Here is a 144,179-nt window from a genome sequence, read left to right as displayed (position 1 = left end):
CCATGCGCCAACCTGGAAGTTCGGCGCTTATTGAGGATTTTAAAGCCAGCAACGGATGGTTCGAGAACATCGGAGGGCGAGGAGGAGATTTCTGCAGTATCAAATGATCTCATAAAGGCAATGTTGGCAAAGTGAAATCATGTGGAGGCTTTTACCGAACAGTTCCATCCAGGAAAGACTACCGAACCGTGAGAAGAACCGAAAGAAGACCGAACTGTGGCTATTACAATCATCAACATGATGAACGATAATGTGATGCCTCAGCTTCGTAAGACCTTACAAGAAAGCAACAGGTGTCAATTACAGTAAAGTCTCGTTATATCGATAATACTGCTTATTTTGACACTATTTCTATGAACGCAAGGAGAAAATTTACATGCCGCAGGATCGGATATATCGATAGTCCAGTTATATCGATATTTTTTCCGACTCCCGAGAATATCGATATAACGAGACTTTACTGTAATAGGTTTTTAATCAGCAAAAATGATGAGGAGTCTCCAAAGAAGCAAAGAAGACAAGCCACACCAGAGGTTAAGTTACCAACAGTCCTTATGGAAGGTGACTCTCCTTCCATAAGCCATCACCAACCATCAAAAAGGTAAATAACATTTTATTTTACAGCACAGTTTATTTCTTTAATTACAGTCCTCATGTAATGTGCCTCTCTTTCCAAACAGCAATTCTCTTTGACCTTCGACCTCCAACACCATTCCATCAAGCCATCAATGACCATCATAAAGGTAAATAAAACGACTTTATTTTATAGCACAGTTTATTTCTTTAATTACAGTCCTTATGGAATGTGACTCTTTCCAAACAGCAATTCCCTTTGACCTCGGACCTCCAACGCCATTCCATCAAGCCATCAATGACCATCACAAATGTAAATAAAGTGACTTTATTATACAGTGCAGTGTATTTCTTTCATTACAATACAATAGCACATTTATTATACATAGAATAAGGTATGTTGTGTTTAGTTGACAAGTATATTTTATGGAAACCCGGGAACGGATTATTCCCATTTTAATGGTTTCCCATGAGAATTTTTTTTTGTGATACACACTTTTTGGCTTACCCACTATGTCTGGGAACCAAATAAGTTCGTAACCTGAGGTCGCACTGTATTAGTATTAGTATTAGTATTAGTATTAGTATTATTTAGTTCAGGAAGGCCATCCGACGTAAAAGCTTGGCCAAAACAAACATGCAAATCAAACCTCTGAAGATGGAGAACACTGATTCACTATGGCGACCCCTTGGAGTAGTGGTCACTAAACTACGGCCCGCGGGCCGTATCCAGCCCATCGGTACATTTGGCCCGGCCCCTTGAACAATACCAGAGGTGCTATCAAATGTTTTTCCTATTTGGCCTCCAGAAAAATAAAAAATCCTTTTACAAGTCAAAAGTCGGTTTTCGATCATTATCTGTTCCTATTTTTAATCAATGTAATCAATGTTTGTTGTTTATAATCATGATTGAACAATACAAACACGCCTGCTCACAATAGAACGCTAAAGGAGTCGGTCACACTGTGAAGCGACACAAGAAAGTGACGTATGAGGAAGTGGAGGGGAGTCCGGTGGTACATTCAGGTGCGCTCAGTTTGGTGCTCTATTTCGTCCCAGACCCGTTTTCTTTTGTAAACCTTCCTGTCAAGGAGAACAGAATAATGGTGAAAAGGTTATGTAAGAGAAAAAATGATTCATAATGCAGGGTATTTAACCTACAGTGGACAAACGATTATTTTTATGTTCAATGCAAAGAAAAGGCTGTTTGTCTCATCTGTCAGGTGGCGGTATTCAAAGAATACAATCTTCGCCGACACTATGAATCCCGTCACAAAGACCAGTACGATAGCTTGCAACACTACACAATCATTTCAAAGCCGTACCTTACTATATTGCAACACTAATGCAACACAGTTGAGCTATTGCAACAATTACGACACACGTGATTTTTTTCAGAAAGCAAAATGCATCACTTGTCGCTGCAGTTGCGTGTATGACGCAGCTTTCAAATGTTTTGTTCTGAAACCACAAGTGTGATAAAGGAAGCAGGATGTAACACCTTGGGAGAGAAAAACAGCACATCTGTCAGTGAGCGGCTGGCTGTGTTGTCAGGCAGACACAGCATATGGGCAGCGTCCTCTCAGCCCCGCCATATCTCAGCCCCACTTACCCGACAGCGACAAAACCCTCCAGAGGGGCTGCGGGCGAGTTTCTAATGAACTCTGCGTATTATTAAGCTCATTATGTTGAGACTCTGCTTGCCACTCAGACTGAGTCACTTGCATTGCATGAATATTGGCATGCATGCATGCATGCCGACATGCGTTATGCTCACTTGGAAACACAACAGACACCACAAGTTTTCATAATTTTTTTCTTGCACCACGTTTTTGTTGCAGCTGCTGATTGTGTTGTGTGTGTATTTGTGCGTGATCTCGGGGTCAGAGGGGCGGGGGTTGATGCAAATGCATTTTTCATATCCTGTATGCATATCACGTCAACCTTGGCTCCTTTACAATGGCATAAATTATGCTATCGGCGTCATTAGCCCTTTGAGATGTACGCGTATATGTACATGATTCCACACAAAAACAACCACTGCTGTGGAATGCTTCCCCGGAGTGGTGTTTTTTTTTACTTCCTGCTTTCTGTCACGTAAGAGTAGGTTTGCAAGTCTAATTAATGTAGCAAGCTTATGGGGGCAAATAATTTATTTAACTAGAAAAAAAGGGGCAATAAAAACTAGTCCCAAAAATGTACAGCGTTGTATGAATATGCTCCTAAAATGAGAAACTGGTCCCCTTGTGAGGCGATGATAAAACTAGCAAGCATAGAACAAAGTGAAGACGTTCTGCTGGAGTGGCTCCCGTTGATTCATTTGGGTCTATTAAACTTGGCCGATTTAGTCTTGAAATGAAGCTTCTTTTCTGAAGTCTTTATTTGGTGGAAAGTAAAGGAGTTTTAACTGCCATGGGTGACTATGTCTACTCAACTGAAAAATGTATATACAGTCAAACCTCGGTTTCCGAACGTCTCGGTTCTCATCCCATTCGGTTTTCAACCAAAAATGTCATATTTTTTTATGCCCCGGTATACAACCAAAATTTGGTTCTCAACCAAACTGAGGCGTATCTGAATGCATCACTCGACTACCCTGTGCTTCCTTATACGTCACTTCCTTAGATGTCACGTCTTCCTCATTGTCTCATTGTGACCGACGCATGAATATTGTTGTTTTATTTTTGCGAAAATGCTGACATATTTGGTTAAGATCTCCTGAATAGTATGATTTTAAAGCAAGCAGAGGATGGTTTGAAAAGTTAGTGTGCCCTGTGTTTGTCCAAAGACAGCTGGGATAGGTGCCAACACGCCCCGTGGCAGAAAGATAGAGAGATTTTTATGTACAGATGTTAATGTGGATGTTAAAAATTGGTGAAAATAAACGTTTGTTTTTATAGAATTTTACACACGACCTCTATTATTAATTTTTTATCCGGTTTATGCGATTACATAGTTAAAAATATGTTTTCTAGACTTTGAACGGATTAAGATTTTTTACATTGATTTTAATGGAAAGTGCTGTTTCTGAAACGGATTATGGTCGAAAACCGAGGTATCACTGTATATGTATATATACAGTATATGTATGTGTGTTTTTTTGTATAGTAATCAATAACAATTTTTGGGGGGGCCTTGTGCCTTTGTCTCCTTTTCATCCAAAACCATACCTGTTGAAATGCCAATATCTTGTTGAACTTTGCATGCCGTAGTTGAAAAACGGCCGCAATGAATAGCCAGATTTCGATTGATACAATCCTGAGAAGAACCGCAGTGCAGTGTGACCGGAGGAATTGGCCATAAAGATATTGATCTGCAGCCAAGGTGAAAGTACTAAAAATTGGACAGTCGTTAGTGAAGCCTGATTTTTGCAGAAGCTCTAAATGTGATTTATTGCTAAGCTACAGCAAGTTAAAAACATGAAAAGGTCAATTCCCTAAAGGTCAAAGCTTCCTTGTATTCCCATGAGTTTAATTGTGATTTAGTTATGACAAGACAAATTACAATACATGTTATTATTCACTTTTGTTAAAATTGCATGTGGATTCGTTGACCAGGTGATAACAGCAATGAAGGCGAATACAAAGGAGAGGTCAGGCGGCAGTGAAAAATAATGACAGCTGATATTATGTAAGCACTCCCTTTGCAATGATATCTTCTGTGTTGACAAGGTGGACGGTCCATGAAAGTTTCTAAACAGAAGCACCCGTAGCCCTCGGTAGACTGCACGGAAATGGGATTTGCATGAGGGCCAGACAGAGTAAACACCGCCAAATTATTTTGTTTCCTTCGGTCGACACGACGCAATTAGTAAAAACACATGAAATGATTCCAATTAGGTCAGCAACACAAGGAAGATGGAACTTGAGGCCCTGTGATAAAAATGAAAATGTGATATTTCCTTCATGCAGCCAAATTTTCAGCTGCTCGAGTGTCGCAGGAACACAAACAACATTCGGTTCTCACGGAAAAGCAAACATGGGATGAATGTCTACAGTCTACACAATGTAATAAAAATGTAATAGCAACGTCATAGCAACGTAATAGCAATGTAATAGCAATGTACAAACAATGTACTAATAACGTAGCAGAAATGTAACAACAATGTAATAACAATGTAATAAGCCTATCGCCCGAAATGGGCTCCACTCCTTTGAATTTGAGACTACACCAGTAGAGTATTCTCTCTTGTGTCATTGTGCTAATCATATTTAGCTTGTATAATAAGGTAGGCTGAATGTGTTGCTCTGGATAATGTAAACGCTTGCTTAATGAAAGGCCAGTAAAGGGTGGGGTGTGCTCTTTTCTCGCTCCAACAAAGAACAGGAGCCATTGTGCGGCTGGAGGGAAAGCAAAAGGCTTCAAACCCCCAGCGGGGGCAAAGCGGTGAGGGGGTTGGGTTCAGCTAAAAGACACCGCCTAATGAAGGCTGCTTGTGAGGAGTACCAGCGCTCTATTAGCTTCCACTCGAGTCAACAGCCGTCCTTCTATACATCCAGAGTTGATGCGCCATAAACCCAACAACGGGTGTAAACAAGCTCATGAAAGCTAAGTCTGTATTCTTTCACACCAGAGTGGACTCAGCATGCAGGCGTGTCAACATAATTTCGCGCCGAGCTAATAACCGGCGTGAATGGAGGTGGAGAGCATGACCGGTGACAGTAAATATGTGAGATGAAAACGTGTGGAACGTGCACGGTAGGAGGCACGCATTGTAAATACGTCGGCTGCCGCGGGGAAAGTAGAAGGAGGATCACTTTTTGGTACGAGTCATTCATGTCTTCGATGTTTAAAATGTGGGTCACATTGCGGAACAGTCACCTTGGAATTTGGGGAGACGGATAAAGGCGCCTTTGATGGCGCTTTCACAACCAGCCACTGCCCGAACACAGGCTGCGCCTGTTCCTGATGCTTCCATAATGTATTCAAATGAGTACACGTATTTTTTTTTCAACAGAATATTTGCAGCTATTTCGATGAAAATGATATTTGACGGAGGCTAAATGCATATCACGCTCTGTTTTATAGATCATCAGAGTTATGCTTGAGGCCGTTGAGGGGGGCCGTGAAAGATTATGAGCTACATGTTGCGTAGCGGTTTCACAGCCGCGACAACTGGGGAGAAATAATTCAGCAAATTTGGCAGCTCCTTCCACGCAATACGAAAACACATTTTTCGCTCTCCCAAGGCTCGGCGACCTCCAGACTTAAATGTGCACAACAAGATAGCGAACGCGCTTTCTTTCAGGCCCCCGGTAGTGATATTTTCTGAAGAATTTCCTTTTAAGAAAACACCTGTCAAAGCACCATGCCAACCGTCAATTCCACCACTTTTCAAAAAAAAATTGAATGTATGCTGATTAAAAAAAAAAATCCAAGGTGGTAAGTGGTCATGTTGAAAATTCTATCGCTAGTGCATGTCCTTAACTCTGTGCATGGTTATTCTGCAACTCAAAAAATAAATAAAATAATATAAACTCAGCTCCCTCCCAGCCCTGCCCCCCTGCCCCTTCCCACTGCCACACTCACCGAATCTGAGTACACGCTACATGCTGTACTATCATCCTGAACTCTATTTTGTTTCAGGTTTTTTTCTACAAGACCTTACTTCAACCTTCTTTTTTGTTTTTGCATTACTACACTACGTAACTTTACATACGTCAGTACCTCACTTTAAACTCAGAAATTACATGTATTGTCTGTTTTAAAGCAGATTCTTTACTTATAGACAGTGTATTATAGGTGTTCAAATACCTGACATGTTTCGGCATATACTTACGCCTTCGCAGTGACGTGCGGTGAGGTTCATGGCTGGTGAGGCACTGACGTCATCAATGACGTCACCGCTCGTCTCTACTTAGTATTTGAACGGTAAATTCAGCGATTTTGAAAAAAATCCTAAAACGGTGAAGTTAAATGGACAAGAACTTTAAAGTACAAATCACTAAATACATCTAACTGTTTAATTTATTTTTTCATTTGATACTTCCATGACAGCTTTCCATGATGACAGGTGAGGCACTGCCTCACCTGCCTCCACTGACTGCACGTCACTGAGCCTTCGTCAGAGTGTCATGGACGAAGGCGGACGTATACGCCGAAACATGTCAGGTATTTCAACACCTATAATACACTGTCTGTAAGTAAAGAATCTGCTTTAAATTAGATATCAAGTAGACAGGATGAACTTAGTACAACGATGTATTGTCTGTTGTCAATTGTCTGTCTCTTGTTTTAGCCACATTATAAGTGCCTTGCACACTGGGTCCGAGAGGACATTAATTTCAGCTGTGCTACAGCACAGCTGAAATTAATGTCATGTATATTAATGTCATGTATATTAGCATATTTGACAATAAAGCTGACTTTGATTTTGACTTTGATAAACACAAAATAAAAGTATTTTTTGGATTGAAGAGCCTCAGACGAAACATGTCCGCTGGCCGACAAGTGACATTAGTACCTTTTTGGTGTTGCTAAAGTGACCGGAAGTTAGCACGCCGTCATACCCGAAATGAAAAATTGATGAGCTCTCGTTCGGTTTCACGTTACCGGTCGGTGGTTCGGATTTTCCCGACGATTTTTTGACAACTTTTTTTTTCTGAGATGATCCCTCTGCACAAAAATTGCGATTTACAAAAATTGCAATCGACCAAAAGTGGTCCTCCTCTTCCCCAGCAGTATTATTCTGCCTGTTTTCTCTGATGCTCTTTGTTTTTTTTATCATAAGTTATTCTTTCCAACTGTTTGATATATTCAAAGATCAAGAAAAGCACATAAAATAACTGACCCACTGAGCAGCTCGGTCACAATTTAATGCTGGGAACTTGCCGATCCACACCAACGTTTGAGGTCGGTCCTTGCTTAATTGGCATTGATCGATTCTCAAATGAAACACACAGCTTGAGTCAGGCATCTCAGAAATCAACCAGACAACAGAAAAGCGCAGTGAGCTTCAGCCAGAGCCATCTTTCACAGCCAAACACTTTTGCTTTCTGCCAAGTGTGTGTGTGTGTGTGTGTGTGTGTGTGGGGGGGGGTCGTTCTCCACATTATTATTGCGATTGGCAAGCCAACCCTTGTCTCTGTAAAAAAAAAAAAAAAAAAAAAAAAAAAAAACTAAAAATCAACTCATATGATCTATTGTTTTTAACATAGAGGTTCATGTATTCGGACAATTGCACTTGTAATGCATCCTATTATTTCTCAAAAGTAGCCGCACTCTCTCGTACTTATGGTGATTTTTTTGTACCAGTATGAAGTAAGAATATGAGTGTTTTTTTTGGGCAGATCGTTCATCATTTTACCAACGAAATGCCTGAGTGAATAGCGATTTTTCCAATTGACTCTGGTCAATAAGTAGATTAATAAGTAATGATAAATGGCTTACTGTGTAAGCAAGATGTCTGACCATTGCATTATGTGTTTCACATTCCACCGCACAAGGCTCAGCAGGCGAGAGAGAGAGAGAGAGAGAGAGAGAGGGAGAGGGAGATGGAGATAGAGAGAGAGAGAGAGAGAGAGAGAGAGAGAGAGAGAGAGAGAGAGAGAGAGAGAGAGAGAGAGAGAGAGAGAGAGAGAGAGAGAGAGAGAGAGAGAGAGAGAGAGAGAGAGAGAGAGAGAGGGAAAAACGGCTTATTAAGAGCTCAGATATTCCGATTGCACCAGCGCTGCCAGTAATGAGATAGAATATCAGCAGCCCTCAGTGACTTTCACTCACATCAAGCCTGGGGAGGAAAAAGAGCTGTGGTGACATTTGAAATCTCACCGGAGACACTTTGCCGGTGAACAAAGGAGAATTGCAGACATACTTGCTATACGGTGCGACATATTTCAGCATTAAAAAAAATCTGCTAACCATATTGCAGATAGGAGTCCTCAGTGAAGTATCAATGTCAACAAAAACGGTGCAAGAGCTTCCAAAGCTCTTGCAAAAAAAAAGGTGTTTGCATCCCAGTGTTGTGCATTTCTGGCCCGAGATCTTGCAACAGATACACAATACATAATCGAGATCTTCTCCCTGCCTCCCTCCCTCCGCCCGCCCGTCTGTCTGGCTATTTGTAAATCTATCTATCTATCGATATCTACTATATATTTATCTATATATCGTCTCTGCATTACTGGTGAAATGGAGATTTTGATTCTCTCCTCTTTCAGCTGGCGCCGCTTCTAAAAAATAAGGCATATGCATACCTGTCAACCTCCGCGGCTCCATGCCCTTAAAAACTGGCGTATTTTCCCTGACAAAATACAAAATAATCGGACACCATTTTTTTTCAAACATGTTCATGTAGTTTAAAATGTTAAAATGTTACATTGTACATGTGTTTCGTTATATCATTGTGTACATATTCTTAATAAATGATGAAATTACAAGTGTTGCTTAATTACTACAGTGTTCTCTATTGTATGATCGATATGTTTTCCAGACTTCTACATTTTTGGCGTGGCTCTTTGTATCAAAATGCATCTTTAAATCATAGAAACCAAAGGCAGCTACTTTCACGTCTTTTTTGCAAGCAACACAATATGAATATTCCACACCTTTCTCCGAACCTTTTATCAATCCCTTGTATCGTCCTGACTTTCGCTTTGTTCACGTGTGATCGGAATGATACAATGGGAAATCCCCAGGCGGCAGACGAATACGCACAGTAGCATCAAACCCCTCGCTTCGTTTGCAAAAAAATAAAAAAATAAAAATAAAAAACGATCCAGAGATAGAAGCTACCGCGGCGAACTCGTTTGACTTGATTGATTTGCCGTTTCGTGATAGTCGGTGTATGGACAAATTATTGTTTTTCCGTACAGATTTTCTTGTACGTCGTACACGTCTTAATGCATAATAAACGGACTTTGTACGACAAAAACGTACAGGTTGACAGGTATGCATATGTACTGTGGGAATAGTTTCTACGATTGTATTGTTGTCCATTTTTCTTTTATGTTGTGCATTGTGCTTTCTTGGTATTTTACGTCACATGTCTGGAAAGCGCTGTGTGACCGCCGTGGCTGTTGTGAAAGTGCTATAAAAATAACGATGTTGTCATGAGCCGGCTAGGTGTAGATCCCACAAAGTGAGACAAAGGGTCTTTGACAAAAATGTTTTACTCAAAAAAACAGAACCCATACAAACAAAAATAAAACACAAACAGGCGGCGAGTGACAAAGCGCAAATGAGTTTGCATGTACTCTGAGCCAGAATAACCGTGTATCACAAAAAGCACTTGCAAACAGCATAATGGCTTGTCAAAAAAGACAGGAAAATACAAGGCAGAATACACACAAACTAAAATCATAAGCGTCGAGAGAAAAGCACTTGATGCAAGAGGAAGGCGGTTGCAAGTGATCGGCGTGGCCGGCCTTCAGTAGTAACTGATTATGATTAGAAATGCGTGACAGGTCTGGCACTGGAGGGAACACCCTCCACTCAAGCTGGAACCAAAAGCAGATCAAAACAAGGACAATGATCTGAAAACAGGCATTTGGGGCAACTTTATTTTTGTTTAGTGCCATTCCATTCCAACCTTCCATTGTGAATTGCTGTGTCAAATCACCAGCTGGGTGGGCATGTGTTTCGTATGTATGCCTCATCAAGTTTAGTGGTCCTATTATGAAGTCACGGATCAAACTCATTTTATTTATTTATTTATGTATTTATTTATTTATTTGTTTGTTTATTACCAACAGCTGTCAGGCTTATTAATAAACACACAAAAAAATAATCTGGACTCATGCATGGTAAATAGCACAGCCACCTTATGTAGTGATTACAAGTAACATATATCAGATATGCTTTGATTCTGTATTTTTATACTTTGCACTATGTACAGTTCTTTTTAGGAAACATTTTTGTGGAATTGTACACTTCAGTCTTCTGACATTTTATTTTGTACATACAGTACTTTGTTTTATCTTTTTGACCCCCACCCCTTTCAATTTTGCTGCTGTAAATTGCAAATTTCCCCATTGTGGGACTATTAAAGTCTTTCTGATTCTGGTCCTGACACATTTATTCATTTCGGTATATGTTTAGTTATGTATGTATTTATTTGTTTATTTTATTTTAGTTTAATTAAAGAGTGCAGAGAAAAAAACAGAAGGCAACGCGTTAATTAATTCATCACACCACACCTGTCCCTACACAAAGCAGCAAAATCTTATCTTTTATTTTTTGAACGGGCAAACCAGTTTGTTGCAAACAAATAAGTAGTGAATTTAAATTTCTGTACAAAGCGGGCAAAGTCCGCCAAAGGCGTCTAGAAGGGAATACGTCGCTGAATTTTAGTCTCCCTCGCAACATTTGACATCTGTAAAATGGGATTCCCTATCAGAGTGCACAGTGAAGGCCATTATTCTTGGAGGGGTGGGGGTTGGGCGGCAACAATTTTTTCACAGTTTTCTTTGCTCGGAGCCACCAAAGAGATAACAGCATCCTTGGTTATCTGGCCATATATTTTCCCCCATACATCAATGGCGACGGCAAGATCACATCAATTTGACATCCTGTTCAAGCATTTATAAAGCGTATATTTTCTATATTGCACTGCTCCCCTCCATTATCACTTTTTCTGCTTTTGCTCCCATTCGGCCATTGTTATTTCCAAAGCTTTCAGAAGATCTATTTGGACCGTCTCACTGGTGCAATAATGGCTGGAGATGACAATGAGGCCACTTGTGAAAAAAAGGAAGCTACTTGCTCTGAAAACCAGTCTCGATTGGCTGATTGGATTCTACACCTCTGGTGCGACACTGACAAAGACTGGTCTTTGAATCGTCAAATGCAATATTCAAGGAAATGTGTATAATTTGACAATGACAATCGTGTATTTTAAATGACAAAAAAAAGTAAAAACAACGAATGTGTTCACACAAGTGTTAAATGACTAATTTGGGTATGCCATTTTTCTGCTACCTGTTTTGCGGATATTTGCCATCTAATGAGTAACTCGTGCGACTCTGACCAGATGAATGCGCCGCCGCATGGAAAAATATGACATGCCATTCGGACACATCAGGCGGCGGCGAATCATTAACTTCTACACCAGAGGCGGCTGTTTTTTCGAAATTCGGCTCTCACAGATGTCAGCGGCAGAGGAAAAGTCACAGGATCAATGAAAGTCATCGAAATGCTTCACCAAGCGAATGCTGACAGAATTCATCATAGGTGGCTAGAGATGAAAACTCGGCAGGTTGCCGACACGTCGAACCAATTTACGAATGGCAATGTGGACAAAACATGCGGACCATACAAAGCGCTGAGTAGATGCAACGGTAGCCAGTCAACGGATAAATCGAGTGTGCTGTAGAGTAAGAAATAACACGGACGGTAAATTATAGGATCAAATATGAGCGGCTAACAGAGTTCCGTCTTGACTTGGAAATGTCAGCCTGTGTGTGCCTGAAGAAAGGTAGCAGTCATCGATGGAGAATATGTTGGACGGTGGGTGTCAAAGGTCACTGTGCTAAGGCTGCAAGTGGTTGACATGTGAAATTCACATTGCAAAAAGCAGAAAAAGGAAAGTTGGATTTAAAGCGTTTTGCTCTTGTAATGCGAGTCCTCACGTTGATGGTTTGTGTGTAACTATTCCGTGTCCCAAGCGTACACATTAATGTGTCGTCCTGGGAGTGCTTTTGATATGCTCTGATTAACCAACATGAAGCTCTGTGGTTTATTTTTTTCTTTTGCTATTCCCTTTGAGCCTACCACAGCTGTGTGAACGTGAAGTATGATTTTTATTTTATTATTATTATTTTTTAATCGGTTTACCTGACAAGGACTGATACAAGAAAAAAGACAAATTGTACAGTAGGTTAACACAGTTTGAAATATTTTTTTTTTAAAAATCCATGTTTTAGTGCAGAAAAAGCATGTCCTGGTCTCAACTGGTCCTAAAGATGAAAAAAAAATGTCCTGGACCCCTGCATCATCTATGAATGTAATTTGTGAACCGACTAACTCAAAGTTGACAAAATGTCCTGTTTTGTCCTTGTACACTGTTCAGACTTTGATCGTCGAGTTTTTTTTTCTCATCCTTGCACATGGTACGTCATTTAACTAACAAGGAAATACATGGTCTCTCAAAAGTCCTTGAATGCCAGAAAAACGTTAAAAAATGTGCACGCACACACACACACACACACACACACACGCACACACACACACGCACGCACGCATGCACACACACACACACACACACACACACACGCACGCACGCACACACACACACACACACGCACACACACACACACACACACACACACACACACACACACACACACACACACACACACACACACACACACACACACACGCACACACACACACACACACACACACATTCCTTTTTCAATGGTTTTGTGAGGTCCAGATAACTCCAGATAAGGAGTGAAGACCACAGTTGCTGATAAGTTTAGAGAAGAACTAGTGTTACATTTGTACAATAAATGTCACCCCATTTCCCACGTCAGCTTCTTTAAAAACAAAGAAGTAAAAAGTGGACTTGAAACTCAAATAATAGCAGAAGTGAGGTTTCTGAATGGGTACATTCAAAGCCCTCACCCCTGTAATGAATTTGGTTAAAATATCGTTTTACTTTTTGTGGTATGAACTTCTTCCTCTCATTAACCACACACACACACATAAACACATGCAGTGATTAAGGAGTGTGTGTATCCAAGTGAAATGAAAATACACACCAACAAATAATTTTAGGTGAATTTGTGAGGACGTCTCTGAAACTTTAACAGATGCAAATATCGACCAAAAAGAAGCCTTTACAATGAAAAACTTGTGAGGACCGGCCTCACTTGTCAAAAATGTCCTCACTACGTATGGTATAAAATGTTAGTGGTCCTCACAAGACTAGTCATACAAACACACACACAAACACACACAAAATCCTATTTAGTTTTCCAGTGATAATGTTATTTTTGGGATAGGCAATAGCCACCAGTTTTGGTCTTGATTAGGCACCAGAGCACATGTTTGAAGATCTGCAACATCAACACTGAACTGACAACAGAAATGTGCGGTTTCTGTTGCCTCACCAGCTGCCTCACCAAGAACACAACGGGAACATAACGTACCTGCAAAAAGTCTCGTTTTCTCCTCTACGCCTCAAGGAGAGAACAACATTTGCAAAAGCCTGCCCTGGTCGTACGACCTTGGGCCTTGGCACAGAACTGAGACAGGAAAGGTTAAACAGGTTTTGCATACAAAGAGAGACGACCCCTTGTTTTCAGTCCTGTGGGCAACCACGTCATCGTAGCTGTGTGATGGTCATTGCATTTCTCTCTCTCTTGACAATCGTGTATTTTAAATGACAAAAAAAAGTAAAAACAACGAATGTGTTCACACAAGTGTTAAATGACTAATTTGGGTATGCCATTTTTCTGCTACCTGTTTTGCGGATATTTGCCATCTAATGAGTAACTCGTGCGACTCTGACCAGATGAATGCGCCGCCGCATGGAAAAATATGACATGCCATTCGGACACATCAGGCGGCGGCGAATCATTAACTTCTACACCAGAGGCGGCTGTTTTTTCGAAATTCGGCTCTCACAGATGTCAGCGGCAGAGGAAAAGTCACAGGATCAATGAAAGTCATCGAAATGCTTCACCAAGCGAATGCTGACAGAATTCATCATAGGTGGCTAGAGATGAAAACTCGGCAGGTTGCCGACACGTCGAACCAATTTACGAATGGCAATGTGGACAAAACATGCGGACCATACAAAGCGCTGAGTAGATGCAACGGTAGCCAGTCAACGGATAAATCGAGTGTGCTGTAGAGTAAGAAATAACACGGACGGTAAATTATAGGATCAAATATGAGCGGCTAACAGAGTTCCGTCTTGACTTGGAAATGTCAGCCTGTGTGTGCCTGAAGAAAGGTAGCAGTCATCGATGGAGAATATGTTGGACGGTGGGTGTCAAAGGTCACTGTGCTAAGGCTGCAAGTGGTTGACATGTGAAATTCACATTGCAAAAAGCAGAAAAAGGAAAGTTGGATTTAAAGCGTTTTGCTCTTGTAATGCGAGTCCTCACGTTGATGGTTTGTGTGTAACTATTCCGTGTCCCAAGCGTACACATTAATGTGTCGTCCTGGGAGTGCTTTTGATATGCTCTGATTAACCAACATGAAGCTCTGTGGTTTATTTTTTTCTTTTGCTATTCCCTTTGAGCCTACCACAGCTGTGTGAACGTGAAGTATGATTTTTATTTTATTATTATTATTTTTTAATCGGTTTACCTGACAAGGACTGATACAAGAAAAAAGACAAATTGTACAGTAGGTTACGTCTCAAGTCACCTCTGTTTACTTTGTCTGCAGCTCCTGCTGCCTCCGAGCCTGCAAATGAGAGGTTGCCCACGCAGTAGCAGCCCACTGGACGTGGGAGTACTACATACATGAATTAAGCGCCGGCACAGTGATCAAAACCCTTGTCCCGTCTGTTGTTTCACTCACCTGAGATTGCAGACCATTTATCTCTGCCAAAAATCCAGATATTTCGGGGTTCGCATCTGGCAGTAAGTAAGGAAGACCAAATTTAATAGTGCATTTCCCCAATAGATGGCTCGCTAAGCCTCGTGAATGCGCCATATCGAGGAAATAACGTATCCAGGCATAAATCCAGTATTGTACACTCTGCCAATAAAACCTAGGGCCTGATTTTGAGAAAGCGGTCGTAACTTCAAGTGTCATCTAGCGGCACGATCGACAGAGCAAGGCAGTCTCTATTCCACTCGTGCATTCAGTTGGACTTTGCAATCGGCACGAAAATAGGCCCATTCATCCATCGTGTGTTTCCGATTGTCGCCACAAGGGACCCGGACATGCTGGAGCCTGTCCACGCTTTCATTGGATAATTTTCTCATCATCCTCTAAAGATCGAGATTTTAAAAAAAGCCCCACGTGTTGAAGGAACTGCAATGTGTCACCGTCATGATCCTGTTTGTTTTGCACTTTTTTTTGGTGACTTTCTTATCCTCTCAGCAGTTGTGGAGTGTCAAAGCCTGCTAGGCCTTTCTGCTGGTCTAAAAATATCTGAATCACAGACTGATGTTAATTATATTTTGTCCATGAATCTTCTTAAATAATTCCAAAATGTCTTTCATCTTGTTGTGCCTCTTCCAAATGTGCATTTTCGTATTTAACCATTGAAGCAATCATATTTCAGCCATTGTTTGTTACCAGGGTAAGAAATCTACCTGGGCACCTTCACCATCAGTTCTGCAGGCCCGATCACATTAAATAAGTCTCCATCAGCGCAGAGCGCCGATGCGTATGTGGAGCTGCCGCAGTTTGGAATTGAAGCAGATTAACGTGGGACAGGAGATGTGAGACAATCTCTTTTCGGCAATGCATGCTTCAGCTTCATGTTTGCTTTCAACGTTTTTCTTGTAGCAGACGTGCACATTTCACTGTGACACTTTAATTCTCTCCTCTTTCAGAGGGAGAACTGCTTCAACAAAGAGGGTGAACAAAGTGCTGAAGATTGAATGACTGTCTTTGTGTATGTCATAAGATTTTGTTTTTTTTTGTTTTTTGTGTTTTGACTTCGAGATTGCGTCGCGAGAGTGGCTGCCTTTCCAGCAGCTCCTGTATTTTGTTTTTCTCCTTCTTTCTTTCCTTTCCTCTTACTTCCATAACTTCGCTGCTATGAAATGTAAATTTCTCTACTGCGAGAAAAATAAAGGCTAATCCAATCCAATAAAACTCTTGATTGAACCAATCAGATTTTGAGTTGGCGACACCAAGGCCTTCTCGCTAACACTACCTGGCTAACGCTACCCTCCAGTGGTCTTGTAGTCAATCACACCACACTTTTTATATGAGTCGTAGTCACAGCTGTAGCTGCAGTAATGTTTGTATAGTCATAAAATAGTTATTGAGGATTGGATTGATTCAGACGTAGCACGACTGAAGGCCGAGGTGTGAAATGCACAGGTCTCCACTGATTCTGAGATAGATTCAAGTCATTATTTATCATCCCCTGCCGGCTAGATTCCCTCCCACAATGCGTAAAAAAACACAAAAACCAAGCCCCTATGCGATAACTGCAAATATATGATTTTTGAAAGAGCACCGGTCTCTACGATGCAGAGAGGCTCTGACACCCATGGCGCTCCCTCCAGATGGTTGCAAACCGTGGCCACGGTGTGTTTGCAGATGGATAGCGCATTGCTCAGGAACAAGCTGGCTTTTATTTATTGAAACTGCCCACCTTCCTGTTCCGATCAATATTTGGATTTATGTGCAAATCTGAACCGCACGAGACCGTAGGGCAATATAATTGGCGAAATCTATTCATCTGATTCGACATTATTCACATCTGCCATTGTTCCCTTCACTCGTAATTACGGGGCTTAAATAAAAGAGCCACTGCCGTTCAATGAATGAGCACACGCATTTCGAAAATGGATAAAAATCAGCATGCCTCCATTTGCCATTTAACGGGGAAAAAAGTGCAAAAGTACAACTACCATTCACTTGATTCTTTACTTCTCCCTTTTATTAGTCAAGGTGATGTCCATACAGTCAAATACTGTATAACTACCATATTTTCCGGTGTGTAAGGCACACCGGACTATAAAGCACACCACAATGAATCAGAATCAGAATCATCTTTATTGCATATTCATCTTTATTCCGTATGAAGAACACACAAAGAATTTGTCTCCGGTAGAACACGCTGCACTAGTATCATCAAAAAATGGAGAAAAATGGAGGCCCTATATAGTTCTATTTGGGTTACTGTTTCGAGAGTTAATTTAAAACAGATTCTTTTGTTACAGACAGTGTATTGTAGGTGTTCAAATGCCTAATACCTAATACCTGTTTAGAGCGTTAATAGGTTGGCCGGAAGAAGCTGTTTAAATGTCTACTTGCCGATATACCGTATGTTCCGCACTGCAAGGGGAACCGAAAAGCCGTAATTTTTTTTCAGAAGTTGAATGTTACTATATAGTAATTGCGCTAACGTGGGAAAGGAAATATATATACAATCTCAATGTAGGCTTTTGATGAGCAGTTCACTTCTCATCTTTTATGATTGTGCTGAGTACCGCAGTAAACAAACAAGCCAACCTCTTAGATCCAATCCGAGTGACCCTATTTGTTTTGCAATGCCTTTACTTTCTGCCAAACGCCGCTTCATATAGGAACCCCAAATACAAACAGACATGGCCCGTCCATCAAACCTGCTCAGTCAGCACGATTCCCGCCATGCAGAGGCTCCGTCCGGAGCCACCGATCCCTCTCTCACCTGTCTTTTTTTTCCTCTAAGTGCACTCCCCACTTCGTGTGTGAGAAGCGAGCGCGTCTTGAGGTAGACCGCAAAGCATTAAATCAGTCTTTGCAGATAAAACACTCAACGCGGAAAAGGCCATCCAGACAAAGTGGCTGTAAGCGGTCAATTTCATTACATTTGTGATGAATGTCACCTTTGGTGGTGACTGTTAGCCAAGTTTAGGGTAACGTCTCGGCCGATGCGACGAAAAAATTAAAATCTAGTTTGTCACAAAGAATAAAGATCGAGATTTTAAAAAAAGCCCCACGTGTTGAAGGAACTGCAATGTGTCACCGTCATGATCCTGTTTGTTTTGCACTTTTTTTGGTGACTTTCTTATCCTCTGAGCAGTTGTGGAGTGTCAAAGCCTGCTAGGCCTTTCTGCTGGTCTAAAAATATCTGAATCACAGACTGATGTTCATTATATTTTGTCCATGAATCTTCTTAAATAATTCCAAAATGTCTTTCATCTTGTTGTGCCTCTTCCAAATGTGCATTTTCGTATTTAACCATTGAAGCAATCATATTTCAGCCATTGTTTGTTACCAGGGTAAGAAATCTACCTGGGCACCTTCACCATCAGTTCTGCAGGCCCGATCACATTAAATAAGTCTCCATCAGCGCAGAGCGCCGATGCGTATGTGGAGCTGCCGCAGTTTGGAATTGAAGCAGATTAACGTGGGACAGGAGATGTGAGACAATCTCTTTTCGGCAATGCATGCTTCAGCTTCATGTTTGCTTTCAACATTTTTCTTGTAGCAGACGTGCACATTTCACCGTGACACTTTAATTCTCTCCTCTTTCAGAGGTAGAACTGCTTCAACAAAGAGGGTGAACAAAGTGCTGAAGATTGAATGACTCTCTTTGTGTTGTCATAAGATTTTGTTTTTTTTGTTTTTTGTGTTCTTTTGACTTCGAGATTGCGTCGCGAGAGTGGCTGCCTTTCCAGCAGCTCCTGTATTTTGTTTTTCTCCTTCTTTCTTTCCTTTCCTCTTACTTCCATAACTTCGCTGCTATGAAATGTAAATTTCTCTACTGCGAGAAAAATAAAGGCTAATCCAATCCAATTAAACTCTTGATTGAACCAATCAGATTTTGAGTGGGCGACACCAAGGCCTTCTCGCTAACACTACCTGGCTAACGCTACCCTTGTCTTGTAGTCAATCACACCATACTTTTTATATGAGTCGTAGTCACAGCTGTAGCTGCAGTAATGTTTGTATAGTCATAAAATAGTTATTGAGGATTGGATTGATTCAGACGTAGCACGACTGAAGGCCGAGGTGTGAAATGCACAGGTCTCCACTGATTCTGAGATAGATTCAAGTCATTATTTATCATCCCCTGCCGGCTAGATTCCTTCCCACAATGCGTAAAAAAACACAAAAACCAAGCCCCTATGCGATAACTGCAAATATATAATTTTTGAAAGAGCACCGGTCTCTACGATGCAGAGAGGCTCTGACACCCATGGCGCTCCCTCCAGATGGTTGCAAACCGTGGCCACGGTGTGTTTGCAGATGGATAGCGCATTGCTCAGGAACAAGCTGGCTTTTATTTATTGCAACTGCCCACCTTCCTGTTCCGATCAATATTTGGATTTATGTGCAAATCTGAACCGCACGAGACCGTAGGGCAATATAATTGGCAAAATCTATTCATCTGATTCGACATTATTCCCATCTGCCATTGTTCCCTTCACTCGTAATTACGGGGCTTAAATAAAAGAGCCACTGCCGTTCAATGAATGAGCACACGCGTTTCGAAAATGGATAAAAATCAGCATGCCTCCATTTGCCATTTAACGGGGAAAAAAGTGCAAAAGTACAACTACCATTCACTTGATTCTTTACTTCTCCCTTTTATTAGTCAAGGTGATGTCCATACAGTCAAATACTGTATAACTACCATATTTTCCGGTGTGTAAGGCACACCGGACTATAAAGCACACCACAATGAATCAGAATCAGAATCATCTTTATTGCATATTCATCTTTATTACGTATGAAGAACACACAAAGAATTTGTCTCCGGTAGAACACGCTGCACTAGTATCATCAAAAAATGGAGAAAAATGGAGGCCCTATATAGTTCTAGTTAATTTAAAACAGATTCTTTTCTTACAGACAGTGTATTGTAGGTGTTCAAATGCCTAATACCTAATACCTGTTTAGAGCGTTAATAGGTTGGCCAGAAGAAGCTGTTTAAATGTCTATTGCATTTGGTGCGCATGGCTCGGTAGCACCTGCCTGAAGGGAGTAGCTGGAAAAAGTGCTGGGAAGGGTGCGGAGGGTCCAGTAGGATTTTCCAGGCCCTTGTTTGGATTCTTGCAGTGTGCAAGTCCTCGAAAGACTTTCGCAACGAAAGTATTTCGAGTTGAGGTGCAGTCGTTTGTGTAGAAGGAGAAGAGCAATGGAGAGAGGACGCATCCCTGGGGGGCTCCAGTGTTGTGGTGCGTGTTGCGGATGATATTTTTCCCAGTCTGACCTGTTGTGTCCGTAACCGTCAGGAAGCTAAGGATCCACTGACAGATCGTGGGGGACACCCACGCTGGAGAGGTTTGGGGATGATGAGTTCCTTGATGATAGTGTTCAACGCAGAGCTGAAGTCCACAAACAGGATCCTTGCGTAGGTTCCTGTGTTGTCGAGGTGCTCAAGGATGTGCTGCATCTCGATGTTGACTGCATCCTCCATCGAAATTCAGAAATACATCGCTTGCAATGACAAGTCGAAAAATACCGTACGCCATTCGTGAAAGGACCGAAGGCGTTGGCTAAATAAGTGATGCCAATCTCGAAAACAAATCAAATCGAGTTGTCATACTCTCTCGTGAATGAGATAAAATAAAAAAAAGCTTTATTCGTCTCATGAGAGAAATCTACAGAAGCAAAATTATGAATAGGCCAGCAGCATTTGACACGACCAGGGTAAATGAAACACGTTGTTGGGGGATGATGAAAGGGGACTTTTATTGATAAAAGCCCATCAGAATCGCTGTTAGGTGACCGTGACCACGCAGTTAATGACGTTGATGCAATTGAGCAGCTCTGCGTATCATTACATTATCATCGCCGCTTCAAATAATTACCGTCCCACACACTTCATATCCATTTGGCCCGCGTACCACTTGTGAATGATCCTAATTATGTAACAGCACTGACCGACCGCGTAATCCGAAATGTTCTGGCATTCATCGCCGACGCCTGCGTGATGGGGACATTTTGAGATCCATTTTTCTCTCGCTGCGCAACATGAGTCAGAATCAGAAAACCTTTATTTGTCCCACAATGAGGAAATTTGCAGTCCACAGCAGCAATTTGAAAGGGGATGGGGGGGTGTCATGATCAGCTCATCAGCCAGCTCTTTAGCAGCATTCGAACGATGTTGATTATTTGAATCAGGTGTGCTGGTCCTGGGAAAACTGGTTTTCTGTAGTTGGCCAACTTCACCGATTACATCATCAAGAAAATAAAGTGTACAGTAACATAATTATCAGAAAGGAAACCATCTTCCATCAGTCAATCGTCAATTGATCTGGAATTTTAAATATTTTGTATTTTGTACTGATACTCAAATACTCCTTAATTTATAAACAGGACAGGATAGAGCAACAAGGATGATGTTGTCATGTGAAGCAAATCAATGTTTCCAGTGGACTTAAAACAAATGATTAGCAAAACCTTTTTTCCTCGTTCTGCGGAGGAAATTTTGAGTGGGCTCAAAGCAGAATCCTCGTCCTCGTTGCCCATTAAAGATGGCACGCTTGTGACTTTGGCTGCACCGGATAATACCCAGCAGACAGTGTTCAGGAGCGAGTGTAGCACAAGCTAAACAAATAAATAAACAGATACACATAAAACTAATAGAAATAAATACAAATAAATAAATGACAATTTTATTCAAAAAAACTCAGGGACATTGCAGAAATGTAACCACAAGTAGTATGTACATCCACACATAAAGGGCAGTTCCAGCAAGTAAATAAATGGAAATTCAAACAAATAACATGCTGGCATACCAAATCTATAAATGGTATGAACAATGAATTGAAATCTTTAAAACACACACACATAAAGTGTTTCTACTCTTGTCAAACAACAGTAAGGAATTCCTCATTCTAGATGTACATTGCGCCTGCCTTCACAGCGCCTTCTCTTTTGACATGTTTGGCTACCCACTGGAGCTTCTGGTCTCCGACCACTGCAGAGATCCAGCGCAGCCCGAGGCGTACTCACGTCGACTGTGGGCCCTTTTCTTCTTCTCAGCGAGCCAAATGTTCTCTCTGGTGGACTTCAGAAGTCGTCATGAAGAAAGATAATGCCAATGCGTGTGTCAGGAGGCGGTGTTGAGAAAATTGTAAAAAGAGAATACAGGGTCAGATGAATCACCCCGGGCTACAAAAATGACGTGAAAGCACTCTGACAACAATAATCACGAAGTGCACAAAAAATGGACTTGACTTCATCAAGAAACCTGATTGGCTCACAGGAGGAGCACAGCTGACGCACTCTGGCACAGACACGAGACAGGGAAAAAAGAAAAAAAAACCTTAAGCTATCACAAAACAAACTGAAATCCTGCAGTCAAGGTCACTGCCTGAAACGAGCAGCAAAAGACGTGCCGCCGACACAAGGAATGGAATTAGTAATAATTTAACAGTAAATTTGAAGGACTTGAGATTGCCTCCACCAGGAAATCACAATCAATTTAGTAATATGTTCTTACCGGAGCAGTGAGTGTGATATTCGATTTAGCATTGAAAACTGAGAGATGCGCACAGACCATGCGGGCCGCAAATCACATTATCGTTCAGTGATAGGATACACTTCATACACATTCCAGTCAGCCATAGATGCATTTAATTTGTGCAACGCTGGAGCATGTTGCTCCCTGTGACTGGAAAACAAAGCCTGCCTGTAAAATGAAAATCCAATCATAACTTTCGTTCAAAGATGAATATCGACATTTTTAAAAGTAGACCAGCCAAATTGAGACATCCGACGAAAAGGCCATGTTCCCCACATGCCTGTGTGTTTGCACACGTATGCTTGTGTGTGTGTTCTTGTTTAATCCACATATGTGCACAGGCGACATATGTTTGGAAGTCTCATTTGTTTAGCTGAGAGGTTTGGTGCCAGCCTCAGGTGCACACCTTCCGCCAACCAGGCCATTGTCTTTCAGGTGTGGTGTGTCTTTGAAATTCTTCCTCATTTAATCCTCTTTTAGCGAGACACTTTTGTTTCAACGCGGTGACCACAATTCAATCATGTTTTAGTGTGCGATAAGGATGAATTTGTATCACAATTTTTGGCAAGCATTCGCTCAAAGGGTGGCTTGTGGACTGCTGATATCTTGCGGGGGAGTTTGGAGGGGAGGGGTGGAGTATCTGTTGGCACTGCAATACTTCTGTGTGGGCATGTGAACTTGGCAAAGACATGATTTGAGCCCAATTAAATTCTTTTGTTTTCAGGGAATTCAACATCACTTTACAGCAGCTGCCGTGTGTCCAAGAGAAGGATTGTTGAGGTATGTGTAAGAGGGCTGAACCTCTTTTCTGGAATAGCTCCACATTTACTCCACTATGATCCGATGACATTTTCAAATATGATGAAAAATGTCTGTAAAAAATCTTCATCAATTCAGAGGAGATATTATCAAAAACAAAGGTGCCCAAAATCCGTTCGAGGGGAGACCCTGAAACTGTCTCCAAACCATCAAGTGAAAACCAGGACAGGTCGCCTCCGAAAAATGTTAGAATTCAGGACTTAGTTCATCAATTGTTTGGCAATTACAGAAGGAAAAGAAAAAGAGAATGCATGAAGGAGAATGGCACTGCTGCCGTCCTTCATTGGCCAGTAGAATTGGATAAAAAGAGAACATCTAAAAATTGCAAAGAAGAAAATTTGTCGCGCCAAGAATAGGTTGTGAGCAATGCAAGGTGAACCTATGCATTCCGTGTTTTAAACCATACCACAAATAAAAACATCCTGAAGTATTTTAAATGCATTCTAGGTTTATTTCATGCATATGTGACTTGTTGTGAATGCATTTTGTTGTAATTTGCAGGTTTTGGAGAAAAAAAATCTTCATTAACATTGCAATAATTTTCTAAAACTTCAATCAATTTCACAAAAAACTATCTTATTTTATTATATGTTATGAAAGTGTACTGAAAGTTTCATAAAGATTGAACAACAAATTTATAACCGTTTATTTGAACACACGTTATGAATTTCCTGCTGAAGCCATTCAGGGAGCACAGTACAAAGCTAGGCTGCAGGCTCTGTAAGCTGTGGGGGAAGAAATGCAAAATGTCTGCTAGGGAGGAAAGAGTTAAAATCAATGGCAACACAAAATCACCGATTGTTTGAATTCATAGTAAGGTATGTCGGAAGAGGAACTTTCACTAACATTACTTTTGAGTCACCCAATTCTCCTGGAAGCATCTCCAGATGCTCCAGAATGCTGCTGTTTGTTCTTGACTGGTACTCGTAAGAGGGAGCACAGCTCCTCTTGCCCCTATGCATCTGCCCGGTGTCTCAGGTCTGCAGACCAAATACTCCATTACAGCACTTAGTATACGGGAGAGGTTGTTTTCAAGTGCTCTCGAAATTCAGATAAGTTGAGTTGAGTGGCAGGAGAGAAGGAGAAAAGATCATTCTTTAAGGACAGCGAATTGTGTTGAGCGGCAGGCTGTGTGTTGTCTCCGACCTGCCCTACAAACGGACTCAAGAACTCTTATAACATGATTAGAATAGAATTCCAGAGACTCTGGGTGTGTGTTTTGACCTTCAACAAAACAACAAAATGACTTTTCTTTTTACAGAAAGCATATTCATGTAAACGCAATTGTGGAGCAGCTCACTGGTGCATTCGGGTCTTTTGCCTCCGCCATTTTGCCAATCAATGAAATTGAATAGAGGCACAGCTGTTTCAGTGGAACCTTTGAGAAAGGGGGATTAATAGGAGTTTGCGATCTGCTGATGCGTGCTCATGCTCCTTCGGGCTTCCATAATTCACATTGTCAGCTGAAGAGTTGGAGCCCGGCGCCAACCCGGACCTGTCTTTCATCGTAACACGCAGTCAAGAGGCTGTCAGAACAAATGAAGCCACCGGCTCAGCACTGTCTAGGAACATCGAGCCGTAATTCACATTCTCGTGCTGCGACAGGCCGCACTGAATGCAGGTCTCGCCGCAACGTCCTTTTTATCAAGTGATACGGTCTAAACAACAAGAGATGATGAAGAAGATGACTAATCTTTTCACTGACTGAATAGTGGAAATGTTTTCAAATGCGACGGATGGCGATGGGTATGCTTTTTTCTTACATTTCAAGGCGCTCAAAGCGCTTTTGCAATTTCGCCTCATTTACTTATGTGCAAATACGATGGTGATGGAAGAAAAATGACTTGCTCAGTGACACGGATTGATTGACGTGTCGGGACAAGCAGGGTGCACGGCATTTTGCATCGTGAGCAAACTTCGACAAGGCCGAGCCCGAAGTTTTCTTCCCGTCCTCTCTACGAAACACTCACGAGGCATGAATGAGTAAGCGCCGATGGATGCACATATATATCGAGCAAATACATTTTTGGCCAAATATGGAACTGCACATCTTCGAACCTTGAAAACAAATCGACATTTGCGTAGCATTAATTAGTAACAAACATCTCGCAAACGTTAAAAGGATGCACCGTGAAAAAAATCATCAAGGCGCCTACGCTATTGCAAGCGGTAAGGGAAAGAAAAAACGACCCTGAAAATATGAATAGAAAAAGTGAAAATGATTCACATGCATTGGATGCTAGCTTGCACGTCTTTGTTTTCCACATTTCTATTTAAGATATTCCCACATCCATTTCGCGATCCACCTCATTCTCACAAAAGTTGCTGGAGCCCGTCCCCGCTGTGTTCGGGAGGTCACCATATCGGAAAACAAAAACAAACAAATAAATAATTCGATAAATAAATAAAAACAAACATAAATAACCAAAATAGCCAAATTCTGTATTGCACCACCTTAGCCTATGAGTCTTCATGAATTGTAAAATAAGGGAGGATTAGTCTTACTACCCCTGGCAAAGCACTCTGCCAATACACGTCCTGCAAATCAAACACCAAATCAAAATCAATGACCCCCATTTCATTTTGATGCGATGACAGCAAATGTACCTCATACGATAAACATGAGATTGTCGTACGAAATCGAAAAGCCTCATATCAGCAGAACGTGACTAAAGAGCACAAAAATACATTTTGTGGTTTGATATCTAATCCGGAGTGGCAAGTCACGACCCCCGCTGTCCGCTCGTCCCTCCAGGATACTGCTCCAGGTGGTAGAGAGCATGTAAGCTCCTTCATCCCTGTTGATGGTCCTTGGTCCTCCCTTCCGGATTTCAATGGCCTCCCTGATCCAGCGCTGATGTTTGTTTTCACCCCATCCTGCTCAACCGACTTTCCACTCTAGGCGTGACACACACCCCACTGAGTTGATTTCACTCCTACCTCACTGGCCGCTCACAGTTTATCCAAATTAACTAATTCACTTCACAGTCCTTCCCTGTGTCTTCTGGTGTGCCCAAAGGGTCTTCTTCTGGGGCCACCTCTCTTTATTACATACATTCTTCCCCTTGGTGATATATTCCGCAATTTTGGCATTCATTTTCACTGCTTCGCAGATGACACCCAATTCTACCTCTCCGGTAAACGCCTCTCTTCCACCTGCATCCCTTACACTTTGCCTCTCAGAAATTACATCCTGGTTTTCTCATAACTTTCTCAAACTAAACAGCGAAAAAACTGAACTTCTCCTTGTCGGTCCTAAATCCACCCTTCACAAAGCAAACAGTTTCTCTCTCACCATTGACAGTTCTACCGTGTCCCTCGCCCTTCAGGTCAAGAGCCTGGGTGTCATCCTCGATAGCACACTATCTTTTCACTCCCATATAAATAACATAACTCAGTCTGCATATTTCCACCTCCGTAATATCAATCGTCTCCGTCCCTATCTCACCGCTCACACCACTGCTATCCTTATCCACAGTGTCGTCACCTCCCATATCGATTATTGTAACTCACTTCTTTTCGGGGTCACAGTGTCGTCACCTCCCATATCGATTATTGTAACTCACTTCTTTTCGGGGTCAATCAAAAATTTCTCCATAAGCTCCAACTGGTCCAAAATTCCTCAGCCCGGATCGTCACTAAAACCCCCTCCTTTCACCACATCACTCCTGTCCTCCAGCGGCTCTATTGGCTCCCTGTTAAACTAATTTCAAGATACTTCTGTTTACATTTAAAGCCATCCATAACCTTGCCCCCCCATCTGTCTGACCTACTTCAAATCTACGTTCCCTCTCGGGCCCTCAGATCCTCTTTTCTCCCTGCACCACTGTATGCCCTCTGCCCGTCTCACCACAATGGGGTGCAGAGCTTTCAGCTCCCTTCCTACTTTCAAATCTCACCTGAAACCCCACCTGTTTAAACTTGCTTTCATAGTCTAGTTTAATCTGCTGTTTTATTATTTACTGTTTTATTCATGATTTTACTGTTTTGTGTATTGTTTTTCTTGTAAAGTGTCCTTGGGTGTTCAGAAAGGCGCTGGTAAATTAAATGTATTATTATTATTATCATTATTATGTCACGCGTTAGCATTGATGTGGGTGCGCGATCTTGGTACTAGCTTCTTTTGGTGCTTTGGCTTGCCTCGAAACGTTTTTCTTCACTGTAGTCGGTTCACAGGTGTGATTGATGGCACTTGCCGCCAATCGCTCTCTCACATTGTTCCCTGGGCCTCAAAGGGCACAAACGAGCTCATTAATAAAGCCCTGTGATTAATTTCCATCTCTCCCTTCTGTGCGCCTTCCCAGGTCGGTCGTCTTGAAAAAGAGGCACCCTTCTCATTAGCGAACCGCACGACAATGCCGAGGGAAAATGTGAAGCACTGATGTTGACGTCGAAAAGAAATGAATGTTACGATGGCCGAATTGCTCATCTGTTGATGGCAAATGACTTTAACCTCTCGGGATCATTTTATTTTGTTGGATCAAATGATATATTTACAGCTATTTTTCAAGATAAAAAAACTGATTTCTCTTTGCCACATTTTAAGTGGAATCAAAATTTGGCCATGATTGCAGTCAGTCGTGACAACTCCCATGGCGATGTGGCTCTCCTTGCAAATCCGCCAAATCGCAATGTACATTGCTTTCTGTGCAGTCGTAATAATCAAACCGGTTTCCGTATTTTAACAAACTTGCATTTGCTTTGTTAACATGCTAAGCTATCATACACGCTGTTCATATGACTGTTTTTTTCCGACAAAATACCATCTGCTGTTCATACCTTACATCTGTGGTCACCGTGGGCCGTATCCGGCCCGTCAGCACATTTGGCCCCGGCCCCCTGAACAATACCAGATATGCTATCATATTTTTTTCCTATTTGTCCTCCAGAAAAATAAAAAATCCTTTTACAGGTCAAAGGTCGGTTTTCGATCATCCTTGTTCCTATTTTAATCAATTTAATCAATGTATGTTATTTATAATCGTGATTGAACAATACAAACACGCCTGCTCACAATAGAACGCTAAAAGAGTCAATCACAATGCGACGCGACACAAGAAAGTGACGTATGAAGAAGTGGAGGGGAGTCCGGTGGTACATTCAGGTGTGCTCAGTTTGGCGCTCGATTTGGACCCAGACTTGTTTTCTCTTGTAAACCTTCCTGTCAAAGAGAGAACGTAATAATGGCGAAAAGGTTAGGTAAGAGAGAAAGTGATTCAGAATGCAGGGTATTTAACCTGCAGTGGACAAACAATTTTTTTATGTTCAATACAAAGAAAAGGCTGTTTGTCTCATCTGTCAAGAGGCGGTGGCGGTATTCAAAGAATACAATCTTCGCCGACACTATTAATCCCGTCACAAAGACAAGTACGATAGCTTGCAAGGCCAAATACGAGCAGACAAACTCTCAAAGCGAAAAGTGGACTACTATCTCAGCAGAATACATTTGTACGCCAAGCTCAGCTGAAGAAGGCATCAGTTCGGGCCAGCTTTCGGGTTGCTAAATGATGAAGAAATCGGGATGATCCCGGCCGTTCTCCACCCGCTGTCATTCTCTAATCATGGACACGGGGCATTTATACGGTTCGCGGTCACGTCGCCAATGCCGGATGATTGCCTCAACTCGCCACCGTACCTGGACTCTTCCTTCGATGCACGAGTGTATCCGGTCCGAGATATTTTCCCTGCGTCCCGTGTCATCTTCCGCGATTGCATAATTTTGCACCCTCGTGTGCCATTTGCTTTTGGGCGTAGTAAGCGGGTCGGATCACCCCCTGCCTTCTTACTCGCTGTTTTCTTTCTTTTCTTCCTTCTTTTCTTGTCTTTCTTTGTGAATAAACATCCTGCTTGGGTAGTACGTCTCTGACGCCTGCTTTGGAGTCCCAAACATTCCACTAGGTTCCGACAAGTCAGCTGCCGTCACTCTCGCTCGGAACGTGACAGCTACGGATGACTCTGCTACAGGATGTTCTTTTCTCTTAAAATATCTATCCAATGACACTTGCTCTCACTCCCACGCCACATCACTATATTTCACAGCCTCCTTATTCTTTAATATCGTACTGATCGTAGATTTCGCCATGCTGTATTCGCTAGCCAGATCAGACACTCGCACACCTCCTTCATATTTTGTGATTATTTCTTTCTTAAATGCAATAGTTGTACGCACTACTTTTCTTTTGTCACTTTTAGCAGCACTTACTTTCTTTGGAGGCATGATTAGGGGCTAAAACTCTTCGGACACCTACATATTAAACGCTAGAGCAAAACGCAGCACGTCCGCAACCGACAACAGTTGGTCACGGAGAGAGCGATACACCCGTACGGCGCTCAACACCCCACCCTCGCGTATGCACTCACGCGTCGTATTAGCGTTCGAACACTGATTGATGTTCGAACGCCGAAGCAAGAATATCTCAAATATTTTGTTCGAACAGTGAGGCGTTCGAGAACCGAGGTCTCGCCACCACTGTATTTAGTTATTATTTATTTCATAAATAGTGTTATTTATTTGCTGTTTTTCTATGAAGAACCCAGAGAGTTATTTAGTTATTATTTATTTCATAAATAGTGTTATTTATTTCCTGTTTTTTTTTTCTATGAAGAACTCAGAGAGGGTTATTTACTTATTATTTATTTCATTAATAGTGTTATTATTTGTTTCCTGACTTTTTTCTGTAAAGAACCTGGAACGGGTTATTTGGTTATGTATGGCTTTCTGGAAAAAAAAAATTAAGCTCCCCTACGATCGTCACACTTTTTCTGTTACAAACTGACACCGGCCCCCCATCACAGAAGGGAAAAGTTATGTGGCCTTCAGGAAAAAGTTTGGGGACCCCTGCCTTACGTACTGTGTGTACAATTAAAAGACTCCGTCTCCTACATTGCAAGAGACGTATAAAATGAAAGGTTTGTCATAAGGAAGCAAACACAACATTAGCGGGAATAGACAATTTAATTAAGTTACGATTTAGAAAAAAACAACTAACACAAATTCACAAACAAATATCACCATGCACAATTTTAGTATACAAGACAAAAACGGTTACTTTTCAATATGAAAATGCAAATCCCCATGTCAATATCTCACAGAGATCATTGATTAATACAGCAGTATTAGGCTGGAGAATACACTATATAAGAGTAATAAGGTAATCTGGGGTAGCCGTAATTGAAAAATACAGTATTTGCAAATATATACAGTTGTAGGAAATACATGTTTTGAGCCCCAAGCACTTCAACAATGTCACCCCCTTTGAAGAAAACAAGTGCATTTTCTGCTTTTTTGAAATTAGGACACTTTGTTGATGTTTGGAAATTACCTTTTGATTTAAGGCCTACTACATACATTTCGTTATACAAACTAACAACACGCACACACACACACACACACACACACACACACACAAGAAAAAAAACATGTCTTTTCCAGCCGAACAAGTCCCCAAAACAAACAGAAAAACATGATTACCCCAGAGTCTCATTTGGGGAAAATACATGGTCACTTTTATGCCATACTTTAATGTTACACTTCAGAAATGACATACAGACGTATCATGTTGACACATTCATCCAAAATCAAACCCGCAAAGAGTAACCCGTGAGCTTGAAGAACGCTAAGATTTTACAATCACTCAATGCTATACACAAAACTCAGACTGAAATAGGTGGACTATGGAAAATCAATTTCTGTTTTCCCTATGTTAAGAACCGTCGCCCTCTTCTGCGCCAAATTTAAAGCGAATGTGAGGAGCCGCTTTGATTGGCTGTCAAGCTAGTTGCCTCTGTTCAAGCCCACCTCGGCGCTAACCGTCCGTTTCTAATCTATATGTTGTCTCATTAAGATACATTTTGGGGATGTTTTGCTAGTTCTGGTACTGGACGCCTTGACACTGTGCCTGATATCATGAAATCCGAAGACGAACAACGAATTTCAAGGTATGATATAGGGGATGGCATCATAAAGCTCAGTCTCCCTAACAGGTTATGAACTCACAACAGGACAATGACCTAAATCTAAAAATCTAACCTAAAATGAGTCCAGACCTAAATCCCATAGGACACATGTGGAGAGATCTGAAGATGGGCAGTTGTGAGGAGGCACCCGTTTAAATCCAAGAGAACTGGAGGAGCTGGCAAAATCAAGGGCCAAAATTCCATCAGATATCTGTATTTAACTTATTAACTTATTGACAGTTTGGATCAGCCTTTATTAGTCTCGCAGTGATATATATATATATATATATATATATATATATATATATATATATATATATATATATATATATATATATATATATATATATATAGTAAAGTCTCGTTATATCGATATCGATTATATCGATAGTACTGCTTATTACGAAACTATTTCTATGAACGCAAGGAGAAAATTTACATGCCGCAGGATCGGATATATCGATAGTCCGGTTATATCAATATTTTTTCCGACTCCCGAGAATATCGATATAACGAGACTTTACTATATATATATATATATATATATATATATATATATATATATATATATATATATATATATATATATATATATATATATATATATATATATATCGACGGCAACGGAATGAGAATGTCAAGGAGGCTATCAATCACACAGGTAACTCCAAAAACAACAGCCATAATAATAGAACAGAAAAATCCATATTTCATTGACCAACACGCGTGAGTGGAGCCTTATGAAACCAGTCAGGTAGCTAGCAGGTCAGGCCTGATTCTGCCAGCCTTTTTTGGGACTTTTAGCCCCCCCCCCACGCAACTGCTTCGACGGCTAAGCAGGGATGTGCAGTTGCATCAGCTGTGTGTGCTTTTTTGTGTGATTTGGGGAGTGGTGGGAGCCAGCAAAACCTCACATGATATTGATAACCTCATTGCTGATGTCTGTGCACAGTCCCGTGGTCAGCAAAGGCACTCGGTTGCATTGTTCCGCATCCATCTGGGCACCATAAAGACTCCAGTGATCACATTGCAGCCCTTTAGTGTCTTTTAAGAGGAAGGGGAGAGAAGAACTCCTTCTTTGTCGGTTATTGACATTTATTTGGGTAAGAGCTCAGTTGCAATGATCCTAACACTAGGCTAGTAGCTTCCAAAATGATAACGTTGACTGTATAAGGGTTATTTATTGTATCGTTATGGTCCATTTCTTCGTCGTTCACTGTTATTTTGTTTTACGGAAGAATAATGGCATTTGAAGTGAATGGACGATGTTTGCTTTCAGTAGCATTGTAATTTCAAAGTGTTTGGGGAAAACAAAATGGCTGCTGATCCGTGACACCAAAAAGTTTGAGGGGCATCGCTTTGGATATTTGAAAATAAAAGCAGAAGAGACATGGGATTTGTTTGACATGGTGGTACATCCCTTCTGTGAAAACCGAGCTTTACGCTCACTGACCATGATGGACATTTATTATTTAAGGGTATGAGATGGAAAGAACGTAGCAGCATCTTTCGCGGTATTGTGGAGAGGACCTGGGGATCAAAATATGCTGAATCAAATGTTGGTGTGGGGGCAGAGTGGGACAATTAGCAATACAATTGCTACATTTCGCTAAAATCCTGATCTTTAATCTTGTTTTCTTTCGGTGTCGCAGTATCAACCAAGTGCTGTCGATTGAGTTGATTGGGCAACATAAATTTGGTGAAAGAGCTGGCTCATAAAAATTGCATTTTGAGGGAAGCAAACAATGGCAACGGACATTTGGCCATGCTAGGGGCCTTTTGCCTAACTTGGTACGGAGTCCATGAAATGGATTTTAAGGCAGTCATACACTTTACAGACACGCCGGACACGTCATGTCGATGTGATAACCTTGATAAGGAAACAGCGCTGTGGCACTTGCAACTCCAAATGAAACAATGGCCTTGTATCATGCACCCAAACTCTGTCTCATCGTCTTGAGCCGTAACCAGTTGCGTCTTCTGAAGGAATCCCGAGGAGTGGGGGGGTTAGATTCGGACTGGCAAACTGATTGGATTGCTGGTTGTGAGTAGACATCACCAGACAAAGTAGAGCAGCGCACCGATGAGCGTTGCAGAGAGTTTGGATGGCTTCGAGCGACATGCCTCTGAGCCCCTCGCGCCCATGCCTGGAACGAAAACCATTAGTTTGTTAGTCCGTGGAAAAGAATAATACAGCTGCAGTTATTTTAGAGACATTGCTAACAATTGGCATTGTAGAACCGGAGATAATTTTTTAAAATTCTGGATTAGTTTACGTGGAGGTTAAAATTGAGGTTTTGAGGTTAAAATTGTCATTTTTCACCCCTCATGCTTCCATTTCAGTTCTTTTTTCAAAACGTTTCATGAATCATTTCCTCGCACTGTATAGTATTTTTTTTTATTAGTGTATTTTATTTAATGCTCAATATTGAACATTCAGTTACCTTGCGGATGAAATGCAACGTGGCTATAAAATTGCCTTGCCCTGACTTGTTTTTCAGTCAAAAAAATTAATACAGAAAAACAACTTTGTTGCTAATTAATTAAGAGGGCCATTTATCTGCACATAAAATACTCACTCATTAATAATGAACTCAATTAACTAATTAACTTGATTAAATATCCAGGACTGTAATGTAGCCACAAGGGGGCACAAGCCAGTGTCTTATTGTGCCGGTCCCAAGCCCGGATAAATACAGAGGGTTGTGTCAGGAAGGGCATCCGACGTAAAAAGAACTTTGCCAAAACAAATATGCGAATCAAACCTATGAATCCCATACCGGATCGGTCGAGGCCCGGGTTAACAACGGCCGCCATTGGTACTGTTGACCTTCAGGGTGCCAGTGGAAAATGGACTACTGTTGGTCGAAGAAGGAGAGGAGGGAGGTGTGCCCGGAGGAAAAGAGAGAAATGGAACACCAAGAGTATAGAACTAAGAGTAGGAACTTTGAATGTAGGAACAATGACAGGTAAAGGTAGAGAGCTGGTTGACATGATGCAGAGAAGGAAGGTAGACATACTGTGTGTCCAGGAGACCAGGTGGAAAGGGAGCAAGGGGTCAGGGTTTAAGTTGTTCTATCATGGTGAAGACAGAAAGAGAATTTGAGTTGGGGTTATCTTAAAAGAGGAGTTTGTTAGGAATGTCTTAGAAGTAAAAAGAGTATCAGATAGAAAGATGAGTCTGAAGCTAGAAATTGAAGGTGTGATGTTCAATGTTGTTTGTGGGTATGCCCCACAAGTAGGATGTGAGCTGGCGGAGAAGGATAAATTTTGGTTGGACTTTGATGAAGTCATACAGAACATCCCGAGAAGTGAGAGGGTTGTAATTGGAGGAGACTTCAATGGACATGTTGGCGCAAGAAACAAAGATGATGAGTAGGTGATGGGCAGGTTTGGACTCCAGATGAGGAACGCTGAAGAACAGATGGTGGTTGACTTTGCTAAGAGAATGCAAATGGCTATTGTGAATAATTTCTTCCAGAAGAGACAGTAACATAGGGTAACCTATAAGAGTGGAGGCAGAAGTACACAGGCAGAAGTACCTTTATCTTTCACATATTTTGTGTCAACGGCGCCATCTAAAGGAAGTCAGTGACTGCAAAGTAGTGGCTGGTGAGAGTGTAGCCAGACAGCATAGGTTGGTGGTGTGTAGGATGACGCTGGCAGTGAGGAAGATGAAGAAACCAAAGGCTGAAGTGAGGACAAAATGGTGGAAGTTGAAAAAGGAAGAGTGTTGCATGACATTTAGGAAGGAGGTAAGACAAGCACTGGGTGGGCAAGAGGTCCTTCCAGATGACTGGCAAACTACAGCGAACATAATCAGAGACACAGGTCGGAAAGTAATTGGTGTATCGAGTGGAAGAAAGGTAGATAAGGAGACTTGGTGGTGGAATGGGAGGTGCAGGAGTGTATACAGAGAAAGAGGTTAGCAAAGAAGAAGTGGGACACTGAGAGGACGGACGAGAGTAGACAGCAGTACAAGGAGATGCAGCGCACGGTTAAAGTAAAGGTGGCAAAGGCCAAACAAGAGGCCTATGATGACTTGTATGCTCGGCTGGACAGCAAGGAAGGTGAGACTGATCTTTACAGGCTGGCGAGACAGAGAGACAAAGATGGTAAGGACCTGCAGCAGGTTCGGGTAATTAAGGATAGAGATGGCAATGTATTGACAGGTGCCGGTAGTGTGATGGCAAGATGGAAAGAGTACTTTGAAGAATTGATGAATGAGGAAAATGAGAAGGAACAAAGAGTAGAAGACGTGACTGTTGTGGACCAAGACGTAGCAAGCATTAGCAAGGATGAAGTGAGGAGGGCATTGAAGAGGATGATTTACCAATCGAGGTATGGAAATGTCTTGGAGAGGTGGCGGTGGTATTCCTGACTGGGTTATTCTACAACACAGGCCAAATCCGGCCCGCCACATCATTTTTTTCGGCCCGCGAAAGCAAATCAAACTTGTTAAATTCCATGATGATTGCTAAAATCTGAGCCAAAATTTCATATTTTTGGATGTCAACCACAATAAAAGTCATTATTCTTGACTTCAGATTTGAAAACGAGTTATTCATTAATTTGCTGTGTGCTCTATATGTAATATTTGAAGGGATTTAAACATTCTAATGGCTTCCCCAAATTCATAACGGCCCTCGAGAGAAAACCATAACTACAATGTGGCCCGCAGCAAAAAAATGACTTTGACACCCCTGTTCTACAAGATCTTAGATGGTGAACAGATGCCTGAAGAATGGAGACGAAGTGTACTCGTGCCCACTCGAACAAAGGAGATGTGCAGAGTTGTACTGATTACAGAGGAATAAAGTTGATGACCCATACAATGAAACTCTGGGAAAGAGTAGTTGAAGCAAGACTAAGAGCAGAAGTGAACATTTGTGAGCAGCAGTATGGCTTCATGCCAAAAAAGAGTATGACAGATGCAGTGTTTGCTTTAAGAATGTTGATAGCATCTTTTCTTTTGCTCATCGCCGTTATTTTTTACTTTTTCATCGCTCCTGTGAACGGGGAATCCACGCGCACGCGGAATCCCATTGTTTACAGTCGAGACCAGCTACTAGCGTGGCGGGCTAACAGCGGACTAGCGGCCGCCGCACCAGACATCCCCGATGAATTGAAGAGGAGGAAACGAGGATGTCGGGCCGGGAAAGATCGCCGCAAAAGAACGAGGAAATACCGACACGTTCTCCCGTCCGTCATCATGGGGAACGTGAGATCGCTCCCAAATAAAATGGACGAGCTGGCGGCGCTAACGCGACATCAGAGGGAGTACCGGGAAGCCAGCTTGCTACTCGTCACGGAGACATGGCTTTCGGCAATCACTCCGGACGCCCACGCAGAGTTGGAGGGCTTCCAACTCGTACGAGCGGACAGAAATGAAGGCAGCGGTAAGCAGAAAGGAGGGGGATTGCTGTATTTGTGAATGACAAATGGTGCAATCCTGGGCACATCACGGTGAAGGAAAAACTTTGCACTCGGGACATCGAGCTGCTAGCCGTTAGCCTTCGGCCGCATTACCTGCCACGGGAATTCTCACACGTCATAGCCGTGACGACGTACATTCCCCCTACGGCAAATGGCGGTGCTGCCTCCGATGCCCTCATATCTGTTGTAAACAAGCTGCAAACCCAGTCCCCCAACGCCTTGTTTATCATCTCAGGGGACTTCAATCACGTTTCCCTGAAATTCTCCCTCCCAACATTCACACAGTATGTAACTTGTGCCACCAGAGACAATAACATATTGGACCTATTTTATTCAAACGCCAAGGATGCATACAAACCCTCCCCCCTCCCCCCTCTCGGAAGAGCAGACCACAATATGGTTTATCTCCAGCCTGTGTACAAACCCCTTGTCCAGAGGCAACCAGCTGTGACCCGCACGATCAAAAGATGGTCCACAGAAGCTGAAGAAGCTCTGCGGGACTGTTTTGATTCAACCAGGTGGGAGCTCTTTACTGAGATTCATGGGGAAGACATTGACTCACTCACCAACACCATCACAGACTACATTAACTTTTGTGAACAAAACACCGTACCCACCAGGACTGTGCGGTGTTTTGCCAACAACAAACCATGGATTAATCCCGACATAAAAGTCCTCCTGAAGGAGAAGAAAAGGGCTTTTGTGTCGGGCAACAGAGAGGAACTGAAGGCCGTGCAGATCCAACTGAGGAGGAAGATCAGAGAGGGGAAGAAGGCCTACAGGATGAAAATGGAGGAGCAGCTGCAAGCCAGCAATGTCGCTGGTGTCTGGAAGGGCCTGAAAAACATCTCAGGCCACAAAAGCCCAGTGACATTGAACGAAAAAGACAAGGACTGGGCAGATGAACTCAACCGCTTTTTCAATCGGTTTGACAAGACGCCAGCCGCCCCCGGCCCACCGTCAACTTCACCTGTAGCTGCACCTGCACCAACTCTCACTGTGGCCTTACCCTCCCTGCCCCCTCTCACGACCAGCTTTCCACAACCAACATCTGCCCTCCCAACCGTTGCCACACCCTCAGCCGCCACTCTGCCTCCTGGTTCCTGCCTGTCTGTCACAACTGCGCAGGTGAGGAACCAACTGAGGAGGATGCAGGTGAGGAAGGCAGCAGGTCCGGATGACATCAGTTCCCGACTCCTCAAGACCTGCTCCGACCAGCTGTGTGACATTGTCCAGCACTTGTTCAACCTGAGCCTGAAGCTGGGCAGAGTTCCACAGCTGTGGAAAACGTCATGCCTGGTCCCAGTGCCCAAGATTGCCAACCCCAAAGAGCTCAACAGCTACAGACCGGTGGCGCTGACGTCTCACCTGATGAAGACGCTGGAGAGACTCGTCCTCGCCCACCTGCGACCGCTGGCAAGCTCATCGCTGGACCCGCTGCAGTTTGCCTACCAGCCCAGCATCGGTGTGGAGGATGCCATCATCTACCTCCTCCATACGGCGTTGCTGCACCTGGAGAATGCTGGGAGCACGGTGAGGATCACATTCTTCGATTTCTCCAGTGCCTTCAACACCATCCAGCCCAGTCTACTGGGGGACAAGCTGCAGCATGCCGGAGTCGACCATCACCTCACATCCTGGATTACAGACTACCTCACAAACAGGCCACAGTACGTGAGGGTAAAGAACTGTGAGTCGGACAGGCTTCTCTGCAGCACCGGAGCGCCGCAGGGAACAGTCCTGGCTCCATTCCTCTTCACCCTCTACACCTCGGACTTCAACTACAACACCCCAACCTGCCACCTTCAGAAGTTCTCTGACGACTCAGCTATTGTCGGCCTCATTACAGAGGGAGACGATAGGGAGTACAGGGGACTGACAAAGGACTTTGTGGACTGGTGCCAGCAGAATCACCTCCAGATCAACACTGGCAAAACCAAGGAGCTGGTGGTGGATTTCTGCAGGAAACAATCGTCACCTGCACCATTGAACATCCAGGGTTCGGACATTGAGAGGGTGACCTCCTACAAGTACCTGGGTGTTACTCTCAACAATAAACTGGACTGGACAACAAACACGGATGCCCTAATCAAAAAGGGACAGAGTCGCCTCTTCCTCCTCAGGAAACTGAGGTCTTTTGGAGTTCAGGGGTCACTCCTAAAGACTTTCTATGACTCTGTGGTGGCATCAGCCATCCACTATGGCATTGTCTGCTGGTCAGGCAGCATCACCACCCGGGACAGAAAAAGACTGGAGCGCTTTGTCAAGCGGGCCAGTTCTGTCGTGGGCTGCTCGCTGGACTCTCTAGAGGAGGTGGGCAACAGACGGACGCTAGCTAAACTAAAAGCTATGACGGACAGCCCCTCCCACCCCCTCCTGCCCATCCTGACAGCTCTGGGTAGCTCCTTTAGCCAGAGACTATTACACCCGCGCTGCAAGAAGGAGAGGTACCGACGCTCGTTCCTACCGACTGCTGTCAGGCTTCACAATTCCCAATGATCACATGTGAAAAAAAAAAAAAAAAGAGAAGTACAAAGAAGGTCAGAAGGAATTACAGGGTGCCCAGAGAAGAGCTGTGGCATTGCATGAGGAAGTCTGGAGTGACGGAAAAGTATGTCAGAGCGGTGCAAGACATGTATCACGACTGTAAGACAGTTGTGAGGGGTGCTGTCGGTGTGACTGAGGAATTCAAGGTGGATGTGGGACTCCACCAAGGGTCAGCTCTGAGCCCCTTCTTGTTTGCTATGGTGATGGACAGGCTGACAGACGATGTTAGACAAGAATCTCCTTGGACCATGATGTTTGCAGATGACATTGTGATCTGTAGCGAGAACAGGGAACAGGTGGCGGAGAAACTAGAGCTGTGGAGATATGCCCTGGAAAGGAGAGGAATGAAGATCAGTCGCAGCAAGACGGAATATATGTGTGTGAATGAGAGGGATCCAAGTGCAATCCATCTGGAGACAGTGCCACTGAAGAAAAGACAGGAAGCAGAGCTGGAGGTAGAGCCGAAGATGTTGAGGTTTTCTTTGGGAGTGACCAGGTTGGATAGGATCAGGAATGAGTACATTAGAGGGACAACTCATATTAGAGGCTTTGGAGACAAAGTCAGAGAGGCCAGACTGAGATGGTTTGGACATGTCCAGAGGAGAGAGAGCGACTATATCGGGAGAAGGATGCTGAGTCTTGAACTGCCAGGCAGGAGACCGAGAGGAAGACCGAAGAGGAGGTTTATGGATGTGGTCAAAGAGGACATGAAGGTAGCTGGTGTGAAAGAAGAGGATGCACAAGACCGGGATAGATGGAGGACATTGATTCGCTGTGGCGACCCCTGAGGGGAAAAGCCGAAAGGAAAAGAAGAAATATCCAGCACTGTATTGCAACTTTACGGTGAAGAAAATGCTCCCTTTCAAAGCATTTTAGCAAACCATCAATGCAGCACCCTACACAGATCATTATTCATTTTTTTATTATGATTGTTATTATTACAGGTATCATCTGACTTACGACCGGGTTCCGCATCGGCCCCACGGCCGCCGCCTCTTTGAGACAGTTCGTTCTGCTTCGGGGCGAGGTGGCGTGTTGGGCGTGTCGGCGCCGCGGGATTGGGCCGTACATCGGCGCGGAGAGCGGGTTAAGGCCTCAGCTCTAGACCAGGCCGCGCCGTGGCCGGCGTCGGTGGACACTCCCCTCTGCGGCGCCATCACGTGGTCGATTGCTGTGCGAGAGTGAGATGCTGGCCTGCTGGCCAAAATTGCCGTATGCGTTGCCGGGCTGCTAGCGTGTTGTGGTGCCAGGCAAAGAATAAAAAAATAGGGTTTACCGCTCGTGGTCATAAGTACGGGTGGTCGTAAGTCGAGCCGGTCTTAAATCGGATGGTACCTGTGTTGGTATTTTGTCGTTTAGTGCGTCCTCGGCCCCAAGCATTGTGGTGTGACATTGGATTACTCTGCGATGACTGCCGAATATCGATTTGCCCCCTCGGTTGTCGTACGATGCGGTTTTGATGCTCTGCTTTTTCCGCCTTTTATGTTTTGTGGATTGCAGCAAAAACTTTCAAAGCTTGAATTGTCACCGCACATCCGGGATGATGGCAGGAACAAAGCATGAGAATCTTTTGGATTTAGGATGAAGTGGTAATTTATTTTCCAATTAATTAATTAATTCATTCATTCATTCATTCATTCATTCATTCGTTCGTTCGTTCGTTCGTTCGTTCGTTCGTTCGTTCGTTCATCTTCCAGATTTTCCAATTCAAGTGTTTGGAAATGAAAGCCAGTGTATTACCGTGTATTCTATGCTCGAAGGCTGCTTTGCGACTTTTTTCTCACTCAACTTGATCGCAAAGCGCAACTCACTTAATTTGTGGATGTGGACGAGCTCGCTGCCGGCGCCTTCGCCTCCCTCACTCGTGGCCTTGATCTGAATAAGATAGTTGTCGTATCCTGACAGATTGAGCTCCACGGAGGTTTTATTGGTGACAAAATAGTTGAGATCATTGTGACGATGTCTTTTCAGAAGTACCTATGGCGGAGGACAAAGGCAAAGATTGCTCGGCTTCCTTGAAGCGCGAACGAACATGGCTCCAAGTTTACCATATAGCCGGTGACTTGCGCCTCTGTCTCTGTTGCAACAACTGGATCCCAATGTAGCGAGAGTGTGGAGCCAATCATGGACCATTGTACATTGAGAGGTGCCCGGTCAGGCGCTGGATAATGATCAGAAGCTGGTGTGATGTCATTCTTTATATATTCGGCATTTCTCAATGCGCCACAACTGATGATAATAGAACCAAACTTGATAGAATAAACCAAGACCGGACTATAAAGCGCACCGGATTATAAGGCGCACCTTTAGCAGGTGACATATTTAAAAGCTTTTTCCATATGTATAAGGTCAGCTTTTGAAAAAAATCAAGGCTTCTAGGTGTGCCATATAGTGCGGAAAATATGGTTGTTGGAATTGCACGTTGATTCAACACTGCAAAGAAAAAAGACAGACTTCTTTAGAAAAACCTGAAGATGTTTCACAAAGTTTCTCAAGATCACCCGTCCTCATCCTGCATCATTCAACAAAGCGTGAAACAATTTGGTGTTGATTAATTATTTTCAAGGATGAACGTCATCGGTTGGGCTGGGAGAGGCCATTGCAAATGAACGATTAAGGAATAATTCCAGCTTCCCCCTTTTGGGCTTTACTTACGTGGTTTCTTTGTGGTGATGTTGATCGGCACAGATTGCTGCCCGGGTCCGGCCGTATTGCAAGCGGACACCGCAAGATAGTACGCTGTATTGGCATTGAGCCCCGTGATGTTAACCACGGTGTCGTTCCCCGATATGCGTATTTTGCCGACAGTGTCCGGCTTGGTATCGTCCTCCCAGTAAATGACCTGGTTCAAAGCAGACGGACAGGTTTGGATGCGTTTCTGAAGTCTATATTCCGCTTTGAAATCTTCAAGTGTGCGGACAAATAGGGAGGGAGTTGTGATAAATACAATACAAGTGAGGGCTCGGTTGCCAATCTTGACATCTCATGTTCAGCTCTGGACATGAGGGCATCACGTGATTATGTCACAGAAGGAAATGAAATTCCTACCTAATTGAAATTGTAAATATATTGTTAGCTCGCGTTGTTATGCATTTCACTTTTTGTGAGTTACATGGATGAATGATTAAGCGCAGGGTGAGTTAAAGCTCGAAAAACAAAAAGGTGCTTAATTTGAAGACAAATTCAAGAGTTACACATTTGTACAAATTGACATCGTAATCATCAGTCAAAGAATAGCAACATTGAGACACAAAGACCTCCTTGGGGATCCTTTCGACTCACATTTATTTAATCTATTAAAGCTGAGCGATCATTGCCAGGGATGCAATTTATAGTAGCTGTGTGGGCGGCATAAGTAATTAAACTATATTGCAATTCTAACGCTGTCCTAATTAAACGATGAATATCACACACGTGCACTTCAAATTTTTGGATCCCTGCTGTTGGTGCCACATGAAGATTCAGGAATATTCAGTTCTGCCAAAATGGTGTGCTCAGTGCTATGGCAACTGGAAATCTTTGTAATCAGACAAAGAAATGGCAACTATTGTAAGAAGATTGGACAGAATAAGCCCAATCTTCATTCTTAAAAGGTTGAGGGGTTATATTTGTGCTTATCGGTTTTAGAAATGAAGTCCTGAAAGTGTTTTATAAACAAAGAGGTGAAGCTCATACCTCATATCCAAGCACTCTTTCAGCGATGTCTGGAACGGCTTCCCAGATCACTTCAATTTGTGTTGCAGATACAATTCTGGGTACGACCTTCTTCGGAGCGACACTGGGGACTTGAGAAAGTGAGCACAGAGTAAGAATCTGTGAGACCCAGCACCTCAGAGTAGGTTGGATAGGATCAGGAATGAGTACATTAGAGGGACAACTCATATTAGAGGCTTTGGAGACAAAGTCAGAGAGGCCAGACTGAGATGGTTTGGACATGTCCAGAGGAGAGAGAGCGACTATATCGGGAGAAGGATGCTGAGTCTTGAACTGCCAGGCAGGAGACCGAGAGGAAGACCGAAGAGGAGGTTTATGGATGTGGTCAAAGAGGACATGAAGGTAGCTGGTGTGAGAGAAGAGGATGCACAAGACCGGGATAGATGGAGGACATTGATTCGCTGTGGCGACCCCTGAGGGGAAAAGCCGAAAGGAAAAGAAGAAATATCCAGCACTGTATTGCAACTTTACGGTGAAGAAAATGCTCCCTTTCAAAGCATTTTAGCAAACCATCAATGCAGCACCCTACACAGATCATTATTCATTTTTTTATTATGATTGTTATTATTACAGGTATCATCTGACTTACGACCGGGTTCCGCATCGGCCCCACGGCCGCCGCCTCTTTGAGACAGTTCGTTCTGCTTCGGGGCGAGGTGGCGTGTTGGGCGCGTCGGCGCCGCGGGATTGGGCCGTACTTCGGCGCGGAGAGCGGGTTAAGGCCTCAGCTCTAGTGCAGGCCGCGCCGTGGCCGGCGTCGGTGGACACTCCCCTCTGCGGCGCCATCACGTGGTCGATTGCTGTGCGAGAGTGAGATGCTGGCCTGCTGGCCAAAATTGCCGTATGCGTTGCCGGGCTGCTAGCGTGTTGTGGTGCCAGGCAAAGAATAAAAAAATAGGGTTTACCGCTCGTGGTCATAAGTACGGGTGGTCGTAAGTCGAGCCGGTCTTAAATCGGATGGTACCTGTGTTGGTATTTTGTCGTTTAGTGCGTCCTTGGCCCCAAGCATTGTGGTGTGACATTGGATTACTCTGTGATGACTGCCGAATATCGATTTGCCCCCTCGGTTGTCGTACGATGCGGTTTTGATGCTCTGCTTTTTCCGCCTTTTATGTTTTGTGGATTGCAGCAAAAACTTTCAAAGCTTGAATTGTCACCGCACATCCGGGATGATGGCAGGAACAAAGCATGAGAATCTTTTGGATTTAGGATGAAGTGGTAATTTATTTTCCAATTAATTAATTAATTAATTCATTCATTCATTCGTTCGTTCGTTCGTTCGTTCGTTCGTTCATCTTCCAGATTTTCCAATTCAAGTGTTTGGAAATGAAAGCCAGTGTATTACCGTGTATTCTATGCTCGAAGGCTGCTTTGCGACTTTTTTCTTACTCATCTTGATCGCAAAGCGCAACTCACTTAATTTGTGGATGTGGACGAGCTCGCTGCCGGCGCCTTCGCCTCCCTCACTCGTGGCCTTGATCTGAATAAGATAGTTGTCGTATCCTGACAGATTGAGCTCCACGGAGGTTTTATTGGTGACAAAATAGTTGAGATCATTGTGACGATGTCTTTTCAGAAGTACCTATGGCGGAGGACAAAGGCAAAGATTGCTCGGCTTCCTTGAAGCGCGAACGAACATGGCTCCAAGTTTACCATATAGCCGGTGACTTGCGCCTCTTTCTCTGTTGCAACAACTGGATCCCAATGTAGCGAGAGTGTGGAGCCAATCATGGACCATTGTACGTTGAGAGGTGCCCGGTCAGGCGCTGGATAATGATCAGAAGCTGGTGTGATGTCATTCTTTATATATTCGGCATTTCTCAATGCGTCACAACTGATGATAATAGAACCAAACTTGATAGAATAAACCAAGACCGGACTATAAAGCGCACCGGATTATAAGGCGCACCTTTAGCAGGTGACATATTTAAAAGCTTTTTCCATATGTATAAGGTCAGCTTTTGAAAAAAATCAAGGCTTTTAGGTGTGCCATATAGTGCGGAAAATATGGTTGTTGGAATTGCACGTTGATTCAACACTGCAAAGAAAAAAGACAGACTTCTTTATAAAAACCTGAAGATGTTTCACAAAGTTTCTCAAGATCACCCGTCCTCATCCTGCATCATTCAACAAAGCGTGAAACAATTTGGTGTTGATTAATTATTTTCAAGGATGAACGTCATCGGTTGGGCTGGGAGAGGCCATTGCAAATGAACGATTAAGGAATAATTCCAGCTTCCCCCTTTTGGGCTTTACTTACGTGGTTTCTTTGTGGTGATGTTGATCGGCACAGATTGCTGCCCGGGTCCAGCCGTATTGCAAGCGGACACCGCAAGATAGTACGCTGTATTGGCATTGAGCCCCGTGATGTTAACCACGGTGTCGTTCCCCAATATGCGTATTTTGCCGACAGTGTCCGGCTTGGTATCGTCCTCCCAGTAAATGACCTGGTTCAAAGCAGACGGACAGGTTTGGATGCGTTTCTGAAGTCTATATTCCGCTTTGAAATCTTCAAGTGTGCGGACAAATAGGGAGGGAGTTGTGATAAATGCAATACAAGTGAGGGCTCGGTTGCCAATCTTGACATCTCATGTTCAGCTCTGGACATGAGGGCATCACGTGATTATGTCACAGAAGGAAATGAAATTCCTACCGAATTGAAATTGTAAATAGATTGTTAGCTCGCGTTGTTATTGGATTGGATTGGATTGGATATGCCTTTATTAGTCTCACAGTGGAGAAATTTACATTTCACAGCAGCAAAGTTATGCATTTCACTTTTTGTGAGTTACATGGATGAATGATTAAGCGCAGGGTGAGTTAAAGCTCGAAAAACAAAAAGGTGCTTAATTTGAAGACAAATTCAAGAGTTACACATTTGTACAAATTGACATTGTAATCATCAGTCAAAGAATAGCAACATTGAGACACAAAGACCTCCTTGGGGATCCTTTCGACTCACATTTATTTAATCTATTAAAGCTGAGCGATCATTGCCAGGGATGCAATTTATAGTAGCTGTGTGGGCGGCATAAGTAATTAAACTATATTGCAATTCTAACGCTGTCCTAATTAAACGATGAATATCACACACGTGCACTTCAAATTTTTGGATCCCTGCTGTTGGTGCCACATGAAGATTCAGGAATATTCAGTTCTGCCAAAATGGTGTGCTCAGTGCTATGGCAACTGGAAATCTTTGTAATCAGAAAAAGAAATGGCAACTATTGTAAGAAGATTGGACAAAATAAGCCCAATCTTCATTCTTAAAAGGTTGAGGGGTTATATTTGTGCTTATCGGTTTTAGAAATGAAGTCCTGAAAGTGTTTTATAAACAAAGAGGTGAAGCTCATACCTCATATCCAAGCACTCTTTCAGCGATGTCTGGAACGGCTTCCCAGATCACTTCAATTTGTGTTGCAGATACAATTCTGGGTACCACCTTCTTCGGAGCGACACTGGGGACTTGAGAAAGTGAGCACAGAGTAAGAATCTGTGAGACCCAGCACCTCAGAGTCAAATGGCAGTAAGTCGGGAGCACAGGAAGGACCCGTAGTTTCACAGAAAAGCTATTTCGCTTGCTATGGAACCAACGTCAGGGAATGTTGCTGCCTCGCAAAGTCAGTTAACACCCTAGCTCCCTGAAAGCACACCATGCTAAGTGTCTTCTAGGATTTCCATTTATTTACTGGGGTGAGAACTGTGACTGTAAAGTGTCCTTGAAAGTTTTGAAAGGCACTTATAAATGAAATAGATTACAGTTAAGTCTCATGATATCGATATCGGTTATATTGATAATGCTGCTTATTACGATACTATTTTCATTTCCCGTGCAAATTTCTAGTCTTTTTTTGTATAATCAGTTCCGTTTAGTACGATTCATGGTTATTACGATAATCCGGTTACTACGGTATTCTTTTTCATCTCCCGTCAGCCATTTTGCTTTGCTTTATCGATACAAAAGCAGTTGAATCGATATTTGCTTCGGGGTTTCTATACAGTACCACCATTATCGAAATCTGTATCGGTCGCGCCGTTGGTCACGTGACTTGGTCATGTGACCAGCTCCCGTGTCCTGCGCAGTGTAGCAGACGCCATTTTCTACCAGCTTCCGTGTTTTGAACTGTCATACGCGAGCAACACCAATTTAAACCATGGGGAAACGTAAGAATTGGAACGAAGTACAAGGCAATAGTGGCTGTCGAGGAGAATCCGACAAGGAGCAAATCCTCCATCGCGAAAGAGTTCGACGTGCCGCAGAATACTTCATCAACGTAAGTCATGTAAACGATGCAGTTTTTGTTCTCCATCCATGTATTTAATTGTGTTGTCATCAGATATTTTTATCGCTTGCAACATTCACTGTTTTTCATATGTTTGTACATGCTGGCGTTCGTGGTTTCGTGTGTATAGAACAACGTGAGGATTTTGCATTGGTTGCATTTTTGAAAGGAAATAGTCATTAAAAAAGTGTAAAGACGTTTTTACTTTATGCATAAACATTATTTCCGACTCTTGAGAATATCGATATAACAAGACTTTACTGTATTATTATTATAAGGTTGACTGACATACCCAGTTTGAAAGGGGGCAAAAAAACATCATCCGTACATTAGTATCCGAGATCAAACTCTTCAGCATCTCTTTAGGGTTTGGCGGGTACTGTACCGTCCTCCGCCGAAAACACGGTGACGATGGAACTGAAAGGCCCCTCCCCTCTGTTGTTGAAAGCTCCCACTTTCACATCAAAAGGAGAGAAGGGCAGGATGGTGTCATTGCGGAAGACGTAGCGAGTAACACCGGGCGTGGAGATGATGGCTCGCGTCCAGGTCATAGTGCCCGCGGGCCTGAGGGCGATGATATAGCCGAACCCCTCACCGTTCTGCAATTCCTCGGACAGAGGCTGGGAGCAAAATACAAAACTGCAGTGATATTAAAACGCATACAGACAGAGAAGCTCAAAGGATCGTTCTCTGCACAACAAAGGCACAAATCGGTTCTTTGGATACACCGCTGAGAGCACTTAGCCACCCCCCTTCGTATTTGCCTCTCTAGCTATCCCCTCAAAAAGCAAATGCTCTCCGTTGCTGCGTTTGCAGGGAGAGGTGGCTCTCAAAGGCTATGTGGGAAGGAAGGTTGTACAGTGTCTCACGTGGATGGGCCATAAACTTGGAAAAGCTCAATCTGCACAATTAAGCAAAGCTATAATTCAACAATGGCGAGAACGGTAAAATTTGACAGATGACTTACCTCCCATATTATCACTAATTCCGACTTGGTTCCGCCTCCACCCCCAATATCAGTGGGAGCCGTATCAGGAACTGAAAGGCAGAGAGGCCAGAAGGGAGCGATTATCACACAGCTCACAAAACACGACAAACTACTCAACGGTACACAGAAGCTTGTGATAGGCGCACAGCAGACATTGCCATTTTATACCTCTCACTTCCCTCGCACCATCTGAACGTTCAAGAGGCGACACCCGTTTTCAGCGCGTGTTGTCGAAATGGTGATTCGTGCCTTCGTCACATCTCGACTGGATGACTGTAATGCAATTTACTTTTGGAGGTAGCCAATCCTCCACAAAGCATCTTTGGTTGGTCCAAAATGCTGCTGCTCGCCTCTTGACTGGTACTCATGAGAGGGAGCATACCACCCCTCTTCTGCGATCCCTTCAGTGACTATGTTTGAGAGTTCTTTTGAAGATCCTATTATTTTCAAATCTCAAATTGGTCTTTCCGTAGCTTATCTCTGCTGGCTTCTGCCCTCCTACGTGAGGTCTGCTAATGGATGGTTCAGAGTAGATCTTCTGATATTTTCTTTTGTACATACAATACTTTGTTTTATCTTTTTGTTCCACCACCCCTTTCAATTTTGCTGCTGCAGATTGCGAATTTCCTCATTGTGGGACTATTAAAGGCTTTCTTATTCTGATTCTAATTGAGCAATACTACGCAAACAATATTACGCAAATGAGTGATAACTTTGCCCCAGTGAAGGAGTCCAGCGTTCAAACAGTTGTGTTTTGACTTACTCATGTCCTCTGTCCGGGTTTTGGCCGAGGGTGGACTGGGTTCTCCAAGGCCCACATTATTGCGTGCCACGACTCGAAACTCATAGTCCACCCAAGCGTTTAGCCCCACCACTGTCGCGGTCAGTGTGTTACCGTTCACCATTTCGGGCACTGCAATTCACAAATTGGATATGGAAATTCTATATTAAAGTCCTTGTAAAGTCAATTCAGGGAATGGATACATAATACATTTTTCGGGGGATCAATCACTGAAAACATGCAAAGAACGATAATTATGCAGTACCCGCACAGGAGAAATAGCGTCCAGCTTTGTTTTTTTTCCCACAAAGTGGGCCACGATATGAATCGCCCTTCCATCAGAATTTCTTTGAGAACAAAGAGAATTATTCAAGACTATACATACGTATTTACTTGGTGATTTTTTTTAAACCTTTCAAATTTTGAATGGATGTGATTAGACAGAAGACATTTAGGTTCAATTGACACGGCCGGGTATGGACTATTCCCATCACACAGATAGAGCACCGAGTTTTGACGGTTGGAAAAAGGGTCCCAATGAGTCAGACATTTCATCAACACAACATATGACGAGATGATGTTTGATGACACCTGTCTCGACCGCCTGCCAGCCCACAGTGAAAGGCGTGCGACCCTGGATGATGTAACCGGTGATGGGGCTTCCATTGTCTCTTCCAGGAGTCCAGGTAAGCTGCGCCGTGCTGTCTGTGATTTCCTCCACCATCACTTTGTCTGGAGGGTCCGGTGGACCTAAATCAACCAGACAAGGAGCAGGGTGAGTTCCCCTCTCAGCCCTGCCATCAAAACTCATCAAGGCCGCCGTGCTATGTTTAATTAAGAGCTCTGTGCTTGATGTGCGCACGAAGGGACTTGTTATGTATGATATGCGGCCACTAAATGGAGTCACCGGGAACCAAAAGAGAGATTGATTTGCGATCATTTCTTCGAAAACGGATGAGTGTGAAAAAGTGGAAAATGGCGAAGACTAAAATATGGAGCAGAGTGAGAGAGTGTTCATTCACATTTTGTGGAGTCACAGAGCTCTTGTTTGATGTGCCGCTCCATTATTCAAATGTTTTCCATCATGCCGTACGGATGTGTAAATGAACCAATTAGGCTCATTTTTTTCTATGATAAACATTACCTCCTGAAAGCACCTGGGACAGCTATTAACGTTTGTTAGGGGCATGAATACCACGTAAATCACGAGAGATAAACACAGAGCACATACCAATGAGGCAATCTTAGCTGGGCCCCCAGTCACACGTGCTGGCGTGCATGTGGGCTTTTGTTTTTCTATTTCAGCAGCACATACATGACATAAAAATAAACTAGCACACCTTCTGAATTAGGAAGTGTGCATTCTTCAGATTTCACAGCATACATCACAGGTGTTAAAGTCAAGGCTCGGGGGCCAAATCTGGTTGGCCACATAATTGTATTTGGCCCATGAAACCAAATCAAGCATGTCTAGTGTCATGATGCTTGCTAAAGTCAAATTGTCCCATGTAAACCACAAGAACAGTCATCGTTTTTTACTTAAAATATGAAAACTAGTTGTTAGTAGTTGTATTAAGTTCATCCTGTCTGCTTGATATCTAATTCAGTAATAATCAGTCATAACATATGACTTGTCCAAGTAGTCTTAATATCATGTATTTGAACACCTAATATACACTGTCTGTAAGAAAATAATCTGTTTTAAATGAATGAAAACTAGTTATTCTTTAATTTGTTGTGTAATATCTGGAGGAGATGAAACATTCTAATGGCTTCCCCAAATTCTTAACGGCCTCTGAGAGGAAGCCGTAACTACAATGTGGCCGGCTGCAATAAATTACTTTGACACCCTTGACATACATTGTCCCATTAAACATTCTGATATCCAGTAAAATCAAACAAAGAAAAAAACACAGTCACTGGGGACTACCTTTCACGACCAGAATGGCAGAAGTGGACAAATTCTCAACCTCTGTGTCAATAACGCAGACGTACTTCCCACCGTGGCTCAGTTGAATGTTTCGAATCATCAGATCCCCCGACACGCTCTAGAAAAGGAGGTACAAGTGTCAAGAAAGAGATTAGGGTTTATTTCATCATTCGGTTTGGGGAGAGGGAATGCTTCAACATTTATGACACTTTGCACAGTCGGAATCTCCGGAGACCACCGATGTTTTCATCTTTTCGAACAACAGCAGAAACGGCAGATGTAGCCAGCTCACATAAAGCTATTGGCTGGCCTTCAGGCTTTATCCCACCACGCGGCTTCTCATCTCCACAAACGGCGACATGCTCAGCACAGGAAGCACAAAACAAACAGTCTAGTTAATTGCTAAACTAGCCCTAATTAGCTTGTAATTGCCAGAGCCGAAGTAAGATAAGAACACAGTGCAAGATGCAAGCATAACCCCACACAAGCCGCATGCTATTTATGGCTACCAACAAACGAACAGTCTGAAACCTTGATTCCGTAAATACACAAGCGAATGTGTTTATTTAATCAATGGAAATATATAGAGTGAGCACATCCGGAGTACATCCATCCATTCATCCATCCATTAATCCATTCATCCATCTAGCTTGCTACCGAGCTATCTATCAAGCTTTCTATCTGTTTAGCTTGCAAGATAGTTAGCCTTATAGCTAGCGATCTTGCTCGCAAGCTAACTACAATATACAATACCACAATCACATTTGAAATGGGTTCCATCCATCCATCCATCCATCCATCCATCCATCCATCCATCCATCCATCCATCCATCCATCCATCCCACCATGGGATTCAAAATCATACTGTCCATAAAGTATCTGATGGCCATGATTTTGACAATAGGTCCCAAAATGTGTGTTATGGTGACTATGTGCAAACTTCTGTTCTGCAGGGCTGCCGTCTTGCATGTTTTTCAAGTCTCCCAGTTACAACACACCTGATTCCAATTAGCAAATTCAATATCAGTCCATTTCAATGTTGTAATAGGGACACTTGGAAAACATGCAGGACGGCGGTCTTCCAGAAGCTGAGTTTGACACCAATGCTGGAAGCGATGAGCTTGATGACTTTATTGGATTTCTTTTAGAGTATTTATACATATTCCCTCCTTATTTTAATGCAACATATTTCTGAAGCATTAAAATAAATAATAAAACAGAGTTGTGACTTTGAAAAGGAGTCACCCAGGAATGAATCCGGTATGGGAACGTGTCAGCTGTCATCACCCTAAATGGGGATCCATCTGAGATGCATTCAATCTTGAAGAACTGGCAAAATAAGCTATTGATCGCCACCTCGTTTCAGTGTGAACAGTGGCGGACTGAATCTGCTTGTCTATTTGGAGCATTCTTTTTCATCTCATCTTTTTAAGTTGATCTCATCTCAGATGTCAGTAGCCACCTGGCCCACCTGGAAGCTTGTGGATGCAAGCAAGGCATCTTGGCTTTGGCAGGAAGCAATTGAGGCAGAATTGTTTTAATGATGTAAATGAATTCACCAGAAGCTGTTGAGCAACTGCCTAGCAATTGCACGGGACGGGAGCAATGGGAAAATATTACACATAGCTAATTATAGTGCCATGCCAAATTCCATGTCAATAACTTTGATTGAAATTCACAAGGACATAATGTTGAAATTTCGAAAAAATTGTGTTGCGTAGCATTGGAATGAAGATTGAATGTTAACCTGACACATTGTACGTGTGCGTGCAAGAGCAGTATACGTAAGTACTAACACTGAAACTATAACAAGTATTTTGGCTATTCCCTGCCTAAAATGGAACAAACACGTAACAATAAATGTTATATATTTTCATTATTATTTCCATGTCAGTCAAATGAGTTTTTTTAAACATGCCAGGCAAGAAAATGCCAGCAGTCTCATTACTGAAACCCTTTTGAAGCTCAAGTTCTATAAAAGATCAAGTTCTATAAATAGGAATGCAGTGATTGTAAAAGAAGAATGGAAGATCTTTTTTTCAGGAGTTAAAGAAATATCGTGCATTTAAGAACGGAAAATACACTGATCGATAGAAGGGAAGGAAACTGCAACAGCCAGTCTAGGTTAGACACCTTATTGTCCTTTTTCTATTTATGGAGGCTTTTACAGAAGATGTAAACTGCACACTGAATCTTATTTTGAGTGTTGGAGCTTGGGTATGATTCACATCTTAGTCGGGCTCTACTGTGCCGCTGAGCATACCCCTTGAGCACACGCCGCTCTATGTCCCAATTAACCCCGTTGTCGCCTGACAGTATTTGACTTTAATGCTTGGGCCTGACTCACCCCGCCCACTCTCTCAAAATGATCGCTGTCTTGCTGGAAGTCGATGAGCTGGCCATTAAACGCCCATGAGAAAGAAACATCCAGAGCTGGATCGTTAGCGATCTGGCACGGCAGCACGATGCTCTCGCCAACAATAATCTCAAGGTTCGTGGGCCTCATTGTGATTTTGGTTGGCTCTGAACGGAGGGAAACAGATGACGGTAAAAATGTGTTAAATGTGCCATGGGTACCCCGTAAAATTACCGTGACGACTTTCAATAGGAACCTGACATTGCATTCTTTGAACAAGACTCACCTGTAACAAGTAGCCTTCCAGTCGTGCTTGCTGACCCAAACTGGTTTTTAGCAATGCATGTATAGCTGGCTGCATCGCTTCTGCTTACATTGGTAATCTTTAATGTTCCGCTGGAAAAGATTGTCATTCTACAAAGCAAAGAACACTGAGTAAATTGTCAGCTGATGCAGCTCTTTTTATATGAGACACTCAAAGCTCCATCCAGTACTGATGGGTAAATGAAGCTTCAAATTTGTTCCACGAACCAGTTCATGGATTTTTTTATTCCTCTAGATTGCGATGTTGGTTGAAAATAAGGGGTTGAGAAAAGGAGTTAAAAAAACAACTGGTTCATGAAGCAAATTTGAAGCTTCATTTTGCCATACAGTGTCATACACAACTTTGTTAGGCTATTATTTCTCTCCATGTTGATGACTGTATTCCAATTTACCTTTCAATGAACGCGTGTTGGATTATTTTGTGTCATTCTATAAAACACTGATTTTGTGTTTGGTTATTTCAGACAAATGTCTTAAAAAGCACTACTGCAGCATCTAGCGAGTCAACATTGTTGTTTATCTCATCCAGACGCGCTGCTTGTGGTCCAAGTGCTGTTTTTCCCCATGCAGTGCAAGGATCTTTCCTTTTGGAAAGTATTTCCAATCCTGTGCCTGCACGTGCCACTTGAAAGACTTCATATAGTGTGCTAAATGTCAGTCATCTTTGGGATTGTACCGATTTTCAACACTGGAAACCAACGCAGCCTACAAAAGAGCATTGGTGCTGTATTACAAATTATTTTTGTTCTCGGTGTTTCAAGTCTCACGTGCCAGTCGGACACATGGGAGCAATTCAAAATGCACCAAGTTAGTAGGATACTATATTTGAGTATTTCAGTCCTTGCCCTTCTAGGTGTTTGAACTTTTTGTCTGCAAGTGTTTCCCTTCTAGTTAAAACACAAATGAGCATATTCTGTCTGTCGTGTCCCAGCGTACTTGTGTTTGTCTGCTCGGAGTGAGTCCTCACGGCCGTGTAAATGCCTTTGATTTGATCAATATACCCTCACTCTGTTTTCGATCAAGACTCAGACAGACAAACAACAAAACAAATCGGGCCGTATTTTAATCGTGTTGCGTTTCTGCATGGAATTGAGAGTCAATCGAGGTGCTGCTATTATCATCTACAAGCCCTGAGATGATTTACCTCAAACTCTATTTGTTTTAAAGATAAAGCAGAACATATCCACGCGTATAATTACAGGTGCCATAGCTTCAGTCTCACTTTTTTTAATACGCTGATGTGCAAGCGGATGCCATGTATCTTTAGCACAGATTCAATTAGCTTATCTTGTTGTCCATTTCAGTCGATATGATTGACTGGCCATCCTCATTATACACACCGAGCACTTTTCAAAACGGCTGTCATCAAGTAAGCAATGACCAATTTTTTCCCAGAGTGATGTGCCAATCTCCCTATCCCAGTACTCATTAACTTTCTATTCTTCCTTATTAGCACAAACGCCCAATACATATGATTCTAACATGTCTACTCAAAATGATTGCGAATGAAATGCATAGAGGAGACACAGTCTACCTTTCATTTCTCTGCAGCATCTCGTTGTCCTTTTTCCACAGGCTAATCGCTGGGGGCGAAGCTTGTGGCTTGCATTCGAGGAGAACTTCGCTCCCTAAGCGAGCTTTTACCAGGGCCTTTAATGGACTTTTAGAGAAACTGGGAGGTGATGCTGTGTGGGAGGGAAGAAAAAGGAAAAGTGAGTGTGATATCAACAAAAGACAAATCAAAATAATAAAATGGATGATTGGTCACTGAGCCTTGATTGTGGGCTTTGTGTTGAGTCAACAGATTAAAAGAAAGTATTCTGGGTAGACGAAATAGAAATCATGCTCAGTCCGATGAGAGTCATCCAAGCTTGTAAATAAATCATTACATCATCGCCGTGCATGTGTTTCTTGTAGTCTCCAAATCAATATGATAAATATGAGACAATCTTATGGATTCCTGCTTAGCTGGCAGTGTCCATAAAATTGGTGTTTGCAAACTAATTGCAGGGGAGAGATACGGGGCTGCCTGCTGGGTTTTTATCTGAGACAACGATCAAACGCGCAGACAGATAAGCAGCATAAAAGCAAGAGAGGAAGGAGCCGAGCTTACCTAACACCATTAGCTGGGCAGAGGAATAAATAACGCCATGTTTGTTTTCAGCTACACACTGATACATTCCGGAATCTGACAAGTTTAAAGTAGGTATGGACAGCGCCCCGTTTTCGATTTGTATCCGGCCCTGTGGAGGAAAAACAAAGAGTTCAGCATATCCGTCGCAATGCCAGGCTTTCATGTCCGAAGGCACAAAAGCAATTACTTGTGCACCATAAGGGGAGGGAGTCCGTGGGAAAGAAGAAGCAAAGGCCTAAGGAACCCTGTGGCATTCCACATATGTTCATTATGGAAGGCATAAGGACAAAAAATGCTCTCCTGCGAGGGGTTGGCTGCGGTCCTCAAGGCATTTCAACTAAAAAGTTGAAGTCACGTGAGATCCTGTGTGATCCATGTAATTACAGTTATAAAAACTTTTTTTTTTTTGCTTTATCAACTGCATCATTCCCCAAATTTTTAGAATCCCGACCAGTTGTATTACCTCTGTTATCACGTGTTTGCCATTCTTCAGCCAGCTGTATGATGGTTTCGGCTTTCCGCTAGCCTTACACTCCCAGAACAGCTTTTGGTGGATGGAGAGAACTGTGTTTGCCATTGTCTGGAACCAGTGAGGTTTAGCTTGAAATAAATGAGAGGATTACCTTTTCAAACACATGTTTACAGTATCAAGGCAGTGAGTGGATTAGACAACAAAAAACAAAAAAAAGCTGTAAAAAGCATTGTAAACTGTTACTGTTTTGTCAATAGCGGAAAATTCTGTACATTAAATTTAAAGTTGCTGGTTACGTTTTTATTTTATTCACCAATAATATTCAAAGGTGAACATTGCTGAGGCAAAATACAGCTCCAAAAGGTACACATGTAACATACTGTTTCCCAACAGTGTGGATTTTTATTGGGCTTCCAATCATCCGTGGTAAACACTTTCCATTGCTGTTTCAATTTAATATACAAACACACACGGAAAACAATTTTACTGAAAATGTGTGACTTAAGGTTACGCTCAAAAGCTCCTCTCACTTTACATTTGTCCTCAGCACAAACGACTGACTGTGTGACTCACCGTCACGGATGAGCCTGTTTGAAATGAACAATGGGAGTGATCTGATCCTTGAGGCTCTTTGTTTGACAGAAACTCAACAATTTCTGAAGCACTTGAAAAAAAACGCTGCTGCATACAAAGTGCTACACATGGAGTTATTTATCTGACCAGCAAACAATATACTAATAACATGGGCTAAAAATCAAGAGAATGAGTGTCCCTAAAGGACCTTCTCAAATGTTTATCAGAAAACACGGGTGATTTTGCACATCCTTCTCAAGAACAGCAGTAGTCTGCAACATGCAGTATGATCTTTTGGCGAATTAAGTGTAGAAGGAAAGATGTGTTTACTGACCATGGAATGAGATACGACCCCGTGCTGCATTTTTTCCCCGTCGATTTTCTGCAATACACTCGTAGGTTCCTGAATCTTCCTGCTGGAAATTTGGTATTTGAAGAACAGCGTTTGAGTTTTTCATTTTTACTTTACTTGGGAAAGGGACTCCAGTTGTTCTCCTCCAGCTGATTTCTGGCACAGGACTGCAGAAAAGGAAAAACATTCCTCTCATTAAATTTGCTGTACAGTATCTCTCCTCAAACCAATGTAAAGCTTACTTGTACAAGATCATAGCAACTTTCAAAACCTCCAAAATGAACTTGAACAATGGAATGATAAACATCAAGCTGAATAACATGACACTTAGGCAACCTTAAATCATCCCCAGTCATGTTCATCCATGCATTGATAAATTCACAGTATGTGAGAGCCACAACGATGCTGACTTACTTTCCCAGTGCAAAACATTCTAGTTTCACAAGTGATTCCTTTGCGGCTGGAATGGAGTCAGGGAAATGAACCTCTATTTTGGGTTCATATTCTCCCATTACCCCTAGAAAAGGGAGAACATTTGGACATCAGTAATGAAGCGCAGCCATCTAATACACACTGGATCAAAGAGAGAGCAGTGATACCGCGGGGCAGCAAATCATATGATCAAGCATGCATAGTAGAAGTGACCAATGCAGGGTTGGTAAAGAAAAAGGCAACTTACGAAATAATTCAGAAACTACCTACTTAGTAAAGAGTGAAACGCTGTGAAAACATGATTTATGTCTGTTTACCCATGTACCCATCCATTCGTTTTCTAATCCGCTTTATCCTCACAAGGGTCGCAAGCGTGCTGGAGCCTTTACCAACCATCTTTCTGCAGAAGCCGGGGTACAGTTGACCACTGTGCCACAACTTCGTTTATATAACAGGGGGAGGAAATCCCGGTTTTACATAAATCTTATAATATTTATTGTCATGAAAATATCAACCCAGTACAATTGTGATCGGAGTATATGGAGTGAGCTTGCTAGCAAGATCACTTGCTATAAGGGTAGCTAGCTTGTGAACTAAAATAAAGATAAATAGCAAAATGGATGGATGATAGATAGATAGATAGATAGATAGATAGATAGATAGATAGATAGATAGATAGATAGATAGATAGATAGATAGATAGATAGATAGATAGACAGATAGACAGATAGATAGATAGATAGATAGATAGATAGATAGATAGATAGATAGATAGATAGATAGATAGATAGATAGATAGATAGATAGGTCTTTGTTTATCATTGACTGATGATCAGTAGACCAGATGAACTAATGAGTCTTGAAACAGACTCATTATATTTACCATCACTTCTTAGGACCAGTGGTGTTGGGGAGCTGAACACCTTCTCCTCTGTGATGGTGTTATTAACCACACAAGTGTAGTTGCCCACATCCGAGGGTTCTACTTTGGCGATGTACAGACTTCCAGTCTCCTGTGAGATGAAGCGACGACTGTCTTGTTGAACAAAGTGGGGATATTGATTGAAGATCCATGCAAAAATCAGCTCTGCAATACAAAATAATTCAAATGCTTATAAGTCCACAATCAAAGGTGCGTAAGTAATAACATTTAAACGCATTGATACTTGAGGTTAATTTCACATCCGTTGGCCTCTTGTTCGACGAAATGATGCTCCATCAGTGCACCTTGAAAACCGGACTTCTCTAATTTGACATGGCAATATGTTGTGCACATTTGTTTTACTCATTGTGTTTTGTCTCATTTTGCTCATGCCACGGCGGGTATGTACTTTGTGGTTTACATCTACGTTCCAGAAGTGTGGCAATAAAAAAAAAAAATATTTAAACGAGCAGACAATAAGCAGATGTGATAAATCATCTCTTTGCATGTACTTGTCCCACAGCTGGAAAAATGAAATACTGTATGCCGCAATTTGGTAGTCAGGCGCATTCTTGGTTATGTGAGAAGATCGTTAGATGAGAAGATAGCAGTTTGCTGCTATTGTTGCATGTTGCAAACCTTTTGTAAATTGAGTGTCAGATGATTCATTTGTGATGGAAATTTGCTTGCTTCCATTGTGCTACTTTAAGTGATCGCCGCATGGCCATTTGGGCCAGTTGTCGTTACTCCACTTCATTCGTGATTCACCAGTGCACTTGAAATGACAGAGTTCACATCGAGCTTTGCAAGTGTCAAATGAAGTTTATGACCAAGTCACTTCTTACAAAATACAAACGAAAAACAGCAAGCCACGGACAACAAAAGAAAGCAACGGCAAGCTCCCACAGCATTCCTTTCAGTCATTTCTATAAATGTGAGAACGTAGAATAGCACTTTGGTTACAGCAGGCAAACTGCGCATAAGCCTGTGTCAGAGAAGAAAGCTGTCAAACTGTATTTCACAGTCGACTTTGGCCCATTATCCCATAGACCAGCTGTACAATGTGCCGTTCTACAATCGCTTCTCTTGTGTGGGAAATTGGTGTTCCAATGTGCAAGCCCCTGGATGATGAGAGAGACAATTTCAGCGGCGACCATTGTTCATCCCGCCGCTCATATGCCCAGGGAGAGTGAGAGCAGGAGAGAGCGAGAGAGAGAGACGGAGAGAGACAGAGTGAGAGCGAGGGAGAGAGAGAGCAAGAAAAACTAGCATCATCTTTATTTGGGATGTCATTTTGAAAAATATCTGTAGTTTTTGTTTGTTTTTTTTTTATCTTGAGAAACATTTTTTTTCTATGTATAGTCTCCTAGCTGGCTTATTTCAGGAAACTACTGGCAGCAGCCAAAGAGCATGGTGTGACAAATCCAGGCCAAGAAAATCTGCTCTGGAATTGCTTTGTCAGTAAGTTTGTGAGTATGGATGGATGACTTTTGAGAGCATGTGTGGGTGTGGGGTGTAATGGTGGAGGGCGGGGTCACTCAGCCCATGCAAATAAATATTTGCAAGACATCACCGCGCACGAAAGGAAGAAAAGAAGATATGTGGATTTGTGATCTGAAAAGGTTCAAATTACCTCCAGAATGCGCTGGCGGGCCACATAAGAGAACCACTCCTTGACCTTCTCGGACATTGACTGCACTTCTCACCGTTTGCGTTTTGAAGTTATCTAGATCTGAGGAAATGAGATTTAAAAAAAAAGAAGAGAGATATTTAGATAGCAGCTCTAAAAATATGAACTCGCTAACACCATTGGACTATCTGTCCGGGATCATGTGCTTTCCCTCCTCCAGCTTTCGCTTATTCATTGATGTTACACTTTGAGCCGCGGAACTTTAATAGGACATCATTGGTTTCTTTGGGACATTCTCCTGACAGCCCGTAATGCTTTGAAAGCATCTGGAGTGATGATGAAAGAAAGAGATATTGCCGTATGACGTTTGACTGTTTCGCACGAGGAAAAGATTAGGCGGCGCGCGGACTGAACAAACAATCGGGGAGCCTGCATGACAAATGAGTTTGCGCTGCCAGCGGCCATAAGAAGCATCATTATTAAATATGGTGTAATCTCGCACTTAAAAGCATTAGCTTCCTCTTGTCCATACAGGCGGTACGACTTATCCCTTTCAAATTAATCAGCAGTTTCGGGGCGGACAAAACCTACACCTGGAATGATAGAGCACCTCTGACTTGACTCTGTGAGCGACGGAGGTAAAGCTGCTGCCGACCATTCTCTAATCTGCCCGCAGCCTCCGGCAAACGGGCCGCTGTAAGCCTTCCAAACATAAACAAAAAGAGAGTCTCCGTGACCGATAACGGAAATTAAGAGGGAGAAGAGATTATGGCGAGAAGTGGGACGGAGCGCTGGTGAGATTAATGAGCGGCCCTCTGATGACCGCAATGGAATCCACCGGCGCCAAGTCCTGGCAGGATGCCGGGGTCACTCGAGCGGATAGCTGAGACAAAGGTGACTTCCATATGCATGGCAGGATTCACACGATGGCAATTGAGCACTCCCTCCCACCACCCAAATAGAAAGTATTGTGGTAAAATGACACAACACCGCACTTAGCTCAGCATCTTGTTTTCAGAGTCAATGTATTTTCCATGCCACATTTACTTTCTTTTCTTTCTTTTCTTTTCTTATTTGTGATTGTATTTTTTAATTTCAAGTGATTTCATTCTGTTTCATTATTTCTATTATTTTATTACATGATTTTCATTTCATTGTAATTTATTTAATTATATTTTATTTTATTTTATTATTATTATTTTAACTCTTATTTTATTTTAATGGAATTTATTGTTGTATTATATTTTTGTTTCACTGTTATTTATTTATTTATTTGCCCCTACACACATTTGTACCTCCCCACAAACGTTTGCGGATGTTTTCTTTTATACAACGAATATTTGTAATAATAGGCTTCAACATAACCATAACTGTGCATCCACAGAACAATTTCAACTGAGACTGAATTGGATTTCAAAGGAGACGGGAGGAGCTTGGAAGGCAAAAGTTCATCATAATTTATCATCGGCATTGAAAAGACGCTGATATTCAATTTCTCTGCTTAGTTTGGAAACAGAACCGGCTTGAAAGCAGGCGCGGCATTTCTCCTTCGTAGCATTGGCCTCATTACACAGAGAAAGTGCATCAGCCATGCTGATCTCTGAGACCTCCCTCCTTGTACATTTGGCAGACCATAAATGTCAAGCGGCATTGCTCTGCGCCCATCCCCCGTGTGGAAGATTCATTACGGGACTGTAGGGATAACGACGGGCCAGCTTGCGAGAGGAAGTGAAAGGGTCGTTGGCTCCTTGGGACATGAATCGATAGTCTGAGATTTCGATCAAGAGGAGAGCGGTTTCTGTTGGCGTAATTCGCTATACAAACATCTTTAAACATCTTTTTGCATCGTTTTGTTTTTCTTGGACTTCCTGATACATCATATCCTGCCTGCCTTTACATGATGTCACATCCCATTACGTCACACATGTACTTTCTGACCGCCTTGAATGTGTGGCAACATCATAAAAACAAAACTTAAAAATAAACCTTCATTTAATCTTTGCAGACACAGGTGTCAAAGTCAAGGACTGGTGGCTAAATCTGGCCCACCACATCCAATTTTTCGGCCCGCCAGAGCAAATCAAACTTGTTAAATTCCATGATGCTTGCTAAAATCCAAACCAAAATTTGAAATTGTCCCATGTCAATCACAATTGCAGTCATTATTTTTTACTTCAAATTTGAAAACTAATTATTCATTAATTTGTTGTGCGCTCTATATGTAATATGTGAAAGGGTTCAAACATTCTAATGACTTCCCCACATTCATAACGGCCTCAGAAAGCAAAATGCAATGTGGCCCTTGGCAAAAAATGACTGACAACTTTGCTGTAAAGCACAGGTGTCAAAGTCAAGACTGGGGCCAAATCTGGCCCCCCACATCATTTTCTTCAGCCCACGAAAGCAAATCAAACTTGTGAAATTCCATGGTGTCTCCTAAAGTCCAAACCAAAATTTCAAATTCTCATATATGTTTACCACAATCTTCTTCTTTTCCTTTCGGCTTTTCCCTTCAGGGGTCGCCACAGCGAATCAATGTCCTCCATCTATCCCGGTTTTGTGCATCCTCTTCTCTCACACCAGCTACATTCATGTCCTCTTTGCCCACATCCATAAACCTCCTCTTCGGTCTTCCTCTTGGTGTCCTGCCTGGCAGATGAAGGCTCAGCATCATTCTCCCAATATAGTCACTCTCTCTCCTCTGGACATGTCCAAACCATCTCAGTCTGGCCTCTCTGACTTTCTCTCCAAAGCCTCTAATATGAGTTGTCCCTCTAATGTACTCATTCCTGATCCTATCCAACCTGGTCACTCCCAAAGAAAACCTCAACATCTTCAGCTCTGCTACCTCCAGCTCTGCTTCCTGTCTTTTCTTCAGTGGCACTGTCTCCAGTCCAAACATCATGGCTGGTCTCACCACCGTTTTATACACTTTTCCTTTCATCCTGGCTGAAACCCTTCTATCACACATCACATATGACATTTTTCTCCAGCCGCTCCAGCCTGCCTGGACATGCTTCTTCATCTCTTTTCTACACTCTCCATTGCTCTGGACAGTTGACCCCAAGTACTTAAAATCCTCCACCTTCTTTATCTCTTCTCCCTGTAGCATCACTCTTGCACTTGGATCCCTCTCATTACACACATATATTCCGTCTTGCTGCGACTGATCTTCATTCCTCTCCTTTCCAGGGCATATCTCCACATCTCGATTTTCTCCGCCACCTGTTCCCCGTTCTCGCTACAGATCACAATGTCATCTGCAAACATCATGGTCCAAGGAGATTCTTATCTAACATCGTCTGTCAGCCTGTCCATCACCATAGCAAATAAGAAGGGGCTCAGAACTGACCCCTGGTGGAGTCCCACCTCCACCTTGAATTCCTCCGTCACACCGACAGCACACCTCACAACTGTCTTCCAGTCATGATACATGTCTTGCACCGCTTTGACATACTTTTCTGTCACTCCAGACTTCCTCATGCAATACCACAGCTCTTCTCTGGGCACCCTGTCGTACGCTTTCTCCAGATCTACAAAGACACAATGCAATTCATTCTGACCTTCTCTGTACTTCTCTATCAGCATTTTTAAAGCAAACGCTGCATCTGTCGTACTCTTTTTTTGGCATGAAGCCATACTACTGCTCACAAATGTTCATTTCTGCTCTTAGTTTTGCGTCAACTACTCTTTCCCAGAGTTTCATTGTATGGCTCATTAACTTTATTTCTCTGTACTTAGTACAACTCTGCACATCTCCTTTGTTCTTAAAAATGGGCATGAGTACACTTCGTCTCCATTCTTCAGTCATCTGTTCACCATCTAAGATCTTGCTGAATAACCCAGTCAGGACTGCCCGCCACCTCTCCAAGACACTTCCATACCTCGATTGGTAAATCACCAGGCCACTTCAGCGCCCTCCTCACTTCATCCTTGCTAATGTTTGTTACGTCTTGGTCCACAACAGTCACTTCTTTACTACTTGTTCCTTCTCACTTTCCTCATTCATCAATTCTTCAAAGTACTCTTTCCATCTTACCATCACACAATTGGCACCTGTTAATACATTGCCATCTCTATCCTTAATCACCCAAACCAACTGCAGGTCCTTACCGTCTTGGTCTCTCTGTCTCGCCAGCCTGTAAAGATCAGTCTCACCTTCCTTGCTGTCCAGCAGAGCATACAAGTCAGCATAGGCCTCTTGTTTGTCCTTTGCCACCTTTACTTTAACCGTGCGCTGCATCTCCTTATACTGCTTTCTACTCTCGTCCGTCCTCTTAGTGTCCCACTTCTTCTTTGCTAACCTCTTTCTCTGTATACACTCTTGCACCTCCCAATTCCACCACCAAGTCTCCTTATCTACCTTTCCTCCACTCGATACACCAAGTACTTTCCGACCTGTGTCTCTGATTATGTTCGCTGTAGTTTGCCAGTCATCTGGAAGGACCTCTTGCCCACCCAGTGCTTGTCTTACCTCCTTCCTAAATGTCATGCAACACGCTTCGTTTTTCAACTTCCACCATTTTGTCCTCACTTCAGCCTTTGGTATCTTCATCTTCCTCACTGCCAGAGTCCTTCTACACATCACCAACCTATGCTGTCTGGCTACACTCTCACCAACCACTACTTTGCGGTCCCTGATTTTCTTTAGATGGCGCCGTTGACACAAAATGTAGTCTACCTGTGTACTTCTGCCACCACTCGTATAGGTCAACCTATATTCCTGTCTCTTCTGAAAGAAATTATTCACAATAGCCATGTCCATTCTCTTAGCAAAGTCAACAACCATCTGTCCTTCAGTGTTCCTCATCTGGAGTCCAAACCGCCTCATCATCTTTGTTTCCTGCGCCAACATGTCCATTGAGGTCTCCACCAATTACAACCACCTCACTACTCAGGATGTTCTGTATGACTTCATCAAAGTCCAACCAAAATTTCTCCTTCTCCGCCAGCTCACATTCTACTTGTGGGTCATACCCACAAACAACATTGAACATCACGCCTTCAATTTCTAGCTTCAGACTCATCATTGTATCTGATACTCTTTTTACTTCTAAGACATTCCGAACAAACTCCTCTTTTAAGATAACCCCAACTCCATTTCTCTTTCTGTCTTCACCATGATAGAACAACTTAAACCCTGACCCTAAGCTTCTAGCCTTGCTCCCTTTCCACCTGGTCTCCTGGACACGCAGTATGTCTACCTTCCTTCTCTGCATCATGTCAACCAGCTCTCTACCTTTACCTGTCATTGTTCCTACATTCAAAGTTCCGATACAGTGAGTCCTCAACTTACGAAAGTCTTAACTTTTCATCTTACGAACGTCAAATTTATGAAAATTAAAACTTATAATAAGCACTATTTTCATAACACACCCACCACGGCTGGTCCATCAAGCACACGACCTTCGGATCTGGCGGAGTGATCTTCGGCGGAAGCACACGACAGAACAGCGCCCCAGCCGGCGCTACTTTCCACACCCCCTCTCATTGAATGCACACGTCGATCGCTTACTTGGAGCTTTTTGCTGATAATTTTACTATGATGGGACCGAAAAAAAAAAAAAAAAAACACCACAGGTTCGTGTTCAGCGCAAGAAGACACAAAATATAATCACCGTCGCTGAGAAGAAGGAGATAATTGAAAAACACGAACGAGGTGTGCGTTTGTGTGAATAAGTGGCCAAGCACGGCTATGCTAAGTCACCCATTTCTACCATTTTCCGGAACAGAGAAGCCATTTAAGGTACGTCTGTTGCAAAAGGTGTTTCCATGCTCTCAAAGCGACGGTCTCTGGCAATCGAAGAAGTTGAAAAACTTCTGTTCATTTGGATTAACGAAAAGCAGCTATCCTTCGACAGCGTGAGTAAAGCTATTTAATGCGAGAAAGCACAGCTAATTCACGCCAATATCGCCATGCGCCAACCTGGAAGTTCGGCACGTATTGAGGATTTTAAAGCCAGTAACGATGGTTCGAGAACATCTGAGGAGGAGATGACTGCAGCATCAAGTGAGCTCATAAAGGCAATGTTGGCAAAGTGGAATGATGTGCAGGCTTTTACCGAACAGTCCCATTCAGAAAAGACTGTGGCTATGACAATCATCAACATGATGAACAATAATGTGATGCCTCAGCTTCGTAAGACCTTACAAGTCAGAAAGCAACAGGTGTCAATTAAGAGGTTTTCAATCAGCAAAAATGATTAGGAATATCCAAAGAAAAAAAGAAGAGAAGCCACACCAGAGGTTAAGTTACCAACAGTCCTTATGGAAGGTGACTCTCCTTCCATAAGCCATCAACAACCATCAAAAAGGTAAATAAAACTTTATTTTACGGCACAGTTTATTTCTTTAATTACAGTCCTCATGTAATGTGCATCTCTTTCCAAACAGCAATTCCCTTTGACCTCGGACCTCCAACGCCATTCCATCAAGCCATCAATGACCATCACAAATGTAAATAAAACCACTTTATTTTATAGCACAGTTTATTTCTTTAATTACAGTCCTTATGGAATGTGACTCTTTCCAAACAGCAATTCCCTTTGACCTCGGACCTCCAACGCCATTCCATCAAGCCATCAATGACCATCACAAATGTAAATAAAGTGACACTATGATACAATGCAGTGTATTTCTTTCATTACAATACAATAGCACATTTATTATACATAGAATAAGGGATGTTGTGTGTAGTTTAAGGCGTATTTAGTTGAAAAGTATATTTTATGGAAAGCCGGGAACAGATTATTCCCATTTTAATGGTTTCCTATGGTGAAAAACAAATTTGAGATACACACTTTTCGCCTTACACACTCTGTCTGGGAACCAATTAAGTTCGGAAGTTGAGGTCTCACCGTATATGTTTACCACAATAACAGTCATTATTTTTTACTTCAGATTTGAAATCTAGTTTTTCATTAACTTTTTGTGCGTTCTGTATGTAACTTGTGGAGGGGATGAAACATTCCAATGGCTTTCCCCAAATTCATAATGGCCCTCAAGAGGAAACATAACACAGCCACATAGTCAACATTGCCTGCTAGAATGTATTCGGATGCAATCTGAATGACAAACTCAAGTAGACCTACACCTTTGACATGCACATCAGGTGCATCGACACGAATGATCCGGATAAAATGGGCCAACATGCTCGTCTGAGATTTTGAAGACTCACAAGCAAATTGGACGCTCGCCTGTCGGCTCAGGATGGCCCCTCTGGCATTGAAGGCTTTGCACTGGTAGATGCCGGAGTCTCGATCTTTGTCCGGGTTGCTAATGATCAGGCTGCCTCCAGACATGCGACGCCGGTAGTCATTCTCAAGATCAATGAGTGTTCCGTTGAGTGACCAACTGGGAAAAAAAAATTGCAAAAACAATCAAATGCTGAGCTCCCTAGAGATGCAACCTCAGTGTTTATCACTCCGATCGATATCTTGCTCAGCCCACTTGTACAGTCACAGACACATTGAGGGAAAATGTAATTTTGTGTTTGGAATACTTGAGTTTTAATCACATTGCTAATAATCTGGTTAGCAAGTTACATTTTTATAATGCCATTATTGATAAGGAAATGTGTAAGTCTCAGATAAAAACAAAATCTGGTCCAGTCCAGTCCAAAGTCCAGATCTGGCTTGATAGAAATGACATCACACATCCGTCTTCTGCCTTTCTTTGAGTTGAATAGCCGTGGGCGTTCTAAAGTCAAAACCGATGGAATTGGCTTGACTCGAGAAATTCGCATCACCTGTTTTGATTCAATCGCTGACAAGAAATTTTCCAAGGCAAAGTTACAGCTCTAAAAATATATGTAACGATGACATGAAAAACACTTTTTGATATTTAGGGACATTTAATCTCATATTCTTCATTTTTGGATGGGAGTACGTTTCCACCCTCAAGTTCAGATTTCAAAGTCCCATTTTTTTCAAATTTTCAATTTTTTCCAGACACAGCACATTGCTAAACAAAAGCAAATTGAACAAAATTGTTTCTAATTTTGTTCAACCAAGAATAGGAATTTGGATTGTTGACAAGTTCCGCAATCATCAAATGTCAACAAAATCATGGCCAACTTTGAAACCAATGGAAAAGGCAGTTTGAATTTGCTCACTGAATGCATTCGCCAAACTCTAAACATATTTTCATCGTCATATTTATATTGTATCGCACCTTCATTGCTTTCCATCAATAAATGTTCGTTATATTCTGTGTATTGTAATTGGAGCCATTTTATTGGTAATTGTGACAACGAACAATTCACTACGTCCCGCGAGGTACGTTGTAACGAGGTTTGAATGTCATTTTTTTTGTTGTCATGCTCAACATCGATGGCAACAATTAAAGCCGCAGCCACTCCGACTGAGTGATTTTAAAGACCAAGGTAAGCCAAGCGAGTTTGGGAAAAATCATCCATTGGTCTGTTTTCGTTCGTGTCCAATGCATTCATAAAACAGCAGGTAATGCCTTTAAAAATACGAGCAAGCCTAGCTCAAGCACTTTGGATTGTATCTGGCGCCATACGGCTTCAGTCCGAGGGGAATTTACAGCAAGTCCAAGACTCCTCTTTTCATTGAGTTCCGCTGTAGGCACAGCATCATCTGAGCCTCCCAAGTGACCTCGCCGTAACCTTGGCTTTCACATACATTTTTCATGAAGTCTCATCAAACAGACCGGCGACTGTACGGTAGCCGACTGTAGCGCCTCATCTGGCTTTCCTTCGGGCCAGACGTCCGCAGAGATGGCACTAGCCGTATACTTTTTGCATACGGACGCGCGCACGGCGCAATATTGCTCTTCGGGTATTAGAACGATGCTCAAGACATTATCAGATTCAGAATCAGAAATCCTTTATTCGTCCCACAATGGGGAAATTTCCATATCTTTGTCGCTCAATGAAAAAGAGGTGAGAAATTTGAGTCCAAATCCACGGCAATATTTGTTACTGAAACAGAACGTGGTGGATTGTCTATCCTTGCCAGAGTTAAAATAAACGGTTTCGCATCAGAGTTTGCAAGGCAAAATTTGCCCCATGTTAAAAACACAGTCACACAACCTCCATGGCTTTTCGTGGAAGCTTGAGGCGGTCATGTTAAATCAGGGATGTCCAAACCTTTTGCAAAGGGGGCCAGATCGGGTGTGTTATAAATGTAAGTGGACTGGAAGGGGGTCAACCTTGGCAGATGTTCTACATTCAACAGCAATTGATTGAAATAAATTTCAGCGAGCCATTCTGTGTTTCACATTTGCTTTTTTTGTGGTTTTCATTTCAGCAATCTTCAGCATGTGTTTTGATTGATTTGAATCATGCATATTCAAATGTAATTGATATTAAACATTGAAATTGAATATTCACTTATCTTCACTTTTTTAACACTTTAATGATCATTAACTTTCATTGTCGCCATTTTAGAAAATTGTGGGAGCTCATTCAGTCAATGAGTCCTATACTAATTTGCTATTCCGAATTGAGCCTCTCGATGGCAGCACTTAGCACATGCGGGTAACAGCGCTACTGCCCAATGTATTCATTCTACCATGCCGGCCAGACGTTATTGATTTTATGACGGAGGTTGCAGACCAGATGAAAATTGACCATTGGCCACATTTGGCCCCAAGGCCAGACTTTGGACATGTCTGTGTTAAATCATGTGATATGATCACAATATATACTTGAGCGAGTCGGAGAACTTTTATGAGCACACATATCTGCAAAGGAGCGTCAAGCAGCCTACTGATCCTGTAAGAGTCCGAACATCGGACGCAAGATCATTTGGCGCAGATAAACGCGGGCCATCTTCTCAAGGGATCATGGCTTAGATCATTCTGGCGCCTGTCTCTTCTGCCTAGGCACTGTGAGTGAGTTCCGAATAAACATCTTCATCTTTACACTCCCCCACTTGTAATTACGTCTGCTGCAGAGCCGTAAACACAGCCAACGCTATAAATCTGCTTGAAGTCACATTCCATGATTGGAGACCATCCAGTTTTTTTTCCCCCACCCTGCGTTTTTTTTCCAATCACTGCTGTGTCCTTGATCTTGCGTTACAGCCGATTCATGGTAAACACAGTGACAGGTGTATTCATAACGCCCAGCTAGCAGCTCTGCAATACGCCGCGTGGCTCCACTGGACTATTTATCAAAAGAGACTCTGTCGGGGCTCCTCGTCAGACACTTGCGGCATCGACAATGGCTGAAGAAAGAGCTTAGATAGCAAGCGCTAATACTTGTAAAACCCCAACATGAGAGAAATCTTTCGAATGAATATGGCGTCCAAATATTGGACCTCCCACTCATCCAATCATTTCTACAGTCAAAGGCTTTTTACAACGTACTTCGAGGGACATAACAGATCTGGATATTATAACGGTAGTTTGGTGTAAACATTGTCAATAAAATGGCCACCAATTACGGTATGTAACACAGTATGAACATTTATCTCATTCACTGCGAGACAATGTGCAATAATGTGCCCAGTGCCAGGGTTTTTGTCATTTTCACTCGAATTGCAGGACCCACAGAATATTGAGTTTTAGGACTACATAAACATTCAATTAGCCATGAGAAACCTTAGACTCTGTACTTTCATCAGAAAAAAACAGTTAATTCCTAAATTATATGGGTCTGGAGTTAGCTGACCTTGAAATGGGGGCGGCTGTCCAAAACACAATACGATACAGTACATATTGATTTATATCGCACTTTAACAGCAGCTGCAGCTGTAACGAAGCGCTAACATGGACAAAAGGCAAATGCTTCCCCCTTGTGGAAGGAAAAACTTTGCTCGAGGTCTGACCAGCGCTTTATTGGCACCCCCTTAAGAAAACCCAAAAGCGAACAAATTCTGGAATGCCGCTCCACATCATGCTTTTAAAATCCTAAATAAATTTGGCAATGGCAGTGAATGAATGAAGGATGTAATACAATATAAACATGACAATTACCACAATTGTCATTGTGATACCATCCTTTTCAAGGCTAGCATCCCTCCGTTGCCCACCTCCTCCAGAGTGTCCAGGTAGTACTCCAGGACAGAGCTGGCCCGCTGGACCAGTCAGTCTGAGATGCTGCCTGGCCAGCAGACTGTTGACGAGCAGGAAACAGGAAGCTGCTAATATTTCTTAATCAACAAAACAACCGAGCAGCTACTAAGCATTAAGCTAGAGAGCACACGCAAGCCACTCAAGCCCAGAGGCTCACCAACCAGGTCGACCACCGAGCTGTCTAAAAAGTGGTCAAAGTGATCCAGGCGACTCCACTCCTCCCCACCCCCTGTTTTGTTTTCTGGCAAAACATTCTTCCGATATGTTTGTCTTGGAAGCAATGTCACTCACAAGCAAGGTGAGTGCGCCCGCTTTCCAGCTCGCTGGGCTGCTGACTAAGCAGCGAAACACAATAACCCCCACACCTCCCACCCTCGCCGCCCTTTTTAGGCAGAATGCTGTTTATGAGCTTGCTGGTCATTTGCTCGAGAGGAAATTTGTAGAACGCGACTGTGCAGTTTCTTAGTATTGCAGTTTTCCAGTATGTGTCCTAAACATACATGAGAAGTGGTTCACGTTGATTGCACAGCTGTCCAAATCATTAGGGAAATTTGGCCACGTGACCCCAACGGCTCATTTTGCAACTCATGGGAACTGTCATTACATCACAAAAGCACTAAAGCGGAATTGGATGCGTGCAGTTTCGCGACACGGAGCAGATTGGCTTTTGTGGTCATTTACCTGTACTGTGGCATCGGGCTCCCTTCCGCCTCGCAAATAATGGTGGCCTGCTGTTCGGGCGATTTAATCGGCAAAACGATGTCAACTGGCTCCATCCTCAACTTCGGTCCTTGAAATTTCACATCGTCCGGAAAGCCTGCCGAAAAAAAACAACGGTGTGACATTCGCAAAGACGGAGAGGACCAGCATGACATACAACAACAACTGACGCGCCGTGTATTTTTCATGTTTACTTTTCTTTCTTTGAACCTTGGAGGGTATTTCGAAGGGGAAATACTCTTGGACTATTCCCATGGTGTTACGTGTCTATTATTTGCTTATCTTGCAGCAAGGAAAATGCATCCCGCTTATCTTGGGCTTTAACTGTATATGCAGACATATTTGGCTGCACAGTATTACCCCCCTCCTAACCCCTCACTTCAAAATGCAAATGGTTACAAATATTGGAAATAAGTCATTTACTGCTTACATCAATGGGAAAACATGAGACGAGGTCAAATTTAACTGGTGTTGTGTACATGAGTGTAGCGTTCAGGCACCTTGTGAATAATAGTAATAAAATGACAAAATGGGTCAGGACTGCTGAAGGGGAAGAACTCGGAATTCCTTGGAAGCAAAGCCGAGTCAGAACGTGTGTGTCAGACTCGGCGAGCGCATAACTAAGGGCTCAATGGGTGAACGCATCTTTTCAGTGCTTGAAAGGAAGATGGGGGGAATTAAATCTTCTATCGAACGAAGGCACGGCCAACAAGACGTCCAGAGGAGCGGCAATTGCTTCCTGATTGCTCACACGCTGCAACATATGGTTTGTCATCGCACGGTTCAGTCAGGTGAATTTGATCGGAAACCAAACACGGTCGATCAATATTCGACAGGCACCCCATTTAAAGGACAACCGACGTCTCCGGACAAGTTGTGTCCGTAATTTGTAAAATGGCTTCAAATGACTTCTACTGAGCGTATTTTAATAAGATTCCACCGCATATAGCTATACGTATTTTACGTTTTAAGACTCACTCTGAATATTCAGCAAGTCTTGTTTTTGAGTTGGTGACGAGTCCGTACGTGACGTCACGAAAGGACCGCCCCCTGACCGAAAACAGACATTGTAGCAGTCCTTCCATCACGTCAATGTATTTTGCTGTACATGTTTGGTCTGAGAACCGTGTTGCACCCACAAGCCGCCAGAAGAAGGCATCCACAATCCATATAAGGAATTTATAAGCCCGTGGAAGCAGAGGTGGCCACTAGAGGTCGCCATTTTGTGTCTCTTTTTTTTTGGGGGGTGAGAGATTTTCCCCCAATGTTGCCTCAAAATGGCACATATAATTCTTTAATCGATTGCAAACATGTATGCTTTCCTCTTCAGAACTATTTGAATCATATTCATAACTGGATGTGTAACAAGAAAGCATATTCTCCGAATCTGATTCACAAGCAATGCAAGACGTCTTAGCGTGACGTCACGAACTGGGGGCGGGACTTTCTGAAAATGCCGCAGCTAATTTTTTTGCAGATTTTGGACACTCTAAGTCATTTTTATATCATACTGCGTGTTTTGGGTATTTTAGATGCTATAAAACGTTTTTCTGATGTCAGTTAAAAAACAAAAAAGTGACGTCGGTTGTCCTTTAAGAGGCGCATCATTCGTGAACAAAAAACATCGGAAACCAAGTGATAGTCTCAGTATCACGAGCGTTATCAAATCATGTGATTTTCAAGGGCAGTGACCAAAGAACCTTGTTACATGACCTCGCAAGACCATGTTTATTGGCTGTTTCCACAAATACGGGTGGGGGGGACCATGACAAAAAATAAAAATACGGTATTACTAAAAATGACATTTGGTGACAAGGGAGATTTGTTTTTAATTTAATTTAATTTAAATACAACTATTACGCGAGATTTGTTTTTGTTTTTTAACTTTTGACCTATTTGAACTTTTGAATGATTGAACGTTTCTCTTTAACTGAACCAACAAATAAAACATTCATGATTAAGAAAATACCACAATTTATATCTTCAAAACACCAGAGTAAAGCAAGATGGGACAATTTTAGGTGCACTTTGTGCTCTCTGGCTGATTTAGGAAGACATCAAAGTGGTGATGTTACAATAACAGTTTGAAATATGGTCACATTGCTTCAGTTTGTTCTTTTTTAGGGGTCCCTGAATGTGAGGATGAGATTCAGCTGCTGTTTAGTGTAGAGCCGGATCTACTCTCATAAACTCATCAACGGAATTCACAAGATACCGTAAACATCATAGAATTACTTTCTGGTCTGACTTCAGTGTGTTTCAAAAAATGGACGCATTTTTCAGAAAGGGACCCTTTCATCCTCTCATTTGTCCGTCTGAGGCCCTCAAACGAAAAAGTTTGGACCCCCCCCTGATGTATATGAAAATGATTTTGTGAGTTGTTTGAAGAGAGTGTGTTATTTCTGTGTGGGTCTCTCATATCCCACGTGGCCACAAGGGTAGAGAGAGAACCTGGGTTAAATGGAGCTGAAATGACTGGCGAGATTAATCGCACAGTTGCTGTTAATGATCGCGACAGGCCACGAACAGCAATGGTGATTGGAATCCTGGCTGTTTGCTACTTATGCGTGTAAGGGGTGGTGTTCCCCTTAGGAACGCGTAGGACAGCAGTCCTTGTTTCATTCAGTCTTGTCTCACTGGAGACGTCTCGGGTTGTTTACGGATGCACTAATTGGACTGCTAACTTATTAACAACTCTATTATGCAGGTCGACATTTGAACGTAAGACTATTAATTGGAAAATCCACTTTGGAGGTGCATGTTACAGAAAAGAATGAAGCAAAAAAAAAATCATCACTTTTGTTTCGCAGTCTGGAAAATGATGGCAATGAGGGCAGTGTCTCTGGGCGCTAATGTGTTCAAATCTCTTACCTGCAAAGCATCCCGTGATTGATAGAAGTACAATTTGTTTCCATGGTAACACCATTTTTAGTTGTGCCGGGTGAATGGGACTCTCATCCATGTCCTTGTCAATGGAATTCTCTCCTTGAGAGAAAGAAAGATTTTGAATCTGAAGGGAAGCAATTACAGAGATGATTAAAAGATCACATTTTGTTTAGAAATACAGAAAGCAAACCCCCACCACTACCCTCTCTGCCCCCCCCCCCCCCCCCCCAAAAAAAAAAAAAAAAGGTCCTGTAAAACAGTTTGTTGTTGGTGGTAGTCAAAATAAGGAAAGTGATTCAAAAGCAAGCCGGAAGCAACATTTGGAGAAAATATCTGGGATGCAACCCGTCACTGCAATTTGCAGGTGGCGCGGAAGAATAAACGGCTGCTTAATGGGTGTGTTTGATTCGAATCCCCACCTAACAAGCTCATATCTCCGGCTTGAAAGAGAAGTGGGGAAGGGAATGAATGACCTCAAAAGATACTTACTCTCTCCCTATTTGACTATTAATAGGAGCTCGCAGACTGCGTATGGCGGCGCTCTGCAAAACGCCACTTCATGCTTTCGCAAAGAGTTTGGAGTTTGGAGCGCAAAAAAATCCATTAAAAAAGAATACCATTGTCACTCTGAAGCTCCTCAACTCACTTCGAGAGTTCATGGGCACTAAGATTCCCACAATTGGCGTAATTGAATCTGTAATCGAATAATGCAATTTCCAAAATCAATCCAGAATTTGGCCATCTTGCTATTTCCAAAGTATATGGCCCAGAAATGGAATAAATACGAGTCAAAGCTTGCATTAAGTTAAAAATGACGTGGCAGACTTTTAATGCACTTTCGGATTTTTGACTTGCAGTCCATCGCACAGATCAAATCAACCATCAATTGATGACCTCAATCGCGGTTCAAGGTTTTTCCGCTGTGTGCACGAAGCAGGCCTCGCCGGCTGCAACCGCGAACTACGCAGACGGGGCTTTGCTCAAGCGATGACCTACATCACAGTAAGTGGGAAGTGATATGCCTCTCAGGATTAAGAAAACGACCCGACGCCTTCATCCTTACAACGTCACCCGGTGGTGGTGATTAACCCGCAGCTATTTTGGGAATTGCTCAAATAGACACCCAACATGACCACTCATATTTTTCCAACAAAATAGTGACCTGCTGTAACTCAACGACTGGAGGTCTTTGCCATCGTGCAACGCGAATGCAGTCACACCAAGAGTGGATTTGCCGCATTTTGACATTTTAGCTACTCTGAAAACCCATCGTGTTAAATTACACGCTTTCTGGTTTCTGGACAAAAAAATGCTGAGTTCCTCAGCGGCTCAATATTAAGTACTGCCCGTCGTCCATGTGCCATGGGATCCTAGACGCCGACTTCAAACCATCAGTTCACAAAGCCTCAGGTTGCGGTCAGGGTAATCTCCCAGGATAGCTTTGGCCGCAGGTTTCTTATTTTGTTGTTTTCTGTGGAACGGCACGCCGTCTCTGCCGATGTGACGCCGAAAAGCCTGGCAAGCTGACAAAAAAAAAGTCCAAAAGAGTCTTGGATCGCTTGTTTTTATTTAACAGACCGATTGGGATTGTTGGATTTCCATCCCAACATTTTATCATTTTGACAGGAATGACGAATGTCAATTTATGCATTAATTAATATATATTTATTTATCTGTGTCTTTCTTTCTTTCTTTCTTTCTTTCTTTCTTTCTTTCTTTTTTTCTTTACTAGCATATTCCAAGAAATCTAAAAATAATAAAACATCATATTTGAACTGTAAGTTTTATTTTTAGTAAATGAATATAATTTGACGTGTTGAAAAAGAGATTTAACCAGGCTTTTTTTGGTTAATTTTCAGTAAATAATAGTCATCTTTTAGCATAAATAAAATAACATTATTCAACAGTTTTATTTATGAGCCATTGGATGTGGGGTGACGGGGGTCTTAATTAAAACTCTTCTGTTTATTTATTTTGGTTACAAGATTTGTTAAAAAAAAAAACAATGAATACAGAGTGGCTTCCAAAATTATAAGGCCATGAAGAACTATCTTCGAGCACACATTTAATGGTGGTTAGGGGGAAATGGGGGGAGGGCACATTTGCAAAATGGGTAAATAAACAGGACAACTTATGTTTTCTCTAAGTCAATTCGGGTTTTGACACATGAATCAATTGATGGTTTTAGAGTGTACAGTATTATTATTTCTGGGAGGGGGAGGGGGTCCCAACATACAGTATTGCCAAGCACTAAATGGCAGTGCAGAATGCAGCGACATGTGACACAACTGCCTTTGCAGACTTTATTGGAGTCATTGGCGGAAATGCGTCTGGTGCTAAATAAGATGAAAGTTGATTCGTCGGGCTTGTTGTTATTGGTCGCTGACATCTTGTGGAACCTTGAGGGCAGCTTTGTTGCAAGAATATCGAATCATGGCATTGGAAAAGGATGCTGTTGCTATTTTATGGGCAAGCCGAACTGCATTCCGACAGCATGCAAATGTTGAGATTTTGTATCCGGCCTCTGCACCAATCACAAACGATTTCAAGCAGAATTAAATGAGTCCTTGTTGTCTTTTCAAACTATGCAATCATCTCAAGAAGATCATTTTGTAAAAAATCATCGAGGGATGAGACACACGTCTGCTTTGCCTGGGAATGAGAATTCGCACTCAGTCGTGCGCCGGTGCATCCTAATTTACTCTGACTGAAAACCTGCACAGCAGCGTCCCACTTCACATAATCCGGGTAGTGACAGAAAAAAATAAATCAAATCATTCACAAACAAAGGCAAGCTTGAATGTCTGTGTCACACACTTCCGGCTTCAGCAGAAACCTGAATGGAAAGAAAAAAAGCCAAGAACTAATTATTAGACACTCATTGTGTCGTATTGCCACGTCATCACTGGCCCAGCACTTTCTGATTCCAACGGCTATGATGCGTCTCAAATTGAATTTATTTAATTCATTTTTACTAATTTCTCTCCTGCTCCCACCACACTTCAATAAGCTCGAATATTCATAACCTGGATGAACTCGCCAAAGTTAGCGTTGTCGCATTTTATGATTTCATTCTTCGGATTTACGCTTTAAAAACGGCTTCACGCCTTATCGAGTACATCCTAAGCGCGACTGCTGTGCCGTGAAGCAATCCCCGAAAGATCTTGTGTGAAAATGAAATGAGTAAAAGGATACAAACACAAACAGACATACGCACGCACACGCGCACACACACACACACACACACACACACACACACACACACACACACACACACGCACGCACACACACACACACACACGCACACACACACACACACACACACACACACACACACACACACACACACACACACACACACACACACACACACACACACACACACCATTTTTTACGGGTCTTAAAAAAAGAAAAATCAGTCAGGCAGCTTCAACTGATCCAAAATGCTGCATCCAGAGTTTTGACAAACACCAGGAAACTGGGCCACATCAGACCTGTCCTCAGATCCCCGTAGTAGCCGAAAAAAAATGATGCGTTTCATTGACTCCATTTTATTTCCTCAAGTGGGGTTCAATTTGGATTTGGTAAAACATTTTGGAGTCGATATCGACTCGACTCAAATGTATCTGGATCCAGTTGGTTTTCTACCATGCAAAAGCTTGCCAAAACAAAACAGAGTCCATTAAACGCGGCGAGCGAGATGACGGAGTGTGCATTTCCACGTGTGGCGTACTGATTTTGTCAAAAGCAGCAGCATGGCTAAAGCGCCCCGCCCCACCCTTCCCGTTTTCAGCGTGGCCGCAACGCTTAACTGCTGCTTGACACCCAGAATGGTAACGAGCGCACCTAAAAGACAAAGAAGCAGTGAACCGTTTCGCACCCCCATCATCAGCCAAGCACATCCCCAGACCTTGATGCAGCCACAAACACATCACTGGCCAGCAAGACTCCCCCTCCTCCCACTCTCTTGGTGTGCTTTTCCCAAATATTTTTTTTTCAGTTTCCAACAAACGATGAGAAGGTTTCTTCAGCCGTCATCTGTACAATTTTGAAGGTTTCGGACATCCGAAACCTTCAAAATTGTACAGATGACGGCTGAAGAAACCTTCTCATCGATGGACCACTCCTGTACGACTGAGAGCTTACACAGAAGTTTCCAACAAACTCAAATGGTGGCAGTCGTGTCGTCGGTGATTTCAAGCCCCATATGATCACTTTGGGGAACGACTCTTGAAACGACTCTTTTTCTGGAGCCACGTGTGGAATCACCCTCATATCTCTCCCCTTCGCAATGTCTACGTCTACATTCATCGGCCTTCTGTATGATACCGAACACTTTGCAAAGCGGATCGTGCAATAAAAACGAGGAGTGCAGTGTATATTAATGGAGACAAATTCCTTGTGTGCTCTACATACTTGGCCAATAAAGATGATTCTGATTCTGATTCTAATTCCGATTCTGACTAAGACTCTGACTCTTACTCCGATTCTGATTCTTATTTCAATTCTGATTCCGATTCTGAAAAAGGAAAGCATGCAGTGGCAGGCACGATTTTGCCGGACGATGGAATAATTCACCGCAAGTCTTCCAAGACACATAATTCTTCCTGTTAAGCTGTTGCTCGATATCGTGAAAATGATGTGTAAAGAACTATAAATAAAAACTAACGTCAGGGGGAAAGCATTATAATCCCATCTGGGTAATGAGGTGCTTTGAAGATGCCGGTTGTTCCTGTCGGGTACGCGTTTGGGTCTAAAGCAAAATTGAGAGAGAAGCATGGGTAAATATTGAGATTTCTCCAGGAGAGATTACTTTGCGGAAGAGCCAATTTAGAAATGCCCGTTTCATGCTTTAGAGGGAGCAAATCAACCGAGTGAGTTTAGAAGAAAGAAAGATGACAAAATGATTCAGATGAAAAGTGGGTCGCCATCCAATTTCTGATGACTGGGAATGATATACCGTCAACCTCAAGCAGGGCAAAACGCCGCCTTGAAACCTCTCTCCAAAAGTTGTCGGCTTTCCTTCGTTCCTCTATCTGCCATCTGGAACAGGCGCCGGATGAAGCCATCCATTTCAATCCCGGTAGTACCATCCAAAGCATTGGAGACCCATCGAGAAACGCGGTTGTCAGCATCACACACGAGTGGCCGCTCTCAATCAAAGTCCATTTACTCCTATTGAACGTTTCGCCGCGTTGTTTAGTTTTCCAGCTTTGATTACATTGGGTGTTGTTTCTTGCCATTTCATTGCGGGGCAAATCGCACGCCAACTTGGCATATTGTTGCTTTTTTCAACTACGCACGTGTTAATAGATCAAATCGCTACTTACTTCTCACGATGTTCTCGGTTCCACTTGATGAAACTGATTTGATGGTATTTCCAGTATCCGCTTAGCGCGTCTCGAACATTGTCGTCAGGAGTCGCGTTTGCGCGCCTGGAAGCGCCAAGCTGTTATTCCCGCGCTCGGCGTGCAGCTCGACTGGATCTCACTGCCCCCCTCAGGCGCTCGTCTACCTCCACAAATCGCCCTCACCAACCCCCCACGCCGTGATTTAAGAGCCGCCGGGAGATGCCCCCCCTCCGCTCGCGCGATCCGCTTGCTTCAATCGCCACTCCAGCGGGTGCAGCTAACCCAAAAGGGAGAACAGCAGCGGCACTGAACGGCGATTGTCGACGCGCGCATCCCACGGCGTGATCTGCCTCTCCTCTTTTGTGCGCGCCGGCGCAGGAATTTGCACCCACTGGTGACGCCTGGAAATGCTGCGGCACCGGAATGCGCCAGCGGCACCCGCCTTGCTTCACGCTCGCTCACTGGATTGGGCGCGAGCCACATTAGTGCAAATTGGAGGACTTTGCTCACCCCAACCACCCCCACCCAAAAAAGTGGCTCATCATGCGTTGGTTGAATGATAGTTCTTTTATGATTCTCAAATATTGATGCCACCAAGCACCGATTTATGGATTCTTGCCCAAGTTAGAAGCAAAAAAGCAAAGTGGGCTTTTTGTTTGTTTGTTTGTTTTTATTTTTATAACAGTATGTATGTGTAAGTTCTCAGTCGTACAGGATTGGTCCATAGATGAAAAGGTTTCGACAGCCGTCATCTGTACTTCTTTGAAGGTCTCGGAGGTTTCGCTTCTCATCCAAGTGGCTTTGTCAGCTAACAAAAATTTTGCTGGTAGCACTGGCCCTATATATATATATATATATATATATATATATATATATATATATATATATATATATATATATATATATATATATATATATATATATATATATATATATATATATATGTAACGGAGTTGTGCGCTTCGATTATTAAATTATGAAGGAAGTGACGCAACGGCCCACAGTGTGGCACTATGTCCCGCCCATAGTTTCCAGAACAATCTCGAGGAGATTCAGGGTGAGTCGCAATTTTCTGTTGGTCTTGATTAACGCGCATTTTCATGACAATATCTTATTTTGTTTCCCCTTTTGTACTGTCTAGTGTTATCTAATTAGTTCCCTTATTCATTTCGAGTCCAGATTACTTTTTGTGTCATTATTTACTTCACGTTTTGTCGAGTGGAACTTTGGAGCATATGTGCTTTTCTATCGCAGTTAATCACAAGACGAAACCCATGCGACTTCACCCATCCCTTCTGCCATACTGTGTTGCAGGTAATAATTGTTTCATTTCGTTTTTATTGAACAATATTTAGTTTCTTGTGTCCTGTTTCATTTGCCCGTGAGTGTCCGTGGCGGGTTGAACTGCGCGCCAGCCATTACAAGCGCACCGCGTGTTCTGCCGAGTCTCCGCCCATGATGCGTTCAGGGACATCTTGTAAATAACACTGAACTTGTGTTGTATTCTCTTTTTCTGTAAATAACCACTATACGATCACACGTTGTTAATTCTGTTTTGTTATCTACAATGTTTTGCATTTGAGAACAATCTCGAGGAGATTCAGGTTAATCACAAGACGAAACCCATGCGACTTCACCCATCCCTTCTGCCATACTGTGTTGCAGAAATAAAAGAAATAAAAAGACACATCCACGCGTCTCGTCTTCATTAATACGGCAGCATCGTGGAGATGAAGACAGTCACTGTTGTGACACCCGTCACATTGGTGCCGTGACCTGGATCACAAGTGACTCTCCACTTCGGACCGGGACCGCGGTGCTGCACAATGAAGACGCTGTGCAGTCCCATCACTCGGTGGACGGTCTGTCGACCCCCGTTTTGGAAATACATGTAGTGTGTTAATTGTCTACCTGCTGTTTTGCAATTAGTGTGTTTTTTTTTCATGTACGTGTTTTTTGTGTCTTAAGTCTAAGAATGAGCTCCTTACAAGTAACAAGTAGCACACCTTTGAATGAGTGTGTTGGTAGAGGTAGAGGCTTCCCAACCGTGTAACAGTTGTGTAGTGTAATCCAGAGTGGTGTAGTTTGTACAGAGGGGAATGGGCAGGTTCAAGCTGAGGCCACTTATGTTAGTGGGGACAGAGTTCCTTCCCAGACCCAGTGCAGTGCATCTACGACGAGCGCACAGACAACTGATATACCGGCAACAGATACCTTTCTCCAGTCTGTCACAGTTATGTAGTGCTATGCAGGGTGATGTAGTTTGTACAGAGGGGAATGGGCAGGTGCGAGGTGAGGCCACTAATGTTAGTGGGGACAGAGTTCCTTCCCAGACCCAGTACAGTGCATCTCCGACGAGCGCACAGACCCTGACACACCGGCGACAGATCCCTTACTCCAGTCACCTGATGTAGTTGGTCAGATTAGTGACATAATTAGACAGCATTTTTGTACATCCTTGCCCGATAACCTTGTCTATTGTGCCTGTTGGTCTTTCTGTTGTCTTCCGTGTGTATGTTGCCTCACTTCTGCATAATTTAAGGAGGATGTATGTAACGGAGTTGTGCACTTAGATTATTAAATTATGAAGGAAGTGACGCAACGGCCCACAGTGTGGCACTATGTCCCGCCCATAGTTTCCAGAACAATCTCGAGGAGATTCAGGGTGAGTCGCAATTTTCTGTTGGTCTTGATTAACGCGCATTTTCATGACAATATCTTATTTTGTTTCCCCTTTTGTACTGTCTAGTGTTATCTAATTAGTTCCCTTATTCATTTCGAGTCCATATTACTTTTTGTGTCATTATTTACTTCACGTTTTGTCGAGTGGAACTTTGGAGCATATGTGCTTTTCTATCGCAGTTAATCACAAGACGAAACCCATGCGACTTCACCCATCCCTTCTGCCATACTGTGTTGCAGGTAATAATTGTTTCATTTCGTTTTTATTGAACAATATTTAGTTTCTTGTGTCGTGTTTCATTTGCCCGTGAGTGTCCGTGGCGGGCTGAACTGCGCGCCAGCCATTACAAGCGCACCGCATGTTCTGCCGAGTCTCCGCCCATGATGCGTTCAGGGACATATTGTAAATAACAGTGAACTTGTGTTGTATTCTATTTTTCTGTAAATAACCACTATACGATCACACGTTGTTAATTCTGTTTTGTTATCTACAATGTTTTGCATTTGAGAACAATCTCGAGGAGATTCAGGTTAATCACAAGACCAAACCCATGCGACTTCACCCATCCGTTCTGCCATACTGTGTTGCAGAAATAAAAGAAATAAAAAGACACATCCACGCGTCTCGTCTTCATTAATACGGCAGCATCGTGGAGATGAAGACAGTCACTGTTGTGACGCACGTCACACACATATATATATATATATATATATATAACAATGAATATATATATATATATATATATATATATATATATATATATATATATATATATAAATATCACTGACGTGCGGTGAAGTTCATGGCTGGTGAGGCACTGACGTCATCATCGTCAGATTTACCAACATATGAACTCTGCAGAGTAGTTTATTCATTATTTGATTGGCAACAGTTAACGTATTTTGTTTAAAATTTCATGTCAGCATTCTTTACATATACAAACTGTAGTATAGAAAAAAATAATTCAAAAAAACGTTTTTATCGTGTTACCTTTAGTCCATGCGCCGCTCCTTCTTAAGAAAGGCATCGATAACTTCTTTGTAGAAGCCTTCCTTATCTTTCTACAGTTTTAAAAGTCTCTCTGTCTCAACGGAGATCACTGCCAGTGAAGAAAGTCGTCCTTGATCAGTCCTGTTCCGACTGTATGTTTTCAGTGCTGAGAATGACAATCTCGTCTACTTCTACAGCAACAAATAGGGCTGCACCAATCTCCTTTTTAATGTCATTTCTAATGACATCACCAACTGCTTCAATTAAATCGTTCTGTATTCTGTTTCACAGGCTAGAAAATATAGTGGATGTCCCAAAATGACTCGCTAGCCTGTCATATTTCTGAGCGAAAGCATGTAATAGTTCAACATAGTTGCCACGATGAGCAGAGCCTTTACTTTCATCATTTCCACGTAATGCCAGCTGTTGTTTGGCAAGGAAGCAGGTGGCATTGATGAGATGTTTTAAAATCTCCCGGTTCTCCTTTACCTTAGCATTGTGGATGCTGATGTTGAGTCTTCGCTCATTTTTGATGAGGCTCCGTAAAATTTTCAGGTCGCAATATCCCATTTGAGTCCAGACATTGTCACAAGTTGAGAACAGAAGGCAGGAAAAGCAGAAAAGGCGGTTTCTTGCTGGACATCCACACAGCCAGCCTTTTCGTGTGTACCAGTCCGCCTGAAAAGAGCGAGTATTGTGTCCCGTTGTCTGAAGCAAACCTTTTAGCTCCGGTGTTGGTCTTCCTTTAATTATTACCTCCTGCTTCGATTGAAAGTCCAGTTTAGAAAATTCTTTCAATTTAGATATTGTAACGTTCAGTGCTTGTGTTATGCATGTTTGGGGGCTGGGCTTGTTGGGGTCCCGTGACGACACACACGGAGAGAAGGGAGGACCCAAGAACGGGGGTTAGGCAGTATGCCTGAGGGATTGTCTGCGCGAGACATGCCAATGTCAAATGGCACACAGCGAGGTCATGTTTATGATAATTATGTTGACAATCCGTGCCGAAATGAGCGCGAGTCCGCCATTACGGCACCACGCCGGGATGTAGCGGCCACGAGGGTTGACGGAAGCATTGATGGCGGCGCCCTGGGGTTGGCTTGGCCCTCCATGAAACCCCCCAAGTTCTCCGGGAAAGGAAGTTGGGAGGCTTATCGGGCCCAGTTTGAATTGGTGGCAGACGCGGCAAACTGGCCAAGGTGAAAGCGGCACAGTTGGCACTTTCATTAACCGACGAGGCTACTTCCTGTCTACTGCTACTAAGCCCTGGAGAGAGACTCAATTACTGTGCGCTGGTGGGCACCTTACAGAGGCGTTTCGGGGAGTTTAATTTGAAGGACTCCTTGCGCTGCGAGCTAAAACGGCGTGATCGACATCCTGGGGAGCCGCTGCCTTGTCTCATGTTCTGCCGAGTCTCCGCCCATGATGCGTTCAGGGACATATTGTAAATAACAGTGAACTTGTGTTGTATTCTATTTTTCTGTAAATAACCACTATACGATCACACGTTGTTAATTCTGTTTTGTTATCTACAATGTTTTGCATTTGAGAACAATCTCGAGGAGATTCAGGTTAATCACAAGACGAAACCCATGCGACTTCACCCATCCGTTCTGCCATACTGTGTTGCAGAAATAAAAGAAATAAAGACACATCCACGCGTCTCGTCTTCATTAATACGGCAGCATCGTGGAGATGAAGACAGTCACTGTTGTGACGCCCGTCACATATATATATATATATATATATGAACAATGAATATATATATATATATATATATATATATATATATATATATCACTGACGTGCGGTGAAGTTCATGGCTGGTGAGGCACTGACGTCATCGTCGTCAGATTTACCAACATATGAACTCTGCAGAGTAGTTTATTCATTATTTGATTGGCAACAGTTAACGTATTTTGTTTAAAATTTCATGTCAGCATTCTTTACATATACAAACTGTAGCATAGAAAAAAATAATTTAAAAAAACGTTTTTATCGTGTTACCTTTAGTCCATGCGCCGCTCCTTCTTAAGAAAGGCATCGATAACTTCTTTGTAGAAGCCTTCCTTATCTTTCTACAGTTTTAAAAGTCTCTCTGTCTCAACGGAGATCACTGCCAGTGAAGAAAGTCGTCCTTGATCAGTCCTGTTCCGACTGTATGTTTTCAGTGCTGAGAATGACAATCTCGTCTACTTCTACAGCAACAAATAGGGCTGCACCAATCTCCTTTTTAATGTCATTTCTAATGACATCACCAACTGCTTCAATTAAATCGTTCTGTATTCTGTTTCACAGGCTAGAAAATATAGTGGATGTCCCAAAATGACTCGCTAGCCTGTCATATTTCTGAGCGAAAGCATGTAATAGTTCCGGGTCAATCAGCAGAGAGCCGGACTGGGGCTATCCGGTCCATTTGGCAGAAGAACTGTGATGGCTTAAGCGTCGAGCAGCAGGAGCAGTTATGGCAGGTACTGTGGGAATTTAATGACATTTTTGCTCTCAGTGAGAATGAGGTGGGCCTCACTCACTTGGTCGAGCACCACATCGACACGGGTGACGCGCGACCAGTAAAGGTTCGCCCTCGACGCCTGCCTCTAGCCCAGCAGGAAGCCGCAGATCCGTGCCATGCTCAAGGCAGGGATTATCGAGCCCACCGACAGTCCGTGGGCGTCTGGCGTGGTCATGGTCCCCAAGAAAAAGAGCACCAAATCGCGGTTTTGTGTGGACTACAGACCGCTCAATAAGGTGACAAAGAAAGACTGCTACCCACTACCACGCGTAGACAAGACCTTGGATCTGGTCTCGGGTTCTGCATGGTTCTCGTCACTTGACCTGCGGAGTGGCTACTGGCAAGTCCCTCTCACCACAGAGTCCAAGCCCAAGACGGCATTCTGCACCACACGAGGACACTGGCAGTTTAAGGTCATGAGTTTTGGCCTATGCAATGCACCAGGGACATTTGAGCGTTTGATGGACACAATACTCACAAACATTCCGAGGCAAAAGTGCCTGGTGTATTTGGATGATGTCCTCGTCCCTGGTAAATCTTTTCAAGTGGCACTGGAATCTCTGAGACTGGTGCTGGGGAAGATTGCGGCAGCTGGGCTGAAACTGCACCCAGATAAGTGCCACTTCATGCAGCAAAAAGTGGAATTCTTGGGCCATCTAGTGGACGGTAAGGGCATCAGCACGCTGGAGGAGAAAGTCAGCACAATCAAAGACTGGCCAGTACCAAGGGACGAGAAGCAGTTAAAAAGTTTTTTGGGACTAGCTTCATACTACAGGCGGTTTGTGAAAGGATTTTCTTCTATTGGAGCATCCTTCTTCCGCCTCCTGAAAGATAATGAACCCTTCGTGTGGCTGCCGGATTGTCAGGAGGCATTCTTCAGCCTAAAAAAAGCCCTCATGAACGCTCCCGTCCTCACCCCTCCTGATCCATCCCTGCCTTTTTTGCTGGACACAGACGCGAGCAATGTCGGCATGGGGGCAGTGTTGTCCCAGGTGGGGCCAGAAGGTGAGCGAGTGGTAGCCTATTTCAGCCGCACTTTCAATAAAAGTGAACGACGCTACTGCGTTACAAGACGTGAACTGCTAGCAGTTGTTCTGGCGACACTCCACTTCAAGTACTACCTGTGTGGCGTGCCCTTCACCATCAGAACAGATCACGCCGCACTGCAGTGGTTGATGTCGTTCAGGGAACCAGAAGGCCAAGTAGCACGGTGGCTCGAGGAGCTGCAAGCATTCCACTTCACTGTGGTGCATCGGGCTGGGGCTCAGCACGCTAATGCAGATGCACTTTCCCGGCGGCCATGTTCCATTAGTGGCTGCAGCTATTGTGACCGGCGATATGCCAGGGAGTTGGAGCTTTGCGGGGAAGCGGCTGCTGCTGTGCCGACATGCTGCACCCTGGAGGCTGTGGACACTGCTGAGTGGGCTTCAAAACAACAGGAGGACCACGATCTCAACCACGTGCGGCAGTGGGTCCAGAGTGGCAGGAGGCCGCCCTGGGAAGGCGTGATGGGACTCTCTGTTGCTTCCAAAGGCCTTTGGAGCAAGTTTGATGGCTTACGCATCAAGGACGGCGTGCTGCAGAGAGCCTGGAAAGAACCTGCCACCGGGGAAGAGAGATGGCATTGGCCAAGAGCTCTCAGAGAGACGGTGCTGAGAGCATGTCATGGGGGCACCGGCTCGGGACACTTTGGCAGCACAAAGACCCTCCGACGGCTACGCCAAGGGTTCTATTGGGGGCAGCACCGACGTGACGTAGAGGACTTCTGTCGGCGCTGTGATGAGTGCATGGCCTACAAAGGACCTCAAGCCCAATCACACGCACCACTTCAGCAACAAAGGGTTGGTGCGCCCATGGAGAGAGTTGCTGTGGACATCATGGGCCCTTTCCCTGTGACAGACAGAGGGAATCGCTACGTGCTGTGTGCAATGGACTATTTTACCAAGTGGCCAGAGGAATACGCACTGCCAGACCAAGAGGCGGAAACAGTAGCTGATGCGCTACTGGGGGGCATGTTCTGCCGGTTTGGAACTGCAGATATCATCCACAGTGACCAAGGCAGAAATTTTGAGTCCAGGGTGTTCGCTGCTCTGTGTGAACGCCTTGACATGCAGAAGACGCGCACCACTCCCTTGCATCCGCAGAGTGATGGACTTGTGGAACGATTCAACCGCACCATGCAACAGCAGCTCGCCATCCTCACCTCCACACACCAACGTGACTGGGACAGGCACATCCCACTGGTGCTGATGGCTTATCGATCAGCGGTTCAGAGTTCCACCAGCTGTACCCCTGCTCTGCTGATGCTGGGCCGGGAAATACGGACACCGGCAGAAATGGCGTTTGGAAGACCACCAGGCGGCCCAGAGGACCAGCCGGGGTTGGAGTATGCCCGTCGACTGCAGGATCGGCTGGAGGCAGCGCACGCATTCGCACTGGATCAGCTGGAGAAAGCCGGAGCACGCCAAAAGAGGAATTATGACGTGCGGAGCAAGGGGCGAGACTTCCGGGCCGGGGAACTGGTTTGGGTGTATACGCCCAAACGGAAAAAAGGCCACTGCCCCAAACTAGACAGCCACTGGGATGGCCCTTGTCGGGTACTCGACCGGGTGGGGGAGGTTGTTTATCGGGTAGCGGTCCCCCCCAGGGGTGGGAAAATTGCTCTACATCGGGACAGGTTGGCCCCCTACTGGGGCAGCAGTATTCCTGTATTTGAGGCGGGGTCTGCTTCGTCCACGTCAGGTAATCTGGTTAGCCCAGGTTCCCCACCCTCCTCCAGTTTTGCCCCGAGTCAGCCAGGTCGACCACAGAGACACAGACGAAGGCCACAGCGATTTGAGGACTTTTTTTGTTGACCCCTCGGGGCGAGGGTTTCATAAAGGGGAGGGTAGTGTAACGTTCAGTGCTTGTGTTATGCATGTTTGGGGGCTGGGCTTGTTGGGGTCCCGTGACGACACACACGGAGAGAAGGGAGGACCCAAGAACGGGGGTTAGGCCTCCTTTTACTTCGGTATAATCGGCGGGCGCGCAACGTGCGACGGAGGAGGACATGCACTCTTGAGTGCTTCCTTTCATTAGGACTGCTGAACAGCAAATGAGCCCTGAATACATGTGAGCAACTGCAAGATAACATTTAATCGTCTCTGCTTGATCTGTGAACAGGTAAAATCTACAATGACTAAGAGAAAAGGCAAGGCTACCGATGCTAACACCAAAGCTAACGTCAGCCCTGTACCCCTTAATGCCGCTACTACAGGATGTGAAAGTGAAAATACTGTTTCTTTGCCTCCTGTATGTCGTCCGAAAGAAAGTCACGCCATGATTGTTGCTAATATGCACGATTACCTGGGGGGTGAACCTACTGCGGCTTCCAATGAGAATGTGGTGGGAGATTCGTTCCCTCCGCTTCCACTCTCTCCTGCGGCTACCTCTACGACAGTTTCCTCCCCTACTTCACCAGCAGCTAAAATAGCTCGCAATATCCGAGGTCCAGTTCCCAAGACCTCATGGCAATTCTGCTCGCTGAATTCGAGTCTCTGCGGCAACTAATGAACACAAGAGCTTATGCCCTAGAGGCTATGATTAAGATGAACTCAGTGACTATTGCAAAAGTACAAGCAGAGAGTAAAGAAAATTCAAAACAAATAAATGGCTTGAAAGTTTCTCTGGACCAGATGAACGCAGAGACGGTTGCAATAAAGGATAGATTGGGAAAACTGGAGTCTCACCCACGCAGTTTAAACAAAGACATGATAAACCGCATTTCCAAGTGGGAGACCTATCATCGACGTTGGAATCTTATCCTCCATGGACTGGAAGAAAACAACCAGCAGAATATCCGCCAGGAGACCATACAAGTGCTTCAGGGTGTGCTGCCTGAGGCCAAGGACAAGATCCCTGGTGTGGTGGACACCATCCATCGCCTCGGCCCGAGACGCCCAGACAGCTCCAGGAGTCGCCCTATAATGATCCAGTTTGCCTTCAGGATCCACAAAGAAGCCATCTGGGCAGCAGCGAAAGCGGGTAACTCCTTCCTCCAGGCTAAAGGTCTTCGGCTATCCCTTGACTTCCCACCAGAGGTACGTGAGAGGAGGCGTCTGTTGTGGCCCCAAGTGGACAAGGCCAGAAAGGAACATAAGCAGGCCCATTTTGTGGGATGGGGTTGAGATCTTCCCTCCCTGATATTTAGGAGGTTCTGACTGACTTAACCTCCAAGTATTCTCCAATACCTGTAAATAATTTTTGATTTACCAGGCTGTTAAGCTAATAGTATTAAAAGAATAATAAATAAATAATGAATAAAGCAGTTTCTCTTGAAATAGAAATTTAATATTCTACACGTTATGATACACATCATACATTATGGGTTTATTATGTTTAAATGTACTACTTTTGGTTATTCAGCAGTCCTTAGTCTCTATTTCTTTTTCAATAGAGACTGTGCTTCACCAAATCTTTGGTGTGAGCACTTTGTTTTTGAAGTGATCCCGTGGATTGCTGTTTGAGTTTTCTATATTTAGTTCTTATTTAAAAAAAAAAAGTAATTTCTTTTATATTTTACTTTTCCTAGCTTAATCTTTCACTTCTTCTATTTTCCTTGTCTATTTTCTACTGTTCTCATCCCTATGTCCCTTTCCCTTCTCTCCTTAAATGCCAGGGGTTTGAGGAACTCCTTGAAACGCAAAGCTGTATTTTTGTTTCTCAGAAAATTTAAGTGTTATTTCTTGTTTTTACAAGAAACTCATAGTACAACAAATGACGTCAGTCTCTGGAAAAGTCAACGGGGAAGAGACTTATGGGGAGCACACAGGTCGGAAAAAGCAGCCGGTGTCACAGTTCTAAAAGAAAATTTCTCTGGGGAAATTATTGGTCATGACAGTGACCCAGAAGGTCACTATATTATACTTATGTTGGCAATCTCTGATAAAAATGTTATCATGATTAATATATATGGGTACAATTCACGTCCTAAAAATATATTATTGTTAGAAGAAATTGATAAAAAAGTTGAGTACTGGTTAAACAAATATCCAACTGCCTATTTAATTCTGGGTGGTGATTTTAATGTAGTTATGAATAACAAACTAGATCGACTTCCACCACCAAGCCAAGCAGTCTCTAATCTATACCTCATCACCTTCATGGAGAAATACAACCTATATGATGTTTTCAGAGAAAAGTTTCCCTCTCTAAAAACATACTTGGCACTCTAAGGACCTTTCAAAACAGTCTAGACTGGATTACTGGTTGATATCTAAAACAATCTCTGCGGACCTCGTTGAAGTAGACTACCACCCAGCACCACTGTCTGATCATAAAATAATTACACTTAAGGTAACCTTGACACCAGTTATGAATATTCCTAAGGCTTTATGTTGGAAGCTGAACAATAGTTTGTTAGCCCATGATGAAGTAAAGGAAAATATAAACAGGTTAATAAAGTCTCATTGGGACACAGCTCTTCTTCAAAAATCTTTCAGCCTCCAATGGGAACTTCTAAAATACGAAATTGGTAAATATATGAGGAAATATAGCAGCAATTTAGCGAAACACAGAGGAGCGGAAGAGGATGATTTATGTGCTCAAATAATGTCTCTTTCCAGTCAATCAGCAACCCTATCTGAGGATGATCACGCCAAGTTAGCAGACTACCAAAATAAACTTGATGATATATATAGACGAAAAGCAGAGGGCGCATTCATCAGATCCAGGAGGCGTTGGCTGGAAGAAGGAGAAAAATGCTCATCGTACTTCTTTAACTTGGAAAAATCTAAATCTAAAAAGCAAACCATTGACACATTAAAAATTGATAACAAAATTGTTTCAGACTACAACAAAATCTCCTCTTTCTGCTCAAAATTCTATGGTAACCTATATACTTCCAACCATATGCAAGCAGAGCCAGTGTCAATTTTAGAGTCCATTACGTCCAATAAAACTATTAGCATTAATGAGAAAAAACGATGTGATCAACCAATTAATCTAATTGAAGTGCAGGATGCAATTAAGCAGCTCAAGATGAATAAATCTCCTGGAAACGACGGGCTTACTTCAGAATTGTATAAAACCTTCTCTGACCCTTTGGCTCCTTTCCTGCTCAATGTTTTTTCTGAAAGCATCTCAAAAGGCTCCCTCCCCTGTTCACTCTCTCAAGGTCTTATATCTCTCATTCCAAAACCAAAAAAAGACACATCATCTCTTGAAAACTGGCGCCCTATCTGCCTATTAAATACAGACTATAAAATTTTGTCCTCCATCCTTGCAAACCGAATTAGAAAATCCTATACCTTATATAATTAGTGAAACACAGTCAGGCTTCTTGAGTAAAAGACACATTGCCAATAATGTTCGTCTTGTATTGGATATTCTTGATTATCAGGAACTTATTAACCACAATAGTTTTATTTTATTTCTCGATTTTTACAAAGCCTTTGACACTTTGGAACACCGTTTTATTTTTCAATCACGTAATAAGTTTGGTTTTGGAAACTACTTTACTCAGGCTGTTAAGACACTACACCAACTGCAACTCCTCAATACTGCTTAAATATGGTACGTCCCCTCGCTTCAACGTCTCCCGTGGCATCCGTCAAGGTTGTCCCATTTCTCCCTATTTATTCTTACTTTCAGCACAAATCTTATCACTGTTGGTCACTGAAAGCGAGATCCAAGGGATTGAAGTAGCGGGCAGGCAGGTTGTGATTAGCCAGGTGGCAGATGACACCACACTCTTCCTGAAAAATCCTGAGCAAATTCCAAGGGCCATAGCTCTGGTTAAAGAGTTTTCCAAAGCGTCAGGTCTTTCGCTTAATATAAATAAATGTGAGTTGTTAGCTGTGAAATCATGTAATGAGTCTATGCTATACAACATACCTGTTAAAAATCAAGTGACGTACCTAGGTGTTGTCATAGCCAAAGACGACGAAGAGCGCTGTCATTTGAACCTCGATCCAATAATTGATAAAACCAAGAAGCGCTTTAATCACTGGTTACAAAGGGATCTATCACTAAACGGAAGAATACTGCTAGCAAAAAGTGAGGGAATCTCTCGGTTTGTATATCCTACAATGGCTTTAAATGTGGATCCAAGCACATGTAAGACAATGGACAAAATAATGTATAACTTTGTATGGAAAAATAAAACTCATTATATAAGAAACTCAGTCATATCCAGGACGTTAAAGGAGGGAGGCCTAAATTTTTTGGACTTTACTTCTCTAAACTATACGTTTAAGATTAACTGGCTGCGTAATTATCTGTGTAGCCCTGATGCAATTTGGAATTTCATTCCAAAATCCATGTTTTCCCGACTTGGTGGTCTGTCTTTCTTGCTGAAATGTAATTATAAGGTTGAAAAATTGCCTGTTAACCTATCAAAATTTCATAAACAAGTTTTATTAGCCTGGTGCCTAATGTATAACCATTATTTCTCTCCGCATTCATGTATGATCTGGAATAACTGTCATATTTTGTACAAAAACAAATCACTGTTTTTGTCGAGATGGATTGACTGGGGTATCATTTATGTAAAGCAACTTTTTAACACAAACAATGTTTTAATGAACTATGCTGAGTTTCTCAATACGCATCAAATCCCTGTGACCCCTAAGGACTTTGCCATCGTTATGGATGCCATCCCAAGTGGTATCATAAGCCTGTTCAAGGGTCACTCCGCTACTCCCGACAGACCACCGCCAATTCCAGTGACAGAAACTGCCCTGGGGAAACTCTGTTTCTCATCAATTGCTCGAAATCGGAACCGTGCAATTCGACATTTGTTTCAAAAATCTTTTGTGACATTTCCCTACGTTGTTCATCACTGGAGAACGTATGTCCCAAATATCCCATGGGAAAAGGTTTGGACCCTCCCATATAAATTTTTCATCACAAACAAACAAAGAGAAATAACATACAAACTTTTGCACCGTTGCTATCCTGTTAAACATAAGATACGGTCCTTACAGGATATATCATGTACATTTTGTGAAGCTGAGCCTGAAACTGCAACTCACCTCTTCTGGGCTTGTCCCGAAACGACTCGCTTCTGGAAACACTTTGTCAAATACGTTCAATGTAAAGTCACTTCTCTGTTCATATTTCATTACAAAGACATGCTGTTTGGATATTACAACAAGACCAACGATAAATATTTTATTATTAATTTATTAGTTTTTCTTGCCAAACATCATATTCATAAATCTAAATTTTGTGGGAGGAAACCCCTATTTGTAATATTTCAAAATGAAATGAAACTATATCAGAAAACAATTCAACCATCTGCCGACCCAAATGCTATCAAAACACATGATTTGTTGATGAAATATGGCATAGGATGATGTGCTTGCCGAATTCAATTTCACTATGTTGTGCAGACTCGATGGAATGTTAAAACCCCTGGCACCCCCCTTCCCCCGCTCTCTCTCTCTTCTATTTTGTTCTTCTCTCCTCTTTTTTCTTCTTGTAAAATGATTACCTGTCAGGAACTCCTATTTCCTGTGCGATCATGTACTGTCTCATACGCGATTATGTCATCTAATGTATGTTGCCAACTATTTAGAAAATATCAAGTATGCAGAAAGATTTGCTGAGACACACCTCAGATGTACTTTTAGAAGCTCCACAAGCTATTCAAAACCAATGGTTTTGTCTACTTTTGTTGTGTTTTGTTTGCAGTGTTGTTTGTTTCTGTTGCTTTGTATGTTTGCATGCCATTTGAATTAATAAATAAATAAATAAATAAAAAATAAATAAATAAAAGAAACTGGACATTTCCGGAAAAAAAAAAAAAGAACGGGGGTTAGGCAATATGCATGAGGGATTGCCTGCGCGTGAGTTGTGGCGTAACAACAGCTCCTGTTTGTGTGATAAAACTGCTAAATTTGTTAATAAAAGACCAACTCGCTATCCCAGAGACTCTGCGCATCATTTGTCACGCTGAGGGGCATTACAATATGTAATCCTCCATTCTGAAAGTGAGGCCAAGCAACACGAAAAAAATGACTGCAGGGTTGCACTTTACTTGCTAACTGTTTACTGTAGCTTTCTGTCTCTAATTCTATTATTCTGCAGACGTGGAGTAAGAAGTATCTCTGGAATCACAAGCGCCCCCTGCCTGTCATGAGGCGGGAGAACTGTTTGCCTCACCTACGCACAGCGTTTTGATAAAAATAAAACAAAATAAACACTGTAGTACAGTGTTTATAATGTACAATGACTCTACATTATATACACCAGCTAAACTGTAGAAATTTAGTTCATATACTAAACGTGTTTGAACGCTTTAATAGCGATATGCAGAAGGACAGCAATGTGGTCTCACTGCAGAGCAAGCCAGCACAGTAAGCATAGTGATTGCGCAATCCATGGTGAGGATCAGCACTGCCTCCCCTGCCTCCACTGACTGCACGTCACTGCACATATATATATATATATATATATATATATATATATATATATATATATATATATACAGTAAAGTCTCGCTATATCGATATCGGATATATCGATAGTCCCGGTTATATCGATACTATTTCTATGCACGTACGGAGAAAATTACATGCAAACAGGGTCGGATATATCGATAGTCCCGGTTATATCGATATTTTTTCGGACTCCCTTGAATATCGATATAACGAGACTTTCCTGTATATATATATATATATATATATATATATATATATATATATACACACTGTGGTACCTCGGTTCTCGAACGCCTCACTGTTCAAACAAATCGGTGTTCGAACAAAATATACGAGATATTCTAGCTTCGGCGTTTGAACATCAATCGGTGTTCGAACGGCAATACGACGCGTGAATGCGTACGCGAGGGTGGGGAGCTGAGCGGCGCACGGCTGTATCGCTCTGTTCGTGACCAACTGTTGTCGCTAGCGGACGTGCTGAGTTTTGCTCTAGCGTTTAATATAAGTGTACTGTCCAGAGGTGGCGGTACCAGACCTCTGCTATGATAGGTCCCTGGTCAAAGGTTGGGGGGAGCAGAGGACTATTCCATGAGGCTACACTGATTACTTCTATTGTCCTGACTGATTATAGTCTGCTACTATATATAGAGCGAGAGCTACCAGCAAAATTTTAGTTCGCTGTTGAAACCTCTTGGATGAGAACGGGGCAACACAAGAGTTTTGTTCACTCCCATTGTGTCACCTAATTGCAGTTCAGTTGTTTTCATGATACAAGGAAGAGAAATCTCCTTCTGAAAGCTTTTGTTGATTGGACCGCTTCTCGCTGGGTTTCAAAACGCAATATTTACAAATGCACAACCCCCCTCGACACATGAAGTAGCGAGCGTTGAGTAAAGTGTGCTCATTTAAATGCGATGTCGACCTTGTGCGCACATACATTGATCCAAGATGGCGCCGCGGATGGCAGCCTCGGTGACACGCTCCCTAGTATTGTTCCTGGTTTTGTCATTTTCATTTGTTTTTTGCGATCCTACGCGACTCAGTTACACGAGGGAAGAGTTACTGAGCATTGGGGAATCCACTCTTGGACTATTTTCACCGACACACCAAAATCTACAAGGTTTTTCGGGGCTGCTCGCGAGCGGCGTAGCAGCTCTGTACGGAGCTTTGAGACGCCGACGTAGGAGGGGGAAGCGAGCCGGCGTTCTCGTCAAGCTTCGGCAGCGTGGATTTCGAACGCCGCTCCCATCGATCCACCTCGCTAATCTACGCTCACTACCAAACAAGATGGACGAACTTCTGCTTCTCACAAAGACCAATAAAACGTTCGCCCGCTCTGCTGCGCTGTGCTTCACTGAGACTTGGCTCAGTGACCGCCACCCGGATTCCGCACTACACCTACCCGGATTCCGTCTCCTTCGGGCCGACCGTGATACGGAGCAATCGGGGAAATCCAAAGGCGGTGGACTATGCTTCTACATCAACGAAGAATGGTGCACCGATGTCACGATGCTCGACGCACACTGCAGCCCTGGTTTGGAATCGCTGTCTCTCAACTGCAAGCCATTCTACTCGCCACGTGAGTTCGCTTCCTTTATTCTCGTTGCCGTGTACATCGCGCCACAAGCTAATGCTAACGCGTGTATACAAACGCTAGCGGACCATGTAAACCATCTCGAAATAAAATATCCAGAATCACCCCTGATCATTTTGGGCGATTTTAATCAAACACGTTTAAACCGTGAACTTCCCAAATATAAGCAGCATATTGACTGTTTCACCAGAGGAGAAAACATTCTAGATCATTGTTACACAGCACTCAAAGGCGCATACCGGTCTGTTGCGCATGCAGCATTGGGTCTTTCTGACCACTATTTAATCCACTTAATTCCCACATACAAACAGAAACTCAAATGTGTAAAACCGGTAGTCAAGACAGTTAAAACATGGACAGATGAAGCAAAGTTATCGCTACAAGAATGCTTAGACTGCACTGATTGGAGCGTCTTTGAAACTTCAACGGGCACATTGGATGAATACACAGACACTGTAACATCATACATCAGTTTCTGTGAGGACATGTGTGTACCAACAAAGTCCTTCCGCTCATTCAACAACAACAAGCCATGGTTCACTCCCAAACTCAGGCAGCTTAGGAAAGAGAAAGAATCCGCATTTAAAAGCGGCGATCGAGCAGTTTACAAACTCGCCCGAAACAGGCTGACGAAGGAAATTAACATCGCAAAGAAAAGTTATGCGGAGAGGCTTAACAAACAGTTCTCCGCTAACGACTCTGCATCGGTGTGGAATGGCCTGAAAGCAATAACAAATTATCATTTACCTTCCCCCCAAGCAGTGTACAACAATGGTATGGCTGATGAGTTAAATACATACTTTTGCCGATTTGAAAAGGACACCACCATTTCCCCTGTCTGCCCACCATTACCAGAAACTACCGTATCTCCGCCCTCTGCCCTACAGATCCACGAACTGGACGTTAGACGGCTCTTCAAGCAGCAAAAGATCAAGAAAGCTGCAGGACCTGACAGAGTGTCCCCCTCCTGCCTGAGAGTCTGCGCTGACCAGCTGGCTCCGGTCTTCACACAAATCTTCAACAGATCCCTGGAGCAGTGTGAAGTCCCATCCTGCTTCAAACAGTCTACTATCGTCCCAGTTCCAAAGAAACCAGCACCCTCGGGATTGAACGACTATAGACCTGTCGCTCTGACGTCTGTGGTCATGAAGTCCTTTGAACGCCTCGTGCTGAACCACCTAAAGAACATCACCGGACCTCTGCTAGATCCTCTTCAGTTTGCCTACCGGGCGAACAGGTCTGTGGAGGATGCAGTCAACATTGGACTGCATCACATCCTCGACCACCTTGACAACACAGGAACCTACGCAAGGATCCTGTTTGTGGACTACAGCTCTGCGTTCAATACCATCATCCCAGAACTCCTCATCCCCAAACTTCTCCAGCTTGGTGTGTCCCCCACGATCTGCCAGTGGACCCTCAGCTTCCTGACAGGACGGACACAACAGGTCAGACTGGGAAATATATCATCCACAACACGAACCACGAGCACTGGAGCCCCGCAGGGATGCGTCCTCTCTCCATTGCTCTTCTCTCTCTACACGAACGACTGCACCTCAACGCACCCAGCTGTCAAATTCATAAAGTTCGCAGACGACACCACGGTCATCGGTCTCATCAAAGACGGCGACGAGTCTGCGTACCGACAACAAGTGGAGCAGCTGGAGCTCTGGTGCAGCCGTCACAACCTGGAGCTGAACACGCTCAAGACAGTTGAGATGATGGTGGACTTCAGGAAACATCCATCACCACAGCTACCCCTCACACTATCCAACTGCCTGGTGTCAACCGTTGAGACCTTCAAGTTCCTGGGAATCACAGTCTCCCAGGACATGAAGTGGGAGGTCAACACCAACTCTATCCTGAAAAAGGCCCAACAGAGAATGTACTTCCTGAGGCTGCTAAAGAAGCATGGCCTGCCACAGGAGGTGCTGCAACATTTCTACACGGCTGTCATCGAATCCATTCTGTGTTCTTCCATCACCGTTTGGTTCGGGGCAGCCACAAAAATGGACAAAATCCGACTTCAACGGACAGTTAGGACGGCGGAAAAAATCATTGGCACCGCCCTACCCACTCTCGAGGACTTGCACACTGCAAGAATCCAAACTCGGGCGCGGAAAATCCTACTGGACCCTCCGCACCCTGCCCACCACCTTTTCCAGCTACTCCCCTCAGGCAGGCGCTACCGATCCATGCGCACCAAATCCAGCAGACATTTAAACAGCTTCTTCCCCCAAGCCATTAACTCTTTGAACTCTTTCAACAGTAGCCAAAATGGAACTGTATAGTGCCACTTAGCAGTTTTTTTGACAACGATACTAGTGCAGCGTGTTCTACCGGAAACAAATTCCTTGTGTGTTCTACATACTTGGCAATAAAGATGATTCTGATTCTGATTCTGATTCTGATACTAACAAAATTGGATTCAATACATTGCAACTTAAAGTTTGAGGTGAACTGTTGAAGGGTTGGAACTGAATGTTTTTGTGCTTGCGGTGCAGCGTGACAGAAATGGCAAGAGTTGTAGTATTTTGTGTGCTTTTATTTTATGGGGTGGTTACGATACTTGAGGGGATTGGAAGTATGCTGAAGACAAAGTGGCTAAAATTGGCACCACCGCTGCCACCCGCGGAGGCGTTGGCGACTGCTTTGTCCTGAGCTCAAAGCGGGGTGTGTTCAAGTCTTGCGTAATATGCTTTTATTGAGAGGCTTGCGGGTTGGATGACTTCCGCCAGGCACAATTTTCCCAAAACTGATAGCCAAATTGTCGCAGATTGGCTCGCTAATCTGAAACGTACTCTGACGCGATTGTGAGTGTGAATGAGTGTTTTGTCGACTTGTACCCTGCGATGGTCTGGTAATCAGCTCGGGCGGTAGACGTTACCTTGTCTGCCGCCAATGACAGTTGGGATCAGATCCGGCCCATCCACAAACCTTGTGGGGACCTGCGCTACATGAGAATGGGTGTGATCAGAATTAGAATCATCTTGATTGCCAAGTCTGTAAAACACACAGATAATTTGTCTCCGAACACGCACGTAAAACACGCTGCACTAGTATCATCATAAGAAAAAATGAGGCACTCTACAATTCTATTTGGGTTACTGTTTAGAGAGTTAATGGCTTGGTGGGAAGAAGCTGTTTAAATGTCTACTGGATTTGGTGCGCATGGATCGGTAGCTCGTGCCTTGAGGGGACTAGCTGGAAAAGGTGGTGGGCAGGTTGCAGAGAGTCGAGTAGGATTTTCCGCGCCCTTGTTTGGATTGTGTAAATGTGAATACATTGAACAGTTTTTGAGTTTGCCTTTGTTGAACACAATTTTTGTCCCATAACTTTGAATACGTGGTTTCAACTTATGCTACACCGTGTGTGATTATTTTGTTGGGGCAATTCGCTATACGAACATCTTTAAACATCTTTTTGCATCGTTTTGTTTTTCAATAACTTATTCTGTTCAACACCTGGGTTCATGCTGATTTTATCATCCCACTTCTAACACCCTGAAGAGCCATGAACCAGAGAGAACGATCAACTTTTAACCCATCAGTTTGACTACAACAGAAAGTCGACTGGTTGTCATATGAGATGACTTAACTGGCATCTCATGCATCAGTACCGTAAAGTCAATGATGATGTGCTGCCGTGTGTCTCAAATAAAATTTTAAATGGGGTGCGGGGTGTCGGGGAGCTATAGATGCGGGTCCAAATTTAAAACTAGGAGTGATGCCGTTACCCGCCAACGATTCAATTTGCCCGCCACTGGCAGGCTGGCAAGTGTTCGCGTTAATCCTTTGTTGCCGATACCTCCCACGACCCCCCTCCCCACGCCCGCCCCCCCAATTAGTTACACCACTGCCGCATACCTCCCTCCAATCCTGCAATTCCAACACAAACCTCTGAATTTGAAACCCAAGTGCGCTCTCTGCTTTATATGTTGCATAGAAACAATAAAATAAATAAATAGCGAAATAAATACATGCATAGACAGATAAATAAATACATACAGTAAAGTCTCGTTATATCGATATTCTCGGGAGTCGGAAAAAATATCGATATGACCGGACTATCGATATATCCGATCCTGCGGGCATGTAATTTTCTCCTTGAGTTCATAGAAATGGTATCGTAATAAGCAGTACTATCGATATATCCGATATCGATATAACGAGACTTTACTGTATAAACAAAAATAAATGCTTCTTCTTCTTTTCCTTTCGGCTTTTCCCCTCAGGGGTCGCCACAGCGAATCAATGTCCTCTATCTAACCCGGTTTTGTGCATCCTCTTCTCTCACACCAGCTACCTTCATGCCCTCTTTGACCACATCCATAAACCTCCTCTTCGGTCTTCCTCTCGGTCTCCTGCCTGGCAGTTCAAGACTCAGCATCCTTCTCCCGATATAGTCACTCTCTCTCCTCTGGACATGTCCAAACCATCTCAGTCTGGCCTCTCTGACTTTCTCTCCAAAGCCTCTAATATGAGTTGTCCCTCTAATGTACTCATTCCTGATCCTATCCAACCTGGTCACTCCCAAAGAAAACCTCAACATCTTCAGCTCTGCTACCTCCAGCTCTGCTTCCTGTCTTTTCTTCAGTGGCACAGTCTCCAGGTCAAACATCATGGCTGGTCTCACCGCGGTTTTATACACTTTTCCTTTCATTCTAGCTGAAACCCTTCTATCACACATCACACCTGACATCTTTCTCCAGCCGCTCCAGCCTGCCTGAACACGCTTCTTCACCTCTTTTCCACACTCTCCATTGCTCTGGACAGTTGACCCCAAGTACTTAAAATCCTCCACCTTCTTTATCTATTCTCCCTGTAGCATCACTCTTGCACTTGGATCCCTCTCATTACACACATATATTCCGTCTTGCTGCGACTGATCTTCATTCCTCTCCTTTCCAGGGCATATCTCCAAAGCTCTAGTTTCTCCGCCACCTGTTCCCTGTTCTCGCTACAGATCACAATGTCATCTGCAAACATCATGGTCCAAGGAGATTCTTGTCTAATATCGTCTGTCAGCCTGTCCATCACCATAGCAAACAAGAAGGGGCTCAGAGCTGACCCCTGTTGAAGTCCCACCTCCACCTTGAATTCCTCAGTCATACCGACAGCACACCTCACAACTGTCTTACAGTCATGATACATGTCTTGTACCCCTCTAACATACTTTTCCGTCACTCCAGACTTCCTCATGCCATGCCACAGCTCTTCTCTGGACACCCTGTCATACGCTTTCTCCAGATCTAGAAAGACACAATGCAATTCCTTCTGTCCTTCTCTGTACTTCTCTATCAGCATTCCTGAAGGAAACACTGCATCTGTCGTACTCTTTTTTTGGCATGAAGCCATACTGCTGTTCACAAATGTTCACTTCTGCTCTTAGTCTAGCTTCAACTACTCTTTCCCAGAGTTTCATTGTATGGCTCATCAACTTTATTCCTCTGTAATTAGTACAACTCTGCACATCTCCTTTGTTCTTAAACATGGGCACGAGTACACTTCGTCTCCATTCTTCAAGCATCTGTTCACCATCTCAGATCTTGTTGAATAACCCAGTCAGGAACACCACCGCATCCTCTCCAAGACACTTCCATACCTTGATTGGTAAATCATCAGGCCCGAGTGCCTTTCCCCACTTCATCCTCTTCAGCGCCCTCCTCACTTCATCCTTGCTAATGCTCGCTACGTCTTGGTCCACAACAGTCACGTCTTCTACTCTTTGTTCCTTCTCATTTTCCTCATTCATCAATTCTTCAAAGTACTCGTTCCATCTTGCCATCATACTACTGGCACCTGTTAATACATTGCCATCTCTATCCTTAATCACCCGAACCTGCTGCAGGTCCTTACCGTCTTTGTCTCTCTGTCTCGCCAGCCTGTAAAGATCAGTGTCACCTTCCTTGCTGTCCAGCCGAGCATACAAGTAATCATAGGCCTCTTGTTTGGCCTTTGCCACCTTTACTTTAACCATGCGCTGCATCTCCTTGTACTGCTGTCTACTCTCGTCCGTCCTCTCACTGTCCCACTTCTTCTTTTCTAACCTCTTTCTCTGTATACACTCCTGCACCTCCCCATTCCACCACCAAGTTTCCTTATCTACCTTTCTTCCACTCGATACACCAAGTACTTTCCGACCTGTGTCTGTGATTATGTTCGCTGTAGTTTGCCAGTCATCTGGAAGGACCTCTTGCCCACCCAGTGCTTGTCTTACCTCCTTCCTAAATGTCATGCAACACTCTTCCTTTTTCAACTTCCACCATTTTGTCCTCACTTCAGCCTTTGGTTTCTTCATCTTCCTCACTTCCAGCGTCATCCTACACACCACCAACCTATGCTGTCTGGCTACACTCTCACCAACCACGACTTTGCAGTCAATGATTTCCTTTAGATGGCGCCGTTGACACAAAATGTAGTCTACCTGTGTACTTCTGCCTCCACTCTTATAGGTCACCCTATGTTCCTGTCTCTTCTGAAAGAAAGTATTCACAATAGCCATTTGCATTCTCTTAGCAAAGTCAACCACCATCTGTCCTTCAGCGTTCCTCATCTGGAGTCCAAACCTACCCATCACCTCCTCATCAACGCCAACATGTCCATTGAAGTCTCCACCAATTACAACCCTCTCACTTCTCGGGATGTTCTGTATGACTTCCTCAAAGTCCAACCAAAATTCCTCCTTCTCCGCCAGCTCACATCCTACTTGTGGGGCATACCCACAAACAACATTGAACATCACACCTTCAATTTCTAGGTTCAGACTCATCATTCTATCTGATACTCTTTTTACTTCTAAGACATTCCTAACAAACTCCTCTTTTAAGATAACCCCAACTCCATTTCTCTTTCTGTCTTCACCATGATAGAACAACTTAAACCCTGACCCTAAGCTTCTAGCCTTTCTCCCTTTCCACCTGGTCTCCTGGACACACAGTATGTCTACCTTCCTTCTTTGCATCATGTCAACCTACATTCAAAGTTCCTCCTCTTAGTTCTATACTCTTGGCGTTCCATCTCTCTCTTTTCCTCTGGGCACACCTCCCTCCTCTCCTTCTTCGACCAACAGTAGTCCATTTTCCACTGGCACCCTGAAGATCAACATTACCAATGGCGGCCGTTGTTAACCCGGGCCTCGACCGATCCGGTATGGGTATAGTTTTGATTCGCATATTTGTTTTGGCAATTTTTTTTACGTCGGATTCCCTTCTTGACACAACCCTCTGTATTTATCCGGGCTTGGGACCGGCACAATAAGAAACTGGCTTGTGCCACCTTGTGGCTACATTTATACAAAAATAAATGCTGCGGGAAAAAAAATAAGAAAACTGAATATCATGCTGAGCAATGGACAAAAAGTTGAGAATAGAATGCGAGCACATTGAAAAATGAGGCATCAAATGCGCTTTGCCTCCGCTTCCGCTGACGCCCATTCAGGTCATGTTGCAAAATGTGCATCCAATCTCTCGTTTCCAAGATTCACATGGCGAACCTGGAACAAAGCAAACATCAATTAAGAAAAGCATTTAACATTGCGGCTTTTGCTTGATTATGGGTAGGAATTTGACTACCGGTAAACGTCACTTGACCTACATTTCAAAAACGGCAATTGAAATGCATACAACCATGCACAGTCAGTCTCTTTCCGTACCGAGTGATGAACTTGTTCTTTAAAAAAACTGCACCAGGAGAAAAGTGAGCAGAAGAAAAGGCAGGTGCACAGTGATCAGAAAGAGGAAATTCACTTCAAGCAGTGCTGTGCTGCCCCGCGAGATTTCGCTCTGACTGAGAGAATGTGGATATTTTTTTCTTCAGCTTCAAGCTTGGCAGCCTCCTGTCCTGCTCTCATTGTTGTTACTGCCAGTTCTCTGAAGTTCGGGACTAGAACAGAATCTACAGGCAAGACTAGTTTTATTTATTTTATCTTGCATTGGGCAACTTGGTTTGTGTGGTCCAAAATAAAATAAGACAGGATATTTTTCTGAGCGTGGGTATGACCTGACAAAGGACATGACAGCAGGTGAAAGTAGAATGAGTGAAAAAAAGAAAGTAATCGCAAGACAACAAATGCATCCCTGCTTTTCAGAGATCACACAATGTTAGGATTGCTTCATTTTTTCCCCCAGAAGTGAGTCAGACGTATCTTGTAACGGAGGTTTCCATTAACCTTAAACTGGTGTTGTATTTTTTTCCAAAATCGTCCTTCCCAGAAAGCATTGCCTTTCTCCTGCCTGTATCACACTGTCAACAAGAACGTTGCTGGCCATCATCAGAATGATGAATACAAAATCCTCAATCTGGGGATCTTATCAAACGCTGCCTGCTCAATGCATCTGTGGCGCCCAAGGTCAGACTTTTGTTAGTAGACCGACCCTGCTTTACTTTTGATTTACATACGCTTACAAAAGAAAACGAGTGGCATTATTTTCAATGCTGTCATTAAAAGAAACAAAGAAGAAATTCATGTAAATTATATATATATATATATATATATATATATATATATATATATATATATATATATATATATATATATATATATATATATATATATATATGCATCAGAAGTTGGTCTGGGGGCTGTACTCTCGCAAGTACATGGAGGAGAGGAACATCCCATCCTGTACCTTAGCAGGAAGCTGTTGCCCAGGGAAAAGAATTATTCCACAGTGGAGAAGGAGTGCCTTGCCATTACATGGGCGCTGGAGTCATTGCGCTTCTATCTCCTGGGAAGACGTTTCACAGTGGTCTCTGATCATGCTCCTCTCCAATGGATGGCCAGGAACAAGGAGACCAACAGCAGAGTAACCAGGTGGTTCTTGAGTCTGCAGGCCTTTAACTTCTCTGTTGTCCACAGGGCTGGCAAGCGCCAAGGCAATGCGGATGCCCTCTCCCGAAGGGAGGCCTTCCTGGCCTGTTTCGCATCCTTTACCCCGCCGAGGACGTCGGTCTCAAGGGGGGGGGGGGATGTGTGATGTCACGAGAGGCTGTGTCCTGGAGGGCAAATACATCCCCCTAAGATGGCTCCACCCAGAGAGAGTCTTGGCCCCAACTGGTGGAAGGCAGCAATTAAAACCACACACCTGCAGCTGATCAGGGCTTGATTGGCAAGCAAGGCTCTTAAGGCAGAGAGCCTCTGAGTGTGGAGCTTGGGGAAAGACAAGCTCGATTGCTGTGCTCTGTGAAGAAGTTGATTGCTGCGTGGAACTCATTGGCTAGGCTACATGAGGAGGACGTCAAGAGGGGTGAGGCCTAGAGACTCTTGGAAAAGAACTCCGTCTTCAGTTTTACCTCAGAAGAGACTTTATTTGGATTTAAGCATCAGAAGAGACTTTATTTTGATAAGTATTGGGAGAGACACTATTCAAACCTTTGTTGCTTGTGAATTCCCCCTGGAACCCTTGATTAAAACCTTTTGTTTGTATCCAAACCTGTCGTCCATTGCACTTCTTGTCCTGTCCCGCTGAGAGCTAGCCTCTCATGATATCACAATATATATATGTATATACAGTAAACTCTCGTTAAGACGCTAGCTCGTGTGTAGCAGACGAGATTGAAGTGTTTGTGTTAAAAGGTAAAAATGGTAAGCAGAAGAAGATTGATGACTTTTTAAATTGTATACATAATACAGTAAGATGTAAGCGTTGCAGTTTCCCTGTTGTGTTATGTACATGCCCACTGTACTGTATATGAATGCAATCGTTTTTTGCAACAATGTTTCTTGTTTTGTCTGCTGAAGCGCGATGATTTTGAAAATTATTAACATTCCATACTGTGTATTAAAGGACAGCCGATGTCACTTTTTATTCAAATGCAAATAAAAATGACTTCACGCCAAGACGTCTTGCATTGCTTGTGAATCCAAACAATGGCTTCAGATTCGGATAATATGCTTTCCTGTTACACATCCAGTTATGAATATGTTTCAAATACACTGTAGTTCTGAAGATTAAAGCATACATGTTTACAATCATTAAAGAATTATATGTGCCATTTTGAGGCAACGTTGGGGGAACATCTCTCACCCAAAAAAAAGGGAGCTAATGGCCAGCTCCGTTTCTTATATGGCGCTTGGCTGCCCTCTTTTGGCGGCTTTTGTTTAATGCAGTTCGGCGCAGGATCGGATATATCGATAGTCCCGGTTATATCGATATTTTTTCGGACTCCCTTGAATATCGATGTAACGAGACTTTACTGTATATATAAATATATATATATATATATATATATATATATATATATATATATATATATATATATATATATATATATATATATATCAAATCATATATCCCACTTGGGGCAGAGAAAAATGAGCACAAACCATCATCCAGTGGGGGTCCTTGGGCAAGACCCTTCACGCTAATGCCTACCTCATACAATGACGAGAGACAATAAATGGAATGACATGCCGGCTCAGACGTCGCCCGGCCAAAAAAGGTCTGCGTCAGGTGCTGGGGAACCAGAGCACCTTGATAAAAAATGGGCTACTGGAACAAAGCGGAGATGGACGAGATGCGATAACATGGCTCTGTTGGAATGCTACTACTCAAGTAACCCTAGTCAGAGGGGTTACATGCGGAGAATGGGGGCTGAATGGTTACTTCGAAACCCACAGTCACGGTTGACCACGAAACAACTAGTAGCTCAGTGTTCCAATATCCACAAACGGCAATTGCTATTACAACTTGAGATTGATGAGGTACAACACAAATTCCGAGGTGAAGGGCCCCAGGCTGCCACATCAGAGGAAGAGGTTCAACCAGAGATTGGGAGGCAAGCCCCAATGAATGATGAGATTGGGAAGCCAGCCCCAATGAATGAAATGCTGAGCGAAGCAGCAACTGACCTGAGAGATAAGATCATGGCAAGATTGAAAACTGGGCAACTAAGAAACCGATTACAATGAACAGAACCCAGTTACCATCACAGCGGCAGATATACAAGAAAGAGTCTCAGGTATGAAAAACTGGACGGCACCAGGCCCGGATATGGTCCACACCTACTGGCTAAAGAAACTCACAGCTCTCCACGAGCGCCTAGCAGTACAAATGAACCAGTTGCTGATGGATGGGACTCACCCAAGATGGCTAACCAAAGGGAGAACAATCCTGATCATGAAGGATTCCTCAAAGGGTGCAGTTCCTTCCAACTATCGGCAAATAACCTGTCTCTCCACAACATGGAAGCTCATGTCAGGCATAATTGCGGCTAAGATAAGTGGACATATGGATCAATACATGAGCAAAGTACAGAAAGGCATTAGTAGAGATGAGGTGCCAAACATCAGCTGCTGGTTGACAGAACAGTCGCACAAGACTGCAGGTCCCGACATGCCAACCTGTGCACAGCCTGGATTGATTACAAGAAAGCATATGACTCGATGCCACAAACATGGATCACCGAATGCTTGGAGTTGTATAAGGTCCTAGAAGAAGTCCAAGATGGCGCCCGAGTAGGCAGCCTCAGCAAGTGCTCTCATGAGCCTTGCTTTTTTTGGTTGTTTTTGTCTTGTTTTGTATTTTCTTTTGTCACTTTGTGTTGTTGTGCGTCGTGTGGAACGGATACGGATTGTTTTTACAATACACCAGAGCCATAGAGGCAGGGATATACCACACCAGACATGACCCAAGGTGTAGGTTGTGCGAAGAGGCACCCGAGACAATCCAACACATAACTTCAGGGTGTAAGATGCTGGCAGGGAAAGCCTACATGGAGCGCCATAACCAGGTGGCTGGCATAGTCTACCGAAACATCTGTGCGGTGTATGGACTGGAAACCCCAAGGTCAAAATGGGAAACACCTCCCAAGGTGGTAGAGAATGACCGAGCAAAGATCCTGTGGGACTTCCAGATACAGACTGACAAGATGGTAATGGCCAACCAACCAGATATTGTGGTCATAGATAAAGGGGAGAGGAAAGCCGTTGTCGTGGATGTAGCGGTCCCGAGTGATGGAAACATCAGAAAGAAGGAACATGAGAAACTCAAGAAATACCAAGGGCTCAGAGAGGAGCTTGAGAGAGCCTGGAAGGTAAAGGTGACAGTCGTGCCTGTGGTGGTCGGAGCACTCGGGGCAGTGACCCCCAAACTCGACGAGTGGTTGCAACAAATCCCGGGAACAACATTGGATATCTCGGTCCAGAAAAGCGCAGTGCTGGGAACAGCACGGATACTGCGCAGAACCCTCAAGCCTCCTGGCCTCTGGTAGAGGACCCGAGCTAAAAAAATGGGGGACAGGCACCGCCCATGAGGGGCGAGGCAAGGATTTGTTTTATATATATATATATATATATATATATATATATATATATATATATATATATATATATATATATATATATATATATATATAAAAGTGGGTTTTCTCCGGGTCCTCCGGTTTCCTCCCACACTCCAAAAACATGCATGGCAGGCAGATTGACCGCTCCAAATTGTCCCTAGGTGTGAGTGTGAGAGTGACTGTTGTATGTCTTTGTGTGCCCTGCGATTGGCTGGCAACCAATTCAGGGTGTCCCCCGCCTCGTGCCCGAAGACAGCTGAGATAGGCTCCAGCAACCCCCGCAACCCTAATGAGGAATAAGCGGTACGGAAAATGAGATGAGATGAGAAGCTACAGTAAACAGTTAGCAAGTTAAGTGCAACCACCCAGTAATTTTTTTCATGTTGTTTGGCCTTATTTTCAGAATGGAGGATTACATATCTAAGTTGAAAGAAATAGAGAGACTTTTAAATCTGAAGAAAGGAAGGAGCGGTGCATGGACTTCATTTATAAGTAAAGGTAACATGATTTTACACGTTTTTTTATTCTTTTTTTCTATGCTACAGTTTATATCAAGAATGCGGGCATGACATTTTAAACAAAACACGTTAACTGTTGCCAATCAAATGGTGAATAAGCTACTGTGTAGAGTTCATTTGTTTGTAAATCCGACTGTGATGACTTCAGTGCCTCACCAGCCATGAACCTCAACGCACGTCACTGGTATGTATGTATGTGTGTGTGTGTGTGTGCGTGTGTGTGTGTGTGTGTGTGTGTGTGTGTGTGTGTGTGTGTGTGTGTGCGTGTGCGTGTGCGTGTGCGTGTGTGTGTGCGTGTGCGTGTGCGTGTGTGCGTGTGTGTGTGTGTGCGTGTGTGTGTGTGTGTGTGTGTGTGCGTGTGTGTGTGCGCGTGCGTGCGTGCATGCATGTATGTATGTATGTATGTATGTATGTATGTATGTATGTATGTATGTATGTATGTATGCGTGTGTGCGCGCATGCATATATGTATGTATACAAATATATATATGTGTGTGTGTGTGTGTGTGTGTGTGTGTGTGTGTGTGTGTGTGTGTGTGTGTGTGTGTGCGTGTGTGCGTGTGTGTGTGTGTGTGTGTGTGTGTGCATCAAACAAGGTTATGCTACTGGTACAACGGGTGTCTTGTAATAAACCTAAAGGACCACAACAAAATCATCCATTGTAAAACCAGGGCTTGCCGATGTCAAGGAATCCATACGTATGAACTGCGTTTACATCATTGCAAGAAATATATGCAGAGAGGTGTAACAGATTGCCATATCTGTGAACGAGAGGATATGAAGGTGATTCTCATATCTCCTATCTGACAGGCTCAACAAACTTGAGATTCCACAGCAGTCAGCCCTGAGAGCGTACCATTCACTCCTCCCCTGTGTGTGCGTACACACACACGCACACACCAATCCACGCGCACTCGCCCAGAACTGGCCTTTTTATTTAAATGCATTAATATTTAATTTTCAAACATGTTGTGAACGACCACATGAGCACGTACAAAGAACCCCTCGATGAATATGCAACCGTCTCATAAATATTTCAACATTCCAATTCCCCATCTGATGGTTCAGTCACCGGAAATCCGAGTTGATCACAATTACAATTCAGAAAATAAATAAATCCTTGCAATATTTATTCTGAAAAAAAGTAGAGTACACACAAGTGCTCGCGGTGATATATGAACTTTTTGTCATGTATTCGTACATAACTGACATTCTGATTGGTTGTTGTCTCAGCAACTGTGATGTCATAATCCATCGACAGAAAGTCACAAAATGTCCGCCCCCTAAGATGGAAACATATAGGTCGATTTTGCTACTTAACTCATATTCCAATTAAACGATATTAATCAGAATGTCGTCTTTGGTCTAGCAGGGCGACATCGAACTTACTGGGGAAAAAATGCCATTGATTTCCCCTTGAAAACCTGACACAAATTTTCTGTTGCACCTTGTCGGTCAAGTGTGACTGTTGGAGCCAGAAGAAGTTTTGGTTTAATAGATTTTATTTTATGTTTTTAAATACAAAATTTTGCATTTTATGATAGTTTTTTTAAACAAAATATATACTTCACTTGATTGTTTTATTTAAAAAAAAGCTTGCAACAGGCAACCTGTCTACAAGTTCCGTTTATTCTTCATTTGACAGCGTTTCCGATTTGAAAACTCTCGCAGTATTTGTTGAGCAAAAATACATTTACAGCTGCGATTCATTTTCCATGAGTCTTCGGTGAACTTGATTTCTCACGGGGGCACCCACAAAGGCGAGATCGGTCATTAATCAGGAATCTGACTGTTATACTGCTGCCACACCAAGGGTTGATTTTATGGGCTGGATTACATCTGCAAAGATTTGACCTCTTTCCAACCCACATCTACTACACAAGCATTTTAACCCACGTGCGAAATTGAAGCGGCATGGCGAGAACCATCGTAGACACATGCGTGCCCGGTTACAAAACCGCACAACAGAAGTGAAGCTGTGAAAGCTGACGTCGACGTGTGGTGTGATCCTTTCTAAGCGGACTACCACTATATTTTCTGACAAATCAGGGCGCGAATGCTCACCCCCCCCACTTTGCATGTCTGATCGCTTGTAAAAGCCGTATCAATCATCCGACAAAGTTGTTCGGATACAACTTTTATTTTTCTGGTGCATCACATACAATATACATCGTGCAGGTCTGACACAACTCGTGAAAAATTCAACACGTGTGCACTTTTCCCTCCAGGCCAAATCTATTTCCCTGACACGTGTGACATGTTCATGATGGTTAAATACCGGTTCACATATTCACAATTTATTGTATCATTTCAACGAGACAGCCCTCGTTCGACACGTTCGATTAAAATGCCTCCCAGGAATGAGTCACAGGCGCATTACAAAACTCGACTTTGCTGGACGATTTGAAGTCGTCACGCCCGCGCATTTTTTTTTTACGTGAGCCTTTACCAGCCTACACACTTCTGATCAAGTGTTACAGTGGAACAAATCAGCCTCGGTGGTGTTATTGCTGCTTTAATTGTCACACCTTCCTATGACATACATCAGGTCTCTGCCGTTTTTGGCGATGGGGCTTTAAATCAGGAATGTCAGAAAAATGAAGATGGCCAAATGGAAATTAATCTGCTTGAAGATTAATCTGCTTTGCGATTGTGTCTGAACATACGTTTTCTGTTGAATACACAATCAAGGCAAGAAGAAATATACCACCCCCACCCCCAAAAAAACAACAACAAAACAAAACAAACAAACATGGGACAGAGACAATGAACGCTGAGGAATGCTCCAAAAGAAGATAAATACACAATGAAATTAATTACAAAAAAAAATGACAAAAACATTTTGGAACATTCACATCATTGGACAGTTTTTGTATTGGTTTTCTCTTGAGCCTAACCATCGTCACAGCATCAATGTTTATTTCTTGGTGATGAACTTCAGGCGGGAGGAGGGAAACAGGAGAAGAAAAAAAATATCGCAAAACCTTTCAAAATGACCTTTTGGAGACAGACACTGTGGAATCACAGCCGTGACATTTCAACTAAGCCAAATTATACTTAGAAATGAAACAACTAATTGCGAGAGAGAGCGTCAATTCCCAGCCCTCATTATTTATTTGGTCAAATCATTATTTAAAATGGAGTATTAATTGAAAATGCATCATTCATTTTTACAGCTCTCAGATAGCATCTCTGTAATTTATTTGCCATTGTTGTTTGTTATTATTCCTTTAATTGCTCCGCTAATGTCCGGTACAGTGAATGATGTATTGTTTTACCTCACCAACATGCTTGACACATTCTGATTTTGCTCCAGAGTGAAGCCTGAGGAGAACTTTCCATTTTTTAATTCTTTTTTTTTAAACTCATTCACTGCCAGGCAATGTGCAAACGTGTCCACTCCAGTGCCAGCGTTTTTTTGTTTTGTCATTTTCACAGGACCCACAGAATGTTGAGTTGTACGACTACATCATCATTCAATAGAGCGTTAAAAACTTTAGACTCTGTTCTTTCATCAGAAAAAAATGCGTTCATTCGTACATTATATAGGTCTGGAGTTATCTTCAATGGAAAAGGCGGTGGCTGAACAAAAAGCAAATGCTGCCCCTTGTGGGAGAGAAAAACATTGCCAGAGGTCTGACCGTAGCTTGACCGTAGCTTGATTCACCGACAAGAAAAAAACAAAACCCTAACAACATCATGAATAGCGCTCCACGTGATGTTTTTCAATTCCCGAATAACTTCAGGAATGGCAGTGAATTAGTTAACAATGTTTTTCAAAAGCATAGAGAGGCGACAAGCTTTCCCATTGGTTGCTTTTGTTTGTTTGAATACCTTTGCTCATGTGAATGATCTGCGGGTTCAAACAAAAGGTGACTTTGTGTCTGTTCTCTGATCCCTTGCCAATGGAAGCTCAAATATTTGAGCAAACAGGCAAGTTGTTAGAAGTAAAAAATAATGACTTATTTTGGTTGACATGGGATTTGACATTTTGGTTGGGACTTTTGCAAGCATCCTGGAATTTCACAAGTTTTATTTGCTTTTGCGGGCAGAATAAAATGATGCGACGGGCCAGATTTGGCCCCCAGGCCTTGACTTTGACACATGTGGCCTACACCAATTAAACTGTTTTATCTCTGTGAAAGACAGCTCAAGTATTTGTCGCTCCTTGCAACCCCAAAGCAAAGTCGAAAGACTCCTTTCACAAACAGGCACATCCTGAAAATGTCAGCAGGCTTTTGGTATTGTGGCACAACACCGTAGATGACGTGATGCTGCTAGCTCAAAGAATGGTCGCACCAAATTACGATGATTACTTTGGGAGTTTAGGCTCAGTGGGTGCAGATCACCGATCCTCCGTGAGGCTGATGTGCTAACCAGTAGATCACCATGCCGCCCAAAACTATCACATTATACACAATTCACAGTGACAGGTTAATGACAGTATGTGCACCATTCAATTCTCTGTGCGCTTTACATCAGATCAATAAAGCTTTGAGTACTATTTGTAAACACGTGGCACCAGACTACAAACACCTCACCGGTTATAAGGCACTATAGGCAAAAGAAAGCCATTTGTCTCACAATGGAAAAAAATCTACATTTACAGCAGCAAAGTTATGAAAGGAAGAAAGTAGAACAAAGTATCACAAGGCAGCCATCTAGAAATATCTTTTTGGTACGAGTCCAATGTGGGAAATTGATCCATTAGCCCAGGGGTCGGTAACCTTTTTCACTTTACCGTAAAAGCAAAATATTTCGAGATATTTTTCTGTGAGAGCCACACGGGCGCGGGCGCACACACACACACACACACACACACACACACACACACACACACACACACACGCACACACACACGCACACGCACACACGCACACACACACACACACACACACACACACACACACACACACACACACACGCACACACGGGCACACGCACGCACGCACACACACGCACACACACACACACACTCGCACACGCATACACACACACACACACACACACACACACACACACACACACACACACACACACACACACACACACACACACACACACAGTGGGGCCTCGGTTTACGAATACCTTACCTTACGAACTTTTTGTAAGGTAACATCAAATTTATGAAAATTAAACCTTGAAATACGCACTACTTTTCACGATACACACCCACCATGGCTGGCGGAGTGATCTTCGGATCTGGCGGAGTGATCTTCGGATCTTCGGCGGAAGCACACGACCGAACAGCGCTGCAGCCGGCGCACCTTTACACACCCCCTCTCTCTGAATTCAGACATCGATCGCCTCCGAGGAGCTATTTGCAGATAATTTTACTATTATGGGACCGAAAAAGACCGCACCACATGTTCGTGGTCAGCCGAAGAAGACACAAAACAAAATCACCGTCGAGAAGAAGAATGAGAAAACACGAACGAGGTGTGCGTTTGTGTGATTTAGTGGCCCAGTACGGCTATGCTAAGTCAACCATTGCTACCATTCTTCGCAACGGAGAAGCCATCAAAGGTGCGTCTGTTGCAAAAGGTGTTTCCGTGCTGTCAAAGCAACGATCTCGGGCAATCGAAGAAGTCGAAAAATGTCTGTTAATTTGGATTAACGAAAAGCAATTATCCGGCGACAGCATGAGTAAAGCAATTATATGCGAGAAAGCATGGCTAATTCACGCCGATATCGCCATGCGGCAACCTGGAAGTTCGGTGCTTATTGAGGATTTTAAAGCCAGCAACGGATGGTTCGAGAACATCTGAGGTCGAGAAGGAGGAGACGGCTGCAGCATCAAGTGAGCTCATCAAGGCAATGTTGGCAAAGTGGAATGGAGTGCAGGCTTTTATCAAACAGTTCCATCCAGAAAAGACTGTGGCTATGAGAATAATCAACATGATGAACGATAATGTGATGCCTCAGCTTCGTAAGACCTTACAAGTCATAAAGCAACAGGTGTCAATTAAGAGGTTTTTAATCAGCAAAAATGATGAGTCTCCAAAGAAGCAAAGAAGAGAAGCCACACCAGAGGTTGGGTTACAAACATTCCTTATAGAAGGTGACTCTCCTTCCATAAGCCATCAACGACCATCACAAAGGTAAATAAAACTTTATTTTACAGCACAGTTTATTTCTTTAATTACAGTCCTCATGTCATGTGCCTCTCTTTCCAAACAGCAATTCCCTCTGACCTCTGACCTCCAACGCCATTCCATCAAGCCATCAATGACCATCACAAAGGTAAATAAAACAACTTTATTTTACATCCATCCATCCATCCATTTTCCGTACCGCTTATTCCTCATTAGGGTCGCGGGGGTTGCTGGAGCCTATCTCAGCTGTCTTCGGGCACGAGGCGGAGGACACCCTGAATTGGTTGCCAGCCAATCGCAGGGCACACAAAGACATACAACAGTCACTCTCACACTCACACCTAGGGACAATTTGGAGTGGTCAATCTGCCTGCCATGCATGTTTTTGGAGTGTGGGAGGAAACCGAGAAAACCCACACGGGTCCGGGGAGAACATGCAAACTCCACACAGGGAGGCCGGACCGGGACGCGAACCAGCGACCTCTGCACTGTGAAGCCGGTGTGCTAACCACTCGGCTACCGGGCCGCCCTATATATATATATATATATATATATATATATATATATATATATATATGTGAAGTTCTGCTTGTTATGTAATGTAAGGAAATAGATGCCCATTTCACAGTAAGATCAGAGCATTGTCATCAAATGGTGAGTATAGTTTTTGCTTTTTTGAACGTTGCTGTGCCGATTACCATTTTGTGTTTGGGAGCCTTTTACGGAGCAAGTTGCTTTTCCTGTAGCCACAAAGGGACATATGTGTTCTTGTGCCGGTCCCAAGCCCGGATAAATACAGAGGGTTGTGTCAGTAAGGGCATCCGACGTAAAAGCTTGGCCAAAACAAACATGTGGATCAAACCTCTAAAGATGGCGGACACTGATTTGCTGTGGCGACACCTTGAAGGGAAAAGCCGAAAGGAAAAGAAGAAGAATATATATATATATATATATCGGCTGGATATAGATATAGAAGGGCCCCAGGCTGCCACATCACAGGAAGAGGTTCAACCAGAGATTGGGAGGCAAGCCCCAATGAATAATGAGATTGGGAAGCCAGCCCCAATAAATGAAATGCTGAGCGAGGCAGCAAATGACCTGAGAGATAAGATCATGGCAAGAATGAAAACTGGGCAACAAAGGCACCGATTACAACGGCTATGTGAAGTACCACCTGAAAGTCTCATGGAAACTGTGAATGCAGCACTGAGAACGATCCCGACCGGAACGATCACGGAAACCAATGAGCTGATATACACCTCAGCATCAGTGATCCTAGACATGCTTGGCTACAAGAGCAACCATGAGAGCCACGAGATTCATTACCCACCATGGAAAAGACGGTTGGAGGCCAAGATAAAGGCGGCTCGGAAAGATGTGAGTCAATTGACGGAGACCCAGAGAGGTGTGAATAAAAGGCCAATACCCAAGAGGTACATGCAGATAACCATACCTGAAGCACTCGAAACTGCCAAACAAAGGCTCCAGGCCTTGGCCAGTCGCCTAAAGAGGTACACGAAAGAGAATGAGGCCAGAAGAATAAACAGGCTGTTCGCAACACAACCTGCGAAAGTGTACGCTCAGTGGCAGGGTTCTAACAGCAGAGCAGACCCTCCAAGGCTGGAAACTGAAAGATACTGGAAAGGCATATGGGAGAAGGAGGTCACACATAACAGCAGTGCACAATGGCTGGTGACTCTGAAAGAGGAGCACAGCAACCTCCCTGAACAGAACCCAGTTACCATCACAGCGGCAGATATACAAGGAAGAGTCTCAGGTATTAAAAACTGGACGGCACCAGGCCCGGATATGGTCCACACCTACTGGCTAAAGAAACTCACAGCTCTCCACGAGCGCCTAGCAGCACAAATGAACCAGCTGCTGATGGATGGGACTCACCCAGGATGGCTAACCGAAGGGCGAACAATCCTGATCATGAAGGATTCCTCAAAGGGTGCAGTTCCTTCCAACTATCGGCCAATAACCTGTCTCTCCACAACATGGAAGCTCATGTCAGGCATCATTGCGGCTAAGATAAGTGGACACATGGATCAATACATGAGCAAAGCACAGAAAGGCATTAGTAGAGATACTAGAGGTGCCAAACATCAGCTGCTGGTTGACAGAACAGTCGCTCAAGACTGCAGGTCCCGACATACCAACCTGTGCACAGCCTGGATTGATTACAAGAAAGCATATGACTCGATGCCACACACATGGATCATTGAATGCTTGGAGTTGTATAAGGTCAACAGGACCCTGAGAGCCTTCGTTGCAAACTCGATGAGGATGTGGAAAACCACACTTGAAGCCAATGGCAAGCCACTAACGCAAGTGTCCATCAAATGTGGCATATCCAAGGTGATGCACTCTCCCCACTGCTGTTCTGCATAGGACTGAACCCCCTCAGCCAGATAATCGCCAAGACAGGCTATGGATACCGCCTCAGAAATAGAGCTACGATCAGTCACCTCCTCTACATGGATGACATCAAGCTGTATGCTAAGAGCGAAAGAGACATAGACTCCCTGATCCACACAACCAGGATCTACAGCAGTGATATCGGAATGTCATTCGGGCTGGAGAAATGTAGTCGGATGGTGACTAAGAGGGGCAAGGTAGTCCACACTGAAGGGGTCTCACTCACTGAAGGAACAATAGCAGACATTGAAAACAACTACAAGTACCTCGGTATACCACAGGCCAATGGCAACCTCGAATTAGCAACAAGGAAAGCGGCTACGACCAAATACCTCCAGCGGGTGAGGCAAGTCCTCAGAAGCCAGCTCAATGGCAAGAACAAGACCCGGGCAATAAACAGCTATGCCCTGCCAGTGATCAGATACCCTGCAGGAATAATAAGGTGGCCAAAGGAAGAGATTCAGACCACGGATGTTAAGACCCGAAAACTCCTCACCATGCACGGAGGGTTCCATCCCAAGTCCAGCACCCTGAGACTGTACACAAGCCGTAAGGAAGGAGGCCGGGGACTAGTGAGTGTGAGAGCCACTGTCCAGGATGAAACATCCAAGCTCCATGAATACATCAAAGAGAAGGCTCCAACGGATGATGTACTCAGAGAATGTCTCAGTCAATGGGGAACAGAGGATGAGGTGCTGGAAGAGGGACAATCATGGGAGGAAAAGCCCCTACACGGGATGTACCACCGAACCATAGCAGAAGTGGCTGATCTCAAGAAGTCCTATCAGTGGCTAGAGAGGGCTGGCCTAAAGGACAGCACAGAGGCACTCATCCTGGCTGCCCAAGAGCAGGCCCTGAACACCAGAGCCATAGAGGCAGGGATATACCACACCAGACAAGACCCAAGGTGTAGGTTGTGCAAAGAGGCACTGAGGGGCTTTTTATATATATAGATATATATATATATAGATAGATATATAGATAGATATATATATAGATAGATATATATATATATATATATATATATATAATGTATTTCTTTTTAATCCCTTATGTAATTTATTATTTATAGTCTAATTTTTATTTTCTTTTTTTTAACTTCAGACTAGTTTTTACTCCTCCAAGCCGAATGTCATATGATATATTTTTAACGCGGTAGGTAAAGACCTCTCCAGGTGTTTGACATCGCCTCTGACAGGCAGGCCATTAAATTATCGCCTAATCTTCTCCTCCATTATGCATGAGGGCCAGGCGTGCCTCGTTAAATCTGGGCCACCAAACCATTCACACATGAAGACACACAGACACACAGCATGTCACGACGGTGCATGCCACCCTTGACACTGTGGTGACAAATACCGCAGAAGGTAGATGCAGGTCTCAGCATAATATTAGAGCTGTACACTCCGTTCAAGTGCTAAACAGAGGATTCGCTTCTGAGCATTAATTATTGTGCTTCTCAAAGTGCTCTCATCAAGAGGTCGGCACGATCTGGGTGTGACTACAGTGTCATATTTCGGGAATTTCTGTCTGCGAACTCGCGCTGTCCGATCAGATTTTTAAACTGGGAGTAATGAGATTGTAACAGCCTCAAAAGAGCCACTGGACTAACTATGATTGCGTCTTTGCAAATGTTGCTTCGCTGGTGACAGGGAAGAGTCTGTGACAGCAACTGCACCACGGACATACTGCGCATCGTCTGCCTCTCCATCTGGAAGACCACGTTTTGATTTTCAGCGGTGCGGTGACAGAGGGCTGACGATTCACAATGGTTCAAAACCCAGCTGGTTGATTCCTCCCAAGTGATGGACTGAGCTTTGTCAACACAGCTGGATTCATCCATCTGTCATTCTGGACCAACTTCTTTCAGAGAACTGCAAAGCCAAGCCTGTTGCCCAGCCTCCTACTTGTCTCACTTTGGGGCCTCATTTTAAAGTTGCCTTGTATCGACCTCTTTGGCATGGTATCGGTCAAACAAGGAGGAGGCAATGTTAGCCTGTTTCATTCCATTCTAAATGCCAACTCTTCATTATTTTCATGCTCCAGAAATATTTAATTGGTCAGAAACCAATGTTTTCAGCCTTTCTGTAGAGATTGACGTGTCACAATCTATCAAACTAATTATCTAGCTAGCTATCTGTCCGTCTGTCTGCCTTTCTGTCTGTCTGTCTGACCATCTGTTGGAATTCAACACCCATGAACACTCCCCCCCCAAGAAACTGCCTGTTTAATGATGAACCATTTTTTCGAGTATTTATTATGCTAGCTGTAAAGGACAATCAAGTATGGTGAGTTAAGCTAACGTTCAACTTTTGTGAGGTATTGAAGTCCAACATTTTTTAAGTTATGTCATTTTACCTTAATAAGATTTGAATACTTAGATTCCTTTTATAGGAGACAATATACTATAATACCATATCGGATCAATCTGGCTACCCATTGAATGAAAAGTGCTGTGAAGTGGGATTAAGGGATTTCATAAACTTCCCCTTACTGATACTCTGTGCTTCGGAGCATGTGTGTTGTCAAAGGCAAGTGAACTGAAAGACGAATGTCGTTTTAATTGTGTGTTTGCGGCTGCCATTGCCACAGCTTCACCACCCTCGTATGAGTTCTCCTGTGCCCCCTCGGGGCAAAAGGCTTGACACGAGGTTTGCACTATTCATGTGATTCACCACTAGCCCATCTCGGTCGGTACTGGTATCTAATTGAACATCATGAAGAGTTCAAGTGCTCTGTGCTGTAGAAATAAGAGATAGTAGCATTGTTGAAAATGCTCTTCGCGCCAATGAGAACGAGACCCGGAGCATCACGAGATATTGACCTTGTTCCAGAGCCTGATCCTTGTCTGAGTGTAGTATGTACAGTTGCAGTAAGTCTCATCCCCGAGTCTCTTTGTTCACTGCAGTGCCGGTGATGCACTGTCTCACTCTCGACTCCTGGCAGGGCTTTCTATTCTGCCTGTCAAAGGCAAACCTGGTTCAAACATTGATGTGGGCTATCAAATGTCCTGAACACTAATTTTTCCCCCTCTTTCTTTCTGCTCGGCTTGGATTTCATGGATCAGTAAATCATATAGGGGGAAGTAAAAAGCTGTTTTCCACGTGAGGCTTTGAAACACGTCTTGTTCAATTGCATTAGACAAGGCGCAGACTGAAATGTGCATTTCCAGTCAATAGTGTCAGATCTTTTTTTTTCCTTCTGCTTCTTGAGCATAGGTGGCGAAATGAGGCGGCTTTTCTTGGGGGGAATTTCAAAACAAGTGTCATAATATCCATGTGGAAGAAAAAGAGGAATCATCTGTAATTGTCATGAATAGATGAACAATAAATAAATAAATAAATAAATAAATAAAGCTGCGAACATACTGGACATTTGTACTTGAATTCGCAATTTACATATGTCACACGTGCAACAGAAAATAGAAATATTCCCATCACTACCAGTAACCGTTACAATATCAGCTCTCTAAATTAGGTTGGGGAGCCTGGTCTTGTCCGACTAAAAAAGAAAGGCAGCTGTAGGTGTTTCACAGTTTACCCCAAACACATTTTGGCAAATCATAGATAACATTGCGAGGATATGACACATTTTGAGATTAGACAAATAGCATCAAGTCTTTCAACGGACACATGCTAATACAGTTTTCTCAAAGATTTTCGTTTCCATATTAAAATCCTCCCCTGAAAAAATGGCATAAAACAAATCCTCAATTGCTGGCACTGAGCCTCAGCGTGTTTGCTGTGGGAGGACAATTAATGTCAAAACAGTGAGAGCGGACTTTGGCATCACCAGCACCCACCAGCCTGACGTAGTAACAATGCACCAGCGGGCTTCAGAGCCCTTCCTATGTGGAGGCACATTCCACAAGATTGCACTGCAACAAGATGCTTCATACTTGCCCTCTAATGAGGTTGGGGATTGTCAACAACCTTCCCCGGTGCATCTCCAGTCAGGCGGTGCAGCTTTCTGCACACAAGATTGCAACTCTTGAGACTTGGGCTTGATTATGTCATAACTGGGACCTCTGCTGGCCTTATTAGCGGCGCTAAAGTAGGGTGGCCAATATTCATCCACCACACTCTCATTAAATATTTGCAGCGGCGTCAATGTACGCTTGCTGTTTCTGGGAGGCATGTTGGCAAGACATCAATTTTGGTTTTTAATCAAACTAGCTCCCTCAACTTTTGGTGGCAGTCTACAACTGCCGGAAAATACCACAAAGGTTTGCTTTCGCTGAAAGGAGAAGAAAAATACTTTGTCTGACTGACATGTTCGGTGTCACAATCTGAGACTTGCAAAATGTTAGCCGGAATAAACAGTATACATGAGATAAATCTTTCAAAATGGTTTATGGGGTTGAATGAAGCTTCCATGTTGGTGGACTGTACAATACCAGCTCAATACTGCTCAAAAAAATGCAACAAAACAGCAAAAATACTGCTTAACATATATGCATGTTCTGAATGTTTGATCCTCGCGACAAAAAACTTCAAGATTCGTGTTTTTTTGCATTAGTAGTCTTATCTCCTGCAAATATTGAGTCCAGATTTCTGACTATGGCTACGGTCATGGTCAGAAATCAGGAACCAAGTAAGGGGCTATGACAGGGGTCCAGGAACCTTTTTGACTAAGAGAGCCATGTAAGCAAAACATTTAGAAATGTTTTTCAGTGAGAGCCACACGCACACGCAAACACGCATGCGCCAGTGACGTGCAGTCAGTGGAGGCAGGTGAGGCAGTGCCTCACCTGTCATCATGGAAAGCTGTCATGGAAATATCAAATGAAAAAATAAATTAAACAGTTAGATGTATTTAGTGATTTGTACTTTAAAGTTCTTGTCCATTTAACTTCACCGTTTTAGGATTTTTTTTCAAAATCGCTGAATTTACCGTTAAAATACTAAGTAGCGACGAGTGGTGACGTCATTGATGACGTCAGTGCCTCACCAGCCATGAACCTCACCGCACGTCACTGGCATGTGCGGCCACTTTTCAACAAAACGTCAGAATAGATTATTTAAAATAGCTTTGGGATAGTACTCACCATTAACATGAATGGTTTTCCGTTCCTCGCGATTGGTAAAAATCCAGCCAAACGATCGGAATGAAAGTCAATTTGCCAGGTCCAGACGCGAAGTTCCTGCTAGCTAGCCTGCACACGGCTCATTAGCTTCCACACTTGCTTTCTGCTGTCTCTCGCAGAAGTATGTTGATGCTAATATTTTGCATGGGGCTTGTCAAAGTGCCGTTTCATCAATGCGTCTGCGTACGCTCTCAGTCGAACAGGAGTGGTCCATCTTGTTTCATTGCAAATTAGAATCAGAACTTTTTGTCTCCACAAAGGCCTTCGGTCCATTCCAACTTGAAGTGTACGATACTCGTCATTTTTTTACTCGTCGGGCTTATTTAAAAGGGGCGTTTCAAAATGAACAGCCAGTTTCATCCAATCAAAATTGCGCTTTCCACCAAACTGCAGCTCAAACAGGAAATGAACAGCGAAAAAGCGAGAATATGTACAGTGAGACCTACAACTTACGAACTTAATTGGTTCCCAGACAGAGTGTGTAAGGTGAAAAGTGTGTATTTCAAAAAAAAAATTCCCATAGGAAACCATTAAAATGGGAATAATCCGCTCCCGGGTTTCCATAAAATATACTTTTCAACTAAATAAGCCTTAAAACTACACACACCATACCTTATTCTATGTATAATAAATGTGCTATTGTATTGCAATGAAAGAAATACACTGCATTGTATCATAAAGTCACTTTATTTACATTTGTGATGGTCATTTATGGCTTGATGGAATGGCGTTGGAGGTCGAAGGTCAAAGGGAATTGCATGATGACTGTAATTAAAGAAATAAACTGTGCTGTAAAATAAAGTTTTATTTACCTTTTTGATGGTCGTTGATGGCTTATGGAAGGAGAGTCACCTTCCATAAGGACTGTTGGTGCTGTTCGGTCGTGTGCTTCCGCCGAAGATCACTCCGCCAGCCGTGGTGGGTGTGTATTATGAAAATAGTGCTTATTATAAGGTTTAATTTTCATAAATTTGACGTTTGTAAGACGAAAAGTTTGTAAGTTAAGGTGTTTGTAAGTTGAGGTCTCACTGTATTTAGTTTTATCGGCGAGCCAAATGCAATTATTAAAAAGAGCAATATATGACTTACGAGCCATCGGTTCCCGACCCCTGGCCTATGATGTCTTTTGAAATGACTTTCCAGCTATATTTTTTTATGTTAATATTTGAGCAAATTTGCTCACCTCTCTAGTGAAATAAATAAATAAATAAATACACAGATATACACAGATTGATAAACAAACAAACAGAGACATGCATAAACACAGTGACCTTGAGAGTTTTGAAAGCCGCACAAATCAACTGACTTTTGGTGTACCCTGAAACTTTTGAAGAGTCTGACACTCCCTCCTGGAGATTTTCATGCTTCTAAGTCCGGACTACAAATGAAGCCACCTTCACCATATCGCTCGCCTTGAAGCGAGAACCCATTACGATTCCTCGCACTTCATGCAAAGTGACGCATTAAGATTCTCCAGTGGAAAGGTCAGATGACATCACAATTTTTTCTGTCGATATGTTACAGGCAACCGAGACACCAACTGACTGGAATATAAGCTCTCGCAATAAATGTGTGACAACCGGGGGCTACATAAAAGGTAAATGAAATAGTTTGGAGCAAGTACTTTTGAGGTCAAAGTGTTATTTTAACTTTGAGATAGCGAGCCCAATCAGCGATCCATATCATACTTCCCAAACAGAATCTTATTATGTCGCTTTTGTGAGCGAGCTCGATGGCTGATCACCTGCGCAGTTTGAGACTGACCCGTGAACAATATTTGTGAGAAAAAAAAGCCTTTGGTAGATCTTGAAGTTGGGGTCATGAGAAATGGGAGCAATAACAAGAGACACTTTTATATTTGTGTTCAATCTCGCGAGCGAGCAGCCTTTGATGAGCATCTGAGACTACCGCCGAAGAAACAGCAAATGTGTACGTCGACCTCAACCCGGTTTCGGTTTCAGTGCTATTCTCGTAGTTCATTAGTTCCTCCAAGAAACCTCACCAAGCTTGGTATGGGTACCGTAAAGAATGTGTGTGGGGGGAGGGGGTTTGTTGTGTTGCATGCACCATAAACATAGAAAAATATGCAGTAATTTCACCGATAACTCCTTTTTTTGCTCAATATGATACATGCATCATGCTCATTAAGTTGAGAGAGGCAAACGCAAAATGTTTTGCTCCCTACCGGAGCCATTCAGAAGCCTTTAGAAGGTTGACGGCAGATGGTGTGGTGTGTGCGATCAGACTAGTGTTGACACATGCCAGGTAGGTAGGTAGGTAGGTAGGTAGGTAGGTAGGTAGGTAGGTAGATAGGATAGATAGATAGATAGATAGATAGATAGATAGATAGATAGATAGATAGATAGATAGATAGATAGATAGATAGATAGATAGATAGATAGATAGATAGATAGATAGATAGATAGATAGATAGATAGATAGATAGACGCATACATACATACACGCATGCATACATACATACATACATATGTGACGGGTGTCACAACAGTGACTGTCTTCATGCACAACTCCGTTACACATACATACATACATACATACATACATACATACATACATACATACATACATACATACATACATACATACATGGTTTGGCTAGGCACTTCCAGCCACATCCTTGGCCTGTGCCCACCGCCATTCCACATCGCCACAGGATTTTGGGTTTTTATGGGATGGGGGCGGGGGATTGGGGCAAGAAGCTTGCGCAAAGGTAGAGATTAAGGTGAGTGTGTGGGTGCACAGTCCACACTTCCACCATCTTCACTCTTACCAGATGAAATTCTGGTGGCATGAGGACACTGATGACGACCATTTTCTGGCAGGAGTTGCAGGGGGCTGCCGGTAGTCCAGTTTGTTGGACTCCGCCTACGCCTACCCCCGGGTGCGGGTTTGGGATCACTCTTTGTCTGGCCTCTACCCCTCGACCTGTTCGGCTTGGGTGACCCTGCCAGGAGTGCAAGACTCCGGCCGACATAGCTCTCAGGGTCATTGAGACGCGCAAAGTGCCTCACCACGATAAGGTGGTGATCCCAGTCGAGGCACACGCATACACACACACACACACACACATACACACGCATACACACATACACACACAAATACATACATACATACATACATACATACATACATACATACATACATACATACATACATACATACATACATAATGGATGGATGGATGGATGGGTGGGTGGATTGGTGGATTTGGATGGATGGATGAATGGATGGATGGATGGATGGATGGATGGATGGATGGATGGATGGATGGATGGATGGATGGATGGATGGATGGATGGATGGATGGATGGATGGATTTGGATGGATGGACTGATGGGTTTGGCTGGGTGGATTGATGCATTTGGATGGATGGATGAATAAACAAACTAATAAACTAATAAATAAAGAAACAAATGAATGATCAAATGAATGAATAAGTAAATAAATGAATGAACAATAAGTGAATGAATAAGTAACTACATAAATAGATGAATAAGTATCTTTTCATCACAATTGTAATTCCCTGGTGGAACGTGCCGGCCAGAAGTTTAATAAAAATGGTTGAATTACTCACAAATTACTGACTCATTTACTACTGGCCTTTAACTGCACTGGAGTGGCTGAACATATTTATGATTTATTTATTTATGTATTTAATCTTATTTCGACTGACAAATAGGAGGCTGCTGGAGTTCATGAAGTCACAACTAACCTATAAGTCTTGTTGATCGATGATGTGTTTAATATATTGAGGGTGGGGTTTTGGGGGGGGTTATATATTTGCTGCAGGGGCAATTACGCTTGTAAGAACAAGAACCTTGCTCAAGGGTATGAATAGGAGTCGCTTCCTTGATTCATCATCCTGCTGTTAAATCAGTGGTCTATTGACCTCCGCACAATATCCCCCTGCTGACACGGGAGAAAAAGGGGACTTTAATTATATTTCAAGAGACAATTTTCTGAGGAAATAATGCAATAGCCCCAGTGGCAAGGGGAGCTCAAAGTCAAGGGGATTCTGAAAAGAACGTCAAATTCAAAAGACTTGTGTGACTCTTTTTTTTATCCGTGTCCCCCTTTGAAGGAAAACATCGAGGAAAAATAACGATGAGGAATTATACACCAGGTCGCTTTAACTGAATGCTATCATCGTCGTGAGATTGATTGGTGATAACAAACAAGCATAGCAGAAGTGACAGTGTGTCATGTGATTATGTTTTTACATATGTATGTATGTATGTATGTATGTATGTATGTATGTATGTATGTATGTATGTATGTATGTATGTATGTATGTAGGTAGGTAGGTAGGTAGGTAGGTAGGTAGGTAGGTAGGTAGGTAGGTAGGTAGGTAGGTAGGTACGTACATATGTATGTATGTATGTATGTATGTATGTATGTATGTATGTATGTATGTATGTATGTATGTATGTATGTATGTATGTATGTATACTAATATATGTGTGTGGTGTATTGGTTAAATAAGAAAAACAATTATTGAACCAGTGCAATTTATTTTTAACTTGTTAATCTCCACAAACAATAACTTGTAATGTTTTCCACCTCATGTTACCTCTTCAGTGAGAATGATCCAGTCTGTTCTGGGCTTGAACAAGGGCATTGAAATCTGGCGGAATGTCTAAAGTGGCTATCCGAAGGACAGCTGAGAGGTGGTCATCAGTCATAGAGGATCTGTGTTTGGATTTGTTGAACTTCATAACTGAGAATGTCTGTTCACAATGATAGGTAGATCCAAAGAGGACTAGGATCCTCTGAGCATGCCTCCTCAGGTGTGGAAAATTCTCCTCTTTAAGGGCGGAGTAAAAGTCCAGCAGTGAGACTGACTTGAAGTGATCTGCCAGAAGTGTGTCAGACTGCAGATCAATGAGTTCCATCTGAACTTCACTTTGTGCATCATCCACACTGCAGTTGAAGGGAGAAGAAACCATGTGCATTTCACTACCAAGAGTTTTGAAATCTTGAAATCGCCTTGAAAACTCTGCATGCAATGCTTCTAACGTGGTTGAGTACTTTTGGAGGTGATCACCTGATCTTTTGGCTTCCTTAAGTGTTGGCAAGTGGGTCAGAATGTTGACCTTCACTTGGCTTGAGAGAAGCTGCAGTTTTCTCATGAAAGCCTTCACTGCACTGTACATCTCATGCACAAAAAGGCCCTTGCTCTGCATTTTGACATTTAGTTCGTTCATTAGTGCAGTCACATCCACAGTGAATCCGAGGTCTGCCAACCAGTCGTTATCTGAAAGTTCTGGGACGTCATGACCTTTCTGAATACAGAACTCCTGAATCTGGTCTCTCAGGTCCCAGACACTTTTCAGAACCTTGCCAAGGCTGAGCCACCTAACAGTGCAGTGACAGCTTATGTCACCATGTTCAGCCTCATTTTCCTCCAACAAAGCAACAAACTGTCTGTGATTTAAAGCGCTCGCTCTGATGAAATTAACTATTTTAGTGACAGCATCAATGACATGTTTCATTTTTAACACTGTCTTACACAACACTTCCTGGTGTATGATACAATGCAAAAATGTCAATTTCTGATCAGGGTTCATTTCTGTCACTTTATCCTGCATTCTCTTTAAAAGTCCAACATTTTCCCGGTTAGATTTGGACAACCATCTGTTGTCACACCTGCAAGCTTGTCCCATTTCAGTCCTAACATGGCCATACATGCATTTACCTCTCTGAACAAGTCATTACCAGTGGTTGTCCCTTTTATTGACTGCATGGCTGCCAACTCCTCCGTGATTTGAAAGTCTGCGGTTATCCCACGTAAGAAGATGAGCAGCTGGGTGGTGTCACGTACATCGCAGCTCTCATCCAAAGCCAGAGAAAAAAAGTCAAAGTCGGCCGCTCTGTTCTTCAGCTGAAGCTCTAAGTTTCCCGCGATGTCCTCAATCCGCCTCGTTACAGTGCGTCGGGAGAGTGAAACGTTCTCAAACGCGCCCTTTTTCTCTGGGCACATCAGCGCAGCAGAGTCCAATAAACACTCCTTAATAAACTCTCCGTCGGAAAATGCCCTACTTTTTCTGGCGATTTTGTGAGAAATGACATAACTTGTCCTGACGGCTGCATCTCTGGGAGTGTGAAGTTTAGTGAAACATCCTTGTTGGGTTTGTAGTTTTGCAAGCAATGCATCAGACACCCTTGCACACTCTTCACCAGACAGATTTCTGTATTTATCTTCATGCTTGGTCGTGTAGTGGCGATTCAAATTATATTCTTTAAACACAGCAACCTGTGTACCACAGACTAAGCACACTGCTTTACCTTTAATTTCTGTAAAGAAATATTTGGCAGTCCGTGTCTTGTTGAAAATACGGCATTCGTTATCAACTTTTCTTTTCTTGGGGTGTGCCGACATCTTGAGCCTTGAGGGTAACCTGGCGAACAGAATCGCCTTCACTCACTTCCATGTATACACGTAAGACTCTCGCGTATATACACGTAAGACATAGAGTCTACGTCGTGCATACGTAATGACCTAACGCTTTTCAAAATAAAAGTTAAATCATTTTTTTGTTTGATTTATGGCGTTTATGATTGGTCTCACGCGGGCCGGACAGGGACGTACAAAGGGCCGGCTGTGGCCCGCGGGCCGTAATTTGCCCAGGTCTGGTCTAGCGCCTGGCAGAGTAATCATGTAGTACTCTTCCATACGAGCAGGTGGCAACAGCGGGTAGTTGTGCGTCACTAATTCGCTTTGAGACAAGCGAATTAGTGACGCAGGGATAGTGCGGCAAGTGCAGATTGTGGCTCGCGGGACGACGGTGAAAGTGATGGAGAGGTTTTTGGAGGAGAGGTTTTTGGAGAGGAAAAATGCTGACTCAGAAGTGGACCCTGGACAAAACCCGGACCCAAATGAAGGCCCGAGTATGGATGGAGGTCAATAAAAAGCAAAGACAGTGACGTTGAGCAAAGTTTCTGGCAATACAACGAAAGCTATGTCTCATTTGGATTTACTTTTACCGGAGATGCAGCGGCAACGACTCTACCTGGCAGCAATGTTCCCTCTAATTTTTCATGTGTCTGAGCAGACACACAAGCTCCCTGGGCACACTGAGGACCACTGTGAGCAACATCAGATGTGTACGAGTGACGTGTCATTCGCGAACGAGCCGGTTCTGGACAAATGTCACATTATGTTGTTATTATTATTCAATTATTATATTTTTTACTAGTTGGTATGATAGCATTATTAATATGAAAAGTAAATTAATGACAGTGGATTATCAGACCACAATAACCACAGGGAAAGTGAATTGTGGATGCTCTCTGTGCACATATAAATCAAGCCAAATAAATAAAAATATTTGATATAGTGTATTTTTTACCTGAGTAATTTGTTTTTCACATAATTTGACATGATTTTTGGTAGTTAATTAATTAAAAAAACTGAGGAGCCATTTGGGAGCCAAAATACGAGCGGTAACGAGCCGAGCCAAAACAACCGGTTATTTGAAAAGAGCCGGAATTCCCATCACTAATGTGTACGCAGTGGCCACTCACACAAGTTTCACGCCAGTACGTATCACGGTGCGTATGGGCAGGGCACAATCGCTCCGTTCTGCTCCGATTGGCTGCGTAGCGTACGTGAACTGTGCGGCATTATTGGCTGGACACCTGTCACTCATTGAGTTACATTGCAAAATGGGCGCTGCATAGTGTTCTTGTGTGCTATGTACAAGCAGTGCGCGATTGCGCACGCGCGCAGCTTAGAGGGAACATTGCCTGGCAGATAATTTTCATCATCTCAATGAACTGAACACACGAATGCAATTAAAATCTGCTTACAAGTTCAGATAAAGTAAATGGGTTTCTTTCAAAGGTGCACCTCTCGCAGCAACATGTGGAAAGGTGCAATCTTGAAATGTTCCCACTCACAAATAAACGGCAAGATGTCAATACTACTGCACTGTGTGAGTTAATAGTGAAACATCTGAAAACTCTTGAGGAGATGATGACATTTTATTTCTCTTCAGCCTCCACGGAGCACCTTGGCTGGGTTAAGGACCCATTCAGCTCAGCATCAGCTGTTGGAATAAACATGTCTTTACAGGAGCAGGAGGAACTAACTGAACTAAGACAAGATCGTGGCCTCAAGCTAACCTTTGCTGATCTACCTTTGGACAGTTTTTGGTTGGCAGCTGCCAAGGAGTTCTCCATGCTGGCTAACAAAGCTATTTTGACATTGCTCCCATTTTCCACAACATATCTGTGTGAGGTGAGCTTTTCAAGCCTGACTGCAGTAAAAACAAAAGACAGAGAAAGACTGAGAGCTATGGAGGAAGAGCTTCGTGTGTGTCTTTCATCCATCCCGGCCAGGATATCAGCTCTCTGTTCGTCCAAACAGGCCCAGGTTTCACACTGAGTAAATATAAATATGAAAGATTATAAAATACTTTTTTCTTTGTGTTTAGTTAAATCCTATGTTATAATATAACATCATTCTTCAACGTTTTAAAAAAAGCTTATATGTATTACCAATAAAACATATTGTTATGTATATTTTTTTTAATTGAATTGTTATTAACAATATGTTATGGCCTGTCATATTGTGTTTCACATTATGTGTTTTTTTGTATGCTGTGTCTGGTGTATTGTTAATTATTAATAATATAATAAAAACGTGAAAAAAAGCATACATTAACAGTTAATACCCCCCCCCCCACACACACACACACACACACATTTTCAGCTGGGGGTGTGGCCCGAGATAATTTCAAAGGAAGAAATGTGCCTTGGCTTGAAAAAGGTTGAAAAACACTGATTTAGAGAACCCCAAATGGTCTGCAGAGGGCGACGGAGACAACAAAAAAAAAGGCACCGGGATGGAATTTTGTTTAAATGTTACTCTCATTTCTACCATCAGAGGACAGCAGCGCACTACCTTCAACGTCTTTGGAAGGGAAGTTGTCTTTCTTTTTGCCTTCCTTCCTTCCGTTTTATCTACTTCCACTTTCATTCCCTCCGATCCAATGATTTTTAAACATCAAAGTCAAAAGTCAAAGCCATCTTTATTATCTAATATGCTAATATGCATGACATACAGCACATATGAAATTACTATCTTCTCGGACCTAACATGCAAGGCACTTATAATGACATAAAACAAACTAATAAACACAGAAACGCCAATTTGCCGGGAGAGGGGAAGCCGCTGCGTGTTCACGCGCCGCCATCTTGGGAAAAAAAAAAACAAACTAAAAACAAAAATAACAAAGAATATGACAACACAAAGACACAGAGAGTCGTTCATTCTTCAGGACTTGCTGTACCCTCTTTGTGATGACATGAAGCAGTTCTAGATGAACGAGGAGAGGATCAAAGCATCCTTTCCAGCAGTGGATCAGGGACGTCATGGTGGAATGTGCACGTCTACTACAAGCTAAATGTTCAGAATCCGAATACCTTTATTCGTCCCACAATGGAGAAATTTGCGGTCCACAGCAGCAATTGAATGGGGTAGGGGTGGGGGTGAAAGGATAGAAAACAAGATATTCTAAACATAACAAAATAAAGTGTCAACTGTATACTGTGCAGATGTAAATGTACCCCCGTCACAACAGTGACTGTCTTCATCTCCATGATGCTGCCGTCTTAATGAGACCAGACGCGTGAATGTGTCTTTTTATTTCTTTTATTTCTGCAACACAGTATGGCAGAAGGGATGGGTGAAGTCGCATGGGTTTCGTCTTGTGATTAATCTGAATCTCCTCGAGATTGTTCTCAAATGCAAAACATTGTACATAACAAAACAGAATTAACAACGTGTGATCGTATAGTGGTTATTTACAGAAAAAGAGAATACAACACAAGTTCAATGTTATTTACAAGATGTCCCTGAACGCATCATAGGCGGAGACTCGGCAGAACACGCGGTGCGCTTGTAATGGCTGGCGCACAGTTCCCACACCCGCACCCGCCACGGACACTCACGGGCAAATGAAACACGACACAAGAAACTAAATATTGTTCAATAAAAACGAAATGAAACAATTATCAACAATCAATAATCGGGGTGAAGTTGAAAGCAAACACGAAGCTGTAGTATCCATTGATGAAAAGAGATTGTCTCACATCTCCTGTCCCACATAAATCCGCTTCAATTCCAAGCCGCGACATTTATTTTTTTTAAATTTAAAACAGGTTCTTATCTTACAGACATTTGAATTACGCGAATGTTTTTTTTTTTGTTTTTTGTTTTCAAGATGGCGCCTTTTTTGTTGTTTTTGTCTTATTGTGGTTTCTTTTGTCACTTTATGTTGTTGTGCGTCACGTGGAATGGATACAGACTGTTTTTCAGCATTTTTGGCCACGACAATCATCAAGGAGGAGACTGTGCTGAGTTTTTGAATGGGAGGAATGTCGGAGCCATTTGACTGTCATCGCTGGACAGCTCTGGGGCCATTGTGCTACAGCTTCGTGTTTGCATTCAACATTTAGCTTGTAGTAGATGTACAAATTCCACCATGATGTCCCTGATCCACTGCTGACATGATGCGTTCATCCTCTCCTCTTTCATCTAGAACTGCTTCATGTCATCACAAAGAGGGTACAGCAAGTCCTGAAGAATCAATGACTCTGTGTCTTTGTGATGTCATATTTGTAATTTTTTATTTTTATTTTTTATTTTTCCCAAGATGGCGGCGCGTGAACACACAGCGGCTCCCCTCTTCCGGCAAATTGGCGTTTTCATGTTTATTATGTTTGTTAAAGTCATTATAAATGCCTTGCATGCTGGGTCCGAGAGGACAGTAATCATTCATCCGTGCTGTATGTCATGCATATTAGCGTATTTGACAATAAAGCTGACTTTGAATTTCCTGATACGCATCGGCGCTCTGCGCTGACGCTCCTTGCTTGGACGGATCATTGGACATTGAACATTGGACGGATTCATGTTTGAAATGTCAAATCGAAATACTGTAGTTTGACTGAATAGGCACCAAGCTGAAGGTTAAATTCAATGGACATAAACAATCCATCGATTCATTTAGAACACAGTTTTTACCTGATGCGGTCATGGTGAGCAGGAGCCTATCCCAGCTGACACAAGACACTCAGCCCGGCTTTATTTTTGTATGCTTTTCAAAAAAATGGCTGAATGTTTTTTTTTAATAGACGCCACACTGGATCAAAAGGCCACAAATCTAAGAGTTTTCAGATGAGTAAATGAAATCAACACGTCTTTTGTATATACACTACACGTTTTTTCATCAGTGATTAACAGTGGAAGTGGAAAAGGAGAATGAGACCCCATGCTCAGCTTGGAGCTGGTATTCAAATACAAGCGGGAAGGTGGTTGGGTGTGAGCTTACTTCAGCTGCGCTTCTTTCAAATTTCCCCATTGTGGGACAAATAAAGGTTTTATGATTCTGATTCTGATTCTTCTTGTGAACACGAGAGGCGAGGCAGAAACTCAATCACTGAGGAAATGGAAGTCTCCTTCAATGTGACAGCGACTGTCTCTCTCGTATATGTGTGTGTTTGTGTGTGTGTGTGTGTGCGTGTGTGATGGGGGCAGGGGGGTGATTCAGAGAAGATACCATCAAAGTCCCCCTTTATTTTGTGTGATGAACGCAGCTGCCTGACTGGTAGGGGGTAGATGTGAGTGTTGGGGTGAAGTCATCTGCCTGTCACACATCATGACAGGAAGCCGTGCTGCCGAATGGACCCAACTGGCAGATTCATCAGGTCCGACAATGGCAACCGCTCAATGGCAATAATGAAGAGAGAACATTAACATTTGGCTAGATACCTGCAGCGGCCGCCATCGTATGTCCATCCCGTCCGGATAGCAATCTCCGGAACTCATTTGGCGAACCCGTATGGCATTTTTCATTAACAGCGATATGCTGCTGCTTGGGATTCAGATGGAAGCTGACTTTCTGGGAGGTTAGGTCATTCTCTCCCTGTTCATGCTCCACCCTTGATCGCCAGAAAAACAACAAAGCTGCAAAATTGAGTATCAAATATCTTTTCTCTGTATTTCATGCAAACTAAATCAAGTGTATGTGAGACAGAATTATTAGTACGGTCTTTTGGTGTGTTTCCCTAAGCTACCAACACTTTTTTTGCACACATTGTTAAGTGATTATAAGTGCCTTGCATGCTGGGTCCGAGAGGACAGTCATTTCATCTGTGCTGTATGTCATGCATATTAGCATATTTGACAATAAAGCTGACTTTGACTTTCGACTTTTTGACATTAATCACAGTGAAGACAATTGCATGCTGGGTGTCCCGATTTGACCCCATTTACGATTCCCAAAAGTTCCATTCAAACATTTAAACAGAGGTAAGAGTTCAATCATCGGCCTTATACATTGAAACCGCCAGCCTCTGGGTGCTGCCAAACAACATTTCATGAGTTGCGTCCAGATTGCTCATTAACTTCCTGTTTTCCACATGGGTCATTATCTCCATGGCAACAAAACCAGACCTCCTTTTTGTTTTGTGTTGAGACTATGCGCATTTTTGTGTGTTTATAGATTGAACATAAATTGGGAATGTTAGTTCATATGATTGGATGAATAATAAGGTCTCATGAATGTAACACGTGAGTACACAAATTATATGTGGGTGCTGGAGGTTCCTTTGAGGTGAAGGCCATTAATATAGCTGAAGGAAGGGGGTGTTCTTGGTGTTCTGGGTTGTCTAGTTTCCAGCTCACACCAACATGGGTCTTTCTGTTCTCTGTCAAAAGTGACATCAGAGATGACTGGTTCGCCGCTGCTCACACAGTTGACGGCGGAGGTACGATTTCCCCCCAACCCGCCAAGCACTCAGAAAAAGCACTCTTCTGTGCAAAGTAGCACTGCTAAGATTGCTTTTGCGATATCATCTGTACCTTCCTTTTTTAGGGGGTGGGAGGGGTTGTCTGTTTGTAGATTTGCATTTATGATAGAGTTGGAATGTGTGCTGTGGGCACGTGTGTAATCTCTAGCCACATTCATTTGAACGTTTAAAGGACAACCGACATCACTTTTTTGTGTCCTAACTGACATCAGAAAAATGTTTTATAGCGTCTAAAATACCCAAAACACGCAGTATGATATTTTTAGTCAAATGCAAAACACCAATAAAAATTACTTAAAGTGTGCTTAAACTGCAAAAAATTGAAACTGGAAGTGGCCGGTTTCAGAAAGTCCCGCCCCCTTGTTCGTGGTGTCACGCCAAGACGTCTTGCCTTGCTCGAGAATCAAAACAATGGCTTCAGATTCGGAGATCGTGCTTTCTTGTTACTCATCTAGTTATGAATATGATTCAAATAGTTCTGAAGAGGAAAGCATACATGTTTGCAATCGATTAAAGCATTTATTCCGTGTCATTTTGAGGTGGGGGCGGGGGGGGGGTGTAGCACCAAAAAGAGGCAGATGGCGACAAAGCTCAGTGGAAACCGGCTGATTTGTTTCCTTAGAATTTTTGTCAGCGAATATCAAATAGATGCTCGGTGCAACACACAAGGATTCACCATCACGTTATTTATGTATTTTCCTTCTAATTTCGCCATCAACACGGATCAACACAAAGTTTTCAGACCAAACAAAGTACCGCAAAATGCATTGACATGATAAAAGGACTGCTAAAATGTGTCCTTTCTCGGTTAGAGGCGTTCCTTCAGTGACGTGACGCGAGGACTTGTCACCAACTCAAAAACAACCGGAATATTCAGCGCGAGTCTTAAAACGTAAAATATAGCTATATGCGGTGAGATCTTTGTAAAATACGCTCAGTGGAAGTCATTTGAAGCCATTTTACAAATTATGGACACAACTTGTCGGCAGGCGTTAGTTGTCCTTTAATGTTCTGTGTTCACCGAAAAAGCACAATGGAGTTGGAGGGGATGAAGAAAAATCCAAAACAGTGTCCAACACGTGGCTATTCAAATAACACAGAAACATAAGTATCGTAATTCTGGTGTTGAAGTGGAGATCCCCCATAAGAAGTGGCAGGCCGTGCATTTGACAATTAGGCCTTCAGTAGTGCTATGTCTGAATTAATCCAGATCTTAATAACTATTCTATGACTCTCCAACCTTTACTGCAGCTACAGCTGCAATTGTGACTCAAATATATAAAGTGTGGTGTGGTTGACTACAAGTCCACCAGGGGGTAGCGTTAGCCAGGAAATTGGTTAACGAAATTGGTTGAAGGAACCATTTGATCGGCAGTTATTTGATGCGACAGGGCCCGAATAACTGATGGTGAAAACCAGGTCGATTTCTCACCAGGGTAACAAATATTGGCTTAAATTTGATTGGTTCAATGCATTAATACAAATACACATCTGGAAGCAGCAAAACAGGGGTGAGAAAAGCAATGAAAGGAAGCTGAAGGAAAATTCTGAAATACAGTAAAGTCTCGTTATATCGATATCGGATATATCGATAGTCCCGGTTATATCGATACTATTTCTATGCACGCACGGAGAAAATTACATGCAAACAGGGTCGGATATATCGATAGTCCCGGTTATATCGATATTTTTTCGGACTCCCTTGAATATCGATATAACGAGACTTTACTGTATATAATAAAAATTTGTGGACAAAATATCATTAACATCTGTCTGTGATTCAAACATTTTTAGGCCAGCAGAGAAGGCCGAGCAGGCCCTGACGGTCCACCAATGCACATAGGCATATATGCCCCACTGGTTTGAATCAGAGCAGGAAAACACCCCTTTGCGCAATCCAGCCATTGTGTTCAACCAATTCCCTAGAAATGTCATTCTCAAAATCGCATTGCCGCGGCACAAGAAAGGCCTCCTTTCTTTCCTCATTTGTGTCTTTTACAACACGGTCAATTGCATTCAGAAAATGACTTCCTCTTTAAATTTAGATTAGCAACGCAGTGTGTGAAAGAAAAGCTCCAAACGCCGACTTGTCCCGGTTGGTTAAATATGTGTGGCGGTGAATTGAAGCCAGCTTCTATTGTACTGATTTGTTTCTGTTTTCTCTGCAATAATGACAACATGTATGCGGAATGGATCTATGCGCTGCGGAATAAATTATCTCCTAACGGCGCACTTAGCTGTAAAAGACAACCGTGCCAAAAACACAAACACACATATCTAATGAGAACACTTCGTCTTTATCACGGAGTGTGACGGTTATATTACGGTCGGACGGCGGGCAGCGTATTCCCCATTCGTTGATTAATAAAATGAGTGACAGACATTGGCACCGCTGTCCAAAACTGACTTGCATTTTAGAACGGCAAGATGTGGATTGCTATGGAAACAGATTTGATACACCCCACCCCACGCCCCGCCCGCTCGCCTTCTCCCAGACACTTGTGAATCACCCAACTAATATCTCTTATGGGGATGCCCCCTTGTCACTCTCATAAAAAGAGAATGATTCCACAAAGGCATATGATTAAGTCCGATCAGCCGAGCCGAACCTCCCTTCATCCATGGCGCGATCGGACCAAGGAAAACTTGCTCATCCCACCTGCTGCTGATATTAATTTCGTCTTGAAAAAGACAGATCCGAGACAACTCAAGGCAGCAATTGTCACGATTTGCAAGGTGGTGATGGCGGGTGCGGATCCCAAAAAGCAGGCAGGAGGGAGCAGGAGGTTGTTTGACAAATTGTATTAAAATAAAGTCAGCAGGAACAAAATGTAAATCAAAATCATCTGAATGGAAAAAATACAAAGTTGCAAAAGAAGACCAAAAGTAAAAGTCCGCCAAGGTTAAACAAACACATACACAATGCATGCAGCAAACAAGCAGCAAACAAACAATGAACCGGCCAACCATCGGATCCCGCAGGTACATCGGACCCGTCTCATTTCCACCCTGTGCCTGGCAATGCTACGTCCACGTTAGCGCAAGCCTCGTCGAGTTTGAATTGCGTCACTCGACGAGCCGCAACGTCCACGTAAACGTCCGGCCGAGACCTCCTTCCAGGTGGCCGTCCAGGGTGACACTGGGTGACTAGCATTGCACGCCCACGTCCAGCCACGCTGTCGTCGTGGATGACGAATTGAGTCTCATCCACGACGAGGCGTGCAACGTCCGCGTCAACGTCAGTCCGAGACCCCACTCACCGCTGGATCCCGGAACGGCTCTGGACTGGTCTCGTTCCCCCGGAGCCGGGCAGTTCAAGCCCACATCGGCGTCCGGCCGAGACCTGGTCCCATACGGCCGTACGGGGTGCCATTCTGCGCCTGGCAGTTCGACGTCCACGCAGAGCCATGCGCCGTCGCGTGAACGTGCGAGAGGGATCGCACTCACACCCACGACGATCCGTTCCGCGTCTTCGTCCACCCCAGGCCGAGTCCCGTTCCCATCAGGCCGCCGCCCGTCGTATGCTGGAGAGGCAGCGGTTGCCCTCTCCACCGACCGTTCCCTGGCGAGTGGACCTTTTGGGAGACTGTTGGGACTTCTGGAAGCAGCCCCTTGAAGGGGAGGTACTGTCACGATCTGGTTGGCGACCAACGGGGGGGCGCTGTCGGCCCCGCCTACACCTGCGCAGGTGCTGGTCGTACCGATCAGATTGGCGACCAGCGGGTAGCGACGTCAGCCCTGTCTGCAGCCTCGCAGGTGCTGGTCGTTTAATCATTGACACTTAAAAGGACACCCGGCACGACCATCCGGTGCCGGTTCATTGTTTGTTTGCTGCTTGGTTGCTGCATGCATTGTGTATGTGTTTGTTTAACCTTGGTGGACTTTTACTTTTGGTCTTCTTTTGCTACTTTGTATTTTTTCTATTCAGATGATTTTGATGTATTACATTTTGTTCCTGCTGACTTTATTTTAATACAATTTGTCAAACAACCTCCTGCTCCCTCCTGCCTGCTTTTTGGGATCCGAACTCGCCATCACCACCTCGCAAACCGTGACAGCAAAGGGGAAGCTAACATTGCTTTGGATGAATGTCGTTACGTTTTGTGTTTCATATTTTGATGTGTTTTATTTTCTCAAATGTAAATAAATAAATAAATAAACAAACAGACAAGATTAAATAAATAAATAAATAAATAAATAAATAAATAAATAAATAAATAAATAAATGAAAGAGAAATAAATGAATAAATAAAAATAGGTGAGTGAATGAATAAAATAAATAAATAACTTGTTATCGCCTGCTCACGAATATATGTATTATTTCTTTTGGCAAAGCATGGAAGCTGTTCTCCGGGTTCCCTCGCAGAACACTGGACCATTGTTCTGACCTTTTGCCAACATAATCCATCTTCATTTTTGATGAAAGGCTATATGTGACTGCTATAGAGTGGTGAGCATTACACAGCCTGCTTATTTACTTCCGGCTCATTTATTCTCATTATGCAGCCCGGCAGACATCAGTGTGGGGATTTCTGTCCCATAGCGTTTCAATGATCCAGAGAAAGAAACAGCTCGAGAGAGCGAAGTTGGTGGTGGGGGGGGGGTGCACGGAAACAAACCAATGGGGGTGCATTCATTCTCTGCATGTGAACTTTGACACCTTTGACAGAGTTGGGCTCTGTTTTCAGGCTGTTCAATGGCACCAGCTTATTCTTTTCTTCTCGGCCTGCCCGGTCTGAGGGGGTGGTGCAATGACTCCAAGTTGTTTATGTCCCTGCAGTCATCAGTAGGAAATGTTCGATCTGGCCTGCAACTTGTTAACTCAGCAATGTGCCGCTAGAGGTAAGAGCATGTCATCTTTCACACTACCTTCCTGGAAAGAAAAAAGCAAAGATGCTCAGCAAATCTAATTGGATCTGATAAGAGCACTCAATGTCGTTCGGAAAGAGAGCTCATAAAAGTATCTTTTTACAAGTATGCCTCATTCAATCCGCGGTGTAATCGTTTCAATAGGATTATGATAACCATAATCGGGTTTGAGAATCTAGTCAATAGGCTTGCTCCCACTCTTTGGAGAAGAACTCCAGCATCGTGTTTATTTTCTGCGGTGCCAAGGATTTGAGAGACGCTGCAATTAGATGTCTATGCATGTGTGTTTGTGTGTGTCAGAATACATATATATATATATATATATATATATATATATATATATATATATATATATATATATATATATATATATATATATATATATATATATGGAATATACTTTTTCCCAGTTTAGAACAGTTGTTTTCATTGATGCATGTACACATCGTTGCTATGACAATGTGACCTCTTCCTTATTGACACTCACATCTGCATTGGAAAGTAGACACTGGATTCAGTTCCAGGCACAAATGTTGTCAGTCACGTTTCCGCGAAAGCAAATAAATAATCCCACTGAGGGATTTTTATTTATGCCCTAAAGTCCATCCGATACTGGATCTGTATTGCGCAATTCTCGCGACACAGCTGATGGAGTACGACTACCAAGATATGTGTGTGGGGGTTGTTGTGTGCATGCCTTATAGCATAGAAACAAATTACGATAATGTTTGCAGTAGATCTGCCATTAGGGGAGTGCAACTGCAAAATTTTAGTTCAACACCGACTAAGCCTTTGATTACCTGATGGTGTGGTGTTGGATCAGCACTAATGTATGAGTGAGGTAGGTCAAGCGGTCAGTAGTGTGATAGGTAGGTAGCATAGTGTAAGATGTAGAGAGTGTAGAGGATGATAGATGAAGGTAGATGATAGACTAGTAGATAGATGAAGATAGATAGTAGTAGTATGTAGTAGATAGATAGGAGTAGATAGATAATAGATGATAATACATACGATAGTATAGGTGTAGTAAAGTACGATATAGTAGATGATGCAATGATAGTAGACAGTAGATAGATAATGAAATAGATAGCATAATAATAGATAGTCACGACATACATAGATAATACTATACATACATACATGTTGACTCAGCATTGCAGTCCACTGCCTTCACACCAATGCGTACAATTGAGGATAGGATGCAAGAAGCATTCGTAAGTAAGTAAGAGTGATGAGACATCACATACAACATTTGGTGCACTTACGATAGATCCTGGCTGCAGCATCAGCATCGACACCAATTTTGCAGGTTCATGTGGGATAGTCGGATGTGGGATCGCTAGTAATCCGTAGTGTGTGGTGGGATGTTGTGCTGCCTCACATCACCTCTTCTCCTTCCGATGCCTGCCGTGAGTCATGATGTACCCATTGGCCGACATGCTCAGGGGCATTCGGGCGAGTGCCTCCCAGCAGCTAACTCCGGTCGAGTCGATCAGCATCAGCATCTCAACATCACGATACCTGCAGACCATACCCAGCAGACAACACTACTGACATAATCATACCACGTCATACAACATAGTGGATCCGTAGGGATCGCCGTCGCACTGAGTAGAAGATATAAATGGGGATGATGACTGGATATGGCTGGGTGATGTGCATTGCATGGCATAATGAATAAGATGATGGAAAGATGAGATGATGGGTCAATTGGATATGAGATAATGATGATGATATGGAGATGGATGATGATGGACAGATGATGCGATGAATTGACATTCTGGACTAATGATAAAAAATGAACTATAAATAGACAAATAAGATAAATGATAATAACATAACAAAAGTGAAGATAACTATAGATATGGATTAGATGACTAAGTGACTTTTATATATCTCTGGTTCGGATTGACTGAATTGCATGAGTGATGAAATTGGCTGAATATATTAGTGGTTATGATGCCATGTGTGCATATTATATTGATGGGATTAGTGGCTAACTGATAGATATTATTATAAAGACTTATAACTTCAATATTGAGATAAATAGTGGTCTGCTGGATTCATGACATCAACTAACATAAGCTTGTGACAAGTGATAATAGGGCTCTTAAGATGGAGGACACTGATTCGCTGTGGCGACCTCTTGAAGGGAAAAGAAGAAGAAGAACTTAACTTCATTTAATAAAATCTATTTATTTATTTTATTTAAACAGCTCCTCATGAGGCAGGTCGCTTCTGCTAAATTCATCGTAGTTCAGGTCATTCAACCCCAAAATTAAAATATGACTTCAAATAATATTGTTGGTATTTGGTTCTGTGATTTGTTGTTTTCTGATAGTGGAAAAAAAAACAACGCTAGCCACTTTTGCCACATATTTGTAAGGTTGTTTTTGCAGCTTCAAAATTCTGACAAACTTTTTTGAAAGCTGATGTAAGATCTTTATGGCAGAACATTATCTATCCAAGTACAGTTCTGAACCATCATATTGACTAAAATGATCATTCGGATCATCATGACCGTGTATCACATCACTCCTTTTCATGCTACTGATCATCAAGTCACAATCAATCCGCTAACTCATTCCAGCCCTGAGTAAAATG

The 144,179-nt window shown here is 43.1% G+C and overlaps 3 protein-coding genes across 7 annotated transcripts; all 3 read right to left on the bottom strand.

Annotated features, from left to right (window-relative positions):
• Positions 1 to 32,010: 32,010 nt before the first annotated feature.
• On the bottom strand, positions 32,011 to 43,255 carry LOC148890770 (contactin-6-like). Its single transcript, XM_089010702.1, has 5 exons — positions 43,049 to 43,255; positions 42,029 to 42,215; positions 41,422 to 41,534; positions 41,185 to 41,350; positions 32,011 to 33,537 (listed from the first exon to the last, which is right to left on the bottom strand). The coding sequence occupies exons 1-5, from the start codon at positions 43,253 to 43,255 to the stop codon at positions 33,446 to 33,448; spliced, it is 765 nt and encodes a 254-aa protein (XP_088866828.1). The 3' UTR covers positions 32,011 to 33,445.
• cntn3b (contactin 3b) lies at positions 43,243 to 80,723 on the bottom strand. Of its 5 annotated transcripts, none has more exons than XR_016116634.1 (24): positions 80,244 to 80,723; positions 74,899 to 75,037; positions 71,989 to 72,124; positions 67,442 to 67,617; positions 60,268 to 60,366; positions 58,596 to 58,799; positions 57,695 to 57,797; positions 57,263 to 57,447; positions 56,347 to 56,483; positions 55,863 to 55,992; positions 55,284 to 55,434; positions 53,712 to 53,839; positions 53,417 to 53,592; positions 51,070 to 51,187; positions 49,731 to 49,889; positions 49,122 to 49,271; positions 48,338 to 48,408; positions 47,756 to 47,990; positions 46,443 to 46,552; positions 45,348 to 45,534; positions 44,741 to 44,853; positions 44,504 to 44,669; positions 44,052 to 44,283; positions 43,245 to 43,946 (listed from the first exon to the last, which is right to left on the bottom strand). XR_016116634.1 is itself a non-coding variant. In XM_089010271.1 (23 exons), the coding sequence occupies exons 2-23, from the start codon at positions 74,987 to 74,989 to the stop codon at positions 44,114 to 44,116; spliced, it is 3,195 nt and encodes a 1,064-aa protein (XP_088866397.1). In that variant the 5' UTR covers positions 74,990 to 75,012; positions 80,244 to 80,723; the 3' UTR covers positions 43,243 to 44,113. The 5 variants fall into 5 exon arrangements, 3 of the variants coding, with proteins under 3 accessions (XP_088866397.1, XP_088866396.1, XP_088866399.1); XR_016116635.1 differs by having other exon boundaries at positions 43,245 to 43,943; XM_089010271.1 differs by having other exon boundaries at positions 43,243 to 44,283; positions 74,899 to 75,012.
• A 47,682-nt stretch (positions 80,724 to 128,405) lies between these two features.
• LOC148890768 (general transcription factor II-I repeat domain-containing protein 2A-like) lies at positions 128,406 to 130,288 on the bottom strand. The gene has a single exon (XM_089010627.1). The coding sequence runs from the start codon at positions 129,575 to 129,577 to the stop codon at positions 128,465 to 128,467; it is 1,113 nt and encodes a 370-aa protein (XP_088866753.1). The 5' UTR covers positions 129,578 to 130,288; the 3' UTR covers positions 128,406 to 128,464.
• Positions 130,289 to 144,179: the final 13,891 nt, after the last annotated feature.

The sequence above is a fragment of the Hippocampus bargibanti genome, linkage group LG12, assembly GCF_051943395.1.
Source record: "Hippocampus bargibanti isolate YZ-2025 linkage group LG12, ASM5194339v1, whole genome shotgun sequence".
NCBI classification, from domain to species: domain Eukaryota; kingdom Metazoa; phylum Chordata; class Actinopteri; order Syngnathiformes; family Syngnathidae; genus Hippocampus; species Hippocampus bargibanti.
This window is presented reverse-complemented; position numbering and strand designations above follow the sequence as displayed.

Bases quoted from the DNA above. Each gene is read 5' to 3' on its own strand.
- LOC148890770 (XM_089010702.1), bottom strand. From the start codon at position 43,255: ATGAGTTGTCCCTCTAATGTACTCATTCCTGATCCTATCCAACCTACT. The intron at 41,535-42,028 runs GTAAGTAAAGCC...ATCATTATCCAG, and splicing joins CATCACCACAAAGAAACCAC to CGCCTGACCGGGCACCTCTC. The intron at 33,538-41,184 runs GTGAGTTGCGCT...TTTTCGTTCCAG, and splicing joins CGTCCACATCCACAAATTAA to GCATGGGCGCGAGGGGCTCA.
- cntn3b (XM_089010271.1), bottom strand. From the start codon at position 74,989: ATGGATGAGAGTCCCATTCACCCGGCACAACTAAAAATGGTGTTACCA. The intron at 55,435-55,862 runs GTAAGCTCGGCT...CCTCCCACACAG, and splicing joins TGCCCAGCTAATGGTGTTAG to CATCACCTCCCAGTTTCTCT. The intron at 53,840-55,283 runs GTAGACTGTGTC...TTTGCTTTGTAG, and splicing joins ATGCTGCAGAGAAATGAAAG to AATGACAATCTTTTCCAGCG.
- LOC148890768 (XM_089010627.1), bottom strand. From the start codon at position 129,577: ATGTATGGCCATGTTAGGACTGAAATGGGACAAGCTTGCAGGTGTGAC.